This window comes from Ambystoma mexicanum, chromosome 2q (assembly GCF_040938575.1).
Source record: "Ambystoma mexicanum isolate Mex_15411 chromosome 2q, UKY_AmexF1_1, whole genome shotgun sequence".
Taxonomy (NCBI): Eukaryota; Metazoa; Chordata; class Amphibia; order Caudata; family Ambystomatidae; genus Ambystoma; species Ambystoma mexicanum.
The window spans coordinates 1,323,208,980-1,323,353,158 of NC_090924.1; positions in this window are offsets into that span (position 1 = coordinate 1,323,208,980).

Consider the following 144,179-nt stretch of genomic DNA (forward strand, 5'->3'; position numbering starts at 1 on the left):
TGCATGAGGGTCCACCGTTACTCGAGTACTACGTTCCACTGACCCTTCACAAGTCTGTTCGCGACTGCAAAGATTGTATGTGAAACAATGGGACCATAGCCGAATGTACATATCAACCAATGTTACACTGCCATCGGGTACAAATACATGATTGCAATAGCAAGATGCCATTCGTCGAATTGCAGCGTTGTGTGCTGGACGTGCTCGCCCAAAGGGGAGTGCAGCTTGCACAGGTGGAATGAATCACCACAGGTGGAGGCCATTCAGCCTGAAAACACATAAATTGCACACCCAGTCTCCTCCCACAACCACACCCACTCCGAAATGCTACCGGCAGGACTAGCCATGTTGGCCCTGGGGGACCTGATAGCACTGCAAGTACTCCAACTTCAAGAAGAAGACGAACACCAACTACAACCGGCCGCACGGCGGAGACGCAGGAGGAGGAGGAGGCCAAGGCAGGGCCAGCAAGGGCCGCCAGCACAGCCACTACCACCACGTAGGCAGCCCGCAATCCCATGCCTCCGAGCACATCCGTTCAACCTCACTGATGAGCAGATCCACACCCTCTACCGTTTGGACCGGGACACCATAACCGCCATTGTGGACATGACACAGGCTGACCTTGTCAGCATGATAGATAGCCCAACCGCCATCCCACCCCTACTGAAGGTGGTGTCTGTACTCCACTTCCTGGCCACAGGCACCTACCAGCACACAGTCGGACAGTTGCATGGCATATCACAGCCACTGTTCTCACGGACACTATTGCAAGTCGTCGATGCCCTCCTGAAGCACGCAGACGACTACATCTCTCTACCACGCTCGGAGCAGGAAATTACGAACACAAAAGTGGGATTCCATGCACTTGCCGGCATACCGGGTTGCATTGGTGCCATCGACTGCACCCATGTGGAATTGGTCGTCCCACATGCCATGGAGGCCCAGTACCGCAACCGAAAACAATTTCATTCCCTGAATGTACAAATGGTGTGTGACTCCAACAGGATCATTACACATTGTTGTGCCAGATTCCCTGGATCAACCCATGATTCAATGGTCTTGAGGAACTCTACTATACCACGCTACATGGAGCGACACGCAGGGAACAGATCCTGGCTACTCGGTGAGTCTCATTTCATGCATGATGATGTGGGGTATGTGATGCGGCAATGACCTGGCAGGAAGGGGGGGGGGTGCGTACGTAGCAATGGCATTCCTCAAAATTCCTTTCTTGTCCACATACAGGTGATGCCGGGTATCCACTGAAGAGATGGCTCCTCACACCAGTCCGGAACCCACGGGACCAGCATGAGGAGGACTACAACCATGCCCACTCACGTACCCGTGTAGTCATAGAACAGGCATTCGGCCTACTGAAGACTCGTTTCCGCTGCCTCAGCAGGTCTGGCGGGGCACTCCTGTACCGCCATGTGAAGGTTGCAAAGATGGTCATGGCATGTGTCATGCTCCACAACATGTGCGTACGTAGAAATGTGCCCATGCCCCCTGACGCAGAACTGCAAGCACCTGATGATGGTCATGATGAGGGTGGGGATGTGGCAGCACCTCAAGGAGTCTGCGAGGCACCGGAGGGCCGTGACATTCGTCAGCATCTCATAGATGCATGCTTCTAGCACTCACGCCTGGTGGCTGATACATGGACACGGGACTCGTGGCACTGTGTGTGTCTGGAACATGCACAATATGGACTGTACGCCTATAATGGCCTCGTACACAAAGATCAATGTCCACACATCTCATTGCATGATCGTGCATTGTTTATGGCATATGTGATATCATGTTAAACACCCTATCGACCCGCCACCCAAGTGAGCCCAACACACCCCCTCCACCCTCCTACCTCCCCCCGAACACCAGTGTCCAAAGATGCTCATTGTCAGTGGGCTGTCGCTATTGCAAGCCCCCTCTGCGGATAGCAGGGGCACCCCTGCCTGTGGAGCGCAGGTTCCTCCCAGATCTACGTTGGGGGCTGCCCTGGACGGAACTTGCAACGGATGATGTCTCTGCCTGCTCACGTCCATGCATGTCCCTAAGGGTTTGTGAGAGCTCAGTGAGCACATGGCGCACTGCGGCAAGTTCGGCACATACGTCTTTGGACGTCGCATGCAGTTCCCCCCTCAGGCTCTCGGTGCTTCTCTCCATTTGTACTCTCAGGCTCTCGGTGCTTCTCTCCATTTCTACTCTCAGGCTCTTGGTGCTACTCTCCATTTGTGCCCTTAGTGTCTCTGTACTTCTCTCCATTTCTGCCCTAAGTGTCTCAGTTGATGTTTCTATGGCTGCCTTAGTGCCCCCACATTCATCGGCATGGTCCTTGAGGAGCGTGGCCAGTTGCTGCTGTTGCACGATTACCTGGTCGAGGGACTGTTGCCTCTGCTGGGCCATGGCCATTTGCGGTGGTGTCACAGAGGGGCTGATCACCTCATGTTGCCTTGCCACAGGGCTTGTGGGGGATGGCCAGTCGTCGTCTTGTGGGTGCCCCTGCGTGGTATCCTCATGGTGTACGGGATGGAACAGACAGGGGGATTGAGACAGGTCATGGATGGATCTAACTTCGACATCCCCGTTTTCTGTGTCGGAGCATGCTGCCATTAATGCAGTATCACCTATGGTGCTGCTGCCACCAGAAGCAGTGCCTACTGTGGCATCCATTGGGGGGACCTGTGGTGGTGGTGTTGTGGGCATGCTGGCTGCTGGGGTGCCTGTTGGAGTTCCCTCCTGTGTGCTGCCACTTGATTTGTGCTGCTGCCGTGTCTTGATGCGTGCAGCTGAGGTGGAGGGTCTTTGGCCGTTGGTCTTGGCCCTCTTTGCAGGTGTGCTGGTAGGGGTGTCCTGGAGCTCGTCGTTTGGATCGGACCCTGTGGTGGAGTAAAGGAGGGCGAGCGTTATTAATGGGTCTGTGGGAATTGGAATGGCAATGTATCACATGCATTGGGGTGGTACCTGAGGGTGATTTGGGTCGGGGCCTTGGAGGTGGTTTCATTTGTGTGTGGAGTGAGGGTGCAGTTGTTTGGCAGCCTGCAGTTAGGGTGTGCCTGCTGCACGTGTAGAGGGTGTTTTTAGGATTTTTAATTATTTATGTATTTGATGTGAGTTTTAATGTGTGCTATCAGGCCTATGTATGTGGACGTTCTCCTGGACATGTGTTCCTGTTGCACTATGTGGGCACGTGGTACTTCACATGATTGGACATTGTGGTTTTGGCATTGTTTTATTTGGGACACCTACCTGAATCTTCGGATGTCTGCACTCCTTTCTCCATCCCTCCGACTCCCTCTATGCTCTCCATTCCAATGGTGGAGGCACAGATTTCTTCCCAGGGGGTCAACTTGATGGGTGATTCCGATCCTCCCCCGGTAGCTGTGGCAATGTTGCGGTTGGCAGAAAGTATGCTACGGACGCGTATCCGCAGGTCGTCCCATCGCTTTCTGCATTGCTGTGGGTTGCGGGGTGCGGTCCCCACCGCACTTACCCGCTGTGCCACCAGGGCCCATATGGCCTTCTTGTTCGCAAGTGCCGTCCTGGTCATTTGCGTGGAGAAGACGACGGCAGCATTCTCCTGGAGGGTCTCCGTGAGCACCGTGAGTTCCTCACGGGAGAAGTGGACCTGCCGCTTGCGGTCGCACGCTTTCGTCGCTACTTTTCCCATTTTTCTTGGTTTCACTAGGGTGGATGACGGGTTGGGATGTGTCTCAGGGTAGTATTTTTTATGGTTGTGTGGAATTTGTGGTTTTATAGGTGTACGGCGGGATGTTTCCCGTTCCGGGACCATGCTTTTACTTCCGTTTCCGTATATTTACGGTCACCGTACTTTCCGGTTGGCGCTCACTGCGGTGTCCGCTGAGATGGGTGGCGGTATTGCACCTAGGGCGCCTTACGGCGGCGGTGTGGGCCGTTTTGGGGTCATTTCCGCCATCGCGGACTTTGCACTTCCGCCATGGCGTGGTGCTCGTGCCCGATGGGTCGGAATGAGCCACACTTTGCTCCATCGTGCAATGGCGGAAACGCTATTTACGCTATGGCGGTCCGGTCGGTTGAGTTCCGCAAGGGTCGTAATGAGGGCCATGGAATGTTAGAGTCAAGGTTCGAGAGCAGGTCCTCACGGATGTTCAGGAGAGCAGTTTCCGTGCTTCTGGCAGCTCTGAAGCCAGACTGATGGTCATGAAGGCTACCAACAGATTCAGCATGGAGATTAAGCTGGGAGATGGCAAGTTTCTCCAGGAGCTTGCCCAGGAAAGGAGTGATGGAGATAGGGCGATAGTTAGCTGGGCAAGACGGGTCGGAAGAGGGTTTCTTAAGAAGGGGATGCACAAGGGAGTGCTTGAGAGGGGATGGGAAGACTCCAGAGGCGAAGGAGTGATTGCAGAAGTCAGCAAGGGCAGGAGCCAAGGAGTCGATGTGGTCCTTAATAGTTTTGGAGGAGCAGGGGTGGACATGTGTTGACAAGACTTTCATAGATCGGACTTGTCTCGAAACCTCATCAGCAGAAAAAAGGGGAAAGACAGAGAAGGAGACAGGAGGGGTGGCTGCAGAAGGGCCAGAGGATGGGCAGGGAATAGAGGGGGGGAGGTGATGGGAGGAGAGTGAGGACAGGATGTCCTGAGTTTTTGAAATGAAGTGAGAGGCCAGTGCCGTACAGAGGGCCTGGGAGGGGACAGGAGAGGTAGAGACTGCAGCAGGGTTGGCCAGCTCCTTGCAGATTTTAAAGAGTTCAGCCAAATTGTTAGATGCCGCAGTGATGCGGGCTTGGATAAGGGCTCTCTTCTTGGTGAGAACGGAGAGCCGGTATTGCCTTTGGAGCAGGCAACAGGCCAGTTTGTCAGAGGATGAACATGAAGCACACCATTTCCTCTCTGCTACCCTGCACAAGCGTTTAAGGGTGACGAGATCCGAGTCATACCAGGAATTACATTTGGCTTTGGGCTTCAGGCGGATTCTCATAACAGGGGCAAGGATATCAAGAGTATCAGATATAGCAGAGTAGAGAGTGGAGAGGGCTGTGTCAGCGTGGGAGTCAGCCGAGGGGCGAAGAGGGTGCGAGAAGGCCTCAACTGACACACGCTTCATGGGTCGGATGACCGAGAAGGAAGATGGCAGTGATGAGGGTAGCTTTGCCTATGGGTTAGGGAGGGTGAGGTGGGAGGAGAGGAGAAAGTGATCACTCCAGGAGAGAGGGATGGAGAGAGGGACAGAGAGGGGAAGGTCAGAAGAGATCAGGGCATCAAGAGTGTGCCCAGCAGAATGGGTTGGCCCAGATGGGAGAATAGAGAGTGAGAGAGAGTCGCAGAGGTCGCGAAAGAGCCCAGAGGGGGGACAGGAGGCATCCAGGTGTATGTTGAAGTCTCCAAGAAAAAGGAGTTGAGTGGTTGAGGACAGGAGTGAGGAGGAGAGGTCCGCCCACTCGGAGAGGAAGGAGGAAATTTGACCAGGTGGCCGATAGATAGTAGCCACGGTAAGGGAATGGCTAGGAGAGAGAGAGAGTCGGCAGACAAGACATTCAAAAGAGGAGTAGGTCTGCGTGGGAATAGCAGTGGCAGGAATCCACTCAGGGAAGATAAGGGCCACACCCCCCCCAGCACGGTTGGGCCTGGGCACCGAGAGGATCTTGTAGCCGTCAGGTAGGAGTGTGTCAAAGCTGGTGACAGAGCTGACCGTGAACCATGTCTCAGTGAGACCGAGTACATCAAGGTCCAGTTCCTCAAGAAGGCGGCAGATATCAGAGGAATGTTTGACAGCAGAGCGAGAGTTTAGAGTGGCAATGTGGAGAAGGTTGCCATCTTTGAAGGACTTCCGGGGAGGGGTACAGATCAGAGGTATGCCCTGCGGAGGAGAAGAAGGAGCACGGGAGGGGGCAGGGAGGGAGGGTAGAGGCAAGGTAGCCGAGGACAGAGGAGGGGGGACAGCAGGAGAGGAAAAGGAAGTTGATGAGTCGCGGGAAGCGTCTATTAAAGAGGTGAAGGTTGGCCTGAGGGCCTTGGACCAAGACGGTCCCATTAGCATAGACATTAATGATGGCCTTAGAGGAGTGGAAGGAGGCCAAGAGGACGTCCCAGCGGGTGCCACCATTAATGGGAGAAGAGGAGAAAGGAGAGAGCACAGAGACCATATGAAGGGTCCATAGGTCAGGTGAAGGCACGAAAAAGAGGATGTCAGTTAGAGTTTCCTTAGAGGAGGCACTGGTGTAGGTGTCAGCGATAGGGAGGCCTGGGTTGGAGACCAGGATGTCCTTTTTAAACTTTTTCCTACCAGATTTAGTGAGGAGAGCAGGATAGTCAATGGAGAAGCAGTTAGAAAAGATAGGTGAGATAGAGAGCACCATGGAATAGGACGAAGTGGGGGGGTAGGACAAGCACGAGCGGGCAGGAAGAGAGCAGCAAGCCCTAGTTTACCACAAATTCAGAACACAGTGAACACAGTAATCATATCAGGTACCCAGTGGAGAGGCCACCTAAGTTTGAAAATCCTGCGAGGGGAGAAGAACCCTAGTTTACCACATTTTGCAAGGCATAGTGAAGACAGGGCGCAATGCGAAGGAGGTGACAGGTGGGCAGAGGGAGCAGGTGGAGCTAACCAAGGTGGACCGGCGTGGCGCCAAGTGTCCCCTGCGGACACCTGCAGACACACAGGGAGCCGCAACTGTAGGAGTCGCCCTTGGCCTAGGGGCCCTTAGCCGCAGGGGACTGCCGGGCAGAGGGCTGCCCAGGAGGGGGTGGTTATAGGCAGAGGGAGGAGAGGAAGGGGAGGGAGGTGTGGGCGGGCAGGGAGGCGGGAAGGGAGAGGAGGACCAGGAAATGGGAGGGGGGAGCAGGCACAACAACACGCTTAGAGCGCGAAGCAAATATTCAAATTAAAAACACAAATCCACTCACGGAGGCCCGCAAGGGCCAGGCAGGGATTCCTTGGCCTGCAGTTCCCTCAGGGCTACCGGCAACTGCTCTCCCACGCACCGCTGAACAAAGAAGCGAGCAGGGGGAGCGGCCGTCGAGTAGGCCAGAAGGGAACCAGCCAGACAGCCAATCAGAGGGGGGGGTGGGTGGGCAGGGAGGCGGGAAGGGAGAGGAGGACCAGGAAATGGGAGGGAGGAGCAGGCCCAACAACACGCTCAGAGCGCAAAGCAAATATTCAAATTAAAAACACAAATCCACTCACGGAGGCCCGCAAGGGCCAGGCAGGGCTTCCTTGGCCTGCAGTTCCCTCAGGGCTACCGGCGAGCGCTCTCCCATGCTCCGCTGCACAAAGAAGCGAGCAGGGGGAGCGGCCGTCGAGTAGGCCAGACGGGAACCAGCCAGACAGCCAATCAGAGGGGGGGGGCGTTCAGGGAGGTGGGAAGGGAGAGGAGGACCAGGAAATGGGAGGGGGGAGCAGGCACAACAATGCGCTCAGAGCGTGAAGCAAATATTCAAATTAAAAACACAAATCCACTCACGGAGGCCCGCAAGGGCCAGGCAGGGCTTCCTTGGCCTGCAGTTCCCTCAGGGCTATGGGAAGTGGAACAAGAGTATTACGGGTCAATTAGACAGAATAAACATGAATGAGTTTGAGGAGATATTTATGAGGCCTGTGGGTTGTTCCATATTCCACAAAGCACGAGTGATGATCCCAGAACCTACACCAAAAAGTACGCGAAAAATAACACGACAAAATAGACAAGATAGATTGTCCCCACCAGTTAAAACATCTGTGATGACGTTTCGTGTAAGAACCGACAGGAATAAAGATGCAATTCCCCCTTCTTACACTGTAAATTATAACCCAAGAACTGTCCCTTTTTGTCTAAAAAAGAAAGGCTCGTATTTAGTAGGAACATTTACTGGATGCATGAATATAGCGGTACTAAAATGGGAAATAGAACCAGTATATGTGGGAGATCCAGTCTATTTTATATGTGGAGAGAAAGCATATCCTTGGTTGCCCAGAAACTGGGGAGGTACATGTTACCCAGGTCTACTGTTCCCGGGAGTGTTCCTCTTAGAAACAGCAGACATGGCCAGGTTATCCATATCTAGAACCAAAAGGAGTAGCGAAGGAGTTTTGTTAGCAACAGACGTAGCAAAATCCTTCATTCCATTCTTGTCCCAGATAGTGAACTCCTACAACATAAGGCAGCTGTCCAGAATACTAAAAGATACCATAAACACAATGACAGATATACTATTTAATATGACGTTGGAAGAAAAAGGAATTAGGTTAATGACGCTGCAAAATAGAATGGCTCTCGATGTAATCCTGGTTGATCGTGGGGGAATTTGCAAAATTGTGGGATCAGCGTGCTGCGTATTCGTAGATGACTATTCCCCTACGATTGTTGAAGCAATAAAGAAAATGCATGTCCTAAGCTCCGAACTCCCTACTGGAGAGGGGGGCTGGGGAATAGAGTCCTGGTTTTGGGGGATACTACGTTCTTGGGGATGGAAGTTGATTGCAGTATTAGTAGTGGTGTTTGGAATATTCATAACGTGCTGTTGTTGCATACAATGCCTACCGTTAGTTTGCACTGATGTAACTGAGGGATGTACTAAGGGATGTATGCATATGATAACAAAAAGAAAACAAACTTATGGCCGGGATGACAGAGACACAAATGAAATGAAAACAGTGAAAGAATTAATGGCTATAGATATTAATGAAGACGATGATGCTTATAGTAGCATGCAAAATTCTGATATAAGTGCTTCAGACTTATCATCATCAGAGGAGGATACAATTAATGAATGAGACGTTTGGCATACGGCCAAAGGAGGGTTTGTCAGTCTAGAAAAATGGATACCTCTCATAATTGACGGCAAACATATTTTGGTGGCCGAAGGCCAACCGTCTCATGTACAAAATGATAGAAATACAGGTTTCCGAGTTTTACCAATGAACAGCCATTTTGATGTAACAAAGATCGCCATTGTGTTTTCTAACAAATTGCTCATTGCTTTCTGTTCACATTGCTTCGCAGCACATTTTCTGCTTACACTGCTCGACTGTTGACATTGTTGTCTGAACGTGAAAGGACAAGGCCGCAGGGCCGCGAGGCTAATAAGAGTTAGTTGAAACACAACGTAGGCAGCTCTGGGAAGGAATGCCTGGCTCCCTCCCGAATGTAGCCTTGAAGCAAAGCTGCAGGGCATTTAATCATTTCACAGCTGCCAGCCAGTCTCGTTATATGGTAGAATATGTTAGAATAAAGCAGCTAAAGGCTTGAATTATGCTCTTCTTACGGCCCCCCTTTTCCGAGCCCTGTAGACCGTGCCGGCTCCCAGGACACGAATAGTACCTCATAGATAGCAAGGTCTGGAATGTGACTCTTCCCCCGTATGTAGCTCGCTTACAAGAACAGAAGCACTGTGTTCTGTTCAACAAAGAAAAGATGTCTCCGCACTTGCAAGGTTGCATACTGTTACTAGAATAGATATTTGAAGGTGTCATATTCGTCGAAAGTGTCCATCATCAAACCGAGTTCAAAGAAATCCAATAAAGGGGGTGTTAAACATGTCACAGCTGATTGTATGATATGCATTTTGTATATATGTAACTGATGTACGTAATTCGCTCTCTTGCGTCCCTTGAGGTCTAGAGATACACGTCGCGGGGCGTGAGACCGAGTTGGCCAACTGAGACTATTTGCTTTGCAATAAACCCTAGCTTTGGGAATACAACCTCGTGTCTGGCGTATCTATTGTGTGTGGTGACTTGCCTTGTTTCCATAATGCGAGGGACCCATAGGGACCCCTTTCAAGGTGCTGACTTGCACGGTTGACGCACGCTGTGATGGGGATTGGTGCTGTGTTAATGCGCTCAGCTCTGCTGAAGTTTGGGGCATGTGTGCAGAATTGCAGCTTGCATTTTGATGCCCCTAACAGGTCTGTGACATCCTCCCCTCCTCTTCTGTCTCGCCCTCCAATGTTTTTTGTTGATATAAACAGGTAATGCAAGTCTTAGGGGTATGCGGACCAGTGCACACTAACTTTTGCTTCTTGTTTTTTAACTTCAGAACTAACACCTCAGCTTATCATTTGTGTCCTTTAAACCCCTCATTCTTGATTTTGCAGCCCATTTTGTAGCCACACAAATTCAAAATAAAAACCCTTCCTATTGTCCCGGCGATATTGGACCCTTTTGAATTGTTACGCACTTATCGTACATTTAGAGGTTTTGCCAATCCAAACCTAAATTTCACTGGGAATTGCATCCACTTGTTACTCTACTCCATATTTGAATTGTTTATGCTACTCCATATTTTTAAATATTTGTGTGTGCCTGTCTTGCTGGGAACCTATTGTGCCGGTGTGCCCCTTTCCAGGAAGCCACATTCCGTTTTCATGCCCTTTCCGAATACCGCCTTTAGGTAGCCACTGCTTAATTACCTTGGCCCGTCCCCACGATGAACGTGAAATCTTTTCACTCACAGTGGTGGAAATGGAAGTAATGTAAAGGGGGACCCCACAAGGGCCGAGGCGGGGGTGGAGTTTGGAGGAGGGGGTGGATTTCCGAGGGGGCGGAGCTGGCAGTTCAAATGTTCAAAATAATAGTTTAAAAATTGTGCCATTTCTTTCATGCTGCTTCTTTCTAAATTCTACACTGTACATCAATTCCACTGTAAATCACTCCCATGGCACTGGTGCACCCAAAATACTGTTGGTAATGCAGTGATTTTTAGTAAATTAAGGGATCCATAGGCACGCTCTACAGTAGAAGGCTACCAGGGTAGCACAGCAGGTTTAGAGACTGTTGCTGGGATGTTATATATTAAAAACAGGTTGTTAATCGCATAACATTTTGCAATTCATTAAAAAAAAACAAGTGCTCTAAAATGTGTTTGGCCAGGGGATGGGTTAGGCTGGTCACTTATTTATATTCAGGGCAGAGGTGAGGGTATGTCTGCCCCTGTAGTGAAAATCAAAAGTTGGAACCCATGAACCCATCGTTTAATTTCCTAATAACTGCCCTGAGCACAACAGAAGCATTTATTTGGGATTAAGCAGTTTGACGAACATACACCATATGTATAGATATATATCCTGTGATAAAACACAAAAGAAGGGACACACAAAGTATAGGGTATTTGTGCGGTAGTCCAACAAAAAAAGAAACACATTACAGAAAAAAATGAGTGAATGCAAGTTTAAGCAGCAGTTTTGAGTTTGGAAATGATTTTTCTTTCTATGAAAGTGTAAGATGCATGCTACGTAAGCCTGCTTTTAACAGTGATGGGCCCCAACCCAGAGATAGCCATGGCCCAATCATTCCCGTGGTATCCCTTTTAGGCCACAAGAAAGGAAACAGGCGAGCAAATATGACCTGCAAACGCGCGAATAAGGGGAAAGGAGCGCAAAATCAGATTAGATCACCGAGCCCCCAGCTTCCCTGGCAAAGCTGGTGGTTCGTAAAAGCCTTGTCGGGGCTGAGGCAGGCCAGGCCCATTAACGAGCGCTGCTCACTCATATTTCCATATGCTTCGGCGGCACCTCTTCAACCGCAGCTGTGCTCACCAGTTTATGACATCTCATACATACATACACTGGTCTCTACTTCGTCAATCGGCCTTTTGCAATGCAGTTCTCTAACTTACGAGAGTCTGTGAAGTTATACTCCATATTTGTCAACTATCCTCCATTGCCATTGTGCAGCTCAATGAGAAATACCAACCTTTATGGGTGCCAACCCTTGAAACCCTTTAACCTATCGGTCTGTGTCCAATGCATACCAATGGGCACATTCGAGTTCCACATTACAATATAAGCAAAACTGTTTTTATGGCTCTGAACAGTAGCGCTTTCGAACATTACTTTGTGGCTGTACTTTTAGGCACCTGTGTGAAATCCTTCACTCACCCATTTAGGGGGATGATGAGAGAGGTGTGCAATTCGTGCCATTCTGCCCGCAATTCCCTGTTTGACGAATGGATTTATTCGTGCAGAATGGTACACAAATCCCCGTTTTACAGGCACATAATTCCATGAATCAGGAGCATAATGCGTTGAGCATGCAGGCGCAGCTTCCTCAAGCCCAGTTAAATGCCGTCTAGTAGTGAAAGCATAAACAGAATCCTTGAAGACTATTGGGGCAAACGTTGATCGAAGGTAAATTGGTGCCAAAATAGAGATGAAATGTTCCAGTCAGATGGTTGATTGGGGGTAAAAATAGAGCAATATGTACAAATGTTGCTATCAGAGCATCATCTGGAGCCAATGAAACCTCCCAACACATTGGGCCTCATTATAAGTTTGCCGGTCCGGGAACTATGGTACCGGTAAGTTTGCTGGTGCCGTAGTTCCCGGACGAGCAAACTACGAGTTGTTCTCACATGTGCCTTTCTGCCTGTCAGGTCGGACCTGGTGGGCAGAGCGGGACCCGCGAGCACAGCATGCTGCATGCACCGGCACCATTCACGAATGGTGCCGGTGCATGCGGCTTCCCCATTCTCATTGAACCCTATGGGGATGAATTTTTTCCGGTGACCTGGAATGGGCAATTACCGGGTCCGCCGGGGTTGTAATATCCCGGTAATTGCCCATTCCAGACCGCCGGCACATCTGTCCGCCAGGGATGTAATGAGGCCCAGTATAGCTACAGGGAGAGTGCATTTGCAGGTGCAGGCATGGCAGGCTATAGAGACAGTGGGCCTCATTACGGGTATGGAGGAATTACTGGGCCATTCCGACCTTGGAGGGCCCGGTAATTCCCTTTCCCGGGACACAGACCCGGTACATCCCCATTCCCATTTGAGCCCCCAGAGGGAGGTTGCTAACAAGGCGCCCATTAATGATGGGCCCGTTGTTAGCATCCTGGTCTGCTAGCGGGACCCGCTAAGGGCACCTGGTTTTACCAGACGTCCTTAGTGGGAACCGCGGGCGGACCTCGTAATGACGCGGTAGAGGGTTAACGGCGCCAGCAGCTCTACCGGTGCCGATAACCCTCTACCGCCTGGGTCGTAATGAGGCCCAGTGAGTAGACCTGGGGAAAACTAATGAGTAGTGGCAAGTCCATTTAAATAATCCTCTTCATGGGGGTTCATAAAGGAATAGAACTGTGTTCACATTGAGCAACTCTCCCACATCCAGCACTCGATAATCTTGTTCAGGTTGTGCCACAAGGCCACTTTATAGGTGCACGTTTAAACAAATGCGCAGTGGCCTGGTTGTCATGCTTCAGGATCTCACTTGCATATGACCTTCTGATGTGGAAAGTCTGGTGCTGTCCAGGTTGCTTTTTGATTTTCAGGTACCTACTGGGTCTATTTAGAAACTTGTAACCGCCGCTACTCAGGATGATGTAAGGTGCAAACGTTGGTAAAGTGTTAATGTTCTTTGGTTCACTAATATGTATCATCTTGTCTTATCTTTTCATATTTCTTCACTGATATTGTACCAATTGGAAGTGATATCCCCGCCCAGAAATACAACTATCTCATACTGTGTATGATATGGAAAACTTTCATTTTACATTCATAATTATACAGCATCTTTTTACTGTACACTCATGCATGCCTTTAGTCTTTTGTAGATATGTATAGTCAATGGTCCTATTCTGCTTCATAATCAGATAGGCTACTCCATGTTTTGCCAAAATAGATAGGTTAAAAAGTTGTTATTTACAACTAAAACAATAAAAGTTGTAAAAAAAAGCAAAAATAGATATGATACCTAATGTGTAACTTGTCCAGCCTTTTTGGTTTAGCTCTGTATCTGATTAAAGTGTTGTAATGATCCCTGGAATAGAAACAGCAATTAAAAAACTTGAGGGGACACTCCTCTCATCAGCTGCATGAGATTTTGGGCTGCATTGACTTGTACATGCCTGTGTTCTCTCTAAGCCAATAGCCGATGAATTGAATAAAGATTGATGTGGGCAGCCCTGATATTGCACTTAGAAGATCTCTGAGGATAGAATTGTACTTACAAGATGTATTTGGAAAGCCCTCTATTGCGCCTAACAGAGTTATCAGGATAGCCTACATATCGCACTTACCCTTGGATTTGGACCAGGAAGATATTTGATGTTAGCCCGTCTTATGCGAAAAATGTGTGAGGATAGCCTAGGGCATGCACAATGATATGTGGGTAGCCCGATAATGCACTTAGAATTAGCACATGTAGGTTAGCACAAGTGTGGCACTTAAACAATATTGGCGCTCATTCAAAGGTTGCCGGTACAGAAATTAAGTGCCAGTGATAACATTTACCAGCACTTTTCCAGACCGGCAAACTACACCTTTGCCGGTAGGGTGGCCTGAGTTACCTCCAGTCAATAGCTGGAGGTAATTCAGGCACCCCATCGGCAAAAAAAAGCCAGTACTACCTGCACTTGTAGTACAGGTCCAAGTAATACGGCAATCCCCCCATGGAGTACTATGGGCTCCATGAAATGGGGATTAACCTACCGTTGCCAACAATTCTGGCACAATGCACAAGGCACAATGGTATTACTGTTTGCCAGTATCCTGGTGGTAGTACCACCAGGAACCGGCAAACATATAATAAGACCATTGTGTAGGTTAACATATGGGTTACACTTAGAGGAAATTGTGTAGGTTAGCAGATGTATTGCATGTGAAGAACTGTTAAGGCTAGCACATGTATTGCCCTTAGAGGAAATTTGCTAGGTTAGCATGTGTACTGTACTTAGACATGTTTTCGAAGGTTAGCACATATGTTGCACTTAGAAGAAATTGGTTAGGTTAGCAGATGTATTTCACATGAAGACCTTTGAAGGCTAGCACATGTATTGCACATTAAGAACAGTGAAGGCTAGCGCATGTACTGCTCGAGATGAAATTGTAATGGTTGGCACATGCATTGCACTTAGAAGATCTGTGAAGATTTAGATAGATCTGGGAGTGGGAACTTTGTGTTGCACCTTATAATTTTAGCCTGTCCATTGCACTCAAAGATATATGATGGTAACTTATATATATAGATATATAGTAAGACTATAGGGGTAACCTGTCTATTGCATTTAGAGAATCCTATGATCCCAAGATACTTATGGTAGTCAGATACTTATGGTAGTCTGGCTGTCACACATAGAAAATGTACTATGATAGCCGGTCTATTGCGCCTAGAAGACCTTGAGGGTAGCCTGTCTATAGTGCCTAGAAGAGCCTGTGAGGTTAGCTTGTCTTTTCACACATACGTTCTGATCACAAAGCGAGATCAAAGATAAGCTCCATCTAAGCCTAAGGTATGTATAAACGCCAGAGGTCAAAGTGGGTGGGATCTAAAGGGTACAACGTTCCCTTACGTTCCCTTACCTTTCGCTATCTCTCAAGTGCTGGAAGGGGATTATCAATTAGAATAGACTGTTTGTGATGTACAACCCGTTCCGAAACAGCGATCTGGATCTGCGTATGAATGGCTGTAGGCTCTGACTTGTATGTTGGCAACGGGAGGGGTGTGTCTGTGGCTGGCCAAGTTCATTAAGAGGTGTGAATGGTGGGGGGTGAAGGGAGGCTACAGGAAGGTGCATGCTGAGTGCAACAATGACACACTAATGGTGGTCAATTAAATCAATGTTCTCCAGTTTTACTAGAACTGTTGTAAAACACAATGTTGCAGGGTACAGTGGAGGAAAAGAATGACCCAGGAATGGGGTTTGAATGAGGAGAGGTAGCGTGGGGCAGGGGGTGAACGTGAGTATGGGGGCAGTGGACAGAAAAGGGGGCGGGCAAGGGAACATAGTTCCACTACTTTTATTTTTACATTTCAACCACTGATAATCGCTCCAGTTCAGTGGACATCTGGCACAGGCACTGCTATCCATCCACACATATTAGAATGGAGTAATGACTACGACAAATTTGGTGTAGCTAGACATCTTTGCCTCCTTACACCAGACCTGCCTCAACACCCCTGTCATTAGAATACAGTGGCACCCTATGACACAATTCGGTCTAGCTGGACACACAACGAGTCTCTTGCACTAGCCCACTCTTGTGACCTCCCACAGCACCCATCCACATTTATCTATGTATTTATTACATTAGTAAATCGCCTAATCCCAAGGGATCAAGGCACTGATCAGGACCAGTTACACACAATGAGGAAGCTTAGAGGACGTACATTTAAGACAACTTAAAGTTCAATTATTTTACGAGTATTCCTCCCAAAGGCACAAAGAGTTCATGCCTTGGTAAGGCCAGTGTTTTAGGCAAATAGCCAAGTTTTTAGAGCTTTTCGGAAAGCCCAATATGATTCCTCTGCTCTTAGGACAGGCGGGAGGGCATTCCAATGCTTAGCTGCCACCGTCAGGAAGTTACAGCCTCCTCCTCTGGCTAATTTAAATTTAGGAAGTGCAGGTCAGTGTTAGTGGACAGACCTTACCAGTCTAACGGTATTGGCTCTCATGATTTTCTTTGCGCCAGACACACGGGAGCTGCATTTGAAAGGTATTTGTGAGTGATGGAAAGCTTTTTGAAAATAATCCTTTCATGGATAGGGAGCCCATTGCCAGTGGGCCTCCCTTCAAGCTGCAGAAAGATATGCTGAGTGCTGAACTCAGGGTATTGTTTTGGATTACGTGCATTTTTCTGCGGTGCTTGAAAAGAGGGCATTGCAATAGCCCAACCTTGCACTGATAACCGCTCGAGCAATGGTGACGCAGTTGGTGGGTGTAAGGAATTGTCTGGCGGCATTAATCCATTTGGTTGTGTAGGCAGAAGATTTCTTTTTTTATTTTTATTTTTTATAATGCACCTAATACCATACCTGAATTCGGTTTCTAAGCACGGATCCGGGATTCAAACCTCTGTTGCTCTGCATGGTCTTGCTTCCAAGACCAGCGTGTTGCCCCTGTGCTACCTTCCGTTCACAATGCAGTAGAATATACTTTTCAAGTGAGGGAGCGGGTGGCATCCAAATGAATGCTGAGCGTTTTCACTGAGGCAGACGGGGATCATGATTCCATCAATACTGATGGAAGTGAATTGGGTTGAGCTTCTTCAACTTTGCTGGAGATCCTCCCACCAGCAGTATTTCTGTCTTCTCGTCATTGAGGGATAAATGGTTTGTAGCCATCCAAGCCTGGATTGTCAAGTACATTTTGCTGATGTGAGGGAGTCATTGTCATAGATGCCAGACAAGGGGAGGAGAATCTGGGTGTCATCGGCATAGTTGGTGTAGGATTTGCTGATGGAGCCCACGAGGTTGAAGAGAGGTTTGGTGAATATGTTATATAGGGTAGGGGAAACACATGATCCTTGTGTGTGACAGCACAAGGGATGGGCACAGAAGAGGCGGTGACTGTTTCCGAGGAAACTTTCATAGATATACCTTCAAAAATCAGGCAACCCATCTAGTGGCTTCCTGGGAGAAGTTGGCGGGTATATATATATATTATGGTCCACCAGGTCAAAGGCAGTCCTTAAATCGAGGAAGAGGAGAAGGGCAGGATTTCCATTGTCTGTCTGAAATTTTCAAGCTGATTTTTCAGGTCTAGATTCTGTGCCATGTCCTGGCCGGAAGCCTGATTGACACGTTCCTAGGATGTGGTTGGTTTCCAGGAAGTGTTGTATTCGGTTTTAGGCAGCCCTATCCAAGATCTTTAGAAGGAACAGGACTGTGGTGATTGGGCAGTAATTGTTGGGTGTTGCTGTGTCTACTGGATGTTTGTTTAGTAAAGGGGGACCCAAGATTCATTAAGGCTGGAGTGGACCAGACTCGAGGTAAAGGAGGCGTTCATGAAGCTAGTAATGAAGGGGACTAGGGCTTCTGAGCAGTCTTTGAGGATCCTGGCTGGGCAGATATGCTCTTTACATCTTGAAGGCTTTAGACCTTTTAGGATGTTGGAGGTTTCTACTTCTATGATTTCTCTAAAGTAAAAAGTCAGGTTATGAAGATTAGGGGTGGAGGGGAGCAAGGGGTGTGGAGTAAAGGTAGTTTTAATTGTCGCTTGTTTTAGGGTGTTCTTCTGCTGTATGGAGATTATTTTAGACCGCATAGCATTCTATATGTTCGAAAACCCAACTCAGCTTTGGTGATGGTGGTTGGAGGGGCTGATGGTGTTTCCAGCTCTCTGAGTATTGTGAAGATTTCTTGGGAGTTAGAGTTGGCATTCGTGATTCTGTCGTTGCCTGCCACAGATTTAGCTGTGATGATGGCCTCCTTGTATTCTCTAGCTGTCTTAATGAATAAAGCTTAAGGAGAGTCAGCTGCAGCCTTTTTCCAAGAAGCTTCTGCCAAGCGCTGTTTGGTGCGTAACGCTTAGAGGTGAAGGGTAAACCAAGAGTTGATCTGTTCTATGGGTTTGGCCCTACTGGGAGCTAGTGGGGCTATAGTGTTCACTGCACTTGTCAAGGTGTTCATGTAGAGGTCTTCCAGGACCCCCGGGACAACCGAGTGTAGGTGTTCTGGTTGGAGTATTGTGAGATGAGGAGAGATAGAGTCTCTGGTCATCTTCCGGGAGCTGCGGGACCAGGTAGGTGGCCGGGATGGTAAAGGTCAAGATGTGATGATCTGACCATAAATATGGTGATCTGGCTATTGAGGTCAGCAACCCTGTCCAGCGTCAGGCCTTTGATGTGAGTGGGGGCCGTTACACAGTGTCTAAAGCCGATGGCTGAGAGTGCGTTTGCCACAGAAGTGGCATTAAGGTCCGATGGGTCATTGAGACCTAGATTTAGATTCCCTAGTAGGATAGTTCTAGTGGTAGGCTTAATGTTATCTCCCACAATATGGAGGAGGTCCCCTTCAAAGGAGGCAGGCAGACCAGGTGGGCGGTAGATAACATGGATGGCTAGGGAGTCATTGGGGGGCGGAAGCTTAACTGAGAGGAGCTCACAATTGCCCTCCATAGAGATGTCGGTGGGTCTTATTTGGAGGGACTCTTTAAAGATGAGTGTGATGCGTCGTCCTCTAGAGTCAGGCCTGATGCTACTAAGGATAGCAAAGCCGTTGGGTATTGCTAGAGACAAGGCAGGGCCGGAGGCTTGGTGAAGTCAAGTTTCCGTAATAGCAAGCAAATCCAAGTGTTGGGAAGTGATGAGGTCATTTATATATAAGACGTGAGCAGGGATAGATCTAGCGTTTATAAGGGCACCTTTTAAGAGAGGTATGGGTAAGGCTACCATTAAAGTAGATTTGGGAGAGGGGGAAGAGAGAACCTGGTGCTCCGTGGAGTTGGTACTGGCAGTGTGGCTGCTGCTGGTGTCAGGGGTAGCCTGTCTATTATACATAGTGGGGATCTGGCTCCTGTTGGTAGCCCTGGTGAGCTGAATGCTGCTGGAGGCATCATTGGTCGACTGTATGTTAGCATGACTAGTTCTAGGTTCACTGGTGAACTGATTGCGGGACTGTCTGCTTTTCATGAGCCTGTGGCCGCATGTGGGCTTTTCATGTGATGGGTATACTTTAATTGTAGAGCACGTCCCTGCCCCTAGCTTAGAGTTTCTAGCTATGATGGTGTCTGGTTGGCATTGCGGAATCACCCTTACCGCTTTGAGGCAAAGCCTACCATTTCTGGCCATGATAGTGCAGAAACTGTGGTGCTAGCTGACATAGATGATGGCAGAGGCGGCAAGGCAAGCAAATTAGTTACTGTGGGAGTCGTAAGGGGGGTAGCTGTACTGGCAGGAACATAGTGGGAGAAAGTCTGTAGGCTAGTGCAACGTTCAGCTGGGCTAGGGTGGGATCACCTTGAACAAGTGTACTTTTGCTGATGTAACTGGGGCGGCAATGGTGTCATGGTGTTTGAGCTGGCTAACAGGACCGGAGGATCAGCTGACAGTGGTCGCCTGGGGTCGTGAAAGAAGCCAGTGAGTGAGATGGTCTGGCATTGGGATGATGGTTCATGAGGGAGACTGCATTGGGCTTGGGGAGGAGCAGTGAGGTGTGCCGCTGCTAGGCAAAGCACATGCTCGTCCGGTACATTTACACAGATGTGGGCAGGTTTAGTAATAAAGCATGTCGGGCATGGATACTCAGAGGGGCATTATACATATTGGAGTGCTACACTGTAAGATTTGATAGGCGTGGCAGGTTTTAGGAAATTGCACGGGTCGGGTGGGGGATACTGACACAACAGTACATTCGGATAATGCGGCTGTCATTAATATCATCGATAAAGCCAGTTGTAGAAAGGCATTGAAGTAGAGTGTAAGTGACTCTAACAGGCCTGACCTCTTGGGTTGCTTACTGGAGCCTATTTATTTTCATTGTCGCATATGTACTTATAAACAGATTAACATCAACAAGTACCTTTGCAATAACAACAAACAACAAACAGTCTTCACTTCCAAGCTTGCTTGTGTGAGCGCCCTTCCTTGTTCACTGAAACATTCCCGCTCTTGGGGCGTCCTCAATGGCTTGTGACCTTGGTGTGACAGTATAGTCTACCAGATTTTAAAGGCCCTACTGATAACAATTTTTGCCTTTTGAAGAGTCAGCTCTGTGTATACACGGGGGTTTATCGTCAGATGGGTGAAACATGTCCCAAATTAGAGCTTTCCAGGCCTTGTAAGCAGGGCTAGCATCCCCCCATTTTAGTTACTCCATCGCCCCAGGCTTTAGTTTCTGCCCCTGTCCAGTGTTCCAGGTCTCTGTGCCATCTGGCATATTGTGGACACCCAGCCGATTTCCACGCCATTGCGATGGCCCTCTTAGCTAGCACACATGTCCATGAATGTAATTACGTGCCTGACTTTGCTTATTCTTGGGTAGGCCCCCAGGAGACATTCTTTTGGTGTCCATTCATACCGTGCCACCCCGCCTGTCTGCAAACCTGTTCTATCTTGGCCCAGAAGCACTGTATCTTCGGGCACCCCCAGAACATATGCATCATACCCGCACCCTCCGACCCACTCCAGGGACAGAGTGGCTTCGTGTTGCTGCTGAATTTGGCTATTCTGCTGGATGTCATGTAGGTCCTATAGAGGACATTCAGTCGGATCAACTGGAATCAGGCATTCCTTGACACTTCCCGGGGATATGCTAGGATCCTCTCCCATTCCTTCTCTTTTATATTGATTCCCAAGCTTGTCTCCCACCACTGCTTCAGCCTGTCGCTTTTAGGGTTGCGTCTATCTACAAGCTGGTTATAAAGTCTAGACACTGGCTTCCACCCGTCTCCCAGGTTGTGAAGCAGTGTTAGCGTTGGGTCCGCCTCAGGTTCCTCTGGCCACCCCCTCCACTTCCCTTTAGCTGCATTCCTAATCTTCCGGTACCATTAAAATAGACCACTGGGCAGCCCCTCTTTCTCCACCATGGTTTCAAATTCCCTGAAGACACCTTCCTCATATGTGTCCCCCCATGTGTAGATGCGTGTCATTCCCATTGTCTTACCAAAGCCAGGTCTGTCTTGACTGCACAGACATCGGCCGCAAACGGAATCAGGGGAGTAGGGATGTTCGTGTTCTAATGTTTATGGCTATCGGCTCTAGCCCCAAGACATAAAGCATTGGAGACAGCGGGCAACCTTATCTGTTGGCTCTTTGTATGTCCCACAGTGTTGACACCATTCTACCAGTCTTTACCCTGGGGACCGGTGCCTCGTAAAGAATTCTAATACACCTAATGAAGTACTCGCCCAGTCCGTATTGTCTCAGAACAGCAACTAGACATTCCCAATATATAGAATCAAATGCCTTTATGGCGTCCAGGGAGATCACTGCATACGACTCCTGTGAGTCAGTTGTTTGCGCGATGATGTGTTGCAGCCTATGCAGGTTTGCTGCCGTGTTCCGGCCTGGTATAAACCCGTTCTGGTCTCCATGTACTATGACCCCTATGACCTTCGTTAGTCGCTTAGCCAATATGGTTGTCAGGATCTTGATGTCATAATTTAACATTGCTAATGGCCTGTACGACCCACACTCGCTTGCAGGCTTCCCCGGTTTGGGTATCGGGACCTCTAGCATTTCCCTCATGCACTTGTTTCGTATGACTCCTTGAATACTTCATGGAGGGTCAGGGCTAGTTCCGTATTGTACTCCTTATAGAACTCAGGGGGCAACCCATCACTCCCAGGGGTCTTGCTGGTAGCTAATGATTTAATTGCCTCACTTATGTCCTCATTCGTTAGCTCCCCATTTAATAGTTCCAGTTGGGCATCGTCTAGTGAAGGGAGTCCTATTTCTTCTAATGTATCCAATATTTCACCCTGGGGTATTAATGTTTTGTGGCGCTACAATTGGGAATAAAAGTTTTTAAATGCATCATTAATTGCAGTTTGCGATGTGTGCACCAAACCTGCTTCATCTTTGATCTCCGTAATCAGGTGTTTTGGGTTTTCCCTCTTGCACAGCCATGAAGTACCGTACTTGGTTTATTGCCCTTCGAGTGATCCCTAGTGGACTTTGCGACATAGTCGATCTTAGCTAGCCTAGCCCAGGCGCTTTGGCAGTCATCTCTGACTGCTGATAATTCCTTTTCCACCTCCCTGGTTTTCTGGGCACAGGTTTCCAACCGCCTGATCTTTCCCTCACCCACCTTGTAGAGGAGGTCCCTAATACAGCCTGCACTCCAACCATCCATTTTGAAGTACCAGGAACGTTCACACCGAAATATGTGACAAACGATGAGCAAATAAACCAGCAGAGAGCCACAGTGGGGCTCTGTCCAGTACCTGTCAGAACAACAGCACCTATTGAAGTACCAGTACCAAGGAAACCATGGACAGTAAGGTACCCATTGAGAAAGCCACATCAACAAATGAGACGAAATGAAGATCGCCTAAGTACAGTCCCTGAAGAAACCAAAAAGGTCTTAATGGAAGACGAATGGTGACGTCACGAGAACCCGGACTGACTCACATGTAGAAGAAATGACAACCAGAAAATGACGTAAAGAGGCGAAACACCATGGATAAGTGATACCCTCAATCCAAAGTGAAGTAAAGATGTAAAATGTCAGAAAACTATGCCATGAGCGTGATTAAGATATTCAGTTAATTTAAACGTGTACATATGCTTGGAACCATAAGAAAGCTAAGAAAACTGTGCGGCTTGCTATGCTTCCTAGAAAGATTGTGCGGCAAGCGCCACTATACATAATCTCCCTCAAAAGAAGCATGTTATATAAGTGTATTTCCACTTTGCACAATAAGTAGAATTATCCCAAGATTACTAAAGGCCACACGAGGAAAGCTTCATATTTAACAAATCGAAAAGAAGCGGCAGAAACGAAACTAAGCATAGGCACCTTGTGCCAGAGAAGCCAAGGTCATATCAGTGGAAGAGACGAACAGTAGCTACAATTAATTGAAACTAAGAACAGAATATCCTGCCTATGAAAGGTCAAGATAAGAAAACGAAGGCAGGTAGTGGTGAAATGAAAATCAGATACACAAATTGTGTAGAGAAGAGGCAAATTCACGGTGTCTGAATCACGTGACCAGCCGAACAAGAAGAAGCAAGAGCTCACACCTATGTATGGCACCAGGCCAGGCCAAAATATCAGAACTTTTCCAGACAGAAGATGCACTCTCGAGGCCAACCACAGGGAAATAATTGACACATGGCTACTAAAGCGATGATTGATTGTAACAATAATTGGAGGAAGGCCGAGGGAACTAAGGGGCACCCTGCACCTGGCCGACCATTCTGTGTGCTGCTAAGCAAAGTGGAAAAGTATGCATGGGGTTGGTGCCAACCCAATCACAATGGACCAAGTAATCTAGGGTCCTATAGTTAGTAGAACCAATGGGACGTCATAGTTTTAGTGACATCTACAGTAGCCATTTTGAAGGTAAGGCTTAGATGCCACACCTGACAGTGTTTACCCAATCCCCTCACTCTGTTACCATATACAGATATAGTACCTATATTAAAGTTACCTTTCCCAAACCAATAGAATTGTATGCCAACTTTTAAGCGTTACATGTCAATGATGACGAGTTTTCAGTATAAATGTTTTGATTCTGATGAAGTTCGTTGGAGTTGAAGCGAGAAGGAAGATTGTGCCATTGCTTATATTCATAACTCCCTGTTTTTTGTACTTGTTATTAAATGGACTCCCTTTGCCAAACCGTTGAGTTGTCATTATTGATTTGGTGTTGGAGTATTAATCTGCACCCCCATCCATCTCAATGCTATCTTGTCTTAAAGTGCTTCTGGGCAAACCCCGACTCTATGGGCCGGTTGGGGGTATCAGAGCACACATGGTAGCAGAGATTGATGGTTATCGATTATCGGTTAGAGTAAGACACCCATTGACTGTTGACATAAAGTAACTCTAGGTCCTCGGTAATATCACAAGTCCTTTGCCATCCGGCTGAGTAGACCGTGAAGCTCCCCGTAGACAGTGGTAGAATAAAAATAGAATCTGCAAAACAAGGTCTGAAGGCACCCGTGTTACCCACATAGCCCCTTCCCACTCCTACGGGTAGCTGAACAGGTGAACAGCAGGAGAAGCGGTGACAGAGGCAGTGACCCTGAGCATCCAGCGAGGAAACATTCGACGGGTGAGTGAAAAAGACTAAATGCTTTGGCAAAAAGTATATACCTTAGAACAAGTAAGGTAAAAGGTAACGGAGGAGGCGGGAAAACAAAATATAGTCAGAAGTATAGTAGGATGTATATATATACATGGGGAAGGAAATAGTGACTTAAAGGGTGACTAAAAGTAGTAAAAGAGGATACCGGGGAGGACACCCAAGAAGAGAGAGGATACCGGGGGGTCACCCGAGAAGAGAGAGGATTCGCCTAAATTCCTACACTTTAATATAGCAGCTAGAAGAAACTTGCAGCCAGAGTCCTAAATTAAGAGGAACAAATAGGTCACCACAGCGTTTAAAGACACCTTGTGAAAGGGATGGGTTTAAAATCAATGTCGGGGTAAAGTTTAGAGGCAGAGGTCTATGTAACCGGCTGGAGTTTGTCTAGTCTGTTAACGTCTGTCTTATGTGTTATTTGTTGTAATGTCATAGGGTGAAATGTTTCCTTCGAGGAACTAACATAAAATGTACACGATTAAGTAACTGAGATATTGTAGTGTACGAATTGATGATTTTGATTAAAAGGGAGATATAAAAAAATGTGGTAAGAAACATTAACAAGTGTTTTATAAAGAGAAAGTGAATAAAGTTAAATATGGAAGACATGACGCCATTAGTACACCTGTGCAAGCAGTTGCCAAAACATGCACCTAGGCTGAAAAAATACAGTGCAGAATGGGTTAAAGGAACCACAAACAAGATGTTTATGCCTTGGCACCAGGGTGGATTCTTATCTAAAACAGTCTTGCAACACATGACGACATATTTATATGCCACAACGGGCAAAAAGTTAGACAAACGCCTAGCTAGTTTAGAGTTGTGGGAAATGTATCAACAGGATAAAGAGGAGGATACACCAGTAGATTGGATACTTAATGTATGCACAGAGGGGGGTGAGACGCCTTCCACACCACCTGCCCCGACTGAAACAACAATTGAAGACAGTAAGGATGAAGGGTTATACCCACTAAGAGAACTTAAAGCAGCCATAGTGTTATACAAACCGGCATAGGAGTCACCTACGCAAAGCGGTGACAAAAATCTAGACAAAAATAGAGATAGAGATATCACCTCCAAAGTCCCGAGGGACAAGGAGAGACGCGAGAACGAGAGAAGAAACCAGACACAAGCAAGTACATCTCTCAACACGCAGAGAGAAGGCAAAAGATGTAAAGGCAATAAGGATAGAACTGATGAGATAGCACTCACACAAAACAAATGCATAGGAGGGCGGATTTTATTGAAACTCGATGGCAAAGGCATTGATGACACAAAACAAAAAAGAAACAAGATGATGTACACAGAAAGGAGAAGGAAAAAGAAAAAGGATTGAGAGACGAAAGAATAAGGAATAAAGATAGACAGAGACGAGAACAGTTATATTGTGAAGAGCAAGAAAGGCAACACGATCGTAAACAGAGAGTAGTCAATGATCAAGACAGACAGGAGCAGCGAAGGATAGAGGAAGAGCAAAGGATACGGGAGAAAAGAATAAAGAGACGAAGGGATGAGGAAATCCAAAGGGAAAATGAACATAGAGACGCAAAGAAAGAGGAAGAAGATAGGGTCAGAGAAGAGGCGAGGCAGCGCAGAGAATTCAATGACGATGTAGAACGTAAGCGAAGACAGAGAGCACGCGATCTTGAATATCTGTAAAGGGAGGTTTACTGGGAAGACATAGAAGAGTTCTTTCCTGAGTAACTAATATCGTGGAATGGGGCTAGGATAAGTACCCCAAGGGGAGGGGGAAGACAAGCGCCTGGAGAGCACTCAGCTGTACGATGCTGAAGACGTCTCCCGAAGTAGTGGGAACCGAGAACTGTCCCTAGATAGGTTGGAAATAAGTAGGAACAAAAAAGACGCACGAAGTTGCACGAGTTGGGGGCAGACAATGTCTGATACCGAAAGAGAGAAACAGGAGGAAAAGGAGGAAGAAAGGATACACGAAAAGTGGTTCCTAGGAGGGAAAGGGATAAGATGGTTAGATTCTAGCGGGTCTGCACCAAGGGCATCAGAGTCAGCCACACAGACAGACCAACCCGAAGAAGTATCTCACGGTTAGAGGGGGGTGTCTCCACCACCCTATGTGAGCTGGATAAGGACATTGCCAGGTAGACGGCGATGCAGGTACATTACCCCTGAAAAAGACTGGAGAACAATGAGAGAAGAGAGAGAGGGCTATGCGTCCCAATTTCCGTTGCTCAAGACAGGAGGAGCAAGACCACAGTATATTCCATGACCACACATGGATCGGGAAAACCTAAAAAATAAGCTTCCAATGCTGACATTGGGAGCCAGAAAATGGATATATGAGCTAGAATAAAATGACAGGAGGGAACACGTTAGCTATAGGGGATATCAAAGGTCTCTTAATCGTCATGCTTGGTGATAGAGCAGACGATGTGTGGGCATGGGCAGGTTACCCTGGTGTGACCACAGTTAATACCGCGCATGAGATGGAGCTCCATTTAACAATTGCAGAGCCACAGCATGGAAAGCATTACGATCTTTCCATCCAGATACTTCCGACATGGAAGCTATATTGACACGTAAAATGAAGGAGTCAGAGGTCCCGTTGATTTACATCCATAATTTTCAAGACGCCTAGGTACTCGAGACTCGGGAATCTTGGGGGAAATCTATACCCGTGTTCTACCATATATTGTGCCAAGGGCTGCCAGAGCCAGTACAGAAAAAGCTCAAGAAATTGGTAGTGTTCTATCCTATCAGTGACACCAGACCCTCACCAGAAACCAAGGGTAGATGTTGTTGTAGGGGATAAAGAAAATTCCTTCCTGGTTGACACGGGTGCAACACATTCGTGTATATGTGAAGGTACATTTTCCTTGTCCGGCGATGTTATAAATACTCAGAGTTTCACAGGAGCTACAAGTCGTGTTCCTTTTACAAACGCACTTCGAGTCTCTATAGGAGAATGTGATATGAATATACCTTTGTTATACTTGTGACAAACCCCAGTAAACATTTTGGGTCGAGATCTAATGACAAAGGTAAACATGACAATCTCATTCACGGAGGAGGGCATAGTATGCTCAACTCCAGGAAAGCATTATTTGAAAGTATGCGAAATGATTAGAGCATACGCAGGACACACAGCTATGAGGGCTGTACCATTATAGCCCGAAATATTCACGTACGCAGTATGTGTGCTAATGGCAGGGCTACCAAGCCTGCTGAGAAAACCACGAGGAGACCAGATGAATTTCTCTTTAGGCCAAGGATACCTATGCACGAGGAAAAGGGACAAGTATTTCCTTTAGTGATACACACAGCTGCAATACGAGGGAAAATGGCTTTCATTGATGGGTGTGATGATGAAGGCCGACAATGGTGCACAGTAATCTCCATTGAAGAAGGGTACAGATTGACTGACGTCACTGATGATGATATGTTTGACGAGCAAGCAGATGGGCGAGAAACAGCAGTTGAGGTGAATCTCACTTTTTGGGTGAAAATTGTCAAAAGAGAAGTGCCTCAGAGAATGATGTTGGCACAGACCCGTCCTGAATATTTTGAGGACAACATGGCCCAGGTGCCTGTCTCAGTATGGACCACAGGCCCCTATGACGTAGGCTTATTGAAAGAAATCAGAGAAGTGAAAATCCAGGAGCAATTTTTCCAAAAGCACGACAATACCCAATGTCTAGGCAGACAGATGAAGGAATTTTGAAGACAATTTCGGCTATGATGGAGCAGTGCCTCTTAGTGACGTCAGAGTCGTCATGCAATACTGCAGTTTACCCTGTCAAAAAATAAAAGGGAGGGTCTTGGAGGCTAGTTCAAGATCTGAGGCCGATAAATGATATTGTTGAAGCCTAGTTCCCTTTAGTCCCGAACCCGGCTCCAATCCTATGCAATATACCTGTTGAGGCAAAATATTTCACAGTGATTGGCTTGAAAAATGCATTTTTCTCAATCCCATTGCACAAAGACTCACAAGATCTGACATCATTTACATTCAGACAGATGTGTCTGAAAAGCACAAGGCTACCCCAGGGGTACTGTGAGTCTCCTTCTATTTTCAATAGAGTCCTGCAGATGGACCTAAGCAATATTGCATTAGAAAGTGTTGTCTTACAATATGTGGATGACATCTTAATTTGCAGCACGACAGAGGAGCAATGCAGACACGATTCTGTTCAGCTATTGACTATACTGGCTGAGAAAGGATATAAGGTTGACAAAGAGAAGTTACAATATTGTCAACAAGAAGTGTTTCTTAGGCCTCTGCAATTATGTCAGAGCATGGGTTTTCAACTACAGCTCATACACCAAGCCTTTGCTTCAGGCCCTAAAGAAAGCACAAGTGACGAAAGAAAAGATTGAATAGTTTGAGTCCTTGGAGGAAGGATTTGCTGAATTCAAAATAGCCATTTCCACAGCACCAGTTCTAGGGATTCCCAATTATGCAGAGGAATTCTACCTGTTCTCACACACGAATGGCAGCGTTATGACGGCAGTTCTCACACAGAAAACCACATTGGGGTACAAGCCCCTGGCATATTATAGTGGAAATTTGGACCCAGTGATGAGGGGCCATTTCCCATGCGAACAAAATTTAGCTGCCGCAGCGTTCGCTGTCGAGAAGGCTACTACCATTGTAATGGGATTCTCAATGACACTGTACGTCGAGCACTCGCTATTTGCTATTCTAGATAAATCGAAAGGCACACTGACATCTCAGAGAGCTTCTGCTTATGAAGTGATCATACCAAATCCTTCGATTAAAATAGTCTGATGCAAAATAGTGAACCCAGCTATGTTCATAGCTGAGCCAGTTACTGAAGGAGAGCCAATACATGACTGTGCGAATTATGAAGAATTCTATGATGAAATCCCCAGAGTGAGGAAAAATTCATTGGCAGAAGGAGAAATTGTCTTCATTGACGGTTCCTCGAGAATCGATCAAAACGACGGGCAAAGATATACAGGCATTGCTGTGATGAAGCACACAGCAAATGGAGAATTTCGAGTGCTTTTTAGTGCACGAATACCATCTCACTATTAAGCGCAAGCTGCAGAATTATTGGCGTTGATACTCGCGATTGAGGAAGTAACGGTGTACAGTGACTCCGCCTATGTGACATCCACAGTGCACGCAGGCTAAGCGCGCTGGTAAAGGAGGTGCTACCTCCGAGCAGACGGCACTCCAGTGCTGCACGCTGCCTTATTGGACAGGCTGATTAAGGCACTACAGCTCCCAGTGGGCATAGCGGTCATGAAATGTGCCGCCCACATGAAGGGGACAGATTTTATCTCACGAGGAAATCAAGCAGCAGACACGGAAGCCAAGCGTATGGCATCCAAGAGCAAGACGATCATAGATGTGGAAGTCACTAACATAAATGAGAAAATGATTGTCGCACGGAGCGAACCTGAAAGTTACAATAATATGGGAAAAACACAGTTAATGGAACTCCAAGGGAGGCACCACAGGAGGAGAAGAACTTATGGAAGCGGCGAGGGTGTTCTTTAAACCCCTCCGAAAGCTTGTGGCGACAAGACAGCACTGGTAAACCAGTAATGCCTATAGCGCTGCTAAAAACAGCACTGGAGCAGTTACACTATCCAGCACACATGACAAAAGAGAATCTCGCAGCAACACTCTCTGAAGACTGGTTCATACCGAACTTAGCGGAGCATGTTGCATTTTTTATGGTGAACTGTAGAATTTGCCAACAGTTCACGGCTGGGCACACACTAAAAGTAATTAGAGGCGTCATCCCAAGCCCAATGGACCTTTTCAGCACTTGCATGTTGATTATGTCGATATGCTTCAAGTATGTAACAGTATCTAATTGTTGTGGTGTGCCCATTCACTACCTGTGCGTCAAACTTCTAGTGAAAGAGGTATTTCCCAGGTGGGGGGTATGTGAAGTCATGAGATCAGATAATGGTACTCATTATGTAAATGAGGTTTTTGAGCAGATTAGCTTGTTGCTTGGTATAAAGCAAAAGTTCTCGTTGGCGTATCATCCACAAGGTAATGGCATATGTGAGAAGCTCAACGGTTTGTTAAGGGAAAGGATAGCCAAGTTGAAGCTTACTCTAAAAAAAGGGATGGTTGCACTGCCTTCTGTTGGCACTGTATGCACTCTGGAACCAACCCAGTTCTGACCAATAGCCACAGGAAGAAGAATGCGCACTCCACTGACACTCCGAGACAGAGCTAGATGTGATGCCCAGTCAACAGGAGAAATCTTAGGGTCTGAAATGCAAAATTACTTGAATTGCATGACATCTTGCCTTACTGTAATTTCAGGCCAGCTGCAGCGATGATGAAAAGGGTGCAGGGCAGCACGGAACATAGAGGGAGATCTTACTGCAGACAAAGCTCAAGGACTATGTCTTACATCCATCTTCCCTGGAGACACTGTGCTGGTAAAGAATCATACGAGGTAAAAATGGGACGAGCCAAGATTTAACGGTCCCTTTACAGTGGAAGACTGCACTCCCTCTGCAGTGAAGCTATAAGGAAGAAGAGCTTGGATCTTTTTGGGTGACATCAAGCCATACATCGGAGAAGGCCCCCTGCCTGCACCCCACCGCGAGGAGACTACAGATGAGGGGAAGAACAATAGCACGTGCAGACGAGATCCATGACGAGGAAGAAGGACGCATGAGCAGAAGCAAAGTAAAGACAAGGAACTTTTGGACAAAAATTGTGGCTCCATTTTGGACATTCCTCTGAGCAAAAAAGGGGATAAGGACATAAAAAACAGACACTCTGTGCATCCTAGTTGCAGGATGAAGAGGAAAATTGCAAGTGTAAGCCACACATAGTCTGTCGACTTTGAACTTTGGACTGAGGCACACTGAAGCCTTGATTAGGGAAGAATATGCCAAATTTTGATCGAGGACACATACATTGGAATAAAATACAGTATCCCGATTCTTTCCACACAGAGACCTTGTTCGGAATCCCTTATGGTGTCCCACAGTAGCGACATCACCAAAGATGTACTATCATATTTCGATCTAGTGTGAAGATCGTACCCGTCATTGGTGGGAAGGCTCACCAGTATCACTGACTTTCTTCAAGATCCTGAAAACGAAAAGACTATAAGGAGGCTGCTTACTGTAATTGCCGAGCAGTTCCTCCTACTTCCAGAATACAGCGAGGCAAAACCAAATGTCCTGATTTTAGGAAGAAACTAATAGGCTTATTAATGTACTGTTTTTTAGCCTAATTGAAGACTATCCAGATCTTGTCGGAAGAACGACAGATCTATTAACCATTCTTCACAATCCAGCAAATACAGAACGTATAAGCATAATCCTAAACGGTATTGTGATCGCTCTTCACGCACACCGAAATTGCAGAAACTGTTCACAGTGATTGAGAGCCAACGGTCCCAAACTCTAGCAAGACAGGACAAATGTCCCTGTCACCAGAAGACAGCAAGTTGGTGAATAATGTCTTCTTTCATCTAATCCAGGATTTTCCAGAGCTTGTGGGGAGACCTGTAGATGTTGACGTTCTCACATTCATCGGAGACCCAGCTAATTCTACACAGATGAGCTTGCTCTTGCATGGTATCGTGATGCAAGTGGAACTTTCTAACCATCAGCAGAACTATCTGAGAAGATTTTAAACTTTATGCCGGGGGACAGATCGAGAGAGCATTGCCATAGATGTCATTTCTTATTTTTTATTGACAAGGACACAACATGTCTTCGGGAATGAAGCAGATCAGAGGCGTAGATTGGGAATTAATATATTTTGAACATGCACAGTAAAGAGACTTGCTGAATTGTTGCTTGATTTGGACACTTCCCATAGCCCAACAAGAGAACTGTATCCAGAAATAATAAACAATTCATTGTTCAGACAAAGGGGGACAAAGGGCAACAATTGTCTAGCACCTGCACTCACATACAGAATACAGAGATAATATTGTTTAGAAGTTGTATTAAAAGTTAGCATATTTTAACGGATGATCGAGATGGGGATCCAGAGCAGTAATCTTGTCCTCCCGCAGGAGGAAAGACGTCCTCAATTTTCCAGAAGTAAATGCGGCCGATTGACCTACAGGGGCATAATGTATTTATGTATTATATTCATCATTGTTTTACTGTCACTGACGATCATCAGAGCTGCATTTCTTATTGGTGCACAAAGCGTTCCAATTCCAGTGCACCCACCTAATGATGCAAGTATTAAACCCACAAAGGCACACAGACCTTACATAGTCATTCCAGTCCCTAGAAGATCTGATAATGGAGTGAGTGAACTTGAGATGGATGTGATTAGAAATGACACACACACACACACTTGTGGTAATAAGCAAATCGAAAAGCCGGAGACAGGGTCGGCAGAGTGTGAATGTAAAAAGGATACTGACAACCACACGCATGCAAACATTGAATGCACACACACCAGGCCTAGTGTCAAAAACTGCAGAACCACAATCCAAAGCATTGGAGAAGAAAAGACTTCCCACTATGACAAGTTCCACTATAAGTGAAGTGAAAAGACAGATGGAGAAGGCTGAACTCCTGAAGAAACAAGAGGAGTCGGAGAATAAGCCACCAGAGACAACATTAGCAAGCACACATGACCCAATGAAGGGGATAATTATAAGTTCTACCCTACAGCCATATACTGGACCAATGTCAGATTGGATATGTAAATTTCTAACCAGAAAGAGAAAGAAGCAAGAGGAAAGGAAAGAACTACCAGACCTTTGTCTACTCAAATGGCACAGATGAAAAGGCTTGCACCATGGAGCAGGATACCTGAGAATCCTCCAGCAAGAAGGAGCCATACAGATGCATTCAGGGATGTAGTTATAGCGAACTACATGAGAACTTTAAGGATCAAGAGAAGCATGCACGGAGACAACAGCGAACTAAACGATTTCTTGGACAGCACAGCGCATTTGGGAAACAACCTTTGGTACCAACACATGAAAGAAGTTGGAAGACGAAGTTCAGAGGGGGAATGCTTTGTTTGTGCACTCCTACCGTACAGCATTAGGAAGTACAAGATATTCGTAGCTGTAGAAATTGATGTCCAGACAGCACACTGTCTCTCACGCGTAGAAATGTGCAAAACCAGAGGCCAGTTCATGGGTATTGACGCCTCACTGAAGTGGGCAACTGAAGCAAACAATCCAAATGAAGACAATTATGTCCAGGACATAAAGACAAGAAACAATGGAAAAACGAAACACATTGTGATCAGACACGAGAAGCCTGGAGTTAAGGGAACAGGAATTAGAAGAGAAGCAAATCAAAAAATGAACGTCCAAGGAAAAACTCCAGAAGAATCTCGAAATTAGAAAAACAGAGGACAAATGCAGATTTTGGGAACAGTGCTTTCACCAGACGAATGGGAGAAAGGAGTAGTGATTTGCAGGGCATGGATGGTCCTTGGAACCTGCAAAGAAGCTATTAAAAACGTGCAAATGATATGCAAGACATTATGGCCAAGGCTTGCAAAACTACTGACATGGGTCGTAGACAGAGGAGGACCCCTGTAGATAGGACCACTGGAGAGCTCGAAATTGTGCTTCAGAAATAATGGCACTAGAAAGATGGAAGAGAATCAGAACTGTGGACAAATCTTTGACGCCCCAGGAATGTTGCAAAGAACTGCAGTAATTATGGATCATTATTGGGCATGTGGATCCAAAGCGTCCATCAGACTGCCGAGAAACTGGGGAGGTATATGCACAATAGTGAATATCCACATTCCAGCATTCGTGATCCCGAAAAGTGACCTGAACATTGACAGTTTCCCGAAAGCAGATGCTCACTTGAGGAAAAAGAGATCTGTGGAACTGCTGACTCGAATGAAAAGAGAAAATTACTTTTCTGCTAAATCTGAAGAAGCTTTTCATGCAATTCCATATGAAAATAGGCTGTTTAGCCTCACCTCATCAGTGTTCGTGACAATCTTCATGCCAAGGTTCCAAGTTGGAGCAAATACTAAATGGTTGCAGATAACCAGATGGGAGTTACTGCAGACCATTAACATGACAATAAAGGGATTCAACGCAATCAAGGAGGAGTTAAGGGCAATCCGACTGATGACACTCCAGAACAGAAATGTACTTGACATGATCACAGCTATGGATGGAGGTGTTTGTGCAAAAATCGGAGAATCATGTTGCACATTTATACCTTCTCACTACAAAGAAAATGGAACTCTAACAGAAGCCATAGGTATGCTGACAAAGCTACAGAATGAGATGATTGATGAAAATGACAAAGTTGACGATGACAGTTGGTTTGGATCATTATTCTCATGGGTTCCACAAAGGATGACAGATGCATTCAAATTCCTGGGAGTCCTGCTGGTGATGATATTGCTAGGATTCTGTGTTATCAAGATAATAATCTCTCAATGCCAGAAAACCACGAAAAAAGCCATAGGAATGAAGATCATGATTGATGTCAAGCCAGGATGGAAGCCCAAAGACCTAACAGATGAAGAAATAATAGACTTTGTGAAGGCAAGCATTCATGCACCAGAAGAAACCAAGTTTCTATACCCCAGGAAGCACAGAAATTAGGTAGGAGGAAGACGGGTTTACTGCAGCCCAAATGGACAGTGTCAACTGATGACGTGGAACAAGGACGAACACGTGAGAACAACAGGGAGACCAAAAGGAGTCATAAAGATATGGACCCCAAAGAGACATTTCTTCAGACCATCATGCATAGACCCAGAAAATGAAGAAAGAATAGACCCGGGTGATGAAGTAAAGGTGAATGCTGATGATCCAAAGAAGGAGGTGAAAGTGGTCGATGAATCGCCCAGAGGGGGGAGTGCAGAGGAGGTCTCATACAGCCCACACTCCAACCGTCCATTTTGAAGTACCAGGAACGTTCACACCGAAATATGTGATGTACGATAAGCAAATAAACCAGCAGGGAGCCGCAGTGGGGCTCTGTCCAGTACCTGTCAGAAGAACAGCACCTATTGAAGTACCAGTACCAAGGAAACCATGGACAGTAAGGTACCCATTGAGAAAGCCATATCAACAAATGAGACAAAATGAAGATCGCCTAAGTACAGTCACTGAAGAAACCAAAAGGGTCTTAATGGAAGACGAATGGTGACATCACGAGAACCCAGACTGACTCACATGTAGAAGAAATGATGACCAGAGAATGTAAAGAGGCAAAACACCATAGATAAGTAACACCCTCAATCCAAAGTGAAGTAAAGATGTCAAATGTCAGAAACTTATGCCATGAGCGCGATGAAGATATTCAGTTAGTTTAAACGTGTACATATGCTTGGAACCGCAAGAAAGCTAAGAAAACCGTGCAGCTTGCTATGCTTAGTAGAAAGAAAGTGCGGCAAGCGCCACTATACATAATCTACCTCAAAAGAAGCACGCTATATAAGTGTATTTCCAATTTGCACAAGGAGCAGAATTAACCCAAGGTTACTAAACGCCGAACAAGGAAAGCTTCATATTTAACAAATCGAGAAGAAGCGGCAGAAACGAAACTCAGCAGAGGCACCTCGTGCCAGAGAAGCCAAGATCATATCAGTGGAAGAGACGAACAGTAGCTAAAATTAATTGAAACTAAGAACAGAATATCCTGCCTATGAAAGGTCAAGATAAGAAGACGAAGGCAGGTGGTGGGTGAAACGAAAATCAAACACAAAAATTGTATGGAGAAGAGGCAAATTCACGTGTCTGAATCACGTGACCAGCCGAGCAAGAAGACGCGAGAGCTCACACCTACGCATGGCACAAGGCCAGGCGAAGATATCAGAACATTTCCAGACAGAAGATGCAGTCTCTAGGCCAACCACAGTGAAATAATTGACACATGGCTACAAAAGTGATGATTGATTGTAACAATAATTGGAGGAAGGCCGGGGGAACTAAGGGGCACACCTCACCTGTCCGACCATTCTGCGTGCTGCTAAGCAAAGTGGAAAAGTATGCATGGGGTTGGTGCCAACCCAATCACAATGGACCAAGTAATCGAGGGTCCTATAGTTAGTTGAACCAATGGGACATCGTACTTTTAGTGACGTCTACAGTAGCCATTTTGAAGGTAAGACTTAGATGCCCCAGCTGACAGTGTTTACCCAATGCCCTCACTCTGTTACCATATACAGATATTGTACCTATATTAAAGTTACCTTTCCCGAACCTATAGAATTGTATGTCAACTTTTAAGCGTTACACGTCAATGATGACGAGTTTTCAGTATAAATGTTCTGATTCTGATGAAGTTCGTTGGAGTTGAAGCAAGAAGGAAGATCGCTCCATTGCTGATATTCATAACTCCCTGTTTTTTGTACTTGTCATTAAACGGACTCCCCTTCCCAAACTGTCGAGTTGTCATTATTGATTTGGTGTTGGAGTATTAGTCTTTACACCCATCCATCTCACAGGTGCTGCTATCTTGTCTTAAAGTGCTTCTGGGCAAACCGAGACTCTATGGGCCGGTTGGGGGTCTCAAAGCACAACCTCTAGGTCATTTTACAGTGACTTTCTAATGCCCTCAGCGCTGGCTATTACTTCTCCCCTACTACTTTCAGTGCCTCCCAAATCGTATCCCAGCCTTTTACACTCCCCACGTTGTTATCCATGTACTCCACTATATTGCTCAGGAGCCCCTTCTTGAAGGCGCTATCTGTCAAAGTATCTGCCAGGAATAGCCACCGTGGTATGGTTGGCCTGGGGCCCCTTGTCCTCCAATCCATGAGCAATGGTGAGTGATCTGATATTGTTCTGCCCAGATATGCTGCTGATTCTACTTGGGGCAAGTGCATCCTATCTATCAGTAGATAATCTATTCTGGTATAGAGCTCATGGGGGGACGAAAAGTAAGAGATTCCTTGCTCTCTGGGTGTTACTCCCTCCACACCTCTGCCAGGCCCAGGTTCCCTATCACTTAATTCAGTGTTGAGTGATTTGGCCTTGCCCTTTGTATTGGTGGGTTAGACCTATCAAGATCATGGTCTCGAACACAATTACGGTCCCCCCAATATGAAGAAGCAATCCATATATGGAGTTAATTTAGCACCCAGCTTGGTCAGGTACGCTGATGTCCTGCAGTAAGGGAGGTAACAATGCAGATCTATAGTTGTTCGATGCTCACCCTATACATCAGGTATCTCCCCTCTGTATCTACCTGTTTTGGTAATAGTGAGAAAGACAAAGCATTGTCTATCAACGTGTACACACCACGCGTGTATACTTAGAGTATGTTGCTCCATAGCCTTGCCCTCCCCAGTGTTCCGCCACTTTACTATTGCCTTCAGCAGTGAGGTGGGTTTCTTGTAGCAATGCAATGGAGACTTTCTTTCTCCTCAGGAAGGATTTAATCCTGTTCCTACGCATATTGGTGCCCATCCCCCTGACATTCCATGCCAGCACCCTAATGTCAGCTGCCATCTTTTTGCTTACTGGTGCCTAGCCAGCCCACCTGATTCCTAATCTTGGCCAAATGCACACATGCATTCTAAGCCGTTTCTGAGAATGTTCCCATACCTGGACTTCGGTCCCTGAGGTCGTTGCAAGCACAAGCACGTTGAGGCCATATTAATGGGATAAAGGTGCTATAAAAATGACGACGACTACTACTACTACTACTAAAAACCAACTGATGACACACACTGTACTTCTTAGAATTTTTTTTATAAAGAATGCAATTACCAACATCAAGAATGCAATGCATTTAGTCATGAATTTTAACGATATGAACTTCATATTAGATGCTTCTACATTTTTAAGGGAAGGGTTTAAAAGGCATGGTAGATCTTTTTTGAAATTACTTGCTGCATTTCTTTGATGAGTTATTATTTTTAAATCATTAATATGTTTCATATTTTTAACTACTGCTGTGTATTGTTAATGGTGTATTTATTGTTAATGGCTAAAGCTGAATAAAATGTGTTCTTCTTCTTCTAAGGCCTTGCTAGACTCTAGTCTGTCTTCATGATGGCTGTGTTATGAAGACAGAAAAAAGACTAATGCCTCCCGGGTGCTGCATCTAAAGGTTTATTTTCCATTTTTTAATTAAAGCATTTGAAACCTTGTTTTCCCCTTGTGAATTTGCAGGTGCTAATAGTGAGAAACATCTTTAAGGTGGAACATACTAGGTGGAACATCCTAGCCCGAATCACACCATGCTGCCCTTGTTAACGCTTTGGTTGCGCATGTGCCCTTAACTCGGGCTGACAGGGAATTAATTACAGGCCAGCATGTCTCAACCTACAGGTCCTTATCATCTAATCGTTGACCGCGTCAGTGCAGATTTCAGAAGGCTCCCTTCCAGTAGTGTGCTAAGCTGGTCTACATCTACCAGACAGGGCACAGGATGTTGGTGGCGAGTGTTCTCTGGAGAACTCGATTCATTCCTTGGTAGATTCTGGAGGAGGCACTGAGCCCTAATGTATCTTATTATCTCAGTGTTGCTTGTAGCAGCATCAAAGACGACCCTATTCGGCCCTGCAAGCTAGGCAACATCATCTCTGGCGGCTGTACAGACAGACATTCCCGGAGGCTTAGGCCATCCTTGTCCCTTCATCCAGTCAGTGTAGCATCTTCAGAAATTCTCCAGGGCTGAAGAAGCTCCTGCTTCTCCCCAATGCAGCTAACTTGAAATGGAGCAGAAGGAAGCGGACGAGTGGAGGTGGAGTTAGTGACTGATCTTCGAATCTGGGCACAGAGTTTGACATCAGAAGGTGCAGAATTTTAAGAGCAGCACTAGGGGACAGGAAACAGCTCTCCAGAGACGTTTTGGAGTTAAGGTTTTGGTTAGGGCTCTGAGAGTCTTCTCAGGGTCCTCTCATCATGGCCCCCAGACCAGACTAACCTTGGAGCCCATTCATTCCCTCTTGGTCAGGATTGCTTAAGTGTGAATACTGATAGGGCAGAGATTGATAGGACTTAGATCTGCACATTTAGAGACAGAATGTCACTGTGTCTTGCAGCATTCGACAAGGCCCCTGCAGAGATGAGTCCCCTGAAATGACTCTGGGGCCCTGGGCCCAGTGTCCAGTGTGAAGGTGCCGCTCCACACTATTTTTTTGAAGGTCTCACCTAACAAGTGTGAGAGAATTTTCCATTTCTTTGATCAGTAAAGGTCTCAAACTTAGTGAATACTGTCAGAATAATGTGCAAAGGATCCTTTACTTGAGATTCCCGCACAACCTTCTTGGTGTGTAACTTTGCACATGTATGTGCAAAGTACATAAATACTTATGGAAAGAGCAGAATGAACGTCTCTTGACGACATACCTGGTGAGAGGGGCTTCATAACTCCAATTGAAGGTTACTTCAAAACATGCCACCTTAGCACAGCTCCACTTCCTTTCCAGTGAGCTGGATGTAGGACTGTACAAAGACCATGGAAACTTTCACTTTAGTCACTTGGTTGCAGATAACCAGATGGGAGTTACTGCAGACCATTAACATGACAATAAAGGGATTCAACGCAATCAAGGAGGAGTTAAGGGCAATCCGACTGATGACACTCCAGAACAGAAATGTACTTGACATGATCACAGCTATGGATGGAGGTGTTTGTGCAAAAATCGGAGAATCATGTTGCACATTTATACCTTCTCACTACAAAGAAAATGGAACTCTAACAGAAGCCATAGGTATGCTGACAAAGCTACAGAATGAGATGATTGATGAAAATGACAAAGTTGACGATGACAGTTGGTTTGGATCATTATTCTCATGGGTTCCACAAAGGATGACAGATGCATTCAAATTCCTGGGAGTCCTGCTGGTGATGATATTGCTAGGATTCTGTGTTATCAAGATAATAATCTCTCAATGCCAGAAAACCACGAAAAAAGCCATAGGAATGAAGATCATGATTGATGTCAAGCCAGGATGGAAGCCCAAAGACCTAACAGATGAAGAAATAATAGACTTTGTGAAGGCAAGCATTCATGCACCAGAAGAAACCAAGTTTCTATACCCCAGGAAGCACAGAAATTAGGTAGGAGGAAGACGGGTTTACTGCAGCCCAAATGGACAGTGTCAACTGATGACGTGGAACAAGGACGAACACGTGAGAACAACAGGGAGACCAAAAGGAGTCATAAAGATATGGACCCCAAAGAGACATTTCTTCAGACCATCATGCATAGACCCAGAAAATGAAGAAAGAATAGACCCGGGTGATGAAGTAAAGGTGAATGCTGATGATCCAAAGAAGGAGGTGAAAGTGGTCGATGAATCGCCCAGAGGGGGGAGTGCAGAGGAGGTCTCATACAGCCCACACTCCAACCGTCCATTTTGAAGTACCAGGAACGTTCACACCGAAATATGTGATGTACGATAAGCAAATAAACCAGCAGGGAGCCGCAGTGGGGCTCTGTCCAGTACCTGTCAGAAGAACAGCACCTATTGAAGTACCAGTACCAAGGAAACCATGGACAGTAAGGTACCCATTGAGAAAGCCATATCAACAAATGAGACAAAATGAAGATCGCCTAAGTACAGTCACTGAAGAAACCAAAAGGGTCTTAATGGAAGACGAATGGTGACATCACGAGAACCCAGACTGACTCACATGTAGAAGAAATGATGACCAGAGAATGTAAAGAGGCAAAACACCATAGATAAGTAACACCCTCAATCCAAAGTGAAGTAAAGATGTCAAATGTCAGAAACTTATGCCATGAGCGCGATGAAGATATTCAGTTAGTTTAAACGTGTACATATGCTTGGAACCGCAAGAAAGCTAAGAAAACCGTGCAGCTTGCTATGCTTAGTAGAAAGAAAGTGCGGCAAGCGCCACTATACATAATCTACCTCAAAAGAAGCACGCTATATAAGTGTATTTCCAATTTGCACAAGGAGCAGAATTAACCCAAGGTTACTAAACGCCGAACAAGGAAAGCTTCATATTTAACAAATCGAGAAGAAGCGGCAGAAACGAAACTCAGCAGAGGCACCTCGTGCCAGAGAAGCCAAGATCATATCAGTGGAAGAGACGAACAGTAGCTAAAATTAATTGAAACTAAGAACAGAATATCCTGCCTATGAAAGGTCAAGATAAGAAGACGAAGGCAGGTGGTGGGTGAAACGAAAATCAAACACAAAAATTGTATGGAGAAGAGGCAAATTCACGTGTCTGAATCACGTGACCAGCCGAGCAAGAAGACGCGAGAGCTCACACCTACGCATGGCACAAGGCCAGGCGAAGATATCAGAACATTTCCAGACAGAAGATGCAGTCTCTAGGCCAACCACAGTGAAATAATTGACACATGGCTACAAAAGTGATGATTGATTGTAACAATAATTGGAGGAAGGCCGGGGGAACTAAGGGGCACACCTCACCTGTCCGACCATTCTGCGTGCTGCTAAGCAAAGTGGAAAAGTATGCATGGGGTTGGTGCCAACCCAATCACAATGGACCAAGTAATCGAGGGTCCTATAGTTAGTTGAACCAATGGGACATCGTACTTTTAGTGACGTCTACAGTAGCCATTTTGAAGGTAAGACTTAGATGCCCCAGCTGACAGTGTTTACCCAATGCCCTCACTCTGTTACCATATACAGATATTGTACCTATATTAAAGTTACCTTTCCCGAACCTATAGAATTGTATGTCAACTTTTAAGCGTTACACGTCAATGATGACGAGTTTTCAGTATAAATGTTCTGATTCTGATGAAGTTCGTTGGAGTTGAAGCAAGAAGGAAGATCGCTCCATTGCTGATATTCATAACTCCCTGTTTTTTGTACTTGTCATTAAACGGACTCCCCTTCCCAAACTGTCGAGTTGTCATTATTGATTTGGTGTTGGAGTATTAGTCTTTACACCCATCCATCTCACAGGTGCTGCTATCTTGTCTTAAAGTGCTTCTGGGCAAACCGAGACTCTATGGGCCGGTTGGGGGTCTCAAAGCACAACCTCTAGGTCATTTTACAGTGACTTTCTAATGCCCTCAGCGCTGGCTATTACTTCTCCCCTACTACTTTCAGTGCCTCCCAAATCGTATCCCAGCCTTTTACACTCCCCACGTTGTTATCCATGTACTCCACTATATTGCTCAGGAGCCCCTTCTTGAAGGCGCTATCTGTCAAAGTATCTGCCAGGAATAGCCACCGTGGTATGGTTGGCCTGGGGCCCCTTGTCCTCCAATCCATGAGCAATGGTGAGTGATCTGATATTGTTCTGCCCAGATATGCTGCTGATTCTACTTGGGGCAAGTGCATCCTATCTATCAGTAGATAATCTATTCTGGTATAGAGCTCATGGGGGGACGAAAAGTAAGAGATTCCTTGCTCTCTGGGTGTTACTCCCTCCACACCTCTGCCAGGCCCAGGTTCCCTATCACTTAATTCAGTGTTGAGTGATTTGGCCTTGCCCTTTGTATTGGTGGGTTAGACCTATCAAGATCATGGTCTCGAACACAATTACGGTCCCCCCAATATGAAGAAGCAATCCATATATGGAGTTAATTTAGCACCCAGCTTGGTCAGGTACGCTGATGTCCTGCAGTAAGGGAGGTAACAATGCAGATCTATAGTTGTTCGATGCTCACCCTATACATCAGGTATCTCCCCTCTGTATCTACCTGTTTTGGTAATAGTGAGAAAGACAAAGCATTGTCTATCAACGTGTACACACCACGCGTGTATACTTAGAGTATGTTGCTCCATAGCCTTGCCCTCCCCAGTGTTCCGCCACTTTACTATTGCCTTCAGCAGTGAGGTGGGTTTCTTGTAGCAATGCAATGGAGACTTTCTTTCTCCTCAGGAAGGATTTAATCCTGTTCCTACGCATATTGGTGCCCATCCCCCTGACATTCCATGCCAGCACCCTAATGTCAGCTGCCATCTTTTTGCTTACTGGTGCCTAGCCAGCCCACCTGATTCCTAATCTTGGCCAAATGCACACATGCATTCTAAGCCGTTTCTGAGAATGTTCCCATACCTGGACTTCGGTCCCTGAGGTCGTTGCAAGCACAAGCACGTTGAGGCCATATTAATGGGATAAAGGTGCTATAAAAATGACGACGACTACTACTACTACTACTAAAAACCAACTGATGACACACACTGTACTTCTTAGAATTTTTTTTATAAAGAATGCAATTACCAACATCAAGAATGCAATGCATTTAGTCATGAATTTTAACGATATGAACTTCATATTAGATGCTTCTACATTTTTAAGGGAAGGGTTTAAAAGGCATGGTAGATCTTTTTTGAAATTACTTGCTGCATTTCTTTGATGAGTTATTATTTTTAAATCATTAATATGTTTCATATTTTTAACTACTGCTGTGTATTGTTAATGGTGTATTTATTGTTAATGGCTAAAGCTGAATAAAATGTGTTCTTCTTCTTCTAAGGCCTTGCTAGACTCTAGTCTGTCTTCATGATGGCTGTGTTATGAAGACAGAAAAAAGACTAATGCCTCCCGGGTGCTGCATCTAAAGGTTTATTTTCCATTTTTTAATTAAAGCATTTGAAACCTTGTTTTCCCCTTGTGAATTTGCAGGTGCTAATAGTGAGAAACATCTTTAAGGTGGAACATACTAGGTGGAACATCCTAGCCCGAATCACACCATGCTGCCCTTGTTAACGCTTTGGTTGCGCATGTGCCCTTAACTCGGGCTGACAGGGAATTAATTACAGGCCAGCATGTCTCAACCTACAGGTCCTTATCATCTAATCGTTGACCGCGTCAGTGCAGATTTCAGAAGGCTCCCTTCCAGTAGTGTGCTAAGCTGGTCTACATCTACCAGACAGGGCACAGGATGTTGGTGGCGAGTGTTCTCTGGAGAACTCGATTCATTCCTTGGTAGATTCTGGAGGAGGCACTGAGCCCTAATGTATCTTATTATCTCAGTGTTGCTTGTAGCAGCATCAAAGACGACCCTATTCGGCCTTGCAAGCTAGGCAACATCATCTCTGGCGGCTGTACAGACAGACATTCCCGGAGGCTTAGGCCATCCTTGTCCCTTCATCCAGTCAGTGTAGCATCTTCAGAAATTCTCCAGGGCTGAAGAAGCTCCTGCTTCTCCCCAATGCAGCTAACTTGAAATGGAGCAGAAGGAAGCGGACGAGTGGAGGTGGAGTTAGTGACTGATCTTCGAATCTGGGCACAGAGTTTGACATCAGAAGGTGCAGAATTTTAAGAGCAGCACTAGGGGACAGGAAACAGCTCTCCAGAGACGTTTTGGAGTTAAGGTTTTGGTTAGGGCTCTGAGAGTCTTCTCAGGGTCCTCTCATCATGGCCCCCAGACCAGACTAACCTTGGAGCCCATTCATTCCCTCTTGGTCAGGATTGCTTAAGTGTGAATACTGATAGGGCAGAGATTGATAGGACTTAGATCTGCACATTTAGAGACAGAATGTCACTGTGTCTTGCAGCATTCGACAAGGCCCCTGCAGAGATGAGTCCCCTGAAATGACTCTGGGGCCCTGGGCCCAGTGTCCAGTGTGAAGGTGCCGCTCCACACTATTTTTTTGAAGGTCTCACCTAACAAGTGTGAGAGAATTTTCCATTTCTTTGATCAGTAAAGGTCTCAAACTTAGTGAATACTGTCAGAATAATGTGCAAAGGATCCTTTACTTGAGATTCCCGCACAACCTTCTTGGTGTGTAACTTTGCACATGTATGTGCAAAGTACATAAATACTTATGGAAAGAGCAGAATGAACGTCTCTTGACGACATACCTGGTGAGAGGGGCTTCATAACTCCAATTGAAGGTTACTTCAAAACATGCCACCTTAGCACAGCTCCACTTCCTTTCCAGTGAGCTGGATGTAGGACTGTACAAAGACCATGGAAACTTTCACTTTAGTCACTTTCAAACTCCCAACTTTACTTGAAGGATGCACTACACTGATGCAGGCTTTCCTCTCCAACCTTCCCACCCCTGCCCTCCGTACTGTAGAGGAAAAGCCAAGTGCCTCTACCGGAAGTCCCGCCTCCATTTTGCCTATATGTTGGAAACCGGAAATTGCGACATGCACGACGCCAATAATGGTCCCTATTCCGCGAATAAACCTCAAAACAAGGTATCCATTGAGAAAGCCCTATATGATGTACCCGCAGACAAATGACATTCTTTTAAAGGAGGCTGTGGACGAAGTGTGAAGATGAGTGAAAGAGAAGACTGGTGATGTCAGATGAAGCAGAAATGATGCACCCATAAGAGATGCCAATGAAGAGAGTTTATAGACCTTATAGAATCTGATGGCGAAGCAAAGAATTGAGCAACATTTCACGAGCGAAATGAAGATTGCACGTGCAGAAAGCACTGAAGAAAATGCAAGCCGTTTTATAATTGTACAGATGCTGAAATGCAAGTAGACTAAGTAATCATGAAGGCTGTGTATGTGACACTAAGGCAGGCTGCTTGAGACCAGCGCAGGACAAAGCATGCAACACATTAGTCTTTCTGTGCGGTGGGCTGGTAAGTGAGTACTTTGAGGGATGGTTCCAGACCAATCCAGTGACCTGACAGCTACATGACTCTGCCCTGCACTCTGGCCGGGACAGGCCTGCAGGCAAGTGGCAGAGCGTACCACCATCACACAGCATCTGCATATCAGACTGAGGAGGGCATCAGTCTCCATGTTGTTCAGTTATTCATCTTGCACTGCAGGAATAAATATGTATTTCCCGGGCTGCTGCTACAGAGCAGTGGCAAACGTTGCCTACCAGCTCTGTGTAATTACCTTCAGTGAAGTTAGGTCATTGAATTTGGTGTCAATTTACCATTCACAATTATACATTTTAAACATTTGAACATCTTTCCATGTTGTTCTGTTTGATGGGTTGTGTATTTTAGAATGCTCCAGTGGTGCCAACAATGTATGTTGTATTTTCCTGTGATGTCATTGGTATGCGAAGCATTATTTTTGAAACTTGAAAAATCCTATGTCTTTTTGGTCACAGAATGTTGGCAAGTATGGTGTCACTAATTAAAATGAACAGGAGATGGACTATAGTTAAACCTCTCAGAAGCCTTAAAATTCACATTCACAATAATATATTGAAACACTAATAAAGGATACGGACCCCTGGGCATATTTTACTTCACCGTGCTCTGCTTGATTTCAGGCTTCAGTAGCATTCACAAAAGAATTCAAAGTACAGATAATCAGACAAAGTTGGGAGGTGCGTTTAAATGTGGGCCAATGATCATGCTGCTAAACGTGTGATTATGTTGCTAATTTCTAGATTCCAAGCACAGCTAATTGTGTGATTCTGAAATTGTGTGATGATCCTTTCTCTCTAGTTTGTCATAATTTATAGCAGTTGCTAACAATGGAACCACTGGTATTTAATCTTGGATTTCGGGCATTATTGAAGCCCAGGTTCAGCCTGTCTTCCTTTTCATGGAAACAGACACCCCAGACATGATAGGTGAGAGGTAAACAGGTTCCTCTGCTGAAACTTGACGCTGACTGATGTCGGGAACGTGCGCCACGGCGGTGCACGCCGTTTCCCAACACAAACCTACACAACGGATCAATCGGGGATCCATAGGCGGTCGATGCTTTTAAACAGTCAGGAGCTGGTGTTTTGCGCTGACACAAAGCTCGCGCGACAGTGAACATGGTGGGCCCGCGCGCTCAAGGAACGCCTGCGCGGATCAATATGGCGGAAAACACACGCTCCTGTGTTGATATTGACTGGCAGCGCCGAGTCGCCTGACCCGGCCCTGAACTGGGCACCCTGCCATCTATACGCAGAGCTCTAATCGCTTTATGGACTAAAGTCACAGCAGCAGAGGCCTGGAAGGCATCCGCAGTGACGGGGAAGACATGAGGGCGGAAGGGGGCGGGGGCAACAATGCTGAACCCCCATGGGGCATGCGTACGACCATGCGAGTCAGTGCAACTCTTTGGACTCTGTGTCAACCTTCATGCCGCCAGAAACAAATAAAATACACATTCTGGAGAAAAAAAACACTATATCAGACAAGTATAATTTCCCACAAATTCGGGCAGAACTGTAATTAACATCCACAGTGCTTACATTTCCAAGGGGACTGCATAAAGACATGCCTATGTCATGTGTGTTGACATGAGTGAATTCACTGGAGAGGAGTATCATTTATGATGTCACATTTGGCATGAGAAATCCAGTTTGGAGAGTTGACGTTACTTAGTTAACCTTGACTGGCAAATTGTGAAACTTTATGTGTGTTGTGTTTTTTGTATTCATGTTAACGTCCCTGCAATTTGTTGGACCATTTTATGCAGGTTCTGAAGTAAGGTACTCAGCAGGCAAATGCGTGTAACAGCAATGGCTTTACTTGGCCTTCAGGCTACAGAAACAGAGAGCCAGGCTTCTCCTGCTCCATGCTGGTGGGAGGGTGTTCTCCAATTCATCCCTACACCTCCAATTGCTTACAAAAGGTCCCCTGCTGAGCAAACATGGCCTTGGCCTACGGGTCCCTGCAGGGGACACAACATATTCCCCTTTCCAGTTCTGTTTACATTCCGAGGCATGCAATGAGTCTCCTTGACTGACATATGTCTCTTCTTTGTTGCACGCTCGCTTCTCCCTATTTCTATGGCGTATCAAGGCCGGAGAATTCGGAGTGTAGCTGTTCCTCAATCTCGATGTTTCAGATCAGTGTTGTCACTTGCACCTCTACATGCCACACCTCTTTCAGAGTTGTGTTTAATTGACGCAGGTTTCTCGTGATGAAGTGATTCCCATTATTCGCTGTGTCGTGGTCACTATTCTTTGGTTTACAAACATCTGGTTCTTGTGGCCTTTGCTCAGTTTTCCTGCTTTGTCTCGGTGACTAGGTCTCGCAAAAACGGTGTCTCCTATCTGGATGTTGATTTGACACTCTTTCTTTCTCTACCTGTCTATATATTCTTTTGCCTTAGTTCTGTATCAGCGAAATTGTCATGGAGGGTTTGTCCTACCTGCTCTCCTTTGGTGACACACATAAGACTGTTGTTATTAATCCTTTCCTTGCCATCAGTTCAGGAGGACCTTTTCCCATGCTGAATTGTGGGGTGCTTCTGTGCTACTTTAAACATCCGCAGAGAGCTAGATAAATTGATATTTCTGATCTATGTCTATATGCTGGGTACAAATGACCGCCTTTGCAAAATATAGGCTGTTAAAGCCAACTCCTCGAGGTCAGACCTTTGTTGCCAGCCCCCTCTTCCAATCCTTTTTGGGAGTGTTCTCCCCAGCATCCCCCTCTGTTGTGTGCCTCAACCTGCCCTACCTCCTTTAGGATGCAGGCTTTGGCTACCTTCCTCGTCTTTCTGCATGCCCCGAGCATGGAGATCCACATACAGCAAGTCACGCTTCTGTGCGTGGCCTTTTGTACGTCAGGCTTCTGTGTTTGCAGCATACAGACCGCAAACGATATTTCACTTTTTGCAGAGCTTATTTTATGGAGGCCATGAACTTTTTAGCCATCTCAATTCTTTGCGGCCACAAAGCCATCGGTATGTTTGAAACCTAAGAACCGTACACACTTTTTGAAGGTGTGTCTTTGGAATGGTCGGCTATAATGTCTTTGCAGTTTCCACAATGCCGCATTCAAAAAATATGTCGTGCATAGCTGCTGCAACCATTTGGTTTGCCGTCAACAACACAGCTCAATGCATGGGGAATCTGGAGTATACATCTACACCACTGGAGTATATTGCTCTTTTGTAGGTTTTTGGAAATCAGCAACTACTTGCTGCTGCGCTCCAGTGGGTAATTCTGCCAGAGCCTCTGGTGGTGTCTGCTCATTTGCTGATGTGCATTGGCACAAGTGGCATCATCGCATAATTGTTTCAATCATTTCATCCCTGAGGAGTAACCACGCCCTGTCTCTTAGCAGGGGCTTCGTAGCTGCAATGACGCTGTGGCCTTTGTAATTAGCTGCCATGACTCTTTGTCTGGTATCTTTCAGGATCACTATCCTTGTGCCTCTGACTACTATGCCTTCTCTGGTCACTCCTAATTCGGGGTGAACTTCAAATAATAGTCTTAGTCAAACCAGGCTGACTTCTAGTGTGTGGTATGTGACCTAATGGAAGTGTTTCAATTTGTATTTCCATGATCAGTATGTTTTCAGGTGGCAGTGTAGGGTCATCTTTTGTAGCAGGTGCTGATTTCCTCCAGATATAGAGAGGGGTGCATCACCTGATGTATCACAAAGCTCAAGCACTCCTCTACCTTGCTCTTCTCTTTCAGTCCTGGTCTCTAGGGGGGATGGATGTACATGTAATTGGCCAGGTTTCCGCCATTGCCTGATTTCTGTTTTATTGCAGTCATAGTCTTCGAGAAGAAGCACCACCTCTCTATTCGGTGCAACGGCTTCACCTTTGGCTTACCAAACATTTTGGTAAGTGCTTGATGATCTATGATGAGCGTGAATCTCTTTCTGTACATGAATTGGTGAAAATATTTGCAGACCCACACAACAGCGAGACTCCTTCTCTAGGCGAGAATATGCCTTCTTCACTGAAGACAGAGTTCGACTGCATAAGAGATGATAGCGTGGGGCGTCATCTTCACCACCACGCTGGGCCAGTCTAACCAGGATGTCACCCACTGTAATTACAGTTTCTTGTCTTGCATCAAAACAGGACATGTCCCTGGCATTTGTAAGATGAGGGTTACTAGCATAAAATGTTCTCTCTCAATCAACAGACAGGCAAAATGGCTGAGCAGTGCGAGTTTGTTCTACGAGGGGTGCAATAGTGGATTAGCAGTTTTCCAGATATTGCTCAGAGTACCCTGCCATGCCTATGAAGGACCCCCTCTCGCTTGCGGCCTTGGAAACATCCAATTGTAGCCAGTGCCTGAACTTTTGTCATGCTCTGGTTTCAGATTCATGTCGCTACTTCATAGCTCATCATTCCATGAACCCTTTTCCGCTCTCATTCCACCGTCCCGTTTGGTGTTCAAGAGGGCATGCTTGTCACCCCTCTAACTCATTGCATGGGGAGTACCCAGTGACCCACCATTCTTTTCTAAATGGGATGTGAAATCCTTCACTGAAGAATAATTTCTGTGGTGAAGTGACCCACTTCCCTGGTTTCATGCCGTGGGATGAACATATTTGCATACTTTGTGAAGGTTACTGAAAAACTTTTCAAACTTCACAAAGTTTTGTGAAGTTCTTGAGAAAAATTGCTGTCATTGCTGTAATGATTTATGTACACACGCATATTTATATGTGTGTGTCGTGTGTCATCAGAGGATGTGTCGTAGGAGCATGTTGTAGGAGCATGTGTTGTAAGAGTGTTTGTCTTAAGAGCTGTGTGTGATCAGAGTGTGTTGTAAGAGTGTGTCATATGAAGGTGTGTCGGAAAACTGTGTCGTAAGAGTGTAAGTTGTAGCCGTGGGTGCTGAAGGAGCGTGTGTCATAACACTGTGTTTTGTAGGAGGGTGCATCATAGGAGGGTGCGTCATAGGAGGGTGTGTCATAAGAGCATGTGTTGTAAGAGTGTGCGCCGTAAAACTGTGTCATGTAAGGCATGTGAGTATTTAGTGTACGTTGCAAATGTTTGTTTGGTTTAAAGTCATGAATTGAGCATGTCCTATACGCATTTTATGCGTATGAAAACATACATTCAAGTCAGGTTTGACTTTGATGTGAGGTTTTAATATCTACCAGAGGCATATGTACCAGAGGAGCATATGCTGTTTACAGTTTGTACATGTACACAATTTACATCTCCATAAAACTAACATCAAAGTCAGTCCTTACTGTCATGTGAGTTTTCAGACCTATATTAATCAATCAACCATAACTTTATTTCAGCGGAACGACATCAAAGTTTTCACAACAACAATTATACATCACACAACTGTCAGTAACACAAGTGAATAACATAAAACAAAGTAATCATACGATCCTATGCTATCTCATATCAGTACATTAGGTTCTCGGTTTGGATACTATGTCAGCAGCCATTTATGTCCACAAACGGGGGAAGGCCCTACTACCCTTTCACCCAACGGGACAGCATTCGTCCCTAACAATACAGACCCCTGTGTCGTGTTTCCCCAGGAATATGGGCTCAGCTCAATTGCGCTGTTTGCCGAAGGATTGCTTAGCCTGTTAGTGCTCAACATCCCCCTGGTCACTCTGGAGTCTCTGAACTTTACATCAACGGAGTAAGCAACATCCTTAGGCTTAGAAATCCTGGTACAATCAATAATTTGCTCCCTAATTAAAAAATGGCAACCGCTCACAGATAGAAGCCAATGTAAACATTTGTTTTGTAGTGCTTCCATCCTTCGTGCCGCTTTGAGGTCAGTTTGGGGACTCCATGCAAAAATATTGTCCGGGGTGCAAGGGGCTTTTTAAACCTGTCAGGGAGGTTTGACGATTCATGGGTGAAAATGCTGACTGCCTTCGCTGGTATCACCTTTACCCTAGTGGTTCTCTCTGCCTGCACTAACCATATATAACAGGAATAAAACAGGTCTGGAAAGTGGGATACCAGACCAACAACGGGTTGACCACTTTAGTAAGGTTTATAGAACATAGGAGGGCCCACTATGAGAGACGATAGTCTTGAGGGAGAAGCAGAGTATTGTGGCAAGAGAATCAAGCCAATCATTTTTTTCTATTGGGGAAGCGATAAACGCAAACAAAACTGCAAAAAAGGCGTGTCCTGGGCCGTGTTTGGTATCCCCAATGAATTTTACAGGATAGGGATGAGTTGTGGGGTCCTGTGCTAGCAATCTTGTTTAATGCAATTATAAGCACGACATTGGTACAACATGAATGGCAAAGAGTTCTAATTGTGCCAATATATAAAAAGGGCTGCAGGAGTTCCCCGCAATCATACCGCCCATATCCCTCCTGAACACCAGCTTTAAAATGTTTGGGAAATGCTTGCTCTCCAAACTAGAAGAATGGGTGATAACGGAGGATATTTTGTCACCAAACCAGCTGGGGTTCAGTCCCAAACTGGGAACAATGGAACAATGTGCGAACTTGTATTTGGTAATTGCCCATTCAGTTCATATAAAACAGGAACCCATATACCTGGCATTCATGGATCTGAGCTCCGCCTTCGACAAAGTTAACAGAGTTAAACTGTGTGTGGTGCTCAGGCCCTATGAAAGTCCCGCAGATATCCTGGATGCACTGGAAGCCCTTCAGGAGGCAAATGAGGCATGTATCCGTTCAGGCGATGAGGGCCATTGTACAGTATGGTTCCCAATTAAATCAGGGGGTTAGACAGGGGTGCGTTCTGGCACCCCTGGTATTCTCACTATACATTAACAAACTGGTTAAATTCCTAAAACATTGTAAAGCAGATGTACCACGAAATGGTAATACATCATTACCGGCATTAATCTACGTAGATGATACCGTTCTTATTGCACGAACCCCAAAAGTTCTACAGATCTTCGTAAATAGTTTTGAGACTTTTATGAACAGCCTGGTGTGATGCTGGAAATGCATCGGAGGGACAGGGCCTCCATATCCTTGTCCTTTACTGCTTTTTATCGTGTGTTCTGTTGTGTTTTCAGCGCAGGAGTTCATGTGGGACTCCTGGCAGTGCAGCTCTCTCTCTTTTGGTTTGGTGAACAGACCCGTGGGATACCCTTATGGCACCCATGGGTAGGGGTACAACCCTGTGCCCCTAGTGTATGTTTTTGGGCACCTGTGTGTGACCCACAGAGCAGGGTACGGGCGTGTGGTAGCTCCGTGCTGAAATGACTGGTGCCCGGAGTGTCCTCCATTTTGGGATGCCCAGGCCCTGTCATTGGAATAGGTAGATTTCTGATGGAGACAAAATGGCCCCCATGGCCTCTTGCCTTCCATCACCTGTTACCTTGATCTTCCCGAAGTCCCGGGAAGCCCTGAGTCTGTCCCTTCCCCCTGACTGGCTGTTAGGTGGAAGTTCTGTATATGGTAGTGTAGGAAAGTGCCGACCAGACTGGCTGGAGCCTTCTCAACAACCGTATGTGGTGGGTACGCCTGTGGGTGGGACCTGGGTGAATGGAGTGTGTGACGAATATACATTCTATGTTGTGGCTGTCTAGTATCTGGTGGTTGACACAATGAATGTAGTTTGGAGTGTTGAATGGCTCGTTACTTTCCCAATACACATAACTTGTTGTGAGTGTCTGGAGAGAAGTGATTGGCCTGAATACCTTGTGTGCCTGATTGGCTGCCTGCCTGCATGAATGCCCATAGTCGTGATTGGATGCTTGAGTATGACCCAGCGGAATGAATGGGAGATCAACAGTGTATCTGGGGACCTCTCACTGCTAGGAATCATGTTTGGAAGCTGAAGTCCACTACGACGAGTAACTGGAGTAACTGAATCTTAACCTTGAGCCCTGCCGGATGAGAAGTATTGCTGTTGCTTTCCTTCACAATCTGAAAGCTGCTGTGCCTCAAGAACTGGCCCAGAGAGGACCTGGTAAGGTGCCCTCTTCCCGAGCTACGAGGGACCATCGTGCACAGCTGATCTTTGCCTAGGCTCCCTGGTAGACAGACCTTCGACAGGCTGCCGACCCGATAAGGGGGTTGCTGCGGAACTCCAAGGGTTGTCGATTTCCCCAACGAGGAACGCTACAACGCCAGGTACTTTGGGGTTGCAGAACTATTGGAAATTCTAGTGGGAACAATATATGGACTGCGCTGGTATCTTTCTTCTACAGGTTGCCCAGGTAGGGGGATCTCCACACAGAGCTGTGTTTAACGGTAGTTACCAGTATTCTGCCACGCCCCCGCCGGGAACAGAGTAGCCGGCACGCACAGCATGGACGGGAATACCATGTGGTATGGCTCACAAATGAGCCAATCACCACACAGTATTCCTGTTCAGCCGCGCGTGCCGGGTAATAATGCTGTTTAGAAAGCTGCTCTGAAGCTATATGTTTGGGAATCACTGTATCAATCATCAGTCCAACAGGTACCATTCCACATATAATTGCAGTCGGAGCCAAAACCTCGATTTGATTTCCTTTGGACACTCTGTGATTAGCAGCTTGTAAGATATTTCTTAAAAAACTTCACAAGCCTCTATTATTCGACGTAGAGACCTCCTTGATGTTTTGGGATTTCTTCTTTGTAGAGGCAGTAGGAACTCGCTTCATTCTACTAGTTGAAACTTTTTTTATGAAAGTACGGTCCGCGAAACTGGATAAGTCAAACTTACATCCATATTCCGAGTAGTTGGCACTTCACCTTGTATTGGCGAACCTCCCCCTAATTCCTTCTCTGTTTTAACCAATCATGTGGCTGCTACAAATTGGTTACAGGTGTCCAACGTCAAAAGTGAGCGAATTTCAGCAATAGGATAGAATTCACCCTTACTCCGAGCGCTAAACTATCGTACAGTTGAATGAAGGATTGCAGCACGATGTTCAAAGCTGCTAACAAACGAATTCCTAATTCTGAGGCATCCTTACAAGCGGATTTGTCTCCTTCAAAGGGGAGAGAGGATCTGTCGGCCCTAGGAGGAGTATCCAAACATAGGTCTCTATCTTTTTTTGTTTAATTCTTTATTTAAAATTTTAGTAATTAGAACAAGAACAGGCAATAAATCACAAAGTCTCATAACACAGCATAAAGGATAGGTCTCTATCTTGATTAATTGTGTCAGGGATGGTATCTAGTCTTGGGCGTTAAATAGGACAAGAGACATGCTTACTCTGTCATTAGCTCTATCAAGCGCTTCAATTTCTTTTTCCAAGCTAAAACAGTCAGTTTAGAGAGTGGTACTAATTCTCTGTTCCACTTCACTAAGAACTGGACTCGAAGTGTCACACACAGTGGGCTCTATCATGAGTTGGGTGGTCTCCTGGCGCTAATTAGCGTTCCCGTAACTCGGTCTGGCGTAATTTGCATAAGATCCCGAGTTGTGAGGGCAGTGGACCCAATGGGGTTGGGGGGCACAATTACCACCAGCTGTAATAGTGCTGGCAGTAATAGCCTTAAAGCTAGCGCATTCACCTCCAGCTCAGAGCTGGAGGTGAACGCCCTGGAACACAGGATTGCGCAGAGTGGTAAATATGGTGGTTATAGCAATACATCAAATTTTTCTTGTCCGCCCACTCGTGATGACCCCCAGTATTACACTCCGCCACAGCTCCCACCATTGAGAGATCTGGAATTCTAAAATCCGTATGAGCCATATGTTGTTTTGCCATTGAGGGAAACTTCTTATTTTCCCTTGATCCAAGATCTGTGATGCTTTTGCAGATTGGCCTAAGTTTATTTCCATCTCCTCATCTAGAGTTGCACCCTCGCTTCACAGGAGGTAGCGTTTGCCTCTGCCTCTCATGTTTTCCAGGAAAAATATGTTTTAACTGAGCACAGTTCCGAGAAGAGCCCTGCAGGAAAAAACAACACAAGAGCGGTTAATATCAAAGTTCCACGGGACTCCTTGATGGATTTAATTATAGCAGACAGACAAAAAACAAAAAGAAGCTAAAGTCTCCTGCAAACTCCTGCCATGCAGCAGCTAGAGTCACAAATGCAATAGTCTAAGTCATGCACTCGTTTGGGCACGGAGCTGCTTACCCACCATGAAGGCACACACGCCGGGAGGAATCCAGGTAACCGTCACTGTCACTGTCTGCTGACTGCCGACTGCTCCACTTGTCGACCACTTTGCAGTCCGCTTCACGGAGCGTGCAGTATTTCAGAGTTGGGAGGCAGGGCCTTTGATACTGGCATTCTCGCTCTGCTGCCGGCAAGGAAATTATGCCTCCAGCCGCTCACCACAATAGAATACTGCTGATTGCTCCACTTGTCAACCACTGCATGGGCGTAGAACATGGTAGGGACGGCGGGACAAATCCCCCCCACAATCTTAAGTGGGGGGATACAATGTAATTTATATGTCCAGTTTGTATGTCCTGCTGCCCTGACTGATGCATGCAAACTTCAGGCTCTGAAGTTTGCATGCTGCAGGTGCGGGCAGTGGATTCTATCTGAATCCGCGGCGACCACAACAACAGTGGAGGAGAACGACGCAGGACCACAAGCAAGAGATGTTGACAACAACTCTTCCTCGTGCGTTCCCTTCCTTCCCCACCCCCGGGAATACAGCACGTGCCACTGCCAGCCCAGCCCTGACTGGGAGTGTGCAGTGCACTGCTGCGCAGCTTGCCAGCCTCCTCTCATCAGAAGCCACTACAGCAGGCAGCGACGCGTGTGTGAGCCTGACTTGACGGAGACGGAGATCTCCACAGTCCTCAGGTATTCTTCCTTTCTGTCCCTGCTCACTGAACCGCCTCGTATTGCAACCACTCGCTTCCCTGATCTCTGGTTTAGAAACTAGTGATCCTGTGTCCTTTCCCTTCCTCTCACCTGCCTTCTCTCTTCCTGCTGCCTTCTTCCTTCATGTCATCGCATTTTGGTAAATAATTCAGCAAGGTTTCTAATAACTAGTGCTACGGCTGCCTCGTGTTGCAACCGCTCACTTCCCTGCTCCATGGTTTAGACACCAGTGATCCTGTGTCCTTTCCTTTCCCTTCCTTTCACCTGCCTTCTCTCTTACTGCTGCCTTCTTCCTTCATGTCATTGCGTTTTGGTAAATAATTCTGGAAGGTTTCTACCAACTCTACTGCGGCTGCCTCGTGTTGCAGCCACTCACCACCCAGCTCTCTGCTTTAGACACCAGTGATCCTGTGTATTTTCCTTTCCCTTCCTCTCACAAGCCTTCTCTCTTCCCGCTGCCTTCTTCCTTCATGTCATCGCGTTTCGGTAAATAATTCTGGAAGGTTTCTAATAACCCTACAGCCACATTATGCATTTAGTTACTGTGCTTTTTTGAAATTCGAATCCTGATGTATTTCTAACACTTCCTGTTGTTAGCTCCAACAGACGCATACGTGCTCGGAATGCATTGAAAAATCCATTATTCAACATACAGCCTGTAAACTACTAGTGAGGAACAAAAGGTATTGAAACGTATCAAAGACCAACAAAAACAGCTTCAAAATACGCCCTTCCCTCACATTTTGGTAAATGCGAATTCTGGTGGATTCCCATTTTGTATTGGGTTTCCGTGCTTTGTTACTTCGAATCCTCATATATTTAACAACTCTCTTCTCCCACACAAGGCAGGATCAAAATGTACTACTGTTTACAGGCTTTTTCACTGATGAAATCTTCAATGCATTTTAAGCTAAGCTTTTCTAAGTTTTTTGGAGCTTGTATTTACCATTCGTTGATCCATTCAACACGTGTGCATACTCCCTTGTAGTTTTCAGGCTGGATTTTGAATGATGACATTTTCAATGCATTTTGAGCGTCACGTGTATGTGTTTTTCGGAGCTATTTTGTCCCTCTCTCCTCCAATGCATTTAAAGGCTAGTTTTTCACTTATGACTCTTTGAATGCATTTTGAGCACTAAGTCTTGCTCTGGAGCAGTTATTTCCCCCGCTGAATCTTTCAATACATTTTGATTGTGCCTTGTGTTTAGAGGCTGGATCTTAAATGATGACATTTTCAAAGCATTTTGAGCATTTGTGTTTGTTTCGGAGCTAGGTTTTCCTCAGTGAACCTCTCAACACGAACTGGTTTTTACTTCTGTTGAAACGGAATACATTTTGATACTGCCTTTCAAAGAAAGAAACAACCTGGGCTGACAGAACGCTGCCACTTCACTACTGAACGGCCCCAGTATGCATGCACACCCCTAGACTTTCAGAAACACCTGCATGCACACAATTTCATAGAACACGTGTGGCATGGTGCGTGCCAGCACAAGTGTGTGGCTGCTGCATGAGTGCAGCACTGCTAACAGAACTGTGTTCACCTCATGGTCTGTGTGGAGGAGTTGTGAGTGGAAGCATAGGTAAGTGAGCACACGTGGAAGTGTGAGTTAGGATGTGTTATTGGATTTATTAGGAGCACTGCTGCTATTTGCATGGTCTCTTGATGTTCTGGGATATGTAAGGGAACATGGTTGGCTTTCGTTAGTACTCACAGCATGAAACAGTGCAAGATTGCTTTGATGCTGTATTGACACATGCAGGATCTAGTATATTTGTATGTGTTGTGTGTCAAGGATACTTGATGTATTTGTATCGAGAAATGCGCTTTATGCTTCGCTAGAGCGAGGTTCGTGGACTTATGCTGTGTTTTCTCTTGTTTTATACAGTGATGATATATTTGATTTAATACATGCTACTATTTTAATTTTACGAAAAGTCGAGTTCTTTGACTAAAAAACAATAAATATTTAAAAAAAGAAAAGTCCCAAGGTGTCCCCTGTCCCCCCAAGATTTCATGGGTCTCCTATGCCCCTGAACCACAGCATAATACAACAGCAGCCCTAGGCTGCGTCGTTGTATCAAAGGGACGTTGTTTAGGTGAAATGTCTCAGAGGTGATGTATACAGTCCACTAATTGATTTTGGTCCACTTGGGGTTACTGGTATGTAACGTCAGTAAGAGGGCAACTAGGGAGGTGGATCTAAAAAGTAATTATCTTCCTATTAACAGAGGACAGGTATATAACCCTGGGGCGGGCCCGTTTAGAGTCGCTTATCTGTGCCTTTCACCTAAAATCATTTCACCTCACCATACCATTATATTATGATGATTTGTAATAGATCAGCAAGCTTGCAGGCATAGGCGCACTTGGCCGCCTACCTTGATATCAGCCGGTGGCCATACTGCCACTTTAGAGAATATTTGTATGCATGTGCAGGCTAGCCACAGTTCACGGCCTACGTCTGTATACTGTATTTTCATCTTAGATACAGAGAGCAGAGAGTACAACCTATGAGTATGGACCATGTTCATTGCATGTGAACTGTACATACAGTGCATGCCCTGCATCTGCACACAGTGTATACCACTTACATGTACCAGTTATTTGTTTGTGTGCACTTTGTGCACTTTTGTTCAAATTCACCCGATTACATACACATTGACCTGGGCTGCATTTGGTAAATGAGTATGGTACACAGAGTTCATGGTTGTGTATGATACTCAGACATTTTAAACATGACATGCATCCTCTGCCTTGCGACTGGTTTTTAAAGTGAATGCTTGATGCACAAACCTGTGATTGTGCACTTGCAGTTTCAGTCAAAAATCCTAAAAATGCCCCAAAGCCTTTCACTGTGACCGTGTTTAGAACATGAGCAATGTACACCCAGTGTTCAGCCATGTAACGGTCAGATATTCCAATCATGTGAAAGCTCCTCTTGCTTTGACTGTATTCTACATTTAGTACCTTTCTATATTGCAGATTTTAGATTTGGCTAGTGTCAACTGTAAGCCGAAACAATAGCATTGGAGAAAATATAGGAAGGAGATGGCATGTGAGCAGGGACACAGAGCATCTGGAAGTTGTTTTATTATGGTCATGCTCACCCACTACCTCCCCTGGCCCATCCACAACAGTACCTCCTGTGATCTCTTTGAGCTAGGTCTACCATGCAGTAGCATCAAACGTTGTGCTGTATTGGGCCTGCCAGTGTTATTTATACGCAAGCTTCTGACAATAGTTCCATTGCTGCTGTAAATGAGCTTCAGTTGTAATAAAAAGGTTTTAATCACGTATGCCACTAGCCACTTCATTTATAAGCAATATATGTCTCCTCTCATCTGTTCCTTGCACTGAAACCCAATTAAAAACAAGGTTTGGCATATCCAACACTTTTGGCTTGTGCAAGGATAATAAGTAAGCATTTGACAATCACCGCTATCATATGCCTAGGTGCTCACACCATTTTCCCGCTGTGTCATTTTACAGGCAAGAACTATTATGGCAGCGTCTGACAAATGTCTATGACATGCCTACACAAAAGCCAAAAATGTTTGTGTTGGCAATGCCTGTTTGCATTGTCTCTTCCTTATTGATTTCTATCGAAAAATAAATTGATCATATTTCTTCTCGGACATCTTAGAACTTTTGAACCTGCTAGGCCGATTCACACCAAACTCTACATAGTTGGGCAAACAATGTTGTTGGAAACTCTGTTGTAGTTTGGTTAAGAGCAACCAAAATCAAACAATTCCATTTATAATGGAAGTGAAGACTGAACATGAATTAGAGAGACTCTATTTCTGAGTCTCTAATAGCGATAAATAGGTAGGTAGAGAGACATACATATGGACGATTGATAGATGGACAGCCAGTCAGATATGCAAAGATATAGACTGATTAATCGATAGGGACAGATACACAGACATAGTTTGTTAAACAAATAGATAGACAGTCATGGGAAGAAGCATCTTGAGTCAATGATTCCCTTCTGATGGACTTGTGCTTTATCTATAACTAGGAGCCCTGAATGTCATTATTTACCCATTATAAATAGTCGCAGTATTTAATATCGCTTGGAAATATTTTGCTGTGTGATTGACCTCCGGCCACTCAGCCAGTCACAAAACAAGAGTAGTTTCAGCATGTATTCCTTGTAACAGATGTTCACAAAACTGAAGGGATGGTAAGACAATTTGCAAGGACCAGGCAATGCGTTGCTCCGTTGTATGGCACAAGAGAAACAGATCCTTTAGGCCACCAACTAGCTCCCTCCAAAGAGTTAAATAATGTAATGTCCCAACTTCCTACACCCAAGACTGATGTAGCCATGAACCATAACAGTAAAAAGAAAATCTGAAGTGATGGATGGTGATAACATTTTCCATCATTTGGAATAAAAAAGAAATTACAGACCCAACCTGACGATCGTTTCAAAGACATATTGCTTGACATCCTAGAAAAGAATGGGGTCCGTGAAATTTCAGTAAATGGTAGGGCAAAGTAAAAGGGGGAAAAGAGGAGGGAGGAAAATAATCTGAAAGGGAAGAGAAGGTAGGAAAAGTGTGTGGGGGAATCCTGATTAATCAAAACATTAGGAAAAAAGCATGTGGAGATCAAAAGCAGGTAGTCACAAAATCAGCATTTTGGAAAGTTAAAAGAAGAGAGGGTAGGAGTGTAAACAAATTAATTTGAAACATAGCCAACCTGTTGTTAATAAAATACTTTCAAATGCCTACAGAAGAACAGATCTAACGTTGCATAACATCATTTAATTCGGTAAAAACATTGTTTGGTGGACACATGCAGAGAGCCTGTTCCGTAGCATAAATCAACATGAAACGAAACATCATAAAATCATTTAATTCGGTAAAAACATTGTTTGGTGGACACATGCAGAGAACCTGTTCCGTAGCATAAACCAACATGAAACCAAACCTTAATACAACTAGTAGAGATTTACTGTGGCTTTAAGAAATGCCACTTAAAGTGTCAGATCCTCGGCTCACCTCAAGTCACTCTGTCAACGATGGCATCATTAGCCTGCTGTCCTACAACAGGTTGATGCAGGATCCTCCTTTCCTTCACAAAGATGGAGGCTGCATGAGGACATGCCCCCATGTCCAAGATGGCTGACGCCTTCCAGAGATTACACTGTACGAGGCACAACCGGGAACAGCCTGCAGACATCACATACCACTGTTGGTATATGAAGCTGCGTCCCTGGATCTGCCTTGCGTCATAATTCTCAGGTTAGTCTCATCTGGGCCGACACTCCTTGCCTTCTGTTTCTTCCTGGCCTGCTGGCCTTTTAGCTGCTGGTGCCCTGGCCGTTCTACTGTTCTCTTGAATTCGTCCTTCTCCTGGCTTCTTCCTCTCTGTTTGCTTCGCCTGGGCTCTACTCCACCTCAAGCTTCAGCCCCGCTCTGCTGCATTCCTGGTCTCCCGGCCCATGCTTTGCTTGCTGAATTTCCTGCCACAGTTCACCTGCAGATCCATCCTTCTACTGCACCAGCCCTGGAAGGGTTTTCTTCCACAGAGGATTTACCTTGGTAGTCGTTAATGGATCACGGGCCTTCGTTTCCCTCACTCCTGGCCTTCCCTCCCAGAGGACTCTATGGGAGTGAGGACTCAGAAGCTCCAGCACTGTTGCTAACGTTACCGGCGCTTCCGTGACCGGTCTGCCTACCGTGGACGCTTTGCCTGGCAGGGTCAGACCTGTCGGGGACAGGGGCTCCGGCAGGCAGACTTCTAATTTGCTGGTCCAGAAACAAGGGTACCGTTGAGCTTACCGGCACCCTTGTTTCCAGACCGGCAAACTTTTAATGGGGCCATTGTCTTAATTCTTTTTGACATAGATGTGCAGCAGGGCCAACAACAAGTTACAGATGGGCAATATAGAAGACCGCTTTATTTGTACAAATAAATTACCCTCTGATTGATAAACCCTATTGGAAACATCCAAGAGCGTAACACCAGTCTCTCTCTTGTAGGACAAACGAGACTATGGGCCTCATTACAAGCTTGTCGGTCCGGAAACAACTGTACCGTTAAGCTTGCCGGTACCGTTGTTTCCAGACCGGCAAACTACGAGGTCTGTGAGCGGGTGCCTTACAGCCTGCCAGGTCTGACCTGGCGGGCGGCCCGGCACCCACTCGCAGACCTACATGGTAGCACCGGCACCATTAAAAATGGTGCCGGTGCTACCGTCCTCCCCATTCCCATTGAGCCCTATGCGGCTCAATAGGAACGGGGAGTTCCTTATAACCAGCACCCGGCGAATGGGAATTACCGGGTCTTTCAGGGCCGTAATGCCCCGGTGGATCTCCATTGCCGGGTGCCAGTATTTCCACGAGTTTGGCAGCAGCCTTGCCCGCCAAGCTCGTAATGAGGCCTTATATGTGTTAACTTTAATGAAAATCTTTTTTAAAACCAACACTTTCTTATTGTCAAAACCAGATAACAAACCCAGTTGCACTTCCACATTCTATAACCACGTATACCCTGATGTTTCCTCAACAGCCTGCACACCACTGTATTATTTCAAAATGGACCACTGTCCAACAAAACATGCCGTGAGGAAATCGCCCATCAATATAAATGTATGATCCTACGTGGTAAGAGATGTCTAACATCTAAAGAGAGCCAATATAAAATGAATCTCCTCAAGTAGTGGTGCAGAAAACCAATATGCCAATGCCAACTTTTTCCTCCCCAAATTGGGACATATCTAACTGATAGTCTTATTATTTGCAGACAATATTGTTTTATTTGATGGGACTTTCTCGTGACCTCAATTATTTGAACAAGTATTTGAGGGACAATAGATTGAGACTGAATGCATCTAAATCGACTATACGGATTACCTATGGTTCAAAGGTGAAATGTAATTATTACTGGTTAAGAAGTGGAGTATCTCTGAATTTAGTAACATATTTTATTTATCTTGATTAGCCTGTTTCTAGTAAGCGTAGATCACTTGATCTAGAATCAGGACCAAACTTGCACCTCTATTTGCAGAAATGTGCTAGATTTATTTGACATTTTGTAAGATTTCGTGAATCCCTTTAGGGATATTTTATACTGGAAACTTTTTTCCGAAAATTGAATATGGCCGGGAACTTTATCCATTAGACTGGAAAATCTGCATACAATTGAAGGGACGTTTTGGAAAAGAATGTTGGGCCTGCCTTCATCTGCATGTACCGTTTGTATTAATTAGACATGAACGCTGTTTACAATCTTGGCAGTCATGTATCACTTGGCAAAAATTACAATGATTTAAGGAAAATATTAGATCCTCCAGCTTTTTCAGTATTTGCAGACTATTTGAATATCCTTATCACAGCATTCAGTTTCCATTAATAATTTTGGGATTGTGATGAACTTTTAATGAAAAATCCCAAAGTCATTACAAATAAAATAAAACATATTGAATTGTGCAGCGGCCATTGCGAAATGCTCAATGCAAACTTTATCATGAATATGGGAAACTGCATCGTTCATTAAGTGTTTTACTTACACATGTGACTAGATGTCCAAACCCTCGTTTTCAAAATATCTTTATGAGATTTATATTAAATTCCCTTGGTACCCTTCAGAGATGGGGTTACATTAGAAATATTCCCTGTATTCAAAGGTATTGTCGATTATGTGAGGAGGAGACATCTTTGGAAACTCTAAAACATCTGTTGATTAGTACTACGAGGATGACTATATCGAAGATTTGTACATTTTGATTAGCCTTTAGCTTGGGAAGAAATTTGGTTGAGAGTATTAAATGGCCATGAAACATGATTGACAATGGCTAACCCCCGGCACTAACGTGAGTGGGGGTTTAGATTCTATTAAGAGATTTGGAGGTGAGTATTATGAATTCAACTTCTTTACTTACAACCAGAAGCAAAGATTGAATAATGTTAACAAAACATTATTTTAAAAATTTTAAAAACAATATTACACCAAAAGAAAAATCACACAAGTCCCCAACCCAAGATGGCAGTCTTAGAATGTCAGCCAATCAGGGTCTTTCCCCCTCTATTAAGGTCCATATCACTATTTCATAATCCTCTTCTAAAGCTATGAGAGGAAAGCAGATACTGAGAACACACCCCAAACCAGGAACGCCAACCAGCAGGAAATGGAATTCTACTGACACTTTGCCTTCTTCCACCCGCAGTCCTGATGCATCACTGCCATCTTGTACTCAAACGACCACAGGAGGAAGAGAACACAGTGTATATAAGGGAAAGGGAGGGAGGGGATAATACTCACATCTGTGTCGCTTAATGGAATCTGAACCCCACTCCTTTTAGTGCGTGGGCTTAACCATTCTATGTCGAGATTGGAGGTTTCCTATTAGGGAAGGTCAAGGTTCTTGCAACACCACATTAACTACATGTTGAACCTTTCTATGATATATAGATTTAAATGTAGACTCCTTGGACCAGTCAGCCGCTCGTGGGATATCCTCCACCCGAGCAAAGCCAACTTAGAGACCATAGCTGCCATAGCAGAATGAGCTCCAAATATGGACATGTCTATCACAGCCTCCTTCATAACACAGCACACCCAGAGAGCTAAGGTGGCTGAGGAAACTGCTGCAAAGTGCTTTCTGAAGAACACAAGCAACTGAGACATGGAAAGAGCTCACACCTCACTAGTAACCTTGATATAGGTTTACAAACAATAAGCCACACACAATTTCTGATCGACTGGAAAAGAAGGATAAGAAATTGAGGTAGATAAACACTTTGCCCTGCGTGAAATATAGAATGTTACCCGTTATGGGGAAAAAACCTTGTCATCCACATCCAGTGCTTTAACATCTGAAACTCGTCAAATGGAAACAAAGCATAAAAACATTGTTAACTTTGCAGATAATTGCTGAAGCAAAAGATTATCATTAGCTGGCCATGATTGGAAGAAACGGAAGACCACATTAACATCCCAGAAAACAGAATACTTAGCCTTAGGTGGGATCTTAATCCTGATGGACCGCAGGGTTCTTCTCATCAGAAAATGTCGACCCACCAGTTCTCCTTTGAGCAAAATATGCCCCGCTGAGATGGGCAAACAAAAATAAATTGTTGATTGTCCTATATAACTTCTCCTCTGTAAAGAGAGATATCAGGAAGGTACCTACCTCTACTGGTGCAGCGGCAATGGAATCGAGATCACTCTCCATGCACCAGTCCACCCAGCATGCCCACGCAGATGAATAGGAAACCTGAGTGGATCTAGCCAAAGAGTCTCTGATGACCTCACAAGCATCTCCCTGCAAGACCAACTCGTGATCGGTTCTGTGATTGTCAGTGGGAAAGATGGAAGGAGCCTTGGAACATCCACTGCGAGTTCTAGCAGGATTGGAAACCATATCTGGGTAGGGCCAAAATGGGTTCAAAGAGGACCAAGAGGACCAATGAAACTGCTTGCCTGTGCAGTTGGAGTAAAACTCTTGGATTGAAGCAAAACATAGGAAAGGCGTACCCTTGAAGGTGACCCCAGTACTGAAGGAAAGCGTCCACTGCCACTGCGTCCAGATCAGGATGCCAACTGAAGAAACGAGGGACCAGGCAGTTGAGGCAAGAGCTGAACAGATCTGTGAGGCATGGACCCCAAACCTGTGACAAGATCGCAAACACTTTGCTGTTCATCTTCCAATAGCTTCTGTGCCAAAGGAACCTGGAGTTCCAATCCGCTACACCGTTTTTGAAGCCTGGCAGGTACTCTACTTGCAATATAATCCCCTGATAGTGGCAGAAATGCCAAAAGTCCCTTGCTATGTCCTCTCATCCCTTGGATCATGTGCCCTCCAATTTGCTGATGTACCGCACCGCTGGCACATTGTCCATCCTCAAGAGGATGCAACAATTCACTTTGTCCTTTGTGAAACTCTTCACTGCAAAGGACCCTGCTAGGAGTTCGAGACAATTGATATGGGGAGACTGCTCTAGAGCAAACCACTTTCCCCTCGTATAAACCGCTTGTTTTTGCACTCCCCAACCAGACAGACTGGCATCCGACTCTAACACCATGTCTGGAGCAAAGCCATATATAGCTTTCCCGTTCCATGCTTGCATGTGCTGCAGCCACCAATGACGCTCTGCCGCTGCGTCTTGAGACATGCGCACCACCTGAGAATAGGGAGCCCCCGACTGAAGATGTTGAGTCTTCAACCTTTAAAGAGCCCTGTAATGAAACGGGGCTGGAAAAATGGCCTGAATGGATGTCGATAGCATACCTATAGCCCTGGCAAGAATCTGAAGTAACAACAACCCTTTCTTCAGCACAGACTTGATTTCAGCTTGAATCCCTTGCATTCTCTTCTGGTGCAGCAGGAGCCGAGAATCTATAACAAAGCCCAGAAACTGCACACATTGTGTAGGCACAAGGATTGGCTTTTCTTGGTTTATAACAAACTCCAGATCCTGAAGCAGGGGCACTGTAAACCGAAGCTGGAAGAGAAGAAGACTCTCCTCCTGTGCTAGAATGAGCATGTCATCCAGGTAAATGATTATTCGTATCCCCGTGCATCGCAGGAAAGCCATCACCAGCCTCAGCAGCTTGGTGAAGCATCAAGGGGCTGATGAGAGACCGATTGGGAGAGACACAAACTGCCAAAACTGACCCTGCTACTGAAACTGCAGATACTGCTGATGAGGGGGAAAACCGGGACCACCAAATATGCATCCTTCAAGTTGATCTTGCCCATCCGATACCCTTGTAGACGAGAATCCCTCAACAGATGAATCCAGTGCATCTTCAAATGATGATACACCACGAAAGAATTGAGGGCTTTGAGGTTGATAGCCAATCTGAACCCCCCATCTGGTTTGGGCACCAATAAGATGAAGCTGAGAAAAGAGGACTTCGCCATCACCGTACCACTGCCCCCTTTAGAATGAATTACACACCTCCTCCGCATCTACGCAAACCTGTCTCTCCTGACTAAATACCAGTGGATGAGGATGAACCACCTGAAAGAGGGGACTGTAAAACTCAGTGTGGTACCCCCACACTGTCTGCAAAACCTACGCAACCACTGTGAGATGAGACCAATTGTGAGCAAAATGCACTAATCTACCCCCAAACTCTCCCTGGGAAGAAACACTTAAATTAAAAATGCTCACCTGAAATGGCTCAAGCACAGCTTGCTCCCCTGTAGGAGCGGCTTCTCCACTGCATTCCTCGCTGTGGAAAGAAGGCGTCTGTAGTGCCTCTGGAGCTGAACCTGGCATGCCGTCCTCTAGGTGCAAACTGTGTGGGGCAGGAAGAGCCCTGGAATGGATGGCCAGAGGAGTGGGCTCTGCCTCTTCCGGCTTTGGCAAAAGCACACAGGCTCAGGGCCTTCTTGATGTTATTCTGTGCCTAATCGAAGGATGTGAACATGTGCACAAATGAAGAGAGCACCTTCACAAATCTCTCTCCGAAATGCCTTGGGGACTGCCTCTACTGGGGTCATGTCCACTAACTTCGGGTCTAATTGCATCAATAAAACTTTACGCCGCTCTGACGAAGAGCCAATTTGGCAATGCTGAGCAGGCAAACAGAATGCGGGACACTAAGTGTTGCTGGTTTTAAGTAAAGAAGTTGAATACATAATAGGAAGCCTCTGGTCTCGACATTGCATTTGGTACACTGTCTGATGACGATTCATGCTCTTTCAGGTGAAAAGGTTTACATTTCTTAAATCATTGAATGAGGAACAGAGGGTATTGTATTTATCCTTTCTTATTTTGCTACTTAATTTAATATGAGGAACTGTTTTAGAGGCTGAATATTATTGATTTATTGTTGATTGTTGGAAAGGAAATTCTTTTGTGCATATATAAAATTGTGTGTGTTGTGTCGACGTTCTATTACGTATAGAAAATGAGCATGTTGTGTAAAGGTTTTAAATAAACTAAAAACACAAATAGAAAAAAATACAATATGACCAACCCTACCACTATGAATTTCCCCATTCTAGCCACTGTGGTTTATAGACTTCGCTTATTTCTGGAGGCCATGATACCTTGATTAGTCCGCAGGCTGTCTTTTTCACCTACTTTCTCACTCTCGCTACCATCTACAGACAACCAGACCAACATCATTCCTCTCAGAATGGGGCGACCTGTCCCTTTTTGCCTCCTCCCCCTTTTTGCCTCCTCCCCCAAAACGTATCTTACTTGGGAACTTCAACATCCCGCTCGACTCTCTCGATGTGGCCACTGTTCTCTTCCGTGGCCTTTACAACAGTCTATCCCTCTCTACCCTTCCCTCTGGCCCTAACTGTGGGAGGGTAGCTCAGGGGCAACGCGCTCACCTTGGAAGCAAGATGACACAGAGCAACACAGATATGATCCCCGGGTCTGCGCTTAGAAACCTCTGGGTATTAAGCACGTTATAAATAACCTATCATATCATATCATACCCACTCTGTTGGACATAGCCTTGATGCTCTCATCGCAGCAATATCTGTCTCTGTAACCCGCTCACTACCCCGCTCTCCCGGTCTGACCACTCTCTCCTCTCTTCCCACATTGACCTACGCTGTCCTCTGACGCCTCTGCCTGCACTGCCTGTCTCCTTCTCTGCCCTTCGACCAATGAAGCGCGAGTCAGTCACTGGATTTGCCTCTTCCTTCATCGTCCCTTCTCCCCCTTCAATAGACTCTCCTTCTGACTCTGTTCTAGCTAACCTTCATCTCTCTATCTCTAGCTCTCTGTATATCCTTGCCCCATCATGAGAATACGCATGGAGCCTACCTCCAAATGCATCTGGTTGTATGATTGACTTGGCGGCTTTGAAACGCAAATGCAAAGGTACTTAGCGGAAGTGGCAGGAATCTAGCTCATCCTCTGACAAAATGGCATGTTGCCTACTCCAAAGGCAATACTGACGCTCCATCTGCTCCAAGAAGAGGGCTCATGTCCAAGCTTATATCTCTGGAGCCAACAACAACACAGCTGAACTCTTTAAATCTGCAAGGAACTTGTCAATCCTACTGCAGTCTCCTCCTCTCCTCCCCCCTGCCGGGCCCTCTGCACTGTACTGGCCGCCCACTTCTCCAAAACTCTTGACATCCTGTCCTCTCTGTCATCTGCTCCCTCCCCAAACCCCCACCCCTCTATCGCCTCCCTTACCCCTCCCCTCCCCCACATGCTCTCCTCTTTCTCTCCCATTGGGCCAGATGAGATCTCTAGAGTCATCAGGTCCATGAAAGTATCCTCTAAACAGGTGTTCCCCTGCTCCTCCAAAACCATCAAGGACAACATTGCCTCTCTCGCTCCAGCCTTGGCTGACCCTTGCAACCACTCCTACACCACTGGCTCTTTCCTTCAACCCCTAGAGCACTCTCCTGTGCACCCTCTCCTAAAAAAGCCATATGCTGACCCTTCTTTTGCTGCTAACTATCGCTCTTTCTCTACCACCCCTTTCTTGGGCAAACTCATGGAGAAGCTGGTCATCCCCCAACTGACCCACCACACCAAATTGTCTGGCTGCCTCCATGACCATCAGTCCAGTTTTAGGCCTGCCAGAGGCATGGAAACTGCTCCCCTGAACACTTGTGAAGATCTACTTTCCAACCTGGACTCCAACTCTGTCATGAAACCACACTACTGCCCCCTCTGGACATCCTGGTCTATACGGCAATGTACCAGAATGACCTCACATACCCCCCAACATGGCAGACACCGCTCACGGATCTGCGGTCTAGCTCCTGGGTATACCAACTCAGCTAGATAAGCGCCCTGCCCCTGAGGTACGGCGTGTGTCAACTCTCGCAGTTCCGAGTTCCGGTTGCTGTTCCTAGTATTCACCTACTTTGGAATCGCTTCCCTAGCGATTCCATCCTGTGCTTCTTTCCTGGACTGTTCGGCCACGCCTTGCTGCCTTCCGCGGTTCCTCCTTCCTGGACTTCCTACTTCGCGGTTATCCTCGGATCGCTGCACCTCTTCCTTCCTGGGCTCCCTATTACTGCGGTGCCTCCGGACCGCTGCTATTTCTCCCTGGGCGCATCCATCCACGAACTTAGACGGCTACTCTGACCGCTCCCTCTCCTCCCTGGGAACACTGTCTACATTTCTGACATCTGAATTACCAGCGACAGAGTGGCGTCATAAGAAGCCCGTGCTTGCCTCCACGAGACTCGCACCTCCAAGAAAAGCGGGAGTCAACAAAGAGGAAACACTACAAGTCTTCACAGGTGAGCCAATAAGCAGGTTGTGATAGTCTTGACAGTGAAAGTTGTGACAGTCTGACACGCCCACTACTTGACAAGAGGTCAGAGATGGATCCTACTGTACAGGATCCTTTACGAGGAATGCAAGAACTACAGAGGTACAAAACATTAAGGCGGAAAACGCAGCCCTGTAACAACTGGTTCTGACCCGGGACTCTGCCTATCAGGACAGCGCCTCAACGGGTGGTGTAGTGGATGAATATGATGGTTCCCCTAAGATGCTCCGCTCCTTCCTGGATTCATGTCTGGTACACTTCACCTTTAAGCCATATTATTTTTCCACCCCCAGAGCCAAGGTGGGATTTGTCATAGCCCATCTTACTGGCAATGCCCTAGCATGGGCTACACCATTGGTTTCCGCAGGAGATGCCTTGTTGGTCAATTATCATGGGTTCATCAAGGCGTTTAAGGAGATGTTTGACCGCCCAGACAAGGTTTATACTGCTCAAGAAAGGTTGCTGGAATTCCAACAAGGTTCCCAGGATATGTTACCCAATTTAAGCAGCTCGCTAAAGAAGCAGACTGGTCTACAGAGGCATGCTTTACTTAGTTCCGTCGTGGCCTGAATGAAGAAGTAAACTATGAGCTGGCCAGGATAGCACGTCCAGGTTCATTCCAGGCTCTTATGGATTTATCCCTGCAAATTGATTTCAGAATACAAGAAAGGCAGAAAAGAAAAAGACACAAAGCTCTCCTCCCAATATAACCCCATTCGCTCCTACTTCCAGGGAAAACCCTCCTGCTGAGCCAGAACCTATGCAACTGGGGGCTATGAGAGGCCCTTTGTCAGCCAAAGAAATAAACCGCAGTTTGACAGTGGTCTATGCATGTATTGTGCTTCGGACAAACACTTAGTCAGGAACTGTCCCGTAGCACCTCCAAGACGTTTGGGAAACACCACCTCCTGATCCTGAATGGTCTTTCGGGAGGCCAAAGACCGCTTCACCCCTCAAATCCTGGATCCATCATCGAGATGTAACCTGGTGGTCCTTCAGGTTACCCTGACCCCTTTTATCGGAGCATCACATTCAGTTTTAGCCTTGGTAGACTGTGGAGCTATGGGTATGTTTATGGATGATGAGTGGGCTTTAAAGCACAACTTTCCAAGAGAATCCAAGGACTTCATACAGACAGTCAAAGGAATCGATGGCTCCCCCCTGTCTTCTGGATCAATCACCCAACAAACCAGGGACATCGATCTCTCTATCCACAGCCATCAAGAAACCATACAGTTTGACATCATAAAAGCCGCTCACTATCCAGTGGTCATGGGAATGCCATGGTTAAAGAAACATAATCCATACATTAATTGGACCTCCGGTTCTTTGTTTCTGGGCTCAGAATTTTGTTTATCACATTGCCTTGCACAAGACACCAGACCAGTCATATCCATGGAAAGCAGAAAAGCTAATCATTCTCTTACCGTTTCCAATATCAATCAAGTACCAGACATCTATCAGCAGTTCGCGGATGTCTTCTCCTCAGCTATTGTACAATTTCTGCCTCCACATAGACCTGAAGACTGTGCCATTGATACCGAGGAGAATGAGATAATTCCCTTTGGCAGGATGTTTATCCTGTCAGAACCCGAAAAAAGGGCCCTACGAGACTACTTGGATACCAACCTTGCTAATGGTACCATCCGTCCATCCAAGTCCCCCGCAGGGCCATCCCTATTTTTTGTATCCAGGAAAGACACCAAGGAACTACGACCCTGTTTGGACTATAGGGGTCTAAACCAATGTACCCGGAAAGACAGATATCCCTTGCCATTGATATCAGACATCCTGGAAGCGCTTCGAGGTGCTGTGATATTTACCAAGTTGGACTTAAGAAGAGCCTACCATTTGGTCTGATTAAAAGACGCAGACGAATGAAAGACTACCTTTCGAACACCCTTTGGGCACTTCGAGTATCTGGTTAGGCCATTTGGTCTTGCCAACGCCCCAGCTGTCTTCCGTTTTATGGATAGGGTTTTTTTTTCGGACATGCTGTTCCTCTTTTTAATCGTATATCTGGATGACATCCTGGTGTATTCCAGCGACCCAATACAGCATCAAGAACACATCTCTGCTGTATTATAAAGACTAAGGGAACATTGATTGCTAGCCAAACCCGAAAAGTGCATATTTTATGTCTCTACGGTACGTTACCTGGGATTTGTCTTGATCCCTCAAGGGGTGGCTATGGATCCAAACAAGATTGAAGCTATCACTTCCTGGCCAGTTCCATGCTCTGTTAAACAAATCCAATCCTTCCTGGAACTTGCGAATTCCTACAGGAAATTAATTCCCTCTTTTTCAGCTATTGTTCAACCGATTGTATCCTTGCTCAAAATGAATGTTCCTTTCTATGGACTTCTTCTCAAGAAACCGCCTTTCAAAGACTGTAGGAGATGTTCACTCATGGACCAGTTCTGATACAACCTGACATTTCAAAACCCTTTCTGGTGGAAACAGACGGCGCAGAATATGCTATTGGTGTGGTTTGGAAACAAGAAGCCGACGATGGTCTTGAACATCCTGTGGCTTATCTGTCCCGAACCTTGCTTACTTGTGAGACACACTATTCAGTCCTGGTAAAGGAACTACTAGCCATTTGCCAAGCCTTTAAGGAGTGGCGTCATCTCCTCCAGGGCGCCACTCACCCTGTGCAGGTGCAGACGGATCACAGAAATCTAAAAGTCCTCAAGTCCATGGAGTGCAGAAACAGTCTACAAGCACGATGGGCCTTCTTTTTTGCTCAATACCAGTTACAAATCCTACACATTCCATGAAACTCGAATGTCATTGCAGATGCCTTATCCAGACGTCCTGACTATCCCTCACAAGATATTCACAACCTACCCAGGATGTTTCCCAACACCATGTTCATCGCCCAGGCTAGTGATATCCTGGATACTATTAAGAGTAAAACCACAACTTCAGACCTATGGAAGGATTTCCATGGGCGCAACTTGTGGGCCCTGAAATATAAAGATGGCTTCATTTTCCGAGGTTCCCAACTAGTGATTCCTACCCAGACATTGAAAGAACGGATAATACATCGGTGCAATGATACCTTCCACTCCGGACATCATGGAGTCAGTTGTACCCTTCTTTCCATCCAAAGAAACTTCTGGTGGCCTAAGATGGTTAAGGATGTTCAAGCATATATCTGTCATGATCACTGCTTCCAAGGAGTCAGGAACAGCCCAACGTCCTTGGAAGCAGGCCCCTAACCGTCATCTTAGGCACCAGCCGGTCCCCACTGGGACCTTTTGGACCTTGTCCTGGCGCCGGTGGCGCCAGGCTCATCAAAGCCATCGGTCCCGGCACTGGAAGCGCCGGGCTCATAATATGTATGAAGATGCTTGGGTGGACTTACCTGCAGCAGACCATGCTGCTTACTTACCAGCCACATAGGAATCCTCTGTGAACAGGAACTACTTTCTTACCTGGGTGGGGCAATCTCCACTCCCTGGATACAACACGGGAACTCTTCTGGAACTGGAACTCTTTTCTTACCTGGGCGGGGCCGTGGAGGAAGACGCCTCATCACTCCAAGGCTATTTAAACCACACCCGATTGAACAAACGTGCTTCGCGTTATTCTGCATCTGCAGCAGAACGCTCACCGAGTCTGTTCCAGCCTTTCTTCCTTCCGATCCTGAGCCTGCAAGAACAATACTTACCACTCCTGTATCCAGTATTCAGCAGCACCTGCAAAGACAAGAACAACAGGTTAGCACGGCAACCTTTACACGCAGCGCTTTCCTCACCTAATCCATCAGCAGCGAACATTTCTTCACGCTGCACCTCCGCCTGTGAAGACAAAAGCATTGTTATTACTTACCGGCACTCCGCGAAATTCCGGATTTCTTCAACGCTGCAACCCAGCATCTGAAAGACAGACGAAGAGACATTAGACAGGTATTTACTCACGTCCATCGCGCTCGCCACAATAGAACGCCTGCAAATACTCCGGCGTTTTCCAGCATCTCTTCAGCACGAACTCACAGCTGCAAGGGAAAAGAGACAGTTAGAGCGCTTGCATTCACTTACGCATTTCCAAGTGCTTCATTCCAAGGCTCTGGCTCCAACTTCGGCTCTCTCACACCATCTCCTATCTCAAGAGCCCTGCAAGACAAATAGGAAAAAGCATTATACAGAGTCCTGTTCTATATTAACGTGCCCACGCACCTAAAGACTATAAGGACTAAAAAGGTGTCCGGAAACTCACCGCTCGTGCAGTTAACGACGGTAGCGATCCTCTGATGTCAAGAGGCCTATGTTTCACCAGTGAAGGAACTGGCAACGGCACCCTGCACCAGACGCTGATGGAGAGTCCAGCATTCACCTATCTAAGGTGAGCACGTTGACCTGGGGGCTCTACGGAGAAGCTAGGAAGAGAGAGAGAGAGAGGGACATTCAACAACCCAGATCATTAACCCCCATATTCTTTCACCTGCAGAAATCTCACTCTTCGAGTTCGACACACAGTGCGAAGAGGTTCGGCCCCAGAAGCACATCGAGTCCTGCACATCACTTTTCGGGTCACAGACATCTTCCTGCCAAGACCAGCGCCTCCGTGGGAATCAGGTGAGCGTTACAATATCCAGGCATGTACTGTATGTAACCAAAACAAGGGAAGGACCACGCAGCACGAAAGGCCGGGCGTCCAGAGGTTCCCATGGAAGTCATTCACTCGGAAATCCAGATGAACCCTCCAAGCCCAAGTTCATCCGTGGCACACAGCCTCTAACAAACGGAGATGTGTAGAAGGCAGATGGGATGATGGCGTCTCCAATCTCACTGTCACCATGATCCTTATGCAACAGGTCTAAATATATGGTCCTGAAGAAGATGATTAATAAGTATCATCGAAACCGGTCGACCCTCCTTGTTACATCCGGGATATCCCAATAAATCAGATGGGATACCTTTAAACAAGTCAATGTCACTTATGGAGGAAGGACTCTCCTAAAATTCTGCTGTTTTGTGGACTCCACCAATCTGTTTGTAATACAAGTGACATCTATCAAACAAACCCAACCATCAAAAAAGAAACCGCACACCCTATCCGGATCAACAAAAAATAACCAGGAGGAGCCCACAACAAATAATTAGATTTTTTTAAAAACCCTCTTTCTTTTAACGAGTAAGCGATCCAAGTCCTGGGGACCACACACTTGCTGTGAAGGTCAATAAAAGAACAAGTGTCCCGTGACCCATGGAAATAGTTCCTCCTAGAAATGTGGCCCCAACGTCCTCTGAGACAATGAAAAATTTCGATTTTTAGTAAGCAGTAGGTGGCCAACAGTCAATTCATGTCAACATTAGGGACAGGATTCCCACCTGCCCTAAACAAAAACCCCACTAGCCCACACCTAAGGATAGAAGCCCGTACATACTGTGAAGGCTACCACAGAAGAAATAATCATTGAGGCCACCATTTAAATGGCAAAAGAATGAAAGACTCGTCACACTAAAGAGTGGACACCACAAAGTGTTGTTGTGTGTGAAAACGATGTATTAATTAACACTTCAGGGCAAAATAAAAAAATAGAATTTAGCTCTCCCTGAGTGTGATCGTTTAACCAAAACAAGACAGATAGCAGAAAACAAGCAGGACTGCTCCTCCAACCAGATCCACCTTCCGACCCTGGGAAGCCATAGCAACGGATTTCATAGTAGATCTACCTCCCTCCAGGGGAAATACCGTCATAATGGTAACCATTGATCTTTTTTCTCATATGGCCTATTTTACACCGTTAGTGAAATTTCCTTCTGCACCTGAGATGGCTGGCATTTTTGTGAAACATATTTTTCGTCTACATGGGCTCCCATCTAAGAATATCTCTGACCATGGACCCCAGTACATCTCGAGGTGTTGGAAACACCTCTGTAAGGTATTAGGAATCCAACGCGTCCTGTCATAGGGATACCATCTCCAGACCAATGGCATTACCGATAGAGTTAACCAAACCCCTGACAATGTCTGGTTGTTCTCCCAGTATTTACCAAGTCATTTGAGACCAGACAAGCTGCCACCCCTATATTTCGGACCCTTCATTGTATCCAAGATCATCAACCCTGTGGCCTACCAACTACGTCTACCTACAATTTGGAACAGAATTCATCCTGTCTTCCATACCTCCTTGTTAAAACCCTACCATCAATCCACTAAATATACTCCTCGCCCTCCTCCTCTGCTGGTCCAGGGTCAAGTCGAATATGAAGTCTCCCAGATCTGTGATTCTAGATACAGAAGAGGATGTTTACAGTTCACAGGTGAGCCCACAAGCAGCTCGTGATAGTCGAAACAGTGAAAGTTGTGGCAAACTCTTCCTCTGTTCTGATCCTCCTCAATCTCTCTTTGGCTTTTCACACTGTCAACCACTCCATCATCATAACCGTCTGCATGATTCCTTAAGCATCACGGACAGGGAACTGTCGTGGCTGACCTCCTTCCTTTCAAAAAGACTTTCGCAAGTGCAATTGAGCACTTTTCTTTCCTCCACCTCCCTCTCAACCCATGGAGTTCCATAGGACTCTTCCCTATCTCCTTTGTTCTTTAACATCCACATGGCCCCTCGGGCCCACCTGATCTCCATGTTATCCTCCCATTTCCAGTGTTACGCAGAAGACACACAGCTCTCCTTCAAGCTGCCTTCCTCTTCCTCATCGAGCTCCTGCCTCATACCTGACTACTTGACTGCTATTCCGGCCTGGTGCTCTGCTAAGGATCTCTGCCTTAATGCCAGTAAGACCGAGATTCTTCTCCTTGGGGCGCCTGCTCCCTATTCCTCCCCCCCCCCACTCTCTGGCCAGGCTCCCTGGGTCCTCTCCCCACTTGTGAGGCAAAAAACCTGGGGATCATCTTTGACTCCTCTCTCTCGTTCTCTCCACACATCATGGACCTTGCCAAGAAGTCCAATTTTCAGTTTCACCTTCTCAAAAGCATTCTAACTTTCCTCACCTTCCCCCAGAAGCGAAATGTCTCCAGAGCCCTGCTTCTCTCTAGGCTTCACTACTGCAACAGCCTCTTCCTCAACCTTCCTCTTTCTCCCCTTTGCTCTCTTCAATTAATCCAGAACAGGATTGCGAGATGTATCCTTGGCCTTAAGCACAGCGACTGCATCTCTCCATCCTTAAAATCTCACCACTGGCTCCCGGTGAGTGCAAGGATCGAATTCAAAACCCTTTGCATTATCCACAAGGTTGTCTGGGGCCCGAGACGTCTTTACATCCAGCTTTCCCTCCCCGAGTACCTCCCTGCCAGAGTCTTTCGGTCCTCTGGCTCCAACTCATTGCGGGTCAAACGCTAATCAAAGCAGAGAGCGGGAGGTAGGTCCCTTTTCCTCGGCTGACTGTTCCCTCTGGAACTGCCTCCCTCCCCCCTCTTCCTAAGCTCCAGAAACTTCTCAAGACTTTCCTTTTCTCCTCTTCCTTCTCTCTCCCCTCCCTTGCTAATCTCTCCATCGGCTGCTGCGACTGGGGCCTGGTTCCTTCACAGTCACACAGGTGCCAGACCGCCCCTACCAGTCCCTCCAAGAATTGTATTTCAGCACTTTCTCTCAGGCCCCCTTCCCCGGAATAGCCCAAGTTGGTCATCCCGTGCCCACCGCACTCTTCCACCCTACCCGCTCTACCCCTGCACTTGCCACCTTTGGCCTCCCAGCACTTGCCCACCCCCCTTCCTTGGGAGCACCCCACTCTTGCACTTCTCCCTCTATCCCATCCCCCCGTGCACTTATCTCCTTGTCATGCACTTGCACGGTAGGATTGTCACAAGGCCAACATAACCGTTTTTTGTTGTTCTACTTTTGGTTGCTGTACCTTTGTGCTTCCCCTGTTCCCCCACCCCCTTCTTGTCTTGTGACACCTGGAAACACTTGTGTATAGGCGCCATACAAATGTCCAATAATATAAATAAAATAAAGATGGAAAAAAGCGCATTAGACCACCACCGGATAAAATCTCGAGAAATGACTGCACCAAGCTGGGTATCTCCACACTGGGGGGCACTTGCAGCACTCTCTCCTTCAACTTCTGCTCCGACTCCCCAATAAAACGCTAAGAATCTCTCTTAGAAGCAGGAATTTAAATGCCCATTTAGGTTTGTGCATTAAAAATTCTACAGGACCGGTGTCTGGTCTAGTCTTGCATAAAGGTAAGCGAATCTGGGAGCCCAGGTGTGGACACCCACTGAAAAAACTCAGAAGCCTGTGTGCTGCACAGTGGGTGCAAATCATTCCATCCCGCTTGGACCCCACACCTCCAGAATACTATAAAGTAACCCCCTTTTTAACACTCAAAGTAAAATATATACCTCCGGACTGGGACATTCCTAAGGGACTTGTGCTAAGTCATTGTGCATGCGAGGCCGGCTGTGGGCAGTAGCTATGGTTTCCACAGGCAAGGAAAAGAGGTAGGAGGAGGGTTCTACCTACCTGAGTTGAAGCGGGTGGTAGCATTGCTGCCGCCATCCACCAGGTCCCTCTGCCTACCTTTACATCAATAGTTGGTTTCCATCATTGGTAAGAGAGGTAACGAGCAAGCGGGGCCAAAGTGGCACTGCCACCAGCATAGCAGGTGTTCTGCCGCTAAATCAGGGAATGTGGCAGCAGGTGGCAGTAGCCTTGCCCCACCACTCATAACGTGATGGCAATTCATTTTAGCAGTTGTCATACTGCCTTGGAAACTCGTCATCATAAAATCCTGATCTTTTTTCCATGGCCCGCTTTCGGGCAGGTGGGCCACCGCCCGCTGCAGCTAAAAGCCGGATCTATGTGATTATTGCGACCACTATTATTACGACGGACAAAAATGCTGACTTAAAAAAAATATATATATATATGTAAACCCCCCCTTACACCACATACGTATGTGGGGGGAGACCCTCGCACACCCCTATATTGCCATTATATTACATATCCCCCACGCATATATATATATGGTGAAAGAGGGGGTCTAAAAAAAAGTCGCCATTTTTGGCCGTGGTAATTGTGAGGGTAACATTTTGGGCCATTACCCTATTTTCAGAAAGAGCACGAGTAGCACGGACCTCAGAACAACATCCAGTTTTAAGAAGTGTTCAACACATAACAAAAAGACACACAATTTGACATTTTCTCGTGTCTGCCAAGATTTTGTAATACCGGTTAAAAAGGCGGTATCTGAGACTACGTTTAGTTAGTCCGCGGGGCAGTATAAGGGCTGTTTTGTGTCCGTGACAACCACACCGCAGTCTTCTCCGTGGAGCACTTAAAGGAAATTTAGTTTGAAAGCATTCTTTTTAAAACAGGGGAACACAGTGTGGACATCAGAACAGTCATTCTGTATATCTAATGGCTGTCTATGCCTATTTTAATTGTGCATTGTTGCCTCGTAGTTTGCTGGCTTGTGATGCAACATTTCTTTTGCCTGCCACACACATTTGAAAGCAGTAGTCAGATATCCTAGGGCACCTGCTATTTCCCAACTAGTCTGCGAGGAGCTCCACTATACAGGTAAACATCCTGCATAGGCCTCAAAGCATGTGTCTTAACTGTCATGGCCGCCGCCTCTACAAAGGATCCCTATCGCTGTGGACAGCCGCCAGGATGGGGGGCCGAGACCCTGTCCGCTCCTGGATGAAGAGGAGCTGAGGCATACCGACAGCGCAGCGGAGGTGTGCGTCCACTGCTTTAGGTGAACCGGGTCTATCCCCCCCAGCGGAGTACCGATGAACTGTTGACCTCACTAACGCATGTTCCTTAGAGTGAGCCATAAGAAACGTTTATGACAGGTCACCTGAACTTATCTCTCAGGCCGTGCCATGCGCCTTTGTAACCGAGCGCTCCGGAAAAACACACCAATCTGGGGGAAATCAAGCTAATGTCTTGCAGCTGTGCCGAAAAGCCGCGAAAAAGTCTGTCAAGTGAGCTCCCTCTATCTCCTTTCTTTCCTGTGGCATCTCAGGCTCCGCCAGTCGCTTCTAATTTGCTATCCGAGCAGCTGTGATGTAAGCGCAGCGTTTTGCCCATAGGAGACTTGGGGAAGCTGGTCTTGCAGCTGACCCTGGATGAAAGTGGCGGCATTCGCAGGGCCTTGTTACTGGTGAACGAGTAAAGAGGACTGACAGGGTAGCACGAGGGTGCACACACATTTCTCTGGCCTAAAGGGAGCTAATTGACCAAGTGGTAATTCAAAGGGAAGGGCTTGTCTGTCCTGAAAAACTCCCAGGAAAGCGGATAGCCTGACAGTTGTTAACTTGCTCATAGATTGGGCTTGCAGTTTCCAGAGGCTCTTTCTAAGATGTTGACTGTGGAGTTGGGACACCCCAGTTCTAATTCCAGCCCCCCTACTCAATGTGATGTGATTATGAGCAAACCATTACATGATCTTAAGCTTGTGTCCTCTAATTTGACAAAACATCAAAGTACCTAAAAACAATGTAAACCTTGGTATCAAGAGCTATAGCGAAAAAGCCAATAGGTATGGCTTTTTTAATCGTTAATACCTGTATTAGTTGCATCATCCCTATACATATAAATAATCAGCCGCCATATAAATAACCAGCTGCCAGATAAATAATCAGCTGCTATATAAATACCCAGCTGCAACATAATTACCCAGCTGCCTGTGGGAGAATGTCACTTACCCAGGTTCTGGCAGGGTACTCTGGGTGCCTCCATACGTGGTCATCTACAGACAGCATATTGATTTTATATTTAGTATTTATTTGAGGAACAGGGATGTTAGTATTGATTTAGAAATTACATACAATAAACACATTTAAAGATGTCGGGCGCGTTCCCATAAAGGGTGCCTGTACCTGAGCATAGAGATAAAGTAGCGACCCTGTTTATGGGGGGTGTAAAAAAGTGGGGCATTAAGCAGGTGCAAAACAAAGCGAACAGAAAAAATGTATGTAAGAAAACAGGTGAAATACAAAGGTAACATAAATATAAGGCGGAAAGTGCTTCAAACAAAAGAGGAGTCCTATTTAACTATACAAAATTAAATTATTTAGCATCACTGGTGGCAGTGGTGGGTTCGGGTAGGGAGGATGGGGTAAGAAGGCAAGGGGGAGTTCCCTCTTTACCAAGTCAGTGAAGTTTAAGGCAATCTTTGAAGAGATCCACAGCTGGCCTGGTTTTGATTGTTATGGCATTGGGTTCCAGACTTCCAGTGAAGCAGGGCAAGTACATTGAGAGACAATCAGAGAGGTCCTCAGGAGCAAGAGCATTGATGGCCTGGCAGAATAGAGGAAGGAACATTAAAAGAGAGCAGTTCTGCATGGTGCGCCAACCGGCATGTTGTTGGTAGGTAGAAGTGAGGTAGGATCTGGGTAGGTTGTAGAGAATGTGGGAAGCAGAGCTGACGACTTTGTCTAGAGGGAGGAAAGAGTAGCGAGGAAGGCCAAGGAGTAGACTTGAGAAGTAGTCAAGTTTTCTGAGCCTGAGAGTGGAGGTTAGAGTTTTTGTAGAGTGGTTAGTAAGGAAAGGACACATTTCATTGACCACTTCGACTCTCACCCCCCTCAATGTTCACTTCTTGACATGGACCTGGATCTCCCCTCATGACTCTGCTACACTAGTAGCTCTCCACACTGACTCTGCTACCTTATCCCACTCACCCTGACCTGTTGGGAGGGGTGGTGATGTGGGGTTCCTTTTCAATAAGACCCTCAACACTACCTCTCTACTCCTTCTTCCCTGATCTTACCCTTCTCCTTGAGTCACTTCCTACAAACCTTAACCTCCCCAATCCCTCTGCATCCACCTGCCTTGAACTTGGATTCAGTATAGCATTACTGCTGTCGATACAATACAGCCAGTGGAACATAATATTTACCAAATTACACTAGCTAAATAAAGAGAGCAAGAGTTAAAAATATACCTCTCATGTCAATAAATGCCTCCCAGTCATAACATATTTAGATTTTAGGGGGATGTGTAGGGCTCCAAAAGTCAACCACTCCTCCATTGATGCGTGAGGGCTCAGTTACCCCATAAAACACCTGCATCATATAGCGCAGCAGCTTCTAGACTTTAACCGTTTTTTCCAACATCTTAAAGCTGCTCTTATTTTGGGTAGTTGTGACTAAAATGATAACTGGGTTCGGTAGTGGCTAAACCACTTACTTAGCCCCGCCTATGAGTGATCCAACAGTGATTCCAATCATAAAGGTAAAGCAAACAAGACTATGACGGGTATACCACCTTTGCTTTTTGTGGTAACGTTTGCCGAGGGCAGGCTATACTCTCCCGAGGCATGTGAAGTGATCACAGTCTGCAACCTGCACAGAATAACACTGACTACTTGAGCAGGGGGATCAGACAAGCAAGTGCAGTAATGTCACTTCCAATTATATGTCTTTGCCTGAAAAGGTACAAAAGGGGGTTTATAAGTCACCATGGTCCCAAAAGTGGACCAGGTGGACAGGGACTCTTGACAGTACCTTGTTCTTGGACTTAGGTGGTTCAACAGCATCACGCTGCACTTCTCTGTGCTTTCAGTGAAGTTAACCAGGATGGTGATGCATCAAGTCATGTTGGCCGAGGCTGCAAGTCCGTGTTGAGGTGGCATTCATGCAGTGCGGTTTGAAGGGGCCACACAGTCGATTTGGTTTGAGACAATGTAGCTGCTGGGTAGAGTTGATATGTGACGCAATTGCTACCAGTGACTCAAGTCGATATTTGAAACAAGTTGAGGCAAGATCCTGTAGATTCAATGCAGTGCTCCCAGATACAGTGAATTGAAGACTTACGCAGCAGTGATCCAGTGTTGGAGCCAAGGCGAAGGAGAGCGCTATCGGTGCACATCGCTGCCCATCTGTGTGAAAGATACAGGTGAGCAGTTTGAAGATTCAAGAGTGCCAAAGGCAGCACTGCTGGTCTTGTTGGGTGCAAAGGCTTCAGACGCAGTTCGAAGGCAATTTGAAGGTGTGCAAGCAGGATTCTAGCTGATCTTGAGCTTCTGGTTGCTGGTTCCTGGGAGTCCCAGTCCAGGGGCTCCAGGAAAAGGTGTGCATGCTCTGCGCTCCCCGTCCAGGAAGTTAGGCTGGCACATGCAGGAGTTCCTTCAACTCTAGTGAGGAAGCTGATTGAAGTGCATTTGGTAGAGGGGCAGGCCTTGGTACAAACAGCAGTCACCCACCCTGGGTTCCCTATGGATGGTTAGAGGACAGAGCTCTTCTTTTTTCCTTGAATACTTTCCAGCTTCACCTCAGTTGGAGGACTTTGGAATGGTCTGCACTCTCAACAGAGGTCCAAATGAGTTATCTGTGCCTTCTTGAAAGTCCAAAATGAGCCGAAGAAGGTGTGGGAGACCACTTCTTTGTAAAGGCAAATTGTCATTCTGATTGGGCAAAAGTTATCTAGCTGTAAGGGAGCCAATGCCTGATGCTCTAAAAAACGACTCTTGCCTTCTTACCAGTGCCTAATTTGCAAAAGAAATAAGTGCCAGGGTTCAACATTTTTCTTTGTCGGCCACTAGTGCTTTATAAGGCCCTACCTATAAGGATGGTGTTGAAGAATTATTATCTTCGAGACTTGTGGGTATTTGACAAAAGGATAACCATGTTTCTATAGGAAAGGCAGTGATAACTGGTGAACTTGAATAAAGATGGAGGTGTAAATCGCATGAGTGAGTGAAGTGAGTGAGCAAGAATCGTGACTTTTCTGAGGTTTTGAGAGATTTCAGATCCATGAAAAAGCATGAAAATGTGGTCATAATAGTTGAATTTACAGAATAATTTTCTAAATAATTGGCTAAATGGGTGTAGGTTTTATGGACACTTATGAAGGGAGCATAAGAAAGATGCAGCCACATAAATGCAACCGCCTGCATAGAGAACTGGTCAGCATAGAAAGGGTCCCCTGCACGTAGATCCGGTGCAGTATGGGAAGCAGAGCACATATACTTCACAAATGCCAGATATAGTTGCAGGTGGAGCAGGTCAATCTTCCAGTGCAGACTTCGGACACATGCAGAACTCCTCCAGCACCAGTGCAAACTTCCTTCACAAATAACAGGTAAAGTTGCAGGTGGAGAAGATCAATCTACATAGAACAGGCACCACGTGGGCCTCAGCAAGCCACCCTTCGCGCTCAGGAAGAATTCATGATGGGCACCGTGCAAGCCTCCTTCATAAATAGTAGGTACATTTGCAGGTGGATCAGATCAATCTTTATAGAAGAGGCACAGCATGGGCCTCAGCACCCCAGGCCTCTCACACATGTAGAACTCGTCCATTAGCAGTGCACGCTTTTGAATGATTCTCTCAATCAGAAAAGGTCAGCTTGACCAGTGGTGTTCTTCTTTGGTTGGTGATTATCCTAAATCCTGCCTGACACGTGTGTGACTGGGGTGTTTGAGGATGTGGCAATGGCCTTTTGAAGGGGTGGTGCCCGTGGCTGTCCATTTACACTTGGCACAGTTTTGAACATTCGTTCAGTGTACGTTGCAGTGGCCTCAGTGGCTTTGGTAGGGCATGTTTCTCTCTCACACAGAACATGCACATTATGGGCAGCAGCACTGTACATTTTAATGACAAAACAACTAGTCACATCATGTGCAAAAGTGACGTAAGCAGAACAACTACAGCATTTCAGTTTTTCACACACAGTGTGATGAATCCTACAGACTCTTCACTAAACCCCTGCCTAAATTCTCCCTCCACGTTGCCAGGGAAAGGCAGGCGCTTTCAGAACCTGACCTTAGGGGTGGTGTTCTGTGGGAGGATCACCTGCGAGGAGAAAGGGCCCAGGTGAATGAGAGGACTCCGTAGGGTGAGACACAGTATTTGTCTTCCACTAGGGAGGATATCTCCTCAATTCCAAAGCATGTAATGGCTTGTTGTCATAACAATCTTCTTGTTCCACAAGTTAAACATCTTAATGTGGGTAAAAACAATCAAAAATCCTTACGCATTGAGAGAAATAAAAACCCTTCTAAAACCATAGAGACTAATATAGCTAGAAGCTCCCCTAACTCCCAAAGGTACAGTGAAAGGAAGTCTTTGAATAATAACAGTTCAAACTCTAAAGAACTTTATTACTTTATACAATCCAGTCTTGTGAGTGATCATTGAGTATGAGACCGAAAAACAAGTTAGAGAAACTAACTTTTTCATTAGGGACTTCAAGTCCCATAATTCCTGAAGTACTGGGATGAAGAAGAGGGCAGAAGAGGAGAAAAACTGTAGATGTGGTCAGCTTGTTAGTGGAAATGACCCACACCTGAGGGAAACTTAAAAGGCCCCCTCAGGTGCAGGCCATTAGTGAGCAGAGAGAGCAGGGAGAGAAGTGTGGGCAGCAGAAGCAGAAACTGGAGGAGGGAGAAGACTCCGGGACCACTGTCGAGCAGAGAACAGCAGCCAGTCCTGAGAGGGTCTTTGCCTCCAGAAGCCTTACTTGCAGAGGTTGGGCAGTGGGAAGCATGAGAGAGGGAAACTTTCCCTCTGAAGACCTGTTTTGCAGAGGCTGCGCAGCGGGAAGCAAACCTTTTCTTCACCACAAGTCTGTCTCCGGTGTCCGGCGAGCACCAAGAGCCTCCAGAGGAAAAGATGCTCCTTCTATAAGTGGCGTTAGTGATGGCACACCATAAGCAGCAGTTTGCCGGGTCGCAAATAGCTACTGAAGCAGAGTACCTGTGAGCAGCGAGGGAATCTGACGTGCCCATTTTACCAGGTGCGTTGACCAACTGATAGTGACCCAGAGCGCTCGGAGACTGCTTGCATGCTCAATGCAGGCTTTTTCAATGTAGAAAACACTCACGTGTGATTGAAAGTAATACCAAAGGCATTTTGAATACCGAACTATCAGAAACAGGAGAAGGCATTATTTTTCAAAGCCAAATTACTACGTCTTTAAGCATGAGAGTTTATTGAGAAACCAGCAACAAGAAGGGGCAATACTAAAAGAACCTAATGCACACAACCATTACCAAATGCAAGGCAATATAAAATCAACAGATTTTGGCAAAGGCAGAAGGGGACTAATGCGAGTTCCTAAAGTTGTTTAACTTATTGCCCATATTTGAAGAATCATATAACAAAAGATGGTATAAACCCACTATGCCAAAGCCAAGGAAGAAGCAGAATGAAACAATATCTTTGTCACTGCGTGGGTGTTAAAGCAGTGGGGAAACAAGAATGGCAAGGAGGCTGCCCTTCTGGAAAAAGGTTATTCAGTACGAGAGGAATATAACTTGCAGAGGTTTTGGAAAGTGCAAAAGAGTACAAGAGAGCACCAATGTGAGTGTTGCTTTCCCTGAAGCATTGAAGTCTGATGCTGTAAAATAATGAACGCTGCAAAACTGCTGTAAGCTGATCTTAACCACAAAGGCACTTGTTTGTGAATTACCATTCAGGCAGGGGAGTATACCCGATCAGCGAACCTTTGAAGTAGTAGCCCTGGCATGGGAGTAAACCAGGTGTGCTTGAAGTAGTAGGCCTGGCATGGGAATAAACCAGGTACACGCTGAGGAAGTACTGTGAGGTGGTGTTAATAAGTTATTCTGACTGGCTTTCATTGCTGAAGAATGAACTGCATGAAACTGCTGTAGAAGTGTTATATATTTTCATAAATAATAAGTTGTGGCAAAACATCCTCACAAAGACAATTAATGTTGCTACTGACAAACCAAGGAAACATTCTGTGGTTTATGTGAAGAAGATTATCTTGAATATTATTATTGCAAGAAGAAGAGAAAGAACCTTTTTCTTTTAAACCACTGGAGTGCTAGAACTTTCTGATACCAAATTGGAGTCACAAAGAACTGTTTTGGAACTTTGTTGTAGACCAGGACTTTCCTTGTTCTTTTTAGAACCGTGGAGCATGATCCTGCTTGAATCGGGGAAAGGGAATTCACCCAGATTATAGGGAGATACTGTTGTCATATTGTGAATGTAACTATTATAATTTTGCTGCCTTTGAACTACTATGCATTACCGGATTGAGTTAATGTATGTATAAGTGTGATGGACAGATATCCTTTGTTGGAGCGTTTCCTTTAGTTTATTTTACGCAGGGAAATCCTCGTCAGGGTTGGGATAGTGAGGCGTTTATCCAACCTTTTAATTTTTGATAAAATGGCATCTTTTGAAAAACCTTAATAAAGTTGTCCAACTCATATTTGTGACCCCAGATAACAGAGAATGAGCCAACATGAACTTCCCTCACAGAGTACACTATGGCCCTCATTACGACCCTGGCGGAAAGCGACTGACCGGAGCGCCACAGCGTAAATAGCGTTTCCGCCATTGCACGAAGGAGCAAAGTGCGGCCCATTCCGACCCATCGGGCACGAGCACCACGGCATGGCGGAAGTGCAAAGTCCGCGATGGCGGAAATGACCCCAAAACGGCCCACACCGCCGCCGTACGGCGCCCTAGGTGCAATACCGCCACCCCACTTAGCGGTCACCGCAGTGTGCGCCTACCGGAAAGTACGGTGGCCGGAAATATACGGAAACGGAAGTTAAAACATGGGGCCGGAACGGGAAACATCCCGGCGTACACCTATAAATACACTAAAACCACACAACCACTAAAATCACTACCCTGAAACACACCCCAACCCGTCAACCACCCTAGCGAAACCAAGAAAAATGGGAAAAGTAGCGAAGAAAGCGTGCGACCGCAAGCGGCAGGTCCACTTCTCCCGTGAGGAACTCACCGTGCTAACAGAGACCCTCCAGGAGAATGCTGCCGTCGTCTTCTGCACGCAAATGACCAGGACGGCACTTGCAAACAAGAAGGCCATATGGGCTCTGGTGGCACAGCGGGTAAGTGCGGTGGGGACCGCACCCCGCACCCCACAGCAATGCCGCAAGCGATGGGACGACCTGCGGATACGCGTCCGCAGCATACTCTCTGCCAACCGCAACATTGCCACAGCCACCGGGGGAGGTCCTGAATCACCCATCAAGTTGACCCCCTGGGAAGAAATCTGTGCCTCCACCATCGGAATGGAGAGCATAGAGGGAGTCGGAGGGATGGAGAAAGGAGTGCCGACATCCGAAGATTCAGGTAGGTGGGCCAGATAAAACAATGCCAAATCCACACAGTCCATCCATGTGAAGTACCATGCGTCCACATAGTGCAACAGAAACACATGTCCAGGAGAACGCCCACACACATCGGCCTGATAGCGCACGTTAAAACCCACAATAAATACATAAATAATTAAAAACCCCAAATACACGCACTACACGTGCAGCAGGCACACCCTAACTGCAGGCTGCCAAACAACTGCACCCTCACTCCACACACAAATCAAAGCACCTCCAAGGGCCCGACCCAAATCACCCTCAGGTACCACCCCAATGCATGTGATACAATGCCATTCCAATTCCCACAGACCCATCAATAACCCTCGCCCTCCTTTACTCCACCACAGGGTCCGATCCAAACGACGAGCTACAGGACACCCCTACCAGCACACCTGCAAAGAGGGCCAAGACCAACGGCCAGAGACCCTCCACCTCAGCTGCACGCATCAAGACACGGCAGCAGCACAAATCAGGTGGCAGCACAGAGGAGGGAACATCAACAGGCACCCCAGCAGCCAGCATGCCCACAACACCACCACCACAGGTCCCCCCAACGGATGCCACAGAAGGCACTGCCTCTGGTGGCAGCAGCACCATAGGTGACACCCCATTGATGGCAGCATGCTCGGACACAGAAAACGGGGATGCCGAAGTCAGATCCATCCATGACCTGTCCCAATCCCCCTGTCTGTCCCATCCCGTACAACATGAGGATACCACGCAGGGGCACCCACAAGACGACGACTGGCCATCCCCCACAAGCCCTGTGGCAAGGCAACATGAGGACAACAGCCCCTCTGTGACACCCCCGCAAATGCCCATGGCCCAGCAGAGGCAACAGTCCCTCGACCAGTTGATCGAACAACAGCAGCAACTGGCCACGCTCCTCAAGGACCATGCCGATGAATGTGGGGGTACTAAGGCAGACATAGAAACATCAACTGAGACACTTAGGGCACAAATCGAGAGTAGCACCGAGAGCCTGAGAGTCCAAATGGAGAGTAGCACCGAGAGCCTGAGAGTCCAAATGGAGAGTAGCACCGAGAGCCTCAGGGGGGAACTGCATGCGACGGCCAAGGACGTATGTGCCGAACTTGCCGCAGTGCGCCGTGTGCTCACTGAGCTCTCGCAAACCCTTAGGGACATGCATGGACGTGAGCAGGCAGACACATCATCCGTTGCAAGTCCCGTCCAGGGCAGCCCCCAACGTAGATCTGGGAGGAACCTGCGCTCCACAGGCAGGGGTGCCCCTGATACCCGCAGAGGGGGCATGCAATAGCGACAGCCCACTGACAATGAGCATCTTTGGACACTGGTGTTCGGGGGGGAGGTAGGAGGGTAGAGGGTGTGTGTTGGGCTCACTTGGGTGGCGGGTCGATAGGGTGTTCAACATGACATCACATATGCCATTAAAAGTGCACGATCAACCAATGAGATGTGTGGACATTGATCTTTGTGTACTAGGCCATCATAGGCGTACAGTCCATGTTGTGCATGTCCCAGACACACGCAGTGCCACGAGTCCCGTGTCCATGTATCAGCCACCAGGCGTGAGTGCTAGAAGCATACATCAATGAGATGCTGACGAATGTCACGGGCCTCCGGTGCCTCGCAGACTCCATGAGGTGCTGCCACATCCCCACCCTCATCATGACCATCATCAGGTGCTTGCAGTTCAGCGTCAGGGGGCATGGGCACATTTCTACGTACGCACATGTTGTGGAGCATGACACATGCCATCACCATCTTTGCAACCTTCTCATGGCGGTACAGGAGTGCCCCGCCAGACCTGCTGAGGCAGCGGAAACGGCCCTTCAGTAGGCCGAATGCCTGTTCTATGACTACACGGGTACGTGAGTGGGCATGGTTGTAGTCCTCCTCATGCTGGTCCCGTGGGTTCCGGACTGGTGTGAGGAGCCATCTCTTCAGTGGATATCCAGCATCACCTGTATGTGGACGAGAAACGTATGATGTGGAATGCCATTGATACGTACGCACACCCCCCCCCCTTCCTGCCAGGTCATTGGCAATTCACATACCCCACATCATCATGCATGTAATGAGACTCACCGAGTAGCCAGGATCTGTTCCCTGCGTGTCGCTCCATGTAGCGTGGTATTGTAGAGTTCCTCAAGACCATAGAATCATGGGTTGATCCAGGGAATCGGGCACAACAATGTGTAATGATCCTGTTGGAGTCACACACCATTTGTACATTCAGGGAATGAAATTGTTTTCGGTTGCGGTACTGGGCCTCCATGGCATGTGGGACGACCAATTCAACATGGGTGCAGTCGATGGCACCAATGCAACCCGGTATGCCGGCAAGTGCATGGAATCCCACTTTCGTGTTTGTAATTTCCTGCTCCGAGCGTGGTAGGGAGATGTAGTCGTCTGCGTGCTGCAGGAGGGCATCGAGCACTTGCAATAGTGTCCGTGAGAACAGTGGCTGAGAAATGCCATGCAACTGTCCGACTGTGTGCTGGTAGGTGCCTGTGGCCAGGAAGTGGAGTACAGACACCACCTTCAGTAGGGGTGGGATGGCGGTTGGGCTATCTATCATGCTGACAAGGTCAGCCTGTGTCATGTCCACAATGGCGGATATGGTGTCCCGGTCAAGACGGTAGAGGGTGTGGATCTGCTCATCAGTGAGGTTGAACGGATGGGCTCGGAGGCGTGGTATTGCGGGCTGCCTGCGTGGTGGTAGTGGCTGTGCTGGTGGGCCTTGCTGGCCCTGCCTTGGCCTCCTCCTCCTCCTGCGTCTCCTCCGTGCGGCTGGTTGTAGTTGGTGTTCGTCTTCTTCTTGGAGTTGGAGCACTTGCAGTGCTATCAGGTCCCCCAGGGCCAACATCGCGAGTCCTGCCGGTAGCATTTCGGTTTGGTTGTGGGAGGAGACTGGCTGTGCAATTTATGTGTTTTCAGGCTGTATGGCCTCCACCTGTGGTTATTCATTCCACCTGTGCAAACTGCTCTCCCCTTTGGCCGAGCACGTCACGCGCACAACGCTGCAATTCGGGGAATGGTATCTTGCTATTGCTATCATGTATTTGTACCCGATGGCCGTGTAAGATTGGATTGATATGTTCATTCTGCTGTGGTCCCATTGTTTCCCATACTATCTGTGCAGTCGCGAACAGACTTGTGAAGGGTCAGTGGAACGTAGTACTCGAGGAACGGTGGGCCCTCATGCATCACTGTACCGAGTTGCAACGACGGGCGGGGCGTCCCATTCGTGGGTGAAGGCAGTTGCCATTTTCACACACAGCCGCACTCGATGGAATAATTAGTGATTTCAAACGGCCACAGATGCCTTTCCGACGTGGTGTTGCAAATGAGGAATTCGAAGGGCGGCGCTTTCGGTTTCCAGCTAGCGGCGAGGAGATGCCCACAGGTCTGACTGCAAATATAACGTTCTATTGTTCAATGTCCTTGAGACAGGGCCCATGGCGAGGGAGCAATGATTGATATGAATAGTTTGGGATGCGCAATAGCTACGTGGGCGATGAGGCCGGCCGTTCCCAAATACATGTTACTTCACAACACTGGAATTACGGGCTGGGGCACTGTGGATTTTGCAGGCTGCATAACGCACAGACTCAATGGATGTTTCTAATGTTATGTGAGTAATTATTCAGGCGTTTTGATCCCGGGATGAGGGAATGATGAATGGATGCATGGGCAGGTGATTTGATACAGAGTTTGCCATGTACAGGGCTTCTTGGGATCTATCCGCCTCCCCTACGCTATGTGATGCAGGGCTGCCATAGTGGGACCATCGTCTATCTGGCCTTGTTGAGCCCTCCCTGTCTCGAGGCGCACTCAGACACTTGTGTCCATGCACGTTAACATTCCCATCTGATGGATTCTGTTTTGACAGACGCATGCACAGGTACACTCGTTTGTGATGGTGTTTGCACCTCGATATAGATGTTTATGAGTCGCAAGTGGTTTTGGGGTGGTGATGATCCTTTTGAGTGGGCTAGCATGCATATGGCTGTGGATTTCGTGTGATCATTGAAGTGAGTTGTTCGAATGTGGTTCTGATGGTCATTCTGTTCTTTTTCTTTTCTTTTGGTTGACAGGTATCTCCTCCCCTTTTGCCACTGCCATCTGTATGCCACTCCTGCAGATGGATTTTACTCCCGACACCTGCTGCTTCGTGTTAATCAGTGGAGCAGCATTACGATCTTATGGGACGATCGCCAATGGCCCACATGCCCTTACGCAGTACTGGTGGCTCGGAGCAACATTTCGGCCTTTCAGCTGGACTAGTGCCTCCCCATTGGGACGGCCCTGCGGTTCTGTGCGCTTCCATGTTGCCTTTTCGTACGTGAATGTGGCTCTGTGTACCATGGGGGAACAGGGCGACACACAAGTAGTGGCTGGTCATTTCTTGCGGATGCAGCCCACAATGGTGATTGGTGTTTTGGAGTTCATGGCCTGATGGCTGTATGGGCTTGGTGACTTTGATGTGCATAAATTTCTATTCTGATTTGGCCCGTGTAGCGTTTTTCTTTGCAAGTGATGTGGCATATGCCTATTTGGGGGGCGATGTATTGTGAGGAGATCTGCATTGGGTTCCAGCTTCGGGGTTTAGTTGCGTGGTACTGTACTGGGCGCGTTTGCCTACTAAGCCCGTGAGGTCAGGGATGGGGGCTGCCTATATGACAGTTTGAATGTTGTCATGCTCAGGGGCGGGGGATTGGGTTTTGTGTAACAGATGCCGGTCAGCCAGGTGGACTGGTGGAATGATGTGATTATCGGAATATTGCTGGTCACAGGTGCCTGTGTTTGCGTGCGTTTCTTGGTGGGGGACTGTGGTCATGTCCATTGGGATTGCTTCTGTATTCGTGCCATCTGTGCCCTGCAGCTCCCATTGGCCCCTCTTGTGTTTCTTTTGTTCGTTGGCATGCATGGGTGACTTGTACATTTCAATGGTTGCATTGTGACTTCATTGCACCTACGGGGGGTTGTACTTTGTGGGCAGGGAGCGGTGTACAGGCACTCAGTGGGGCCGTTTACGGTTGATTCGCGATGCCGTACTTCTCGCCATGGCGGAATGGTACATTACGCCATGCCTGATGGCGTTAGGTACATGTCCGCTAGGGTCGGAATTGGCGTACCGTTGCACCATGGTGGTGTTTGCGGTTTGGCATGGCGCGCGCGCGCGTGCTTGGTGCAGTTAGCGTTGGCGTTCACTACGGTGTCGCTAATGGCTTCGTACTTTGCGGTGACGGGTCATAGTCGCACCGAGTGCTATTCGATGGCGGTATTGCATTTCCGCCATCGTTTTTCGATTTCCGCCAGGGTCGTAATGAGGGCCTATGACTTAAATCCAACCAAAATAGAAATAATGATCTCCCCTCCGGAAGACAATACAGCACAGGCATACCTGACCTTGCCACTGAGCATGGGAACCCAACTGGAGACATCGACAGTGATACAAAATCTGGTAATTCTCATGGACAATGCACTCTTTGGAACCACAAGTAAACGCTATAGTAAAAAGGAAATCGCTTGAGATGGATAAGAGGGGTCCTCCCTTACCTTAATTTCCCACACAGAACCATGTTGGTATTATCAAGAATATACTATGCAAATATTCTCCATCTTGAAATGGCAGAACGCCTTTAAAAAAAAACGACATTGCATCCAACATACTGCAGCAAGACCACTCCTGAGACTAAATAGAAGAGACCTCATCACACTTGCTCTGAGAAGTCTACCCTGGTTGCCAGTAAGAAACGCATACATTTCAAAGCTCTACGCATTTCCCATAAATCACTACATGGAAAAGAAGCCGAATTCCTCCAAGCTAAAATCACCTGTAACCAACCAGCAAGAGACTTAAGATTGAGCAAAGACCTACAAGTAGAAACAAGACACTACAAGAAAAGGAAACTCAGAGGAAACACCCTTTCCTATCTGACAGCCAAACTATGCAACTCGATTCAAAAGGAAATAAGAATGACGGAAGCCCACCTAAGATTCAGAAAATGACTAAAAGCATGGCTATGGAAATAGGAATGACTGAAAAACACCTAACATTCAGAAAATCTTTAAAAGCATGGCTAAAAGCATGGCTATGGCTAAACATAGATGTTTTCCCCAAACCATACTCCTGGAACAAAGCAAACATGCAAAAACACAGAATGGAAAACCGGCAACAAAACTACTAAACACCCAGAGATCACCAGAAGCCAACTAACCAAGCCCCCCTTCTCTTTTACACATGCCCACAATCTCTCATGTACTACACATGCCCAGAGGGCTAGTGAAACAACCCACCAAAATACTCAAACCACACACCACTTTGTAGAATAGGCACTGCATGGCATTTAGCAATTCAAGCTTCCCCATCATACCATATGCACAGCATGGGCCTCTGCAGTGCTCCCTTCATTCATAAGGTGCCATTCAAACTTCCCCACATCATTAGGTTGTGCTACCAGACTGCCACATTGAAGAATTACAATATGGGCCTTGGTAGCACCTGCTCCCGTCACCTAGAATAGCCACAGTATTGGCTTCCACAGTGCTCTCATTGTGCATCAGGTGCCTTGCAAACGTCCCCACATCATGTTGTGCTCTGAGACTACGACATATAATGGTCACAATATGGGCCTTGGTAGTGCCTACTTCCTCACATATAATAGTCACAGCATGGTCCTCTGCAGGGATCCCTTCATGCAAACTTCGACACATCATTATGTTGTGCTTCCAGACTGCCATATTGGCCAGTTGAAATATGGGCCTTGGTAGCAGCTGCAATAGCCACAGCCTGGGCCTCTGCACTGCTTCCTTCATGTATCCAGGTCCTCTGCAACCTTCCACACATCATGTTGTGCTCACAGACTACCACATACAATAGTCACCATATGGGTCTTGTTGGTGCATGCTCAGTCACATAAAAAGGTCACACAGCATGGGCCTCTGCAGTGATCCCTTCATTCATTTGGGTCCTATGCAAACCCCCCACCCCATTATTATATTGTGCAACTCTTCCTCCCAGATTTCTAAATGATATCATTGAGTTATCCATTCGAGGATGCACATTTAACTGAGTTGCAGTTTCTTAGCTGGCCTTTTCCTATGTACAGCATTAGACCACACATGGGCCTTGAAAAATATTAACAAAAAAGGCTATCATAACAATACATATGAAGAGCACTTTACCTGGCTTTCAACTCGTTTTCTTAAAGTAAACATCTGCCAGTAATGGGCATATGTAAACCTGGGGAATTCCGTTTCGGTACAATTATAATGTATAGAACTCTGCAAAAACTTGGTAAAACAATTTGTGGCATTTACTTAAGCAATATGCCCCGAGCGGCGGGGGCATTACCGGGGGCCATAGTTATAGGCCCCGAGGGAAGCAAGGCCCTTAACAAAGGCTCCGGGGCATTACCAGAGTCGGTAATGCCCCCGCCGCGAGGGGAATATAGCTATTAGTACCCCGTGCCGCAAAAACTGCGTGACCCGGGCACTAAAAGCTTTTTTTTGTCCCGAAATGCTGCAGCAAAAAAAAAAAAGATGAGAAAGAAAATGGCCGCCGCCATGGAAAGGGAAAACGGAGTCCGTTTTCACTTTCCATGGTGGCCATCGGGAGCGGAGGTACTGGGAACACAAGTGTTCCCAGCGCGTCCGCTCCCGAAAAAGGATCAACAGAAGGTAAGTGGGGTTGGGAGGACGAGAGTGGGATGAGGAAAGAAAAAAAAAAAAGAAAACGTACCTGTGTCCCCGGCGAGGGACAAGGAAAGCCTCCAGCTGTGTGGAGGCGCGGAGCGGGGATGGCCCCGCTCCGAGTCTCCACACGGCTGGGGGATTCCCTCGTCCACCGCCGGGGACGCAGGAACAAGAAGGTAAGTTGGTGGGGGGCGGGATTCCACGCCTTTGTCCCGGCGGGGGGCGAAGGCAGCCTCTCAGCTGCGGGGAGGCTCGGAGCGGGGATGGCCCCTCTTCGAGCCTCCTCATTGGCTGAGGGGCTGCCACACCCCCCGCCGTGGACAAAGGCGTGGAATCCCGACGGAGGGATTCCCAGCCTGGTAACGACTCTGCGAGGGCCAATCAGAATGGTTCTTTCATTCTGATTGCGCCCTCGCTGGGTACTAATTCTAAATATACATTTGCAAATTGTTTTGAATATATTTAAGTGGGTAAGTGTGGTATTGCTGGCACCATTACACATAACTTGCCTTTTAAATCATTGCTCACGGCTCTGCTGAAGGCAGTGAGGCCCAGGCTCAATCCTATTAGAAGAAAGTTTGTTTACCAGGCTGCCGAGAAGTGATGATAGAGGAAGTTGTCAAGGGGTCAAGAGTGCATCACTGGCATCAAAGCCCCTTTTGGGAGCGCCGAGCTACAGCCCCTCTCTGACTGAAGTGTCAAGAAGAGAAGGAGATGGAAGAAGTGACATGGGTGGGAGTCAGCTAGAGACAGGCCTGCATATTTAGAGGCAGATGCAGAGCTCTTACAATCTTCAGAGGTGCCGGTGCTCATCCCCGGCTATGAATTATGTGCCGGGGCTGGACACCAGCAAACACCGGCACAAATTAAGCACTGCTTCTTGCATCATACCCATAGTGCCTTGTTCGGCAGGAAATGGAGGGTGCAGTAAAGGAGAGAGCGGAAACAGAAAAGCAAGATGATGGAACAATTCTCAGATACACATTGCCCTCTCTAGCTATTCTAACTCTGTCCCCTTCTAAAGCTGGCAACCCGCATAGCTTTTAGAAAACAATATCCGGCAGGAAGCTGGCCTTCGTTATGTGTGTACCCCTTTGGAGCAGGGTTCCCCGGAGATCTCATATCGGGAGCTCCTATGCCTACGTGGAGACACCCTTACCCTAGCATCCTGACTATTGTCTCACTGGGGGATGTGCGGGCTGCCATGAATACACATTACCCTCACATAGCTGGTCTGGGCTCACAGCGCTGATACTTATATGATGTCACATTGATGTGGCTTTAATAGTTATGTGTTTGTATCAGTCACCATACCATAACCAGATGCAGCTTCTTTACATAGCTTAACCTGCTCCCAGGTGGCATGATAAGGCAACAATTATTTCATTGTTATTGTCAGAGGTGCAGAAGTTAAAATGTAAGCTATGTCTGAGGTGACTTTGGGCCACAGCAGCAGTCAGGAATGCACATGTGACCTTTGGACCTGGCCTATGAAACCGAAGAGCAGGTGCTGCACTGTGTTTGGCATTGAGCTTTAAAAAAGGGGAGTCTGATTAGCAGACTTCCTTTCAGAAACAGAATTACCTACACAATTTTATTTCATTAAAAATTAAAAAAGCTTGGGCTTTCACACCCTTGTCAAATGGAATTCTGTCACAGAAGCAACTTTCATTACGTTCATGTTGTATTTCATTCTGTATTGGGAATTACCAGAGATAATGCATTTACAAACCAGGGTTGATGCATGCACCGCCCTGCAGAGTGGATTATACATCCAGGTAATATTTTCCCTTTCTATGATAGATGGTATTTTACTGATGGCAGTAATTAGGACTTGCTTAGTGTCCACTTCCCTCTACAAATGCCTTGTGTTCACAGTAGTTCTCTTTGAAAAATGACCCTTTAGATCCATAATCCAATACTAGGATGTAAGTCAAGAGCATAGAGGCATGCGCTTGCTCGCTCTATAGTTCTATGCAAAAGCTTTGACCGCATTTCTAGATAATACACAAACTGAATCGTATTTTTATGCTTAAAGACATTTTTATCTAACTCAATGGTACATATTTTATCGGCTTTGGAAAAAATGGGATAGTCTGCTCAGCTGAGGTTCAAATCTTTTAAATCAAGGCAAAACAGAGATTATTCCCGGGCAAATTTATGTGTTCAAAACAAACTTAACCTGATATTTAAGGCGACATGAGTTCAACGAAACTACTGAGCGTTCTCGAGGTGCAGTTGAATGTTTTTGCTCAGGATGGCCATGCAGTTGTGGGAAAGCCACCATCTCCTGTAGGACCCCAGGTAATAGAAAATACTTTTTTGTCTAAAAAAGAAACCTGGAACATAAATAGCGTGTTATTTCTATTTCTACTGCTCGCCTGGAAACCACTGTATTTCTCTCTCTCTCTCTCTCTCTCTCTCTCTCTCTCTCTCTCTCTCTCTCTCTTTCTTTCTCTCTCTCTCTCTCTCTCTCTCTCTCAGAGCCACTTACAGGTGAGATTTTGTACATCTACTCATCTGATATTGAGAACACTATAATACTGATTCCATTTGCATCTTAACGTGTTTATTTGTATTCAGCGGCGTAGTGTTTCTTTTTTTACTCCTGGATATATGTAGCCCAATGTCCAAATTCCATTTGCCACAACTGGATCTAGTAGAAACCAATTGGTCCACTTGAAATTCCAAGATGGCATGCTAGGCAAGGTCACTGTGTGCTGGGCATGGATGCAGGCGCTTACGGTAGGTAGGCTCATTGTGCCCGCTAGGGAAGGCAGGTGCTGGAGGTAGGGTCACCCTGTGCGGGGCATGGCCTTCAGACAAACCCTGATAACTGTGACTACTCAGCATGTCAGTAGCATGTCAGTGGGCAGTGCAGGTAGGGTCACTGATGGCCACTGGACATGGTCAAAAAGGATGCCCGTGTTTTCGTTTTGGATTTCACCCCATGAATTTATTTATTTTTTTTTAAACTTTTTTTTATTCATTCAGCGTGGCAGCAAAACACAGGCAAACAGCGCCAGGCAAATATAATATGAATACAGATGTACACAATATAAGCATACAGGGGTTGCTTCACATACAAACATAACCATTGGCAGAATGTCAATTATAAAAATTAAGATATACAAATTATAACATGAGCAGAATGTCCGAGAGCTATGATAGGGGTCAGGACCCGAACTGGTGGGGGAGGCAGCTGAGGGAGATGTGTCCGGTGTCGTATTCATGTCAGACATATAAGACCGGAATCTGAGCCAGATATTCCTAGGCCTGGAATGGGTGGGCTGTAGGTGAGACCAGGCTTCCTCAGAGTCCGAGGCCCACGTGGCCGCTCTTAGCCATTGGGCATGTGTGGGAGGTGAGGGGCGAAGCCAGCAAAGTAGGATGGATCGTACCGTGAGAAGCATGCAGAGGCCGGCTAGTTTCTTGGAATTCCGGGAAAGGCCAGGGAGGTCATGGAAAAGGCATACCACCGGGGAGAGACTGATGGGGTGGTCGAGCATAGCAGACACCGTCGAGCAGACTGCCTTCTAGAACTGTGAGAGGCGGGGACAGGACCAAATCATGTGAATGTAATCGGCAGCATCCTGACACATCTAGGGCAGCTAGAGGGGTGATCACTGGACATGCGGTGCAATCTGATCGGGGTGTAGTGGAACCTATGCATAACTTTGAACTGGATCAGTTTGAAACGGGAGTTGAAAGACACTTGGTGTATGCGTTCACACAAGTGTGCCCAGCGCTCATCCGACATTTCAATGCCAAGGTCCGCCTCCCACGCTCGCTTCAGTTTAGTGAATTCTGGAATAGATCTGGACTGCAGCATAGTGTATAGTCTAGATATTTTACCTCTAGTGGGTGAGGGGGAGGCGAGTTCCTCAATGAGAGGGTCGTCCGGTGGTAATGCTGGGAACATCTGGTAATTACATTTAAGGGTTAAACCAGTAGGATGTATAATGGACTTGGGATACCAGCCAGTATTTGAGGAAATCAGGGGCCCCAAAGCCCCGGTAAGTCATAGGGGTAGACAAGGTATCAAGTTTAAGGTTGACCGCACCCGAGTGCCAAAGAAAGGAATTGACTGTGCGGGTCAGTTCACGGAAGAAGCCCCCCCTGGCCACAAGGGAATATTGGTGAACCTGTAAAGTAGCTGGGGCAACACCACCATTTTCAGTAGACCTATTCTGCCTGCGAGGGATATCGGGAGTTTGTCCCAGACTAGAACTTTAGACGACATGTGTGTAAGATACTTCTGGTAGTTCTCCTTGAAAGTCAGCGCTTGATGGCGCGTTACTTCAATCCCCAGGTAAGTAATCGTAGACTAAGCCCATGTAAACCCCTGGGTGTCAGGAGGGGGGAGGGTGCACTCCGTAAGTGGGAAGAGTGTGGATTTCGAGCAATTTACCTTAAGGCCCGAGATTCAGCCGAAATGAATGACGTCCTCCAGTATCGGGGGTAAGTTGGTGGAGGGGGAGCGTATAAACAACAGTGCGTCATCAGCATATAAGGACAGTATGTCCGCCTGGCCCACCGTGCGGAGACCTCTATGTGCATGGAATTGGCAGAGCATATCGACGAAAGGCTCTATTGCTATAGCAAAGATCAGGGGAGAAAAGGGGCATCCCTGTCTTGTCCCCCTGGCAATCTCAAAGAAAGGGGAGCAACGGTCGTCCATGCGGACCCTAGCCACAGGGTCAGAGTACAGCAATCTAATCCGGGAGAGAAAGGAGGGACCAAATTTAGAGCTCTCGAGGACCCGCCACAAATACCTCCATGAAACCGAATCGAACGCCTTTTGCATGTCCAGTGTGGCAGCCACTGCATGTGTCTCGGGGTTAATTCTATTAATTATATTAAAGAGACGCCTTAGGTTCAGAGAGGTAGAGCGATCTGGGATGAAGCCCCCCTGATCTGGGTGGATGATAGATGGTAAAACGGGAGCCAACCGGAGCGCCAGTGCCTTGGCGTATACTTTGACATCGCAATTTATAAGTGAGAGCGGGCGGTATGAACCGCATTGCGAGGGGGGTTTACCAGATTTAAGTAATACTGTAATTGTGGCTTCACGGAGTGAAGGGGGAAAAACACCGGCCTCCACCGATTCCTCCCAGAGAGCCAACAGGTGAGGGAGCAATAGTGATTTATAGCGCTTATAAAATTCAACTGGGATACCATCCGAGCCAGGGGCTCTCCCAGAAGATAAGGAGTCCATAGCATCAGAGAGCTCCTCGAGCGTAAGTGGGGAATCAAGGCAACCCACAGTCTCCGGAGAGAGAGTCGACAAGGGAAGGGTATCAAGAAAGGAATCGATCTCCAACACTGACACCTCATCTGAGTTGGAATATAGGGCTTCATAGAATGTGAAAAATTCCGTATTGATGTCCTGAGAGGTGACAGCCATAGAGCCGTCAGGCCTCTCAATCCCAAGTATATGCGGGGACCCCGTTTCGTGACGGATCAGTCTCGCTAGAAATCTGCCAGAGCGCTCACCCTCCCCGTATCTCCTCGCCATGCCAGGGTTATCTAAAAAATGTTGTTCGCGCATCCGCAAGGGATCGGAACGTATCTATCTCCACCCCGATATCCGCCAGGGTACCCGGGGTGGAGTGAAGTGAGCATTTAGCCTCCAGGACCGATAATTTAGATTCACTCACGGCGAGATCACTCCGGATCGACTTAAGGACACCATTCTCCTTTGACAGCGCTATCCCTCTAATATATGCCTTGAAGGACTCCCATACAGTGGCCTGTAATGCTACCAAGCCCGTGTTCATCTCGAAGAACTCCTCAATAGACACCTCGAGCTCGGAGCAAAACTCCGGGTCCAGAAGGGAAACGGGTTTCAACCTCCAACATCGAGTTTGGCCGGGATCCGGGCCCCAACCTATAGTGACGGTTACAGGAGAGTGGTCAGACAGGGTTCTGGGGAGGATCATTAGCTGTATGACATTCTTAATCAATTCGTTGGAGATCACCCATCTATCAATACGGGAATAGGAATCGTGGACTGAGGAGTAGAAAGAGTAAACACAAGAATCCGGGTAGAAGAACCTCCATGCATCAACCATGGCGAGACAGGGTAGGGATGATAGTGCAGCATAAGCTGCCCTGGAAGGTTGACGGGGCCTGGACCCAGATCTATCGAGGGCAACATCAAAAATTGTGTTGAAATCACCCCCCCCCAGAGGATAGGGACAAGGGGGAAGCCATCGAGGAGGGATGTGACCTGTACATAAAAATCTGGGTCATCTATATTAGGACCATAAATGTTCAGCAGGACTATCTCCTTGTTTTGAAGTGTGGCATGAAGCAGGCAGTACATATCTGCCTTGAGGGTCTATTTGTGAAGAGATAAGAGTGAACTTGAGACTCTTATGGATGAGAGTCATGACCCCACGGCTTTGGGAAGAAAAATCAGTGAAGAATCTATGGGGGCCCCATGTTTTGGCAAATCTCATACACTGTTCCGTGCGAGCATGTGTCTCCTGTAAAAAAAGAACCTTGGATCCATGGCGCTCAGCCTGTAGCTGGAGCTGCCTCATCTTTTTATAATTACCCAGCCCCCGTACATTCCAGCTCATGAAGGTCAGGTCACTCCCAGACATTGATGCAGGAGCGATTGTATCCGAGAAAGTGTCAATAACCAATGGGCCAGTTTAGTAGCCCTGCAGTAACAGTCACTGCGTATCCCCACGCGGTCCGTCTTTGCTGCCAACACCAAGCTTTTAGTAACATAACCCCCAACATGTCCCACCCCCGCCCACATCCCTCCCCCAAACAGAGGGATGGCAATCCCAAAACCCTTCAACCAAAACCAAACGAAGGGCATCAGCGCCTGGGGGCCAACCAGAGGGATGACAATCTGTAACGCTCACCTGATTCCTGCAGAGGCGCCGGTCTTGACTGGGTGAATGCCGTATCTTCAAAGGTGATGTGTAACACACGGTTGGCTCTTTGGGCTGGACCTCTGTGCACTGTATGTCTGACTCGAAGAGTAAGATGTCTTAGGTAAGTGAACGCCGAGCTCTCCATCTGCCTCGGGGCAGGGTGCCGTAACCAGTTTCTTCACTGGATAAGTGTGCAGGCCTCTTGACCTCAGAGGACTGCTGTCCGTCGTTAACTGCACGAACGGTAAGTTCTGGGCACTTCAAATGTCTTAAAAGTCTTTTGTAATGATATCTCTTGTTTTGCAGGGTTCCGGCGATGGCGGATGGTGGGCTGATGAGAGTTGAGGATCGAACCCGCGTGAGGAATAGAAGCGCCTGGAAGCACGTAAGTAAGCGCTTGTAGCCTGCTTCACGATGCGCACTAACTGTCCCTTTTATCTTGCAGGTACAAGTTCGGAGCTTTAGAGAAGCTGAAGGGTGCTGGAATACCCACTGGATTCGGCGTGGGAAGGAGTAATGGCACGTGAGTAATAAAGTTGCCCAATGTCTTTAAACGCACCTTCTTTTGTCTTTCAGATGCGGGATGCAGCGCCGAAGGCCTCCGGAGCGTGCGAAGAGCTGGTAAGCTTTTGTCTTTCAGATGCCGGAATGCAGTGCGAAGACCTCCAGAGCATGCGAAGAGTAGGTAAGCCTTTGTCTTTCAGATGCCGGAATGCAGCGCGAGGCGTTGGTGACAGCCGATGGACCAGGTAAGAGATGCGCTGCCCCTGAAGACCGTAGTGCTAACCTGTTCTTTCTTTGTCTTTACAGGTGCTGCTGAAGACTGGATTCCAGGATGGTAAGCCTTTGTTCCCTTAGGCCCAGGATCAGAAGCAGAAGACACGATGAGCGTTCTGCTGCAGAGAATGCAGAATAACGCAAAGCAAGATTCATCCATCTGGTGTGGTTAAAATAGCCTCCTGTAGTGCTTAGGTGTCTCCTTCCACAGCCACGCCTAGGTAAGAAAAGAGTTCCTGCTTTCCAGAAGAGTTCCAGTGTTCTGAACCTAGGGAGTGGCTCCTGCCCCACCCAACAGGAAAAGTAGTCCCAAACAGAAGAGGATCAGGGGTTCAACTGGCAGGTAAGTAAGCAGCATGGTATGCAGCAGGTAAGTCCACCCAAGCATTATGAGCCCGTCGCTTCCAGCGCTGGGACTGGGCATCTTTATGAGCCTGTTGCCACTGGTGCCAGGACAGGGTCCAAAAGGTCCCAATTGGGACTGGCTGGCACTCGGAACCGGGGTTATGGGTCTGCTTCCAAGGTAGTCGGGCAAGTCCTGATCTTTTGGAAGCAGAGATCATGACAGCACCCCCCCTCAAGGCCCCTCCCAAACCGGGCTTCTCCAGGGGTTTGGGCTTGTTAGGAAATGTTCGATGAAATCTTTTGATTAGACGAGGCGCGTGGACATATTCTGCAGGTTCCCAGGATCTTTCTTGGGGACCGTAGCCTTTCCAGTCAATCAGGTAAAATAGTTTAGATTTGGAGATCTTGGAATCCAGGATGCTTTTGACTTCAAACTCGAGTTCTCCATCAACTAGAATAGGTTTTGGAGATGTAGTTAGTCGGGTTTGAGGTTGGACAGGTTTTAATAGAGAGACGTGGAAGACCGGATGTATCTTCATGTGAGGGGGCAAGTCCAACTTGACCGCTACTGGATTTACTATGGTAGTGATGGAATAGGGACCAAGGTATCTTGGGTTGAATGTGCGTGGTCCTTTTAGAGGTAGATATTTTGTGGATAACCAGACTTGATCTCCTACTTGATGTTGGGGGGCTTCCTTCCGATGTTGGTCTGCTCCTTTCTTGTATTGTTCTTTAGCCCTTTGAAGGTGAGAAACGGCTTCCTTAAAGGCTTGGGTGATTGTAGAATGCAGGTGGTCTCCTGCTGGTGTTCCAAGATCTTGGAGTGGATCCAACTCCGAGGTTCGAGGGTGACTACCGTATAAAAGAAAAAACGGGGTCTTCCCAGTTCCCGAGTGGACAGAGTTACTGTAGGCATATTCGGCTGTCCAAAGGATATCTTTCCAAGTTTTTTCAGTTTGTTGTAGCATGCAGCGCAAATACTGTTCCAGAGTTTGATTGGTCCTCTCGGTTTGTCCGTCGGTTTGAGGGTGGTGGCTGGTCGAAAGTCTCACATCAATTTGAGCCGACCGACAGCAACTTCGCCAAAAATGAGAAATAAATTGACTACCTCGATCCGAAATTAGAACTGAAGGAAAACCGTGCAGTCGGACGATGTTTTCGAGAAATTCTCGGGCCAGAGTTGCTGCTGTTGGTAAGCCTTTGAGTGGATTGAAATGCGCCATCTTGGAGAATAGGTCCACGATTACTAGGATCGTATTGTATCCGGAGCATGGAGGTAGATCGGTGATGAAGTCCATAGAAAGCGTATGCCAAGGGCGAGGCGGGATGTCAATAGGGCGTAAGAGGCCGGCTGGTTTTTCCTTTTGACTCTTGTTTTGGGCGCATACTCCAAAGGACATTATAAAGTCTCTGATATCTTTTTTCCAAGACGGCCACCAGAAGTAGCGCTTGATCTTTTCCGAGGTCTTGGTCATACCGGGATGTCCTTCCATTAAAGAATCGTGATAACAAGAGATTACCTTTTTCTGTAAATCTGTGCTGGGCAGGTATAACCGTTCTTGGAAATATAATAGGTTGTCCTTCACCGTAAAGTCCTTTCCCTGCAGATGCCAATTCTGTATGTCTGCTGGAGTTACTAGTAGCCTGGCTTTATCCTTAACTTCCTCTATGGATTGTGTGGCGATTACACCTAGAATTCTTTGTTCGGGAATGATAGGTACAGGTTTAGGATTGATCAAATGTTCTTCCACTCCCATCCGAGAAAGGGCATCAGCTTTACCGTTTTTTGTACCAGGTCGATAGGTAATTATGAAGTCAAACTCGGCAAAGAATAGTGCCCAACGGAGTTGCCTAGAGGATTGAGCTTTTGCGGTTTTCAAATATTGCAGGTTTCGGTGATCTGTAATCACAGTAACGGTGTGTCGGGCCCCCAGAAGATAATGCCGCCAAGCCTTAAAGGCGGACTTGATAGCTAGAAGTTCCTTATCAGTAATAGTGTAATTGATTTCAGGAGGCGAGAATTTGCGGGACCAAAATGCCACGGGATGCAACTGATTGGTTACTGGGTCCTTTTGTGCTAGAACTGCCCCCATGGCAAGGCTCGAAGCATCAGTTTCAACGATGTAGGGGAGTTCTGGGCGAGGATGTTTTAAGATCGGTGCAGAGATAAATCTAGTCTTCAAATTCTGGAAAGCTTGTTCCGCCTCGGTAGACCATTCAAAACGTTTGTTTTTCTTTAACAAGGCGGTGATGGGCTGGACTATTCGAGAGAATTCGGGGATAAACCTGCGGTAAAAGTTAGCGAAGCCTAACATGCTTTGAACACCTTTTACGGAGGATGGCGATGGCCATTTGAGAATTGCATCGACCTTCTTTGAATCCATACGCACTCCGCTAGGTGATAATATGAATCCCAAGAATTCAACTTCAGTCACGTTGAAAACACATTTTTCCAACTTAGCGAAAAGTTTGTGTTGACGCAATCTCTCGAGGACCATTTTCACGTGTTTCCGATGTTCAGTTTCCGATGAAGAATAAACGAGGATGTCGTCAATGTAAACAACAACACACACATCTATGAGCTCTCTGAGGACATCGTTCATAAAATATTGAAAGGCGGCCGGGGCATTGCAAAGTCCGAAGGGCATGACCTGATATTCAAATAGCCCATACTTGGTGCGGAAGGCCGTCTTCCATTCATCGCCCTCTTTTACTCGTACCAAGTGGTAGGCTCCTCTAAGATCCAGCTTTGTATATATGCATGCTTTTCTGACTTGGTCCAGGAGTTCAGGGATCAAAGGTAATGAATATCTATTCTTAACGGTGATCTGGTTCAGGGCGCGATAATCTATACAAGTTCTAAGGTCCCCTTCTTTTTTTGGAACGAAGAACAAAGCTGAGGAAGCAGGGGACTTGGAAGGACGAATAAACCCATTCGCTAGGTATTGATCCAGGTATTGTCGGAGGTGAAGATTCTCAGGCTCGGTGAGGGCATAAATTCTACTACAAGGAGGAGTAGATCCAGGTATCAGGTCTATCTGGCAGTCATAAGACCTATGAGGAGGTAGAGAGTTAGCCTGATCCTTCCGGAAAACATCTTGGAATTCTAGGTATTCAGGAGGTAACTGGGGAGCCTCCGAGGAAATTGCTGCCAGTGCAACACCAGGTCGAGGGTGACAAGTAGAGACACATTCTGGAAACTGAACCGTTCTTGCTCGCCAATCGATCTGAGGATTGTGCTTCTCTAACCAAGGAATTCCTCGAATAATCTGGAACTGAGGGGCCTTGATCACATCGAACACGATCTTCTCATGGTGTCCATCTTGACTTATTAGCGTCACTTCTTGGGTGGTATGCGTTACTGGTCTGGAGGCTATCTCCGTACCATCCACCGTAGTAATGACGTCCTTTACAGCCTTTGGACAAAGAGTCAGATTCATCCTCAAAACCATTTCATGATCCACATAATTGCCGATGGCACCGCTGTCGACGTAAGCTTCAATCGCATGTAATCGATCCGGATGTTCAGGGCTAATGAGGACCATAGGTATCACGAAATGCGAGGTCACGGAACTGGTTTTAACGCTCGGCAAGAGGACCTCTATTCTTGTCGGGCGAGGTCGTTTCCCTGCTCAGAGTTTGTGACCCTGGTAACTGCAGCTCCTACTGCCTTCTTGGCTGGTTTCACCAGACAGTCTCGAAGAAAGTGCCCCGAGTTTCCGCAATAGAGGCATAATTGGAGCTGTTTTCTCCTTTCCCGCTCCTGTTGTGTTAGTGGTCCTTTCAGGCCCCCTATTTGCATGGGTTCCCCGGAGTCTACTCCTTTGGTAGGAGTTGGTGGTTTGGAAAATACTTGAGCATCAAACTTGGAACGATCGGCCTTCCTGTTCTGCAGTCTGTGGTCAATTTGAACGACTAAGTCAATATAGTCCGAACAGTGTTGCGGGGGATTCACTACTTGGGCTAACACATCTTTGAGCTCTCCACGTAGACCTCTATAAAACAGTGTAATCCTTTTGTCCTCAGGCCATCGAGTTTCCACTATCAGTCTGTTGAAAGACGCAATATAAGCCAAAAGGTCTTGATTACCCTGTCGCAATGAAAGGAGCTCATTGTCCAAGGCCTGCCCCTGTGAATGTCTTGCAAACAGTTTTTCCATACTGAGCTGAAAAGCTTGAAAATCATGGAGAACCGGATCATCTTGATTAACTAGAGGGATCGACCAGTCTGCCGCATTGCCACTAAGGTACGAAAGCACGAAAGCTACCTTAGCTTGATCAGTTGGAAAGGCTGCTGGCCGGCATAAGAAGTGCAACCGGCAATGATTAATAAATACTGCAAACCTCTTTGGGTCACCAGAAAATCGTTCGGGCGGAGCCAGAGGTACATTCCCAGGTAGGTTGATCTGCACTGGGTTCGTAGAGGATGTTGAAGGAAGATTTGCCCCTGATGCGGGTAACGGAGTTTGTCCGGCTTGTGACTGTAGCAATTGTCTAGCGAGATCGTCTGTTCGCTCCTTGGAAATAATCAGTTCCCTTCTTAGAGCATTCGTTTCCTGACGGGCTGCATGCACTTCTGCTCTTAGTTCCCCAAGTAACTGGGCTAGCTGGTCGGTATCTGAGGTTTCCATAGCGCCTGGGTGGGAGTTTTGCGGTAGGCTTTGCATTCTGTAACGCTCACCTGATTCCCGCAGAGGCGCCGGTCTTGACTGGGTGAATGCCGTATCTTCAAAGGTGATGTGTAACACAAGGTTGGCTCTTTGGGCTGGACCTCTGTGCACTGTATGTCTGACTCGAAGAGTAAGATGTCTTAGGTAAGTGAACGCCGAGCTCTCCATCTGCCTCGGGGCAGGGTGCCGTAACCAGTTTCTTCACTGGATAAGGGTGCAGGCCTCTTGACCTCAGAGGACTGCTGTCCGTCGTTAACTGCACGAACGGTAAGTTCTGGGCACTTCAAATGTCTTAAAAGTCTTTTGTAATGATATCTCTTGTTTTGCAGGGTTCCGGCGATGGCGGATGGCGGGCTGATGAGAGTTGAGGATCGAACCCGCGTGAGGAATAGAAGCGCCTGGAAGCACGTAAGTAAGCGCTTGTAGCCTGCTTCACGATGCGCACTAACTGTCCCTTTTATCTTGCAGGTACAAGTTCGGAGCTTTAGAGAAGCTGAAGGGTGCTGGAATACCCACTGGATTCGGCGTGGGAAGGAGTAATGGCACGTGAGTAATAAAGTTGCCCAATGTCTTTAAACGCACCTTCTTTTGTCTTTCAGATGCGGGATGCAGCGCCGAAGGCCTCCGGAGCGTGCGAAGAGCTGGTAAGCTTTTGTCTTTCAGATGCCGGAATGCAGTGCGAAGACCTCCGGAGCATGCGAAGAGTAGGTAAGCCTTTGTCTTTCAGATGCCGGAATGCAGCGCGAGGCGTTGGTGACAGCCGATGGACCAGGTAAGAGATGCGCTGCCCCTGAGGACCGTAGTGCTAACCTGTTCTTTCTTTGTCTTTACAGGTGCTGCTGAAGACTGGATTCCAGGATGGTAAGCCTTTGTTCCCTTAGGCCCAGGATCAGAAGCAGAAGACACGATGGGCGTTCTGCTGCAGAGAATGCAGAATAACGCAAAGCAAGATTCATCCATCGGGTGTGGTTTAAATAGCCTCCTGTAGTGCTTAGGTGTCTCCTTCCACAGCCACGCCTAGGTAAGAAAAGAGTTCCTGCTTTCCAGAAGAGTTCCAGTGTTCTGAACCTAGGGAGTGGCTCCTGCCCCACCCAACAGGAAAAGTAGTCCCAAACAGAAGAGGATCAGGGGTTCAACTGGCAGGTAAGTAAGCAGCATGGTCTGCTGCAGGTAAGTCCACCCAAGCATTATGAGCCCGGCGCTTCCAGCGCTGGGACTGGGCATCTTTATGAGCCTGGTGCCACTGGCGCCAGGACAGGGTCCAAAAGGTCCCAATTGGGACTGGCTCGCTCGCACTCGGAACCGGGGTTATGGGTCTGCTTCCAAGGGAGTCGGGCAAGTCCTGATCTTTTGGAAGCAGAGATCATGACACAATCCCTGAACCCTTTAAACAGAAACAAACCAGTGGCATCAACGCCTGGGGGCCTGTAGGCCGGACCTGTGGCGCCGCTCCAGGCCAATGGCATATCCGGTTAAAGCATAGTGCCAACAATGAGGTTTCACACGTAACTTGTAAAGAGTCTTTGCACATAGTAATTTGGCACACATTTGTAAAGATAAATCAGGCTAGAAACATTAGGGAGTAATAACCAATGTCTCCCCGGTGCAGTAGGGCGGCAAGAGCCGGGATCCCCCTCACCGGGAAAGCTGAGCATTGAAGAAAAGTTGTTTGGTAAGGGCGGTCAGCCCCAAAAGTGTTCATCAATAAATCTGGAGGCCTCCTCCGGGATCGTAAAAAAAAAAACCTGGTTGGCATGTTCTATGCTCAGTTTAGCGGGATATAGCATAGAGTATTTGACTGCATGGTCCCTCAGCCTTCTCTTCACCACCAGAAATATCTTGCGTTCTCGCTGAACGGCTACCGAAAAATCAGGATAGAGATGTATCCTTGCGCCACCCAGCAGGAGTTCTCCTTTAAGTCTCGCGGCCCTGAGGAGGGCATCACGATCTCGAAAATTCAGCACTCGGGCTATGATAGGTCGGGGAGGAGCGCCGGGCTTAGGCTTAGCTGTCAGGGCACGGTGCGCTCGTTCTATAGCAAATTGGGAGGAGAGCTTCAGTGAGTCAAGAAGTGACAGTAGCGTATGTTCAACAAAGTCCTCCATTGGTTCATTGATATTATTTTCGGGGACCCCGATGATGCGGAGGTTGTTGAACCTCGATCGGGATTCCAAGTCCTCATTCTTCTTCTCCACCTCAAGTACTCGGTTGGAAAGATCGGCGACCTGCGAGTGTAGGGCATCCAGGCCATCCTAGGTAGAGCTCACCCTTGCCTCGACCTCCAGCACCCAACTGTCCGTTCTCTCGATATGGGCCTTAATGGAGGATATGGTGCCGTTCATGTCATCTAATTTTGAGTGAAGTGTGGTGAAGCCCTCCCGCATGAATTCCATCATGTTTTGGGATTCCGAGGCCACAAGGGATGATGAATTAGTAGGGGCCTGCTCAGGGACCCCCTCCGGCGATCTCACTGGAGTCTTCGCGAGCAAATTGATGGAGCTCTGCTTTTTCCCGGCCCCCTTAGTCATACTGACGTTGTTGAGGTTCAAGTGGAATGTGATGGATCTGGGGCGCCCCAGCAGCTCGTGGAGGGAACCAAGTCACCTACCCCCGCCTCCGGATGGTGATAGACCACTGTCCTCGGGTTTGGTAGGGGGGGAACCTCAGCTATTTGACTGGGTAGATTGGTATGCAAGGAGGGAGGTTGGGTTGAAACTCAGAGGTTAAATCGATCGTGGTCTCATTTACACGATGTTTGCGAGTGCCAATGCAGCGCGCAGTCTAAAGGCTTTTGTAGCAGGGCGCCGGGGGAGACGGCGTGATGATACCATGCAGCATACACAGAGGTTAAGAGCACAGGCACAGTTGACCCAATATATTCACAGGAGGTGTAGGGAAGAATGTCTCCCCGTCTTGTAGTATTTGGCTCTTAGAGTCAGGCGTGAGCGGAGCAATTCGGAAGAGGCTCCAGTGCATAACCGGATTGTGTAGACAAGTGATTGTGGATCACCAGTGGCTTGATCAGGGGTTAGAGGACCATGCGGGCTCAGTTTTAGGTGACCAGTGCAGCGTTGGACCCTCTCCAGTAGAGAGAAAGGATGCTGGCGGTCGCCTACCTTTGGGGGACCCACTGAGAGGTGTAAATTGGAACTGAACAGGGACTATTCCACAGTGCGTCCCCAGGAGCGAGCACGGGGCCCCGGAGCGTCTGTATAGTGACGCTCAGGGGGGAGAAGTCCGAATTTAATATTGTACCAAGAGGTCAGGCACCGAAGAATTGGATGAGATGGTATGCAGTAGGTGACTTGGGTGGATGCCCTGGGTGACCGGTGACTACCAATGCAGGAATCCGGGGCCTCCGCCAATGCACAACACAGAAGGCTCCCAGCACAGTTCAGCAAGGGTTGAGCGTGATGCTGACAACTGACCCCTCCGGGAGCGGGGAGCTCAAGCGCTGCAGACCAGTTTAGTGCGCAAGGAGGGTGGGGGTGGAATTCAACGAGCTAGGTGGTATTTGCAGGTGGGGGCGACAGGCCGTGGGTTTCAAGTGGGTTATGGAGGTCCCAGTAGGTCCCGGGTCATAACTTGGTGATGAGGGTGATTGCAGTTCCGCTGTGATGTGAACAGGGGTTAGGCGCCCCTAAGAGTAATGTTAGAAGTAGGGTGAGCATATTGCGTTGTAGAGGGTCACCGGGCAGGGTAAAGTGAAGCCAGAGAGAGGATCAAGTCCCAGGTTGTCGCCAGAAGGAAACGTGGGTGCCCAGAATATTCCGTGCTGAGAGGCCAGATGAGCCCGCGTATTTGTGCCTCGGGGGCGGGCAAGGCCCAGGGCCACGCACCGGAGGAGGTGAGGAAGCGCCGCACTCAGGGGGCGAACGGGGCTCACACCGACAAACGTACCTTGTGGGTCCTGTGAGGCCCGAACACCAGCGGGGGAGCGCAGCATCGGATGTCTGGAGGGCGCCGCAGCTCGACCCCGGGTATCGGAGCCTCCTTGAGGGGAGGGGGAGGTCCAAAGATGGCTAGCCGCACAAGGTAGCGCGGCAGCGGTCCAAGGAGGGGACCAGGAAGCAGCAGCGCCGGAGGCTGGAGCGTGGTGTCCAAGACGCTCGGAAACAACAGCAGATCCCACGAGGCTCAGGGGCGGGAGCGGACGATCGCAATGCCCCCACCAGCCGTAGAGCCGACGGGGTGTAGGAGTGCTGGGAGTCCCTGTAGAAGCAGGCAGGAGGGGCCGGAATGTCAGGATGAGCGGTGCGCTCCGCCGCTGGAGATAGATATTGGCGCGAAGGAGCGCCGTAGATGGGGGATGGTAATGGTGATGTTCGAATCTGGGGATCCCCGGCTCCGTTTCTGATCGGGATTTGACCAACAGATTCCCAGATTCAACGGCAATAAGGTCGTGTCAGTCAATGCTGCGTATCAGGAGCTCCAAGTGCCAGGAATAGGATCGCTCGATCTGCCTGCCACGGAGCGCTAACTTCAGGCGGCCATCTTGTTTGGCGCTTAACAGCACCCCACCACCCCATGAATTTAAACATCAGCTTCATGTTGTTGTTGGAGTATGCAGTCCATGATGTACAAGTGCAGCCATACAGATTAAATAAGTACCCTGAAAGTGCTGTGGAACGAATCATCTAGCCTGAAATGCAGGCTTCATTTGCCTGTTTGCATTTACATTGTGAGGGGCTTCTGACTGATAGCTGCCCCCTTTAGTGGCACCACCAAGTGGTTTCTTCCCATCTGCATTCCTGCCTATGCCCCTCTCCATGCCCTCTCTTGTGTCGCTGCACCCCCTCCCTCTTTGCAGTTCCCAGTGCTCTGAACAAGCAGCTCAAAATGGCTTTATGATCTGAGCAGTCTCTTTTTTTTAAATGTATTATTTTTTATAACACCTAATACCTTACCTGAACTCAGTTTCTAAGCGCTAGATCCGGGGTTCGAACCTCCGTTGCTCTGTGTGGTCTTGCTGCCAAGACCCGTGTTGCTCCTGTGCTATCCTCAGTTTTCTGATGCAAGTCCCTCACTGCTCTTCCACCTCTCACTCTGCTTGTGCCTGTACTCAAGTGACCCCACCCTGTGCTCAAGACAGACGTTTTCAATGTGCGCTCGCTTTTAAGTCATAACCTAAAATAGGTCTGCGTCTGCAACTTTTAGCTGTCAACATATTGTGGGCTACAAGTCCCACCAACCCTAGTCAGCATAGTCAATGGCGAGGGATCATGAGAGTTGTAGTCCAAAACATCTGAACAGCCAACGTTTTCTGGCCCCAGTAAGACACCAACTTGCATTGTTAGCACACTTTTCTAATTAATAAACATGAATTGAGTACATATTAAACTACAAATACACGCATTTCCTTTTACAAGGAAAAATTGAAATTTGACACCAGACTCTCAGACAGCAATGAAGAGATGTCCATCTGGAATTGCAAGGCAGGCAGGGCTCAAGTCGAGGGCACTCGCGAGGGGACGGAGTCCGCCCACTTTATTCAGAGGGTGGACTCAGCCCCCTCAACTAAAATGTAAAACATTGAATGTCTTCTTTGGTTTTATGCATTAAAGCCGAACACGGGGTTCGAACGACAGTCTTCAGGTTTGCAGGACGGACACTTCACCACTGCACTAAATAAACTGATGAAAAATAGCAAACAGCTAAAAGTAAAATGTTTCATTTCGGTACTGCAAGTCCTAGGGAAAACATTTCTATTGGTTCTTGGAGTTCAAAACATGCACATCTTTTAACATTTTCTTTTTTTTTTTTTTGTGTGATCTCTACACTATTAGAGGAAAATATCCTCTCTGGGTTTTGTGTGTGTGTTGTTTTTATGAAAGGCAAATGCCATTCGTTCTGTACAATGTGGGTGGTTATCCAAAGCCAATTTAATGAAAAGTACATACTTCACCTTGATATGCTAATTTCTGGCAACGTCACATCCCATTGTATTTGTTGATGAGTCGCCCCACTTTCATTTTTAGGACTTGACCCCTGAAGGCAGGTGCTCGTGTATAAATGGCCTTTTAGAATTAAGACCCAATTTGGAAACTTGTAGATTTGTACAAGAGCAACGTATGGTCCTGTTAGCATGACGCTTTTATGTGCAAATGCCACAGAAACTTTGCACCCGGTAGGTAGACGATGGACACCGACAGGGGCGTTGCTAGGGGGGTGGGCTAAGGGGGCTATAGCCCCTGATCTTTTGGTTGTAGCCCTGGATAGAATCTCAGGAGCTACAGCCAAAAGACTAGCTAGCCCCCAGTCCCAACAGTTCTGACATCAGCTTAGCCCCGGGTCTTTTCCAGACCTAGCAACTCCCCTGGACACCGATATCCACAAACCCTTCAACTGGACTTAATGCTGAACTGGATCTAAAATGAAAGCGGTGGTCATCAAAATGTCCCTAAACTCCTGCCAACCATTGAGCTCTGCACTCTACTTTGGCACATGTGTTTCTTTGAACCATGGAACCTCTCATTCTGCGTTTGAAGCACATGTGCCAACATTCCTTTCGCTCCCTCTGTAGCAGCGCTGGTCAGTCAAAACTTGGAGTAACATTTGCTCTAATTGGATGCGGTTCACATCTTCGTTTTAATCAAGATCTCGGACACTTGGCCCCTGGGGCTGAACTCTCGTTTACATTCCCGCTCTCGGTCATCGGTCATCGAGAGGCAGATGTGACATGTTTCCTGGCAGGGCTTCTCACACATTAGTCCAGGGAAGCCGTCCATTGCCATGTTCATCAACTTCTACCAAAATGTGCAGAGCGACTTGACAAAGGCTGCCTCGCTGCTTTGCAGGATGTCGCTATCACTGCCAGGCTTCTGTGCTGTGCCACAGAAGTCTCTTATGCACAGCCTGTCCTCTAAAACCATGGCAAAATGTATCAGCGTTCATAAAAACACAGAGCTGCATAAGACAAAGGCTACCCATCAGATGTCACCCAAACTCTGTGCCACAAGAATGCTTTCAACTTCAACTTTTCTGAAGTTATCAGTGATAAGGGACGCTGTAACCTCAACTGTACGAGAGTACTTTTCCTGTTTTGTTGAACTTTAAATGCATACCCTTCCAGGGTCATTACATGTTTGCTGAGCTGGAAAATAAGTTTTAGTAATACTGTATACCAGCACTTTTCCAGAGCAGCAAACTACACGTTTGCCAGTGGGGGGTTGCCTGATTTACCTCCAGTCAAGAGTTGGAACTAAATATGGCCCCTATTACCAAAAAAAAGCTAATATTACCGGCACCAAGAAAATTGTAGGATATCAGGCGCCGGTAACTGTAGGTCTGTTTGCTGGCATCCCACCGGAATTACCGGTAGGATACGGGTAAACATAGAATGAGGGCCTTTGTCTTGCATTTCGCACCTCAAAGAAATCATGCTTTGGAACTTGGAAGGTTACTAAGATTTCTTCATGTAACCAGACTCATTGATCAACTTCCCAGTCCTGGAAGGAATGGAAACGAATCTTCGGAAGATCAGTAAATCCTTGAAAACATGACTGTTTTGATAGGCATATAGGAAATGTTAATTGCCGTGGAAACGCCTAACCTGATGACTATTGACTGCATTACCAATTAAAAGCAGACTAGATATTGTGAAAATTGTTACTCTTCCCTTCCTTTCCCAAATTCTGATGTGCACCCTGAAGCATTCTCCTTTGCTTTAGAAATGAATAAATAAATAAATAAAACTTGAACTGCATGTTGTGACCTATAGACCAATGACTAGCACTCTAGTGCAGGCAACGCGATGGGCCACCAGCCCACTATAGCTAAAACGTATTCATTATTCGCTATTGTACATTTGGATCAGGCTTTGAGCTTCCCTTGGAGTTTCTATGTATAAGATCCTCCACACTGAGGTGAGCACATAGATAGGGTTTGAGGTGGATTATTTCATGCACATCAGATGAGGTTTTGCCTGCCTGAACTTGAACCATCAATGAGTATATCCAGACCTTATAATTTACAAGGCAAGGTGTTGGAATAGGAGGCACCAAGTAACACTTAAGGCAGCCATTTTAAACCATAAACCGATCCTGTACTCCGACTCGAATACAGCGTGAGGCTGTGAGTCATTAATGATGTGCTCAGAAAGTTGAGTCCTTTACATCCAGTTCTGAATAGGCCCACTCCCTATGGGAGTGGAGCCGGAGAGGTGGAATAGGCCAGATACATCAGTATGCGTTTGCTCCCTTGGCACCTCTCTGGAGACAGGTCTTCATCTTTACTTTTTATTCCCAACCTATGTGATATTTAGATCAAAATAGCTGCAGCTGCTGCTCTGGGAAGCAGGCATCAGACACCTCCAAGAGACTTTAGTCTGGGACCTTAGCAGGGTAGGTCAGGTGATGGCATTTAGGGCAAGCATGGAAGGTTAGAAGATAGGCGCACCCAGTTCCCTGAAAAGTACTGACTGCATTAGCTGCACACCACTCTGCTACAGCGTTGCTACTGGATTCTTATGTGCCAAGACCATTTACTGCTCGGTACTTGCTTGGATCACGCACTGAGCATTTGCTCTGCATTTAATTTGTCTACCACTACTTCAATTTATCTTAAAACTAATATCAACACGTTTTTGATTCTAGAAACCAAGCCACACCCCCTCCTGAGCGTCGGCCCTACAAGAACAAGGACGTGCGCGCACCTGCGCGCGTGCACCCAGCGGAGTACCCTGAAGAGTACTGACTGCATTACCTGCACGCCACTCTGCTACAGTGTCGCTACTGGATTCTTATGTGCCAAGACCATTTACTGCTCGGTACTCGCTTGGATCACTCACTGAACATTTGCTCTGCATTTAATTTGTCTACCACTACTTCAATTTAACTTAAAACTAATATCAACACGTTTTTGATTCTAGAAACTACGCCACGCCCCCTCCTGAGCGTCAGACCTACAAGAACTAGGACGTGCGCGCACCTGCGCGCACGCACCCAGTGGAGTACCCTGAAGAGTACTGACTGCTGACCGCTGCACCGCGGCACAGCGAGTCAGCGGGAATTTCTGCTGTAGAATTCCCAAACTGCTATTTTTCTTTTGCATATTTACGGTTTCCTTAAACATCCAATAATCTTTTGTTAAACTCTATTTCCACCACCACTTGTGTGGTGATTCTCCGACCCGGGAGCCCCTGCTACCTGTGACATCTAAACAACCCAGCTCTAAACTAAAGCGTGAGAATATGAATCGCCTAACAGCAGGTATGTCAACTCGCAGAAATTTAAACAAATCACCATTGAGTATGGGAGTTGTTAAACGTAGTCTCCCCTCGAAGAAAACGTTGGGATTTTCTCCGGACATCCGCCATTTTCTGATGAGTACAGATCAACCGGAGTTTCAAGACCTTCATACCCAACGGCTAACAAAAATTCCAGCTAATATAGCGCTACTGGACTACCAGTTTGCAAATGCAGGAAAACAACCGCTGTATCTGTCTGATAGAACAATGCAGCGCTGCATGTCACTGCCTTCAAGTCCCTCCGAGAATAGCCACTTTCATACTCCGACCTATTTCTCAGAGTTTTGTATGGAACCGCAACAAAGTGTCTAACTCGAAGGCCCTATATTCTTATATAGTAAACTCTGTGCCTACCAAGACACCAGTTTTGGACAAGGTTTTAGCCAATTCTTCCGATATATACAACCCATCACTCCCTCTCCCTTTGCCTCTGTCTTCCTCAACGCAAGCATTGACTTCTAATTGTGCAAACTCACTTCCAATCTCGACCGTAGCTATCAATGTCTCCAACTCTTCTACACTCTCTAAAACTCCTGAATTGTATACCACTGATGCCCCAGAGGATATCATTTCACCGAATGAGTCACAATCATCTCTGGTGGCCTCCTTCTCTAAACCAATTGCATGCCCTTCATTTGGATTCCCTTCAATTCCCCACCCTGCACTTGATGCGGCTCTAAGCGCTATCAACACTAGTACATTCTCTTTAGTTAAACTATTTGAAGTACTAGACTGTAGAGTTGCGCCCCAACAAGACTCTTTACTGCTCTTACACAGAAAAATGGATTGGGTTGCTGACCCTAAAAATAATTCTGTTGCTTCTGTTGGAAATATAGTACCTCAACCTGTAATACCTTTGGAATGTCCACCATCCGAAGAAGTTAGTCCCAACGTGGAGATAAATCTCGATTCACCCACGGCTACTAACTTGAGCGATCAAATTCAAAATTCGCCTGATGTACAAATTATAGAAAAACCTCTTTATGAAGTATTTTCTAAACCAGGGCAAATCTGCAAAAGAAGAAGGAGAGGAAACAGGAAAGACACGTCCCAAAATTTGAATTACTCTGGTCGAAACTCAGAGATTGAACAAAGACCACCCAAAAAATCCCCAAAAACAAAAAAAATCAAAAAGCTAAATCTAAAAAGTTTATTGCAAATCTAGCCTCTGGCAATCTTTTGTCTCACGATTCATCCGTCCATAACTCGGATAACCAAAAAAGGTGGATTTCTCCGGTGGAGGCTGACCCTTCCTTGCTTCCGTCGGTCGTGGACATTTCCAAAGGTAAGAAGCCTATTCTTATACAACCAACGTGTATCGAAACTGAAGAACCAAATCATGTCAACATGAATGGTACCCATGAAGAACTCATGAATATGTCAATATATCCAAATGACTTATGTACAGAAGTGATGCACCATAGATTACACAATACCTCTCTAAATAATGCCCAATTGATTCCAACTTTTCGTGTAAACTTTGATACAAACTCCTCAATCGCTAAGACTTTAGATCAAAGGTGGAAATCCCTTCAAGCTAACACCCATAGTCTGACTAGAAACTCTGATGGGCTAGTTACTTCCTTACCTAAAGCTCTGTCACAAATAAATTCAGATGATATTACTTTATTGTGGTATCCGATTCCAGCACAACAAGATACTAACGCGATTGATGTAAGATCGACAATTGTTAAAAATCAAATATGGAAAGAAAGACAGGAACTACACAATAGAGGGTTACGCTTTGAAGCTTTTTTTCCTCCTCTTGAGAGTGTCGAATCGGTACACAAAAACTCAAACTTTAATGACAATCAAGCATATAACAATGAAGCTACATGTTGAAAGTGTAAATCAGATGTTGGTACAAACAAGGGTCCCCCGCCATTTAAATGGGAGTGGTTAGAAAACGAGAAGAAAAACCACCTAGGATTTCCAAACCATTAGACAAATTCGAATAAAATACTTCACAGTTGCTCCCTAATGTCATGGAACACCCGAGGGTTCACACATCTTCTCTTTAATAATACATCCAATTTTAATAAATATGATATAGTCCTTTTGCAGCAAACTTGGCTCCAGGCCACCCCATGTTGGGTAGACCACCGACTTTACACTGTTCCAGCCTCTAAACCTGCAAAAGGGCGTCCAGCTGCTGGTTTACTTATAGCAATTCGTAATGATTGCCAGTTGTCCCTCAAAGCCTTGCCATCTCCTGACATTGGGATTCAGGTTGTAGAGATCTCTACAGCTAATATCCATCATCCTCTGTTTCCATCTTGTCTACTGTTAAATATACATTGGAACCCTCTATCTCCTTCTGAACCTCGATTTATAGAAGAAATTGAAAAACGACTAAATCAATCACTAATGAATCCAAATGTCAAAATGCTAATTATTTGCGGGCGATTTTAATTTAAATTGCATGGTTACTGACATAAAATATAATTCAAGAGCGCTCAAATGGTCAAAACTAGCAGCTGAAAGAAATCTCACTATGTTGACTGGTTCTTCACCAACTGATTCACCACCTAAACCGACATGGAAGCGTAACAACAGTGAATCTATACTAGACTATGTTTTCATCTCAAGGGAAGCAATTGTATCAATAGCATCATTTGAAGTGATAGCGACCAAACTCAGTGATCACAATATTCTTCACGTATCTTGGTCGCCCCATGAGGTTGAAAATAGTGACCATTTTACATTCCTGTTAGATATAAATAACGAGGGAAACATTCTACAATGGTATCCTGCACAGATTGCGAAACTTTAAAAAACAAGTACTGAAACACGTCAGTATGATTCTATTGCGTCTAAAATCTTTTATAGTGACTGCATACAAATACTTAAACAAGAATCTAGTATTCTGCCTCGTATAACATATATACATAAGTACCCACGTTTATTATAAGTCTCAAACCTAAAGAAAGAAATGAGACAAAAATTACGAACTATAGCAATAAAGGGATGCAAAACACGCAAGAATCAAATAAAAACTCAATATAAATATAAAATCAAACAACTCTTGTATAGCTATAACCATGAACGAGCAGAAAACATGCTAAAAGCACTTGTCTCTAAATCCACTGGTGAAATCTGGAAAGTAATTAATGATACACCTCGTAATGCCCATAGATCGATTTTGCTCAATACAATAGCAGAATCTGTATGGTCTACTCATTTCCAAGGACTATTACAAAAAGTAGAACAAGGTCATATGTTAGAGCCTATAAGTAATCCGAATTTAATAAATTTGGTATTTGACGAATTAGACATTCTATTGATAATTAAAAAACTATGCACGTCAAGAGCCCCGGGCCCTGATTTGCTCTCTAATGCAATGCTAAAAAAGAACCCGGAATTATGGGCAAATGTGTTAAAACTTATTTTTAAGAGGATCATAAATGCGAACCAAATTCCTCCATCGTGGCAACAAGCCATAACCATTCCCATATTCAAAAAGGGGAACAGGTCTGACCCATCAAACTACAGACCTGTTGCGCTTCTTGACGTTCCTGGAAAAATCTTTGCAAAAAATATACTAAGAGACTTTTCTAAATGGTTGACCATCTCAGGGGAAAAAACCTGCTGGACAATAGCGACATCTAAACTGATGGAAGCGGCGCTCAGCAAAATCAATGCCCTTGGGCACGGCTTAACCCTGCTTATCTCCTCGCCCTAACTGCCTCAGTGTGCCATGGGGCGTGACATGGAATTTCTTCACGTACGTGACACATGATGTCTATTTAACAGTAGACGGGAACTTTCTTAGACAAGATCGGCATCCCAGACTTTCTAGGAAGATGTCAGCCTTGTAAAAATCATGTATTTTGATTGTGCACAAGTAAAAAAAAAAAAAAAAATGGTTGACCAATCACAATTTATTTGACACTAATCAATCAGGCTTTGTTCTGGGTATTGGCACATCACTAAATCTATTTATTTTATCTATTATAAAATATCAAGTAATTTTAACCAAACAACAATCGGTTTTTATTGCTTTTATAGATTTTAAACAAGCTTTTCACTCCGTTTCGAGACAAGTTCTATGGCAGAAATTAAGAGATTCTGATTGTCCTGCTTACATTCGGTTTTTAATTCTTAAATTTTATTCTGAAACTACCATGAGAATTAAACTTAAAGCAAATGGGTTGTTATCGGATGCAATCAGAACAAACTCTGGCCTAAAACAAGGATGGCCATTCGCTTCGATTTTATTCAACTTTTATATTAATGATATTTGTACTGCTTTTAACTCCACTCGCTGTTTCCCGCCAAGATTAGATGAACATGACATATCATACCTGCTATATGCGGATGGCCTTGTTTTAATTGATAGAACCCCAATTGGGCTACAGAGAAAACTTGTGGCACTAGCAGACTATGCCACAAAGAACAAACTAACAATAAACATGTCCAAATCCAATATACTCGTACTTCTTCATAGTCATCTAACAACTAAAATTGGTTTTAAGTGGAAACTAGGAAACTACACTTTAGATTGTGTACAATATTACAAATATTTAAGTATGAATTTGAACAATCATCCTCTTGACACACCCTACCTAGATGAGATTACGGCCAAAATGAGATTGCTTTGCCATCCAAGGCAAAGCTTTACAAAAGAATTATGGAAAATTCTCAATTATTGCGGCCAGGATATTTTATTTACAAAAGGTTGTACCAACAGTAATCTATGGAAGCCAAACCAAGATAAATCCCAAAGCTGTGAAATGGGATTTCATCGATGGCATCTTCTGGAAACATATTATACCGATTCCTCAGTGTTCCCCGATTGCCCTCATTAGATTCTAACTGGGATTTACAGCACTAAATGCTTCGGTCTCCTGGCTTATGCTATCCTTATATAGAAAGTGTCTAATGGCTTCTGAGTCTACTACGAATCTATTCCCTGGGCTCAAAAAAGCGCTTTGAAAGCCTATGTTTAAACCACTCTTAGAATGGAAAAATTGCTGTTTGTCAATTTTACTTGAAACAGATATCTCACTAGACCAACTATTGGATTTTCCAGATAAAGCCAAACTGAAACTGTGGAGATATGACTGGATTCATACCATGGAACAAATTAAGGGTTACCAGGCATTTAAAAAAGGGGCCTTTTATTTACGAGCGGTCAACACAGTACCACAGTATCTAACTAAATTCCCCGATAGATTATATGCAGGTGCGTTTTTACGCTTTCGATTGAACTTACTGCCTACAAAAGATAAAGTTGCTTCATACAATAAAAAAGAAAAGTTATCTAGAACATGCACATATTGTAAATTAGCTGACTCTATCGAGACAACAAGACATCTGCTTGTCGATTATCCATCTTTGCTAAATATGAGAACTCGCTATCTCTACAAACATTTTAAACATAGGTTGTCTCTGACCAAGAATTAATTATGGGTGGTAATATTCAATACTTCTAATACAACATTGATTATTGACACCATACAATTTTTGAACGAACTCAAATTGATATAATTCAGCTAAACATGACTAGGAGACGTAACCCTACTCCCATCTGGTGAAATGTTGTTATGAGTGTATAAGTTACAATGTTAGACATAATGAACCTGATCTTGCACCCCAAGTATTATCATAATGTTAAGGAACTGTAAAGAATAATGTAGTCTAATTTTTTTAAAGAATTTTTCTATGTGTGGTATTTAATCTTTAATCTTTCATATTAATATCTAATGAATTGTATGTAATGTGTAAACTAAAATATGTGCGAATAGTGTGTAATTAACGTGAACATCTTACTAAAGAATATGTCTGTCTTGATGGAAAATCGTTTAAAAATAATTAAGATGTATAAGTGTAGTACAAATATCTAATGTAAAATCAAGAACTGAAATGAAATGTGAATGTACAATTGAAAAAGTTGTTAAGTCAACTAAAACTATTTATTCAATACAAATTTTTTTTAAAAAAGATGGTAGACCAGTCTCCCTGGTGCCATCTAGCTCCAATTTCTGGCCGAAATTCCCCTTCCCGCTCCACTTTAGCCCATTGTTACACATTGAGTCCCAACGCTAGGTCAACGAGGCCAAAGATATTGGGCTGTTCCAAAGTAAAGTATGATTGACCAGAGCTGAAAAATTAGATATGGACAGTATTATGTATAACATTTTATTTCTTAATGGAATAATGTTTTTATTATTTTACTGTATTGTTTTGTCAGAGCATTAAAAAAATGTACATGAATTTTGCTTAGAGTTGCACCACACATAGGTCCTCATTCGGAGATTGGTGGAGCAGTAAAAAAGTGGCGACAATTCCATTGCTGCCACTTTTTACGGTAACAGAATTACCTCTGCTTTTACCCCTCTGTCAAATTCTGAGTTTGGCATTGAAGTGAAGGATTTAAAGCCAAAAAAGTAGAGTTGGAATTATTGACCCCGAATTACTGTTCACGGTTATTCCACCAAATACCTGATGGGGTCATATGGACTTAAGAAACACCGCCCTACCACCACTTGTAATCCCTTCATAAACCCACTGGATCAACTGACAAACCGATTATGGCGGTAATTCTGCGGAATAAGTACAGAAAAGCTCAGAACGAGGCCGATAATAGTATAATTTGAAACACACATGTCCAGTTAAGGCAGTCTGACAATGTCAGAGCATCAGAATCCCCTAGACCCAGCCATAGCTGGATGAAAGGCTGAGTCAGTCCTCCCAGGATTTGTATCATTGACTGCAGTGCTCACAAAGAAATCTGAGGAAAGTGTGTGGCTCATTGAGCTGTTCTAAGGTAGTATGTATATTATAATCACATCTTGTACCACTACAAGTCAAAGATGGGTACCTTTGCAATATTCACTATTTACACAGTTTTATTAATTATTATGCCTTGGTACTCCTCTACTTCTGATGTCAGGTAATGGAAAAAATGTGGAAATTCATATGAAAATACTATATGCAGCTTTTTTTGTGGCAAACAAATAGTTAAAGTGGTTTAATAACGGTCAATTTCAAAGTCAGCTGCCTTTTTTTAATGTTTGAGAACATACACACTACGGCTTGGCTGTCTTGATCTATATAAGTGTGCCCCACCATATGGCTCCACGCCCCCAAAAAGTAGAGGCAATGGTCATTAGTTGCTTTCTATCAGCTAACGATTTCAGATGTGTAATAGTAAGGTCATGCGGTGCAGTGGGACGTGCTGCGAACAGTAGTGTCCCCGGCCCAGGAAACGGATAAAAGAAGGGAAGTGGGATGGAGGTGGGATGGAGGTGGGATGGTGCGCAAGCTGTGGAAAAGGGGGAAGGGTGTCACCGGGCGAGGGGAAGCACTTACCTCTTAACCCTCCGGGGAAGATGGCAGCCTCCGCGATGAGTTGGCTCTGAGCCGCGGAATTACTGTATGGCAATGCCCCCGCTCTAAGCCTCCTCATTGGCTAGAGGCATAAGCAATGTCCCCACTAGGTACTAATCTGTATTAAGGACATTTGTTATGTTGAGCTATGCTATGCTATGGTATGTTACAAGTTTTATTACTGCACCAGTAAATACTGCATTGGTCTAGCAGCTCTGAGACTTGTCCGGGGAGTGGTGTACATCAAAACCTTTCATTTCAGAACCAACTCCGGTTCTGGAAGCACCTCAAGACTCTCCTCTTTGCTTCTGCCTTCTCTCCCCTTCTCCCCTGCTGATCTGTTCTTTTGGCAATGTGAACCAGGCCACCCTCTGTCCCCTGGGCCCAGGTACCTGCTCACCCTGCCACCCTCCTGCACTGCCTCATGGCCACCCTGCGCACTGGGGTCTGTATCTGTACTCATACAGTCACCCACCCCCATTTCTTCTTTTTCTGCACTTATCAGGCTTACCCAATCTGCTGCCGTAAACACAGCACTTGCCACTTGCTGGCTGCACTACCACTGTTTATTTGTTCAATTATCTGTCTATTTATTTTTATTTATTATCATTTATCTGTTTCTCCTCTGCCCCGCACTCTCCACTCTCTTCCATGCACTTTTCCCCTTTCCCTTTCCCATGCACTTGCGCGTTCTCAATGTCACTGGGCCTAGTAAGATCGTTGTTGTGTTCTCCGCTGTTCCCCTCCCTTGCCTTGTCGCGCTCTGAAACACATGTGTATGAGCGCGATACAAAAAAAATATCATATGATATCATTTAGCATAGGTAGCACAGTCTGTTTTAAGGCCCGAGCACAGTCTGTATTGAGGGTTGGCAGCAGTCAGTATTAAATAAAGGGGGCGGCATCTGTGTCTTAAAGACAGGAGGCAAAGACTGCATTGGGACATGTTGCATAGTGTAACAAGAAGTGCCATAGGATATGTATTGAGGCATTTCTGAGACTTTGTCTGGTGCATCGCTCGCCATATGTTTTACTGAGATGCAGACGTGTGTTTCATTTTGGATTTGACTGAGGGCTCTGTATAGGTGAAGGACCATGTGGTGTGCGCTATGCCCTATCTCAAATGCGTGGGGTACGGGCCAAGCTGCGTCACCAAGTTCACTTGATTGGTGCACCCATAAACACCAATGAATGGTAAAGCTTTAGTCAATGTAAGACAGGCGTATTGCACTTTTGGAATTGTTTCAAAGTACATTTACTAACCCTTCAATAGCAAACAGCATGGGAAAGCGGGGCCCGCCTGGAGGCTTGGGGCAATGTACTTTCAGTCTAGCACCATAGAAAGGCAGACCCTGGGCCTGAGGTTTCTCAGGAAGATGGGCATTCATAGCTAGGAAAAATACAAGCAATCGGACCCATGCCCATCAGAACTACACAGCCTATCGCATTGCAAGAACTGGGACATCACCTAGGTGGTTTGACAATGTCCAAAAAACACAATAAAAAGCATTACAGCTAGATGCAGGAACCGGAAACAGTCACCTCCCACTCTAGTGAGGGGCCTGCATCGGAGTAGATAAGAGTTTCCTTGTGAGAGCAACACAACTAGGAACCTTTCCAGTAATCAAAGTCCGGAACGTCTGTGTTCTAATCGGCGCCAAGCTCTGTTTAATGGACATATAACTGCTGGGACACGTTCCAGGATGTTTGAAATTGCTTATATATTTATATATAACGCACTTAATATGCAGAGGTTTCTAAGCGTGGACCCGGGGATCGAACCTGTGTTGTTTTGCGTTGTCATGCTTCAAAGTGCAGAGGTTTCTAAGCACGGACCCAAGGATCGAACCTGTATTGTTCTGCATTGTCTTGCTTCCAAGGCAAGCGCGTTGCCCCTGAGCTACCTGTTAGACAAGATTGTATGTAGTAACCCTGTGGGAGACTACACAAGCCTTGTCCTCTTGACAATAGATAACCCAACTATTGGTATAGGTCTGTACTACACAAGTTGGTAGAGTGACTGAGCAGCAAGACTTATCTCAAGAGGGGTAAATGTGAGCTGTAGAGGTGTAACATAAAGGTTGCAAATACAAATATTCAAATAACACTTATACTCAAGGTTTCCTAGTCAAATAATAATGTATTTACTTAACAGTCCGTTTTGTAAATAGGCCTTCTTTAGAAAGGGCAATATGCAACAATAAAATACACTTCAAATACACTTCCTCAGATTTAAGTTAAGTAAGTAGCTGCCCTTTTGGGATGTCATAAACACACTTCCTACACCCTGAGGTGACCTCAATTGCTAGGACACTGTGGACATTGATATATTACTTTTATTTTTACACTTAATGCAATACTGAGGGAGCGAAAAAGGAAAAGGTTATGGAAGGGAAAAGGTTAACAAGTTCTCTGAACAGGTGACTACTTTACAATCCCCCCAATGGAGTATAGGTTAACCCTTTACCAGCAATACAAGTAACGTATGTACCACCTATGAAGGACAGTTCAACACAAAGTCAATGGGTTATATAGAGAGTTTGTAGAAAAGAATCACTGTTGGGCCACACGCTGTAAGGCTTGTGAAGGCAAAGCTGCAAGCAACTCTGCAGAAAAAGCAGCCACTGTAAGTCTCCAGTGAGACAGGCAAGCTACAGACCAAAAGAGGTAAGTACCCCTTCAGTCAAGACAGTACCTTAGGTTGGAAGAAGAGGATCCAGCTGGCTTCTGTTCAGGTTGCAGTCCTGCAGTTCCTGGGTTCCTGGGCCTCAATCGTGGAGACAAGAGGGAAGACGTCTGGAGGACTCCTGCACTGCACTTTGAAGGTTGGCGGCGGCAATGGGCCCTTTCCAAATCAGCTGCACTTGGCGGTTTCAGCTACTGGCAAGTAGCCAGTAAATTTTTTGTTTCAGTCAAACCCGATTGGATTTTTCCTGAAAAAAGACCCAGTACCAAAATAATTTCATATGAAATCACCTGAAGTCAAAATAAGGCAAATATCTAATCGAAAGTCACTCCATTAAAAAAGAGATATATACCAAATGTTGAAGCTAGTCCAGCCAAGCAGTGTACTTATCCATCTGACCCACTCTTATCGTTCGAGTTTTAGCCCCATATGCATCCAGTGATTCAAAGTAATTCAGACCCCCATTGATTAGATCGAGTTCAATCAGATTCTAGTAATTTCGCCCATCCCAAATTGAAAGGCATTGTTGCTGTGCTTCAGCATCAGAGCGCTACCCTCCCAATCACCTTTCCCATCCTCTGGAATGGCTCCATCTTGGACTATGGGGTTATTTCCCATGGGGGTGGCAGGATAGAATGTATTGATAAATCTGGCAGAAATGCAGGACATGGGTGGGGTAACCATGTGTCTCCAAGATGCAGGGCGCACCATTTTTCCAGTCCTGGGCTTGTCTTTTACAATTCAAAAATATAAAGGTCGACCCCAAATGTTTGTTATAGGGGGGCTGCAACTCAAAAACAGGGGTTTTCAGTAGATACAATAGAAATGAGAGTATACAGCTACCCCTCCCTCTTCTGTGCAGATCTAGTGGTCTCTCTCAAAGTACAGCACAGATACTGAAAATAATACTGTATTTGTATGTGTTTATTTGTATTGCGTTCCAAGCCTAAGGGCATCTGGGCGCATGTACTGAGCAACATACATTTTTTCCTAGAAAAAAGTATTCATGTATTGCAAAAATTCTCATAAATGGAAAACACAGAAACAAAATACAGTTAAACATAAATACACTACAAAAATGGTGGGTTAGTCAAAGTGTGATTGTATGATTGGTAAAACAAATTTAGATGGTTCATACGAAATGGATCTAACAGGGTATTCTTCAATCCTCCTATGACCCAGATTTTAATCATAAACAGTTGTCATGTGTTGTACATAGGAGCTTCTTCCAACACATTCTCCTGAGGGGTATGCAAAGAATGGCTCTGTGGCCCACTATTGGATGTGATCTATATAATGTTGTCGACACAAGGTGTTTAGGCCCTTTCCTAAGAAAATTCGCACATCCAAGCAAACACTTTATGCAATCATGGCCATTTCTTAGTAAAAAAGCGTATAAGTATGGCTTTGATTGCATAATAGAAGTGCCTGTAAGACACCTATAAGTGCTAATTGGAAGCAAGGTCAATACCGACCTAGGACAATCTGTCCTGCAGAACGGCATGGATCAATAACCTGAACCGTTTCCCTATGTGATGCAATTGCCTTCAGGTCAGTGGTTTCTTTCTGTGGAGGTTATCATAAATAAATGCACCTCTCTCCTTAGCAACGTCCCTCATTTATTTGTATTTGTTGTTTTTATGTCATTACAGATATTCACAACTGAAAGGGTTAGAGAATCAAACTTTTTTGTCCTGATGAAGGCCCCCATTTACTTAAAACAGGCAATCTCTTGGATGTGCGAATCTCCTTAGGAAAGGGGCGAAACACGTCATGTCAACAACATTATATGGATCACATCCTATAGTGGGCAACAGAGTCATTCTTTGTATACCCCACAGTGGAATGCGTTGGAAGAAGCTCCAATGTACAACATATACCAACTGTTTATGTTTAAAATCTGGGTCATAGGAGGATTGAATAGCTTTTGTTCAGAAGAATACCTTGTTAGATCCATTTTGTTTGAACCATCTAAATTTGTCTTACTGATGATACAATCACGCTTTGACTTACCCACGATTTGTTTGTGTATTTATGTTTAACTGTATATTGTTTCTGTGTTTTATATTTATGTGAATTTGTGCAATAAAAGAGTACATTTTATAGGGAAAAAATGTGCGTTGCTCAGTGCAGTATTATTTTCAGTATCTGCGCTGTACCTTGAGAGAGACCACTAGACCTGCACAGAAGAGGGAGGGGTAGCTGTTGTTAGAACTAACCACCGGATTGCAAGGACGGTAGGAGCACGAATAGCAGAAAACCCTGGAAGTCGCTGTAGAATTCTTCCTACAATTGTAACCCTCTGCTGGTCAAGCTTTACAGGCAGAAGGATCAAATAGTTGGAAGAGGGGACACACACACCCGTGGACACCAACTGGGAATAATAGAGAAAAAAACCAAGATCAGTACTGTGAATACTAGTACGACCAAAGGTAACAGAATATCAACTACACCAAACTGAACGGTGGTAGTCAACGCTGATATTACAGGCGGGGAGCGGAGGTTTCCTCAGTAGAGCCCCGGAATTCCTAAGCAAGTAAGAACATGAACAAAACAAGAGTCTAAATGAGAAATCAATGCGTAAGAATTCGTTAGGTACAATATACGTGGAAGGAGGAATGGTTCTTACCATGAGGTATTTTTGTAGTCTGCCTGTGGTCCCAGTTCTTAAGTTCCCAATGTCCAAGGTCCAAGACCCTATCCCGACGGCACGAGGATGCCTGAGAGTCCCAACAATCCAGATATTCAAGAACTACCCCGACGGCACGAGGACGCCTAGAAGAAGAAGTGTCTCTAGTCTCTGATATCCGATGCAATGGAGGTTGAGTAATCTTCTTGCAAACTGTTCCAGGAGTCCAAAGGAGGTAGATCTGCAGACCAGATGGTCAGACTCGCCAGGCAGGGGCAGTCCGGTAGGCAGAAATGGGTCGGCAGCGTGTAGGCAAATGGAAGCAGAATCATAAGGCAAATGCAATCCGGTATGCAGAAATGGGTTGGCAGCGTGCAGGCAATGGGAAGCAGCGTCGTAAGGCAAATGCAATCCGGTATGCAGAAATGGGTTGGCAGCTTGCAGGCAATGGGAAGCAGAGTCGTAAGGCAAATGCAATCCGGTATGTAGAAATGGGTTGGCAGCATGCAGGCAGTGGAAAGCAAAATCACAAGGCAGTAGCAGTCCAGAGAACTAAGACTGAGTTCAGTAAACAATGGGCAGCAGCAAGGTCGAGAGCAGAAGAAAGGGAGACAAAGCAGGAAGACAAGGGCACGGACAAGGCAAATCCAAAAGGCAACAAACAGGTCAAGGATACGGGATCAAGAATTACAAAGCGGTTCCAAACACTTCAATCAGAAGCGCCATGCAGTAGTCAGGGGGCCGGATTTATTCTATGCGTTTCACGTGCCCTAGTCACGTGACCGGCTGACGGCAGCGTCTCTGCGCCAGAAGCGTCCTCCTCGTTGCCAGGGTAACCGGTAACGAGCGAGGAACGGAGCTCGATGTTGTAGCTTAAGGTGATGTCTGCAACGTGCAAAACGATCAACCAAGGGTTGCCTTTTGCGTGTAAAATGAGCCGGCAAGTTTCTTTCCCTAGGTACTTTAACCCCAGATTGCGAAGAACAATGATTCCTAACAGCTGTATAGTCTAATTTCTATTCTTTCTCTTGACTTTTACAAACCATGGTCATATGCTATTCTGTGCAATTTAAGGGCATGCTGCTACCACTGGCCACTCTGCATCTCCCGAGTGGTGTAATAAATGAATGGATCATTTTTTGTCTGAAATCCATAAGATCAGGGAAGCTATCGTAGCTAAATTGCGGATAAGCCAACCCTCAAAGACTCTAAAGCAACCCGAAGTACTATTTAAAATAGAGCAGGGTTTGGTTCCACAATTCTCTTTTCGTCCATCTGAAGCACTGAAGGTGGAGAAATTATTCAAGGTCTAAAAGCCACCAACTGTGCAAGTGACATCTGCCAAGGTCATCAAGGAATGCTCCCCGTGTCTGGTTAATGCCATGATTACCACAATCATAAATGAGACCGTTTCAACTGGCCTCATCCCAGAGTCTGTGAAGAGCACGTCCACTACACCTATTATTTAAAAGGCCACACTTGATCCGGAACATCCTGTGAATTATCGGCCAATTTCAAACATGCACCTTCTTGAAACATATCAATCAGGATGTAGTCCCATGTACAGCACAGAAACATCTATGCTAGGCATTCAATCCGGTATATTGGATATTCTTGACGCAGGTCAAGCAGGTCTCCTTATGCTTTTGGACCTTCCGGATGCTGTTGATGTCCTGGATCATAATATTCTTTTGACAACAATCTTTATTCGAGTCAACTGTCCATTGACTGAATTAACTCCTTCTTGCGGTACAGATCAGCTACGGTAGTTTTGGGCCAATCTTCATCTAAGGTTCATTGCATCACGCAGGGAGTTCCACTGCGTGCTTGCCTTCCCCCCTTGTTATTTAATCTGTATATTAAGCCACTTCACTTCCTGCTTTTGGATAAGAACACCATATTTCAAAATTATGCAGATGATACTACTGTTCACGCTGTCTGGAAGCAAAACTACTGACACCTGCTTGGTTAATAACACATTCAGTGTGATCAGTAGCTGGATGGAAGACAATCGGCTCTGTCTGAACGACCAAAAAACTGAGCTTGTGTTGCTGGCTACTGGGAAATGCCTACGGCTCTCTATCATAGGGCTCCTTTTCAATTCCCATAATGAAAAAGGCTAAGTCAACGGGCGTTTTTCTGGACTCAGATATGAGCATGAATGCTCAGATATCAGCTGTGGTTAGCACATGTTACTACTACATCCAACGGCTTCGACAAGTCAGACCGTTCATTATGGAACCAACGCTGCCACTATTGCTAGAGCAACTTTTGGAAGCGAGCTAGACTGTGGTAATGCCCTGCCGCTGGGTGCTCCTGCATATGGTATAGCTCAACTCCAGCTTGTACAAAATGCGGCCGCCAGAATAGTGACCAATGCCGACAGACGTTCTCACGTCTCGCCTGTCTTGAAGAAACCTCATTGGCTGCCGATAGTGCAGAGGATTACATTCAAATCTCTAACCATCACCCACAACTGCCTATACGCCAAAGGACCTGCCTATCTCAATGAGCGCCTTCAATGGCATAAACCTTCCTGTGTTTTACGCTGGGGCTCGCAGCAGCTACTGCCCAGCAAGCGCATCAAGCGCACTCATGCAGGTAGCGGAGCTTTGCCATTTTTGGCTCCTGCACTGTGGAATAAATCACAATGTGCATTAGACTTGATCCTAATCTTTCCACCTTCAGGATAAAGTTGAAGACCTTCCTCTTCTCTGAATTTTTCACATGTTTTTCTCATTACGTCATTACTTCACGGTGGTCTTATTCATTTTTTGTCTGATGTTTGTTTGTTTTTTGTTGAAGCCCTTTGACACTGATGCGCTTAAGTGCTATACAAATAAATAAAATACAATTAAAATAAATAAATCTGGTGAATTAGTCCAACCGGATCCATTAAAGTGAGCGAACCATGACTACAACACTCACGTGAAACCCAAGGGATAACAAGCACTGCTGCTAGTAGCAGCTGCAAGTGCGGGTAACTGGGCATCGAATACCAGTGCCTGGCAGGTGCCTAATATTTACACACAAGCCAAAAAGGCTGGCTTTGCCAATGCTCGCCAGGACTTAATTGAAAGACGCATAATGCTTATAAATCGAATGGCGGAAGACAGACCTGGTCAGGACATTTTTTATGACACGAGTAGCGCGTTTAAAGCGCCAATTAAGTCATTTCCTCTCAGAAGACTGAAAACACACTGGCAGGGCTCTTGAGCACATAGTTTCATGGTAAGGTTTGATAAACCTTGCTAAAAAAGCGATCCCAGGAAGATGTATTTTGGGAGGGGCGGGGCAGGAACTGGGTGGGAATGGCCATAGGGGTGATCATGGTCTTCACCGGTCAATGGGTGGGTAAATAACCAAACAACATCTTCAAGCTTTCACCTTCTCACATGAGATTTCTCCCCAGCTGTACTCTGATGCAATCAACACCTTCAAGCTTTCTAGCTCTCCTCACATGAGATTTCTCCCTACCTGTACTCTGATGCAATCAACCCCTTCAAGATTTATTTTTTTGTTGTAATGCAAGTTCCTGGGCTGTGGCCAGCACCATGTCGCTCTTTTACTTCTGGAGTGGCTGGCTTTCTTGTTCAGGCCCCGTAAATAAGAACAGGAGTGCCACAACTCTAACTAAGGTTTATTTCAGGCGCACTTCAGGGGGTGAGTCACTGATTTAGTCTGTTCTTAAACGCCGCAACTTAGCCTTTCATCCTTCTGAGGTCGATAAATGAGTACCAACACAGGTTGGGTGATATTGGGTATATATTTTTTCTATATAAAGTGCTTAAACGTAAGTGCTATATAATAACACATCATTATCATTTGGTCATGGACGTCTGCTTGCATTCACAGTAATTTGGTAATATGGGCCTATACACACTGATCTTAATGATACATATGGCGATCCATTCTTGTATGAAATGTACATCACATTATAGTGATATTGTAACCCTATTTTTCGTAGTGTACAATGCAATGTGATGCCACTTCCTGTTTTGTCAACAAGTGAAAGGTCGTGTTCCATCGCTTCCCACCATATCACTTCAGGGTGGGGATCAAATGACACCACTTCCTGTGATGTCATCAGGGGGTCAAGGGTCGTGTGATGTCACTTCCGCTACCCCTGGCATTTTGGTGAAATGACGTCCCTGCCTGTAATCTGATGCAATCAACCCCTTCAAGCTTTATACCTCTCCTCGCATGAGATTTCTCCCTACCTCTCCTTGCATGAGATTTCTCCCTAGCTGTACTCTGATGCAATCAACCCCTTCAAGCTTTCTACCTCTCCTCGCATGAGATTTCTCCCTAGCTGTACTCTGATGCAATCAACCCCTTCAAGCTTTCTACCTCTCCTCGCATGAGATTTCTCCCTAGCTGTACTCTGATGCAATCAACCCCTTCAAGCTTTCTACCTCTCCTCGCATGAGATGTCTCCCTAGCTGTACTCTGATGCAATCAACCCCTTCAAGCTTTCTACCCCTCCTCGCATGAGATTTCTCCCTAGCTGTACTCTGATGCAATCAACCCCTTCAAGCTTTCTGCCTCTCCTCGCATGAGATTTCTCCCTAGCTGTACTCTGATGCAATCAACCCCTTCAAGCTTTCTACCTCTCCTTGCATGAGATTTCTCCCTAGCTGTACTCTGATGCAATCAACCCCTTCAAGCTTTCTGCCTCTCCTCGCATGAGATGTCTCCCTAGCTGTACTCTGATGCAATCAACCCCTTCAAGCTTTCTACCCCTCCTCGCATGAGATTTCTCCCTAGCTGTACTCTGATGCAATCAACCCCTTCAAGCTTTCTGCCTCTCCTCGCATGAGATTTCTCCCGAGCTGTACTCTGGTGAAATCGTTTTGGCACCACCGCATAGCTAAAACTAAAAATGGGGTGTTCTGGGTGAGGAGGAGTCACAGTTCGAACATTTGTAGAAAACTTGAGGGATTAATAACGGGTTATGTTTTGTGCTTGTAAGATACAAGACGGATTAGCAGCACCCCTCAGTTCCACAGTGTGACATTGTACTCCTGGTCACTTCCATTTGCAGATTAGCGTGCACGGCCCCTTCTTTTCCAAGCCATTGACCACCACGGGCAAAGTCCTGTTAAAGATGGCGGCACGCTATTCCTTCCTTTATGCCATTCTCGCGGAAGCGGCAGACGAATCATGGGGTGCACAAGCTCGCTGCACTCCGTCACCCCCTCCCCGGCGTCGTGGATGGCCACCACCGCGGCCTGTATCTGGACACGCAGGTCCCCCACTGTTCCAATCCAGGGCCACACCGCTCCCCGCGGCGGCGCCGGATCACACAACCTACGTGTGACTTTCTGCGAGTTGGGCACGGATGCACCAGGGACCGTCCTGCCAGCGCTTCATTTTCACCTGCGGGCTGAGCCAGATTGGGGGGGGGGTAGGTCTACAGTCAGGACAGGTGAGTTGTATAACGTGCGGGGTTAGGGGACGCAACCTTTCTGCGTGTAAAAATGCGGTTCTCCGCAGAGTGTTTGATTGCTCTTCCAGGAGAGCAGATGCTGGAACCGACTTAGAAAGCATTTGCTTTAAGAAACTCAGCATGCAACTTAACCGCTATCTCCTGAAACACTTTAAAAGTAGACAACGCTTTACTCGAATCTGATCCCACATTCCGTGCTTTGTCCGAGCCAGCACTAAACAGCTTATGGGGACATGTTAAAGAAAGTGCAATTTTGCAAACTATTAGCACTAGAGCAAACATCTGGTGTAGGGCAAAAAACATTCAATGCACTTTTGCTTCAGGGCAATTGTTAGGAGTAAAACAGGTATGACTAATAGCAAGAATGAATCAATAACTCACTATGTGCAGGCGCAGGCAATAAAACAGGAGCGGAGGCAATATACGTCTGATAGCTTTCTTTATTTCTCTGGACTGCCGCCCGAGGCGGTAACCCCGCCTCTAGTACTACGTGGGACGCAGCCCACTATCTACTGTCATAGATAGAGGACTATTCCTCTGAACAGGTGATGGCAATGGAGGTAGGACATTACATCTTCCCCCTTCTTGAACAACCACTTCGCTTGTGTTTAGTTGGATTCTTCAATCCATCTGAGGGGTCTGCGGATGACTCTCTTGGACGGGCTGCGCACCCTTGGGGCTGGTTTTTCCAGGGTGCTGTCGCTTTCACTGCCACTGTCATCCGCGTCCCTTTCTTCTTCATGATAACTAGAGTCTGTGTCCGAGGAGTCACTTCTCGATATTGGTGATGTGTTGACGGTGGTGTCGGTGTTGAAAGTCTTGAAGAAGGATGAATTTCTGGTGATCGTGCCATTGGGGCTAGCGGCAGTTATCATTGACCCTTGAATGTGGGTCACTCTCATGGGCTCTGGCTTGAAAGCAGGCATGTCCTTCGTGACTTGCTTTTGGCGTACTAGTACTTGGTCGCCGATGCAGATGGTGTTGGGTCGTGCATTTCTTCGGACGTCTGTGTACTTCTTCATCTTATCCTTGCTTTCTTGATCTTTGCTCCTGGCCTTCTTTGTGTGTGAGGACTCGTCCCTCCTTTGCACAAGATGGGGAAGTCGTGTCTTGATGACACGTCCGAACATTAGCATTGATGGACATTCACCAGTTGAGCTGTGCGGTGTGTTCCGATATTCTCGTAGTAAGGTGCAGATGGCTTGCATGAACGATCCATTGGTAATGGAGCAGATTTGTAGGGTGCGTTTAAGGTTTCCCATGAAACGTTCTACCATTCCATTTGCCTGGGGCCACAGGGGTGTGACTTTGTGGTGTTGGAAACCTAGATGTTCTGCGAACATGGCGAAATCGTGGCTCGTGAAAGGAGGTCCATTGTCCGACTTGACTCTGGAGGGTATGCCGTAGTCAGCAAATGTTTTGTCCAGCGCAGGTATGATGGAGTGTGCACTGGTCGAGTGAACCAGATGTACTTCTGGGAATCGTGACATTTCATCAATGATCACCAGCACGTACTTTCCGTTTGCCAGCGGGCCAAACATATCTACAGCTACTTCATCCCACACTTGCAGTGGCATCTCCGAAGTTTTGAGTGGCTCGGGAAACGTGCGCGGTGCCACCGCCTGACATGCTAGGCATTTTCGTAGTAGCTGTTCTACTCGCTCGTCTATGGATGGGAACCATACCTTGGTTCTCAGTTGCCTCTTTGTCGACACCATTCCCCTGTGTCCGGCATGAGCGATGTCTAATACCTGATCTTGCAGGGTTTTGGGGATGACTATTTTGTTTTCTTTTAGTAATAGGCCTTCCGGTGATGTGGATAGCGTGTGACGTATTAGTTTGAATGTGCGGAAGTGTTGTTCCTCTTTCGTAGACAAAGACGAAGCTCCTTTCGTGTTGACCTGCCACCGATTTGATTTGAGACAGGTTTGTACCATCTGGAGTAGCTTGTCCTTTTGGGTCTCTTCGAGCAATTGTGTTGTGGTGATGCATTTAGGCAGCGCACTACTGATCAGGTATCTTAGATATTGATTTGCCTTGTGTGATTGGCGCTCGTCGTGAGCTGGGAGCGGGTGACTTGATAGAAAATCGGCAGGGTTGTTGTCTTTGCCTGGTCGATGTATTATCTTGAATGAATACTCTTGTAGTCTTAGACCCCATCTGGCGATTCGGGGTGGCCTTCTCGCAGTCGGCTTCCCATAGATGGTGGTGAGGGCCTGGTGATCTGTAATTATGGTGAATGGTCGTCCATACAGAAATAAGTGATAGTGCTCGCATGCCCACACTACCGCTAAGCTCTCCTTTTCGGGTTGAGAGTATGCGCATTCTGTCTTGGAGAGGCTGCGGCTGGCGTAGGCTACGATTCTTCTTGGTGAGTCAGGGGGTGCACACCGCCTGGATTGTGCCAGGATTGCTCCTAGTCCAACTGGGCTCGCATCTACCGTGAGTTCTGTGTCGAAATCAGGGTCGTAGTAGGCCATGCAGGAGGCTGTTGCAATTCTCTTCTTGATTTCTTGGAATGCTTCTTCCCAGGTGTTTGACCACTGGAATTCCTGATGTTTCCCGGTTAGGAGTCGGAGAGGCGTGCTTACTGAGGCGAAATCCTGTATGTATCGGGTGCAGTAGCTCGCCATTCCCAGGAAAGAGCGTACTGCTGAGACTGACGTGGGTGTGGGTGTCTCAATAAGGGCTTGCACCTTTTCCGGGTCTGGTTTTAGGCCATCCTTTGAGAAGATGTGTCCAAAGAATTTGAGCGTGGATTTGCTGATTTCACATTTGTCCGGGTTGAGTGTAAGGTGGGCATTTTCCAGTGCCATGCAGACTCTCCTTAGAGTGTCATCATGACTTTCTTGTGTGATGCCGAAGATCAAGATATCATCCGAGTAATTTAGACAGTTGGGAATGTGTTTTATCACTTGATGTATCTCATTTTGAAATATTTCGGCGGCCGACGATACTCCAAAACTGAGTCTTTTGTATCTGAACAGACCTACATGCTTTGAAAAGGTGGTGATATACCTCGAGGTAGGGTGTAGTTCTAGCTGATGGTATCCCTTATTCAGGTCTAATTTAGAGAACACTTTGGATCCATGCAGTAAGTGCATCATATCAGTCATTCTTGGGGCCAGATGTCGTTCTCGCTCTATGGCTACATTGGGGGCCCTCATGTCCACGCAAATGCGGATGCTGTCCTTATTGTCTCTCTTCGGCACGGGTACGATGGGCGATACCCAGGGAGTTGGTCCCGATGCTGGCTCTATGATGTCCTGCTGCACTAATGATTGAATTTCGTCCTCCACTTGTCTTTGTATGTTTAGTGGTATGCCTCTGTAGTGTTGGGCTATCGGGGTTATTTGGGGATTGATATGTAGCTTTACTTGTTTGTCCTTTAATTTGCCTAACCCCTTGAACAAAGAGGGAAACATTTGTTTTATCATGTCTTTGGGGCTGGTAGTGTAAGCCGACATTATCTGATACATGATTTGGATGAGTCCCATTTGAATTGCAGATTTGAAACTCAAGATGCTGCCGCCTGGTACGTCTCCTTTTATGACGTATATTTTGATTTTCTGACTCTTGTCCTTGTACTGACAGTGTGCCGTGAACATTCCTTGGCAATTGAGAGGCGTGTTTGAGCCATAAGAGTATATCAATGTGTCTGATTCCTTTAGTGACTTCTTGTGGTTGAGTCTTGAGTAGGTCTCATCATTTATGACATTAACTGTTGCCCCTGTGTCAATCAGGAATTCTCTGTTTTGTCCGTTTAGTTGTAGTAGCAGCGTGGGACTGTATTCCGTGGCTATGCTGTTTCCAATTGCGTGCACATATCCCCTTTTCCTGTCCCCACTGGATGAGGATGAGTATGAGTCTCGCCTTCTGAGAGGCGAACTTTCTAGGTGTCTGATCTTTTGTCTGGAATGTCTCCTGCTCGCGTATTCTCTTCTTTCCTCCCGCCTTCTCCCCGCCCGTGGCGTGTCATGGGATGAGCTTTGCGATGGGTGTCTGGATCTGGTGGATGATTGTCTCCTGCGAGATCTCGGGCTTTCTCTAGCTGGAGATCGGTCTGACCTCCTCGTATCCCGGTGCACTTTGGTGGACGGAAAGAAACTTATGTTTCTGCACACGGATTGGAAATGGTTTTCACCTCCGCACTTGTCACAGTTGTGTCCTATGGCCGGACATGGGCCGACGTGAGGATATTTGAAACCGCACCTATAGCACTTCTTTTGTTCAGTGAGACGTGGTGCTTCTTTGGATGTTCTGATGGGGCATATCGATGCCGTGGAGGCAGACTGGGTGATTTTGATGTTGTCTAGTGATGCAGTCTGCTGCATGAGAGCAGCGTCCGCTCGAGCAAGTTGTAGTATCTCTTCTAATGTCCTGCTCTTTTGCAGTAATTTCTTCCTCAATTCTTGAGATGCACAGCCGGCAATGGTTTGAGACTTTATTGCTTCTTCCGTTGAATATCTATCGAAATCACAATATTTCGCTCTTTTTCTAAGACGCATTACAAAATTGTCCAAGTTTTCACTGCTGTCCTGTGTGGAGGTGTGGAAAATATGACGTTCATAGTCGACATTTCGCAGGGGTGCGAAGTAGGCATTCAAAGCATCGATGATACCTTGGAAGGTGTCTGTGGTGGATTCAGGCATTTCGAAAACGATGTCACGTACCACAGGTCCTAGAGAGTGGAGTAGGATACCTCTGAGTCGGCGCTCCTCCCTTACCCCTGACGCATCTATGTAGACGTGCAGTTCTTTGAGCCATCTGGCCCATCTGGGAGCAAGACTACTTGTGTCTGACATGTCGAAAGGCGGCACAGCCAGTAGTTGTAGCGATTCTGAGCCACAGTCATCTTTATGAGTGGCTTGACCGGGCGTGGAACTGGAGGAGGGGCTCAGAATATCTCTGTCCGAGTTGTCTTCCGACATGTTTGCTTCTTATCCCTGCGCAGATAACGTCTTGGAGGCTTGCCTTGTAGTTTCCAGCCCTCGCGTGCTATGGGATGATCGCACACGTGGCGAGCCTTTGATGCTGGTGTGTTGCGTAGTAATGAAGAGCGCGATGGAGCTTCGCGCGTGCTGGGCCTGGACGTAGGCCTGGGCCTGGACGTAGGCCTGAGACAGAACGGCAGTAAAGCGTGATGCAATTCCGCACGCGTGCAGTGCTTGATAGGACCAGAACGGCATACGCGTGCTCTTTCAGCTGAGTACCACGTGTGATACGCGGCGCGCGTGACACGTGGATCGGCAGCGCCGTGCTGGCAATGAATGGTTCTCTAGAAGTCGGGGCTCTTACTTGACGGCAATGTAGTGCCGCGTGCTTCGTGAACGGCTCCGGAGCAGTAGAGTAGACGGCTGAAGTCCCGGAATCTCGAGCTGACGGCTGGCCGGACTTCCATGTGTGCTCCGGTACTGGATTATAGAAACCTCGTCGCCATTGTTAGGAGTAAAACAGGTATGACTAATAGCAAGAATGAATCAATAACTCACTATGTGCAGGCGCAGGCAATAAAACAGGAGCGGAGGCAATATACGTCTGATAGCTTTCTTTATTTCTCTGGACTGCCGCCCGAGGCGGTAACCCTGCCTCTAGTACTACGTGGGACGCAGCCCACTATCTACTGTCATAGATAGAGGACTATTCCTCTGAACAGGTGATGGCAATGGAGGTAGGACATTACAGCAATGTTTGCCCCCCTGCTAATAGTGTTCTGTGTTAGAGCATTGCCTTGCTTCAAACATGTATTAAAAGATTTTTTTTTTAACCAGGTAAAATTGCACTTGCACAACTGAACACTTGCTGTTATATGCCCCTGCTTATCAAAAAGTACAGGTAGTCTAGAACTGAGGGAATGTTTAAAGGTCCGGCTAGAAGAGAGGCTGGTTTGCACTTAGGTGGGCGAAGGAAACCCTTCTCAGCCCTCAAGGCTCGGAGGACAATGACACCCTCTGCTCTGTGATAGAAGTGTACCAAAAAAGTAGTGGAACTGTGACTCCGGCTGGTGACAGAGTAGGAACCAAGGTTTGCAGTCATGCTTGTTGACAGCCAGTTGAGGTGAAACAGATTTCACTTTAGCTGTAACTGACATCCGGTGGTAGAGTGGATACGTGTGCTTTAACTTCACAAAGAACAGATCCAGAATGGTGTAAATGGTTGCAAAAAGTAGTGGAGCTGCTAACAGTAAAAAAAAACAATTGTGGCAGACCGCTCCTGACCGTTCCCGTTCCCCTCGACCACTGCCTCTGCTACGTGTCAGCTGCTCTCTGCCACATATGGGGCGTTTCTTTGCTCTGATTGCACCATACTGCTGTTTCTTTCTCTGGCGCGCGCGCGCTCTCTCTGTCTCTGTTGCTCTCTCATCTCACTCTCTCCATGTTTCCCACTCTCTCATTCTTTCTGTCTCCCGCTCTCCTTCTCTCCACTTTTCATTTCACTCACACACCCCTTCTCACTTGCTCACTGCTCCTCTCTCACCGTGCTCCCACACCCCTGCTCCACATCTAGTGGTGGAAATGGAAACAAGTGCTACCCAGGGATGGGTACTGAGTCTGTGAGGGTTGCTCTGCGTGATGATATTGCAATGTTACAGGACTGCAGAGAGACGAGTATTCTTATGTTGCCCAATCTCTCTGCAGCCTTTGACACTGTTGACCAACAGAGGCTCTTGAAATGCCTTTCTGATGCTGGAGTCTCGGGCGTCCCTTTGAAATGGTTTACCTCTTTCCTTTCTGATCGCACACGGGCAGTGTCCCTTCCTCGGTTTACTTCTTCTATGGTGATTGACTGTGGGGTTCCACAGGGCTCGGCTCTTTCTCCACTGCTTTTTAATCTATACATGGTTGCATTAACCACGCTCATCTCAAGCTTCGGTGTGCTTTTCTTCACATACGCTGATGATACCCAGATTCTCTTCCGTTTAAATGCCCCTAAGGAACCCCCACTGCCCCCAACTGTTGAGAGATTGTCTCTCAGCAGTGGGGACATGGATGGCTAACAACTGGCTTAAGTTAAACGCAGAGAAGACTGACGTGTTGGTGATTGGCCAGCCTTCTGCTGGCCCTGGCTGGACTCCTGAGTATTGGCAAGCTTGCCTTGGTCGTTGCCCGAAACCCTCTGCTGTAGTCAAGAGCCTAGGCATCAAAATCATGGCCTCTGGCTCTAGAGAGGCGCAGATCTCCTCAGTATGCCAAACTGGTTTTGCCAAACTGAAGGTTTTAAAGAAGGTTCTTCCCTGCCTCCCTAATGAGGCCAGAGTCAAAATTGTAACTGCCTCTATCATGGGGTCAAGAGACTACTGCAATAGAGTCTATTTTAGCCAGCCAGAGGCGTTACTTCAGCGTCTTCAGATTCTGCAGAATGCAGCAGCCAGGCATGCTCTTAATGCTCCCAGATTATCTCACTCCTGTGATCTTCTTCATTGGTTGCCTGTAAAAAGTCGGGTGAATTTTGAGATTTGGTGTATCGTTCACCGTGCTATTCATTCTGCTGGGGCTACATTTCTTCAAGCAAAACTTTCTCTATATCAGCCTGGGAGATCTCTTACCTCATCAAATCAGTTTCTTTCGTCTGCCCCCCGCTTTCAAATGGCTTGTGCAAGTGGTAGA